Raw genomic sequence first — 142,497 nt, 5'->3', positions numbered from 1 at the left:
TTGCTGCAGCGCCACCACAGGCGAGAAGGTGAACAGGTCTTTCAAAGGGTTTGGTTGGTTTGACACAGTGCAGTGTGAAAGAGAACCACACCAGCTGAAAATGTAATAAATGTTGTAATTTTGGTCCCCAATTGAATCGAGTCTACGATACTATCAGGGGTGAAAACAATCTTAGTCTTGACGTTTTTGTAGGGCTGTAAATGTAACATGTTAATTTCAATCAATTAATTACGGTACATAGATTTTATATGTTATAAATTTTATTGCAACTGATTGTGTGTTTTTTTAAACACAAAAAATTCCTAAAAAAGAAGTCTTAAGATTCTTTTTTTAAATGGAAATCTGTAATAATCAGATGTTTCTATTATGCCCATAAATTTGATGCACAAGTGACATCCACAACAGCAATGGATGACAAAGTGGCTTCTTTTGACCCACTGCGAGTCGATTTCTGCTTCAAAAAATGATCTGATGGGATGTTGAAAAATACTATTGTTGTGTTCAAGTTGTGCTAAAAGGAGTTAGCCTAGTAGATAAACTATTTCAGTCTAAAAAAGCATCTCAGTTCTAAACATGTGGCATCACCACAGACGTCCCTAATGCTAATATCAATGTCCACAGCAAACATTTCTAGAAGCTCCATCAACGATCAGGCCTTCCTGAAACTTACAGACTCTGCAATTAACTTGATTAAAAACTTCAGTTGAGTCCCACTGCTAGGCTTCAGACATGTAACTGTGAATAAAAGCTCCTGTTTAACACAGCTTACATCACCATGGTGACTGGAGGTGCAGATGTTAAGCATGTAAGCCTCCTCAGAGGTCGTGTAAAGCTCTTTAACCCTAGGAACTGCAGCTGTTCAAAATGTAATTAAGGTTAACTGCTTTGCTTAATGCTGAATCACTTTCCTGTTTATGTTTTGTAAAATTTAGATTTATTTGTGCATCACAGAAGAAAGCACCTACATTTCTCAACTCATCTCATATTCTTTCAGACGCTGAACCTCGGCCATCTTGATGGAGGTGAGTCTCCCAGAGGTTCTTGGCCGATGATGAAAGTGTCCCACCCAGCGGTGCCTCTGAATCCCTGCCATGTGAGTGATACGTGTGAAGTGCACATACTTGTTAGAATAACAATGCAGACCACAAACAGATTAACAGCCAGGAGCTTTAACGAGCCTCTGTGTGTAAATCTTCCAGCAGGTTGACTTTGAGTCTTGTGAGCTGTAAAGATTAACTGGTTTGTTTTAACACTAGGAGTCTTAAGATTCTTTTTTTTAAATGGAAATCTGTAATAATCAGATGCATCTTCAGTCCAAGTATTAGTAGAACAAACATTTAAAACAGCAACTGAATAATTGAGATTGAGCTCACTGTGGAATACTGGCCCCAGCTGAAGTGAAGCACACACACCTCCAAACTGCAGAGGCCTAATTGTGCAGCAGATTTCCAGGCTGCAGTTTAAATGTAAAATCGAAAAATTGTGAGGTTGTTTAGCAATAAAGAGTAGGAGGATTAAAAAGCAGCTTTATGATTTTCTTTAAGGCTACGTCCACACAGCAATTTTTGATGTTCAATAAAAGTTTTCTGATGGAATCCAATTTTTTTAGATGATCATTCATTCTGCTAATTAAATTTGACTGCAGCCAGAGTTCTGTGTGAACGGTTAACGACCCCAAAAGCAACCCGCATGCACAGAAAAATGAAGCAGATATCACACAGCTGCGAAATGTTTAGGAGAGTAATGGTGGACACCTTCCGTCTATGGATTAGTTTTAAAGTTGTTGAGTCTGGGGAGCCTACAGTATTGTTACAAGATCACAACAAGACAAAGAAAACTAAAAAAGTGATTCATTACGTTAAAAAGAGTCCCGACCCCAGTCATAATGTTTTGGCCCCACGCTGTGTTTCTTAATTATTGCGGTTTTGTGTCTGTGGTGAATCCTTGAGCTTATCATCCTGGTTATTTCTGAATATTGAGGACTAAATCAATCATTTAGATCTGCTTAAGACCTTTTAAATTCAGGAGCAATGTGACATTTTATTCCAGATTTCTGATTTTTATTTATTCCCTTTGTCTGCTTTGTTTTTGTTTGTTTTTAGTGATCACTTTAGATGTTTTCTAACGGGGAATTAACCTTCAGAAAAACCTGTATAGGAATTTTGAAAAGTATTTAACATTCCCTCCCACTTTGCAGTAATGTGTCAGTCACATCCGTTCACCTCGAGGGTTGAGGATGTGGAAAAATGCCAACGGATATGAATACTTTGACTTACCGTAACTGAAGTGATGTATTTAGTACTTAGATGAAAAACGTAAACATAAAAGCTCCCAGTTTGATCTGGGTGTTCTGCATTGAGGCATTATCAGTTAATCTGGTAGATCCTTTCCTGTTGGATTGTAATTGCTCTAATGGAAGTTGTGGTTAAAGGTTAAAGGAGAATCAGATCCATATGTCTGTGTTGGAGACTGAGGATAAATTGGCTCCCTGCAGTTCAGCATAAGATGCTAACATGCACTAATTATTCATTATGGCTGAACCGAAGCAGTTCCTTCATACTTGTAATTTAACAAATAAGAAAAAAAAAATTAAACATTTAGAAATGTCGATTAAACCTTCAGAGTTGGTACAGGTGCTTGAAATCCTTGAATTCCAATTAGGTGTTTTCAAGGTTTGGAAAGTACTTGATTTCAAAATCAAGTTTTTGGACGTGCTTGATATTCAAACTGAACAGTTTTGTTATAAAGTTTGATTAAAAGCCAAAATTTAAATATATATTTTTATACAGATATTTTTATACAAATGCACATTTTTTCTCACTGTCTGACGTTAAATTAGAATAAACTTTTCCTGTTTTCGGTCAGTTAAAATTACCAAAATAATTCCTACGTGGTAACTTTTCTAACTTTGTTTGTATTTTGTGTTTTAAGCGTTTAATTTGAGCAGGAAAGTCTTTTACTGTAACACGATTTATTTGGATTGTTTCATTCTAATAAAGATTTATTATTCATAATGGTTCAATGACTTTTTGATCTGTGTAATTAAAATAAAGTTTGTCTTATATTTTATACATTAAAGTTGTAGAAATTGGGGGATTTTTGTCAAATCTGTTGCTTTTTCCTTGGATCAGTCAGGTGCATAAGGTGTGTGAGAGACATTTCAAAACAAAATATTTTTTATATTTTAATGTATCTTTTTCCATTCTGTGGAGTATGTAATACTACCACATTAAATTATTAATAACATATAATATTGAACTGTCGTTTTTAGTTGATTTTCTTTTGTTTTTATCTACAAAGTGCAGCACTTTAAAAGTTTTAAAACTTACCTTAAAATGCTGGAAAAGTGTTTCCTTGATACTTGTAGTTTAGTGGAAATCTGTTTTCTCAGATTAATTTCACCAGTTGCTCCAAATACGGTTTGATTTAGGAGATTCTTAAAACTATCATATTATTTTATTCCAGCTCCAAACTTGAATTTTCCTGCTGACTAGTGTCGCAAACAAAGAAACTGAAGTCATCATACTGCAGAAGGTGATAGGATAGTGCTTGTATCTATTTAGTTATTTAAGTTTACTTTGGGGCATTTGGCCATATGCCACTTCAGCGTTATTGCAAACAAAGGGAACAAAGGAAGGACGACTCAGCGGGGGGGCACTAAGTGATTCAGCAGTCATAGCTGCAACAACTGTGGCTGGTGCTTAAACCACAGGATTAGCTCCAGGAATCTGAGTAAGCCTTTAACAGTCTCCCGTACTGGTTTGTTGTTTCCAGTTGAGCCGTGCAGCTGGTAGCGGCCATGCGCGGCCATACTTCTCTCAGCATTAAACGCTTTCTGAACCTCTTTCACCCAACTTGATCTGCTTTTCAGGCTGAACATTTTCAGAGGTTTTATTGTTTAATAAGCCATTTCAATCTGACCTATTAACCATAAAAGCGTTGAAAGGCTTCAAAACCTAAAGGCCTAATCTCACCACTATCCAAGTCTGTTCACTTTATTTTGGTGATCAAATTGGCACTTTGCTTTGTTGAAAATAAATCTAAAAAAATGACAGAGATCACCAAAGAAATCCTACAGTCTGAGGATCAGATAAAGGTCTTGTACTCCCACGAATGTGTAAAAATAAGGTTGAGACTTGAGAAAATGCTCGATTAGTTTGTTTTAAAATCTAACTAAAACATGATAACATAAAAAAAATATGTAGAGTCAAAAATGAACATTTTGATCATTAAAATAATAAGGTTTTATTAATTATAGTAAAAAAAAAATTCAACTTGTTTCGTCATACTTGAAGTAGTGATAATGTTTTGGAGTGGCCCAGTCAGTTCCAGTTTGAATGTTGGTTCCAGTTTTACACCTGATAGTCCAGTAGTTAGACTTTCAGCTGGTGCGGTTCGCTTTCACACTGCGCTGTGTCAAACAATCCAAACCCTTTGGAAAACATGTTCCCCTCCTCACCTGTGGTGGCGCTGCGCCAAGAATCACCAAAGGGAAAGACGCAAAAATCTCTGAAGACACAGAACAGAGTTCACTTGTTTCCAAAGTTTTCATTAGTTTGAGTTATATTTAACGTATTATAAATTTGCTTAGGCTTTGATCACTTTTCAGTGATTATTAGCGGAGAACATGGCATAGACTGAGGCATTGTCAGGTTGTTTTCCTTTTATTTCCTGCTTCTAAATGAAAACATTTTCAGGTTCTGTTTATTTCCTTCACATCATTTTTTGGCTTCATCCTCCTCTTATTCTATTCTAAATGTGAATTTTTTCTTAGATCTTAAGCACACGTGCGTTGATCCATCATGCTGAGGTAAAAGTAAGTGGAAAATAAGTCAAAATCCACAGAAAAGGTTTTGAATACCTTCCATAACTCTGGTCAGCTGTTCAAGACACTAAGGGATTATAGGCAACATTTGTTGACTTGTTACCAACAATAGCAAGGAGATAAAGCCATTTAAAGGAGTGCAGGCAGTGCAGCATTGCTTTAAATATGTTGTCTAAGTTGTTTGAGATAATTTTTTGTTGTTTATCTTTGAAGGTCTCCCTCACATGGTGACTTCTGATGTCCTCAGGGAAACTCAGACCTGAACCATGGTCATTCTGCAGCAGGTAGGAATGAGCTCATTGGTCCATGTTGCATGCTTTTGTTTCTTCTGTTGAATTTCTACATGGCCGCTGTTCTCTTGATGTCTTATCAGTTTAACTGAACAAACGGCCACATTTATTCACCTGTGCTGCAAAAAAGAGTATAAGTGAAAAACAGACCAGTTTAACAGATTAATGTGAGGGTAAGTAACTTTGAGATTACATATTATGTAAGAAACTGTTACCCAGAGTTACATATTCTGCTGTTTATATGAGTTTGATAGCTATCTGCATGGAGTTCACTTTTTCATTTATTCACCTAACCTGTAGCATTTTTCTGCTTTGTCCGTATCCATTTTTACAATTTTAGACATCATAAAGAGGGATATATAACTATTTATTTCCTTACTTTAAAATGTTAAACATTTGTGTCACCCATTCATAACAGTAACTATAGCTGCGTTTCCATTATAAATGTCTGCAAATCTTTGAAGATATTCCATTAATGTTGGAAAAACAATATTTCGCAATTGCGGTATTTCCATTGAATATGAAAACCACACGTGAATAAGTTTGTTGACGCGACAAGTCATTAAAAAACATCATTCTAGTACCTTTTCCTGTCTTCTTTTTCTTTGTGGCAACCACCAGTTGTTAATACAAAAAATGTGTTTCCATTGTAGTTTTGCCAAATAAATCAATTATGATACAGCTGAAAAACCACCTCATCCTAGCATGAAGAGTTTTTACGAAATTGACGCTTTTCCGTTAAGCAAATTTATCTTCAAAACATTAAATTGTTCAATTAGAGGTTAGGGTTCCCAGTAGAAACACAACTAGAGAAAGTCTGTTTAAAATCCAAATGATCAGAAATCAATTACAACATTTGAGCTGCATTTAGTTATATCTACTATCTTCTGATCAGGAGTGGGAACTATTTCCCAGTGTGCTTAGTGGCATGTTTTTGTATCCTGTGTTGCACTGTGAGTGAGAGGGAAGTGTGTGACATTGATCTGACTCTTGTGTGTTATTAAGGCAAATGTTTATTTTAATGCAACGGACAGTTTGCACAGCTTGAGGATAATGTCCTCTTCACACTAAATGTTTTTGAGCATAATTCATCGTGATGTTAAATAAAATTCAAGGTCAGATCAGAAATTTTGTTCATGCAATTTGAACCAATAATTTAGATTATTCAAAAGTAGAATGAGTAGTTATTTTAAGTTGATTTTGTGAGTAAGAATAATAGAGAATGTGTGCTATCTAATTGGGTAAGGGCATTTTTTTCTTTTTGCATATTGTGAAATAATTATTTGGTTCAAATTGCAGCATTAAGTTAAAACTGACAATTCAAGATTAATGTTCTTAAAAACAATGTTTAGACAACTTGTCTTTTGTTGTGAAGTCAACGTTTTGAGCTTTAATTTCTGAGTTAAAACCAAAACAATTTTCTTGTGGACTTAAATTGCCTTTTCAAGGCAGGAGATGGACTTTCATTTTCAAGTTAAACCACCTTCCAATGTTTTACAGTGTAAGGATCAGATTGAAAAAGACTTCAGAATTTTCTCTCCCCATCACAGAGAAATTTTTCTGAATGTTTTTTACTTTATGCAAATCTACCAAACTGTCCTGGTGTCTTAGAGAAAAAAAAACATTTAGTGGGATTCAATGGTTTAAATAGAATTTAATGGAACATACTGCAAAAAAAATGAGTGGAAAAGAAAAAATACACGTGTTGCCATGTTCCCAAGTCTCTGAAGAAAAAATAAACTTAAGATCACAGTTGCTTATTTTCTGTAGAATAAATCATTTTCCACATTCATCCACATTTCTAACATTGTATCTTAATGACGTCAGTAATTCTTAAATTAGTTTTCTTACTTCTAAAAAGTCCCACTTGGTTACATTAAAATAAGCTTTAAAAACCCCATAAATTACTGACATCCTGAGTGTAGGGCTGGAGAGCCTTATTTCCTCTTTCGGTTGTCATGGAAATATGCAGATTTTATACATATTAAACATATAATATTGAAGCAGAGGTGAAGACCTGATAACACCATCAGGAATTAATTATATTCAGCTGAACTTAAACATGCAGAAATTTGTATTGGACTCCGGTACCTTCCTAAGTGGATTTTAAACAGACGAATCAGACTTAGCTCATATTTGTACAGGTTTTAGTTCCGTCCAACTTAACAGCCAGTCAATAAAACATAATTATCGCAAATTATCCTCATAACATTTGTAATTCACTATATAATGCTGGACAAAATCCTGACTGCTAGTGACCCAAACGCCGAACCGTTACGATACTAGTAGCATTATGTGTAAAGAGAGCTAGCTAGCAGGCAATATGCATTTAAAGTGACATTAAAAAGGTCTTAAAGAGCCTTAAATTTGATTTGCTGAAACATGAAGATGCCGTGTTACAAATGTGCATCAACTATTAATGGATTATTTCCCTGTTTTCAAATTTACCTAAGTTTGCAAGGATAAATTTAGCTGTGAAACAGACCAGATGATCGTTTCTTTCTGAATTTCACTAGAAATTGGTTAAATCCTCTGTTTGTTCTAAAATTAAACTCTGTTACGTCTCTTCCTAATGTTCCATCGTGACCCATTTGGCCTGAAGTTAAGCCTTTTTCAAACTAAATCCTCCCATTCAGTCAGCTGGCAGCAGAAAAATTAGGTAATTCCGATACTTCCTGGTTATTCAACCTGCAGATCCAAACAGAAACAACAGGTTACATGACAACATGAGGCTGATTTTTAAAATGTTTTTCTCTGGATTCACCTCCACCTTCAGACACTAGGTGTCCTCAGTGTTCCTCTTTGGGTTTCAGATTGAAATTTTACTTGTAATTATGTGGATTTATTCCCTAAATACTATGCTGTTACACTAAGATGAATGACAGCTGTATTTTTTAACAAAAAATATCTCCTTCTAAGATGTTCATTTGTCATTTGATCCAGCGTTTTAGGAGACCAGATTTATCAACTCTGAAACTGAGTGCTAGAGTGGAAAAATTTCAACATGGTGGTTTCATAAATAAATATTGTGTAAATATTAAAATGAACAGTATGTACATTTATGTGTACTTCCAGCCAAGGTTCCCATGTAACTGACTGATTCTGGGCTTTTAGTTTTCCTGTTCTTTCAACTTGTCCAACTTTGTTGAATGTTACTTGTCAAAATACAGCTAATTAAAGCCTCTCTTCTATTTCTGAATATTAATTGGATACATTTTGTTTAATTTTTTTAAAGTGAAATTATCGTTACAGAAACCAAAACATGAAGTTAGAGCAGTTTTATGGATGTAATTCACCACAGAATCATCCAACTTGGCTGCGTTTGGCACAAACTGGAAGACATCTGATAGTTCCAGACGCCTGTAAAAGGAGTATAAACACTTTTCTGTGCCACACTTAAGGCACATACACCAGAGAGTGTGGCAAACATATTTTTCAGAACACTTTTTTAGTTTTAATAGTAATTATTCTTACGTTTTTTTCTCCTTTGGCCTAAAATCTTAACATACATGCCTTGTTCTTCCTGATGCAGGGGGACTACGTGTGGTTGGACCTTAAGACAGGCCGGGAGTTTGTCGTCCCCGTCGGAGCTGTGGTGAAACTCTGCGACTCTGGACAGATCCAGGTTCTGGATGATGAAGGCCGGGTGAGTCCTCGACCCAGCAGGAGGACAAATCTGTGAGACCTAGTCGGCTCATTCTACTAGTTCAAAATTCTATATATGAATTAATAACAATTAAAAACAGTAAAAAATTGATGATCTGAATAATCTACATATAAAAAAAACCAACGTATTTATTCCCTATTTTCCCTTCCCTGTGCAGGAACACTGGATTTTCCCCCAGAATGCCACCAACATCAAGCCGATGCACCCGACGTCCATCCATGGTGTCGAGGACATGATCCGCCTGGGCGACCTCAACGAAGCCGGCATTCTCCGCAACCTGCTCATCCGCTACAACGAACACGTCATCTACGTTAGTGACATGTCAAGTTCTCAACAAAAACATTTGCATTTTCATAGACTTCTGCAACACTAGCTATGCTTCCATCGACCATATAATTGCGCAAATTGAAATTACAGAAATAAATTTGCTTAATGGAAACACGATAATTGAAAAGAAAATCTAGTTTTTCGATTCCAAGTTTTTGCACTACCATGAGTTGATTTTTCAGCTGTAACAAAATTAGCATTAGCGTAAGCTAATTTTAACAAAGTGTAAACTCAGATGTCAAAATCTCAAAGAAATAAGAAGACGCCAAAAGCATGACGAAAACATTCTCTAAACATACTTTTTTTGTAGATCTAGATCTTGTAAGTTTTTATTTTACTTTATTTTTTCTGTACCCCCTCCCAGACGTACACCGGCTCGATCCTGGTGGCGGTGAATCCCTATCAGCTGCTTCCCATCTACACTCCGGACCAGATCCGCCTCTACACCAACAGGAAGATCGGCGAGATGCCGCCGCACATATTCGCCATCGCAGACAACTGCTACTTCAACATGCAGAGGAACAACAAGGACCAGTGCTGCATCATCAGGTGTGACTTTGTTCCCTAAACTGTGCAAAAGTTTTTGACTCACTCCCTTCTTTTTTTTTTTTTAATATTTTTATTTGGTTTTGTATGACAGTGGTGAATCTGGAGCCGGGAAAACTGAGAGCACAAAGCTGATTCTGCAGTTCCTGGCGGCCATCAGCGGTCAGCATTCCTGGATAGAGCAGCAGGTCTTGGAGGCCACGCCCATCCTGGAAGGTCAGCCTCAATCACCATCCACAAAGTTTATGTTTGTCCACTTTATAAACAAGCAGGAAGAAATTATTGCACCCTTCTGTGTTTTCTTCATCACCTCCTGGTCTGATTTGTTTGTTTGATTTGTTCAGCTTTTGGAAATGCCAAGACAATCCGTAACGACAACTCCAGTCGCTTTGGGAAGTATATAGACATCCACTTCAACAAACGGGGCGCCATTGAAGGGGCCAAGATAGAGCAGTACCTGCTGGAGAAATCTCGAGTGTGTCGACAGGTCAGATGAGCCCACGTTCTGTTCAGATTTACTCCAGAACAGTTTTAGCTGAAATTAAATTGTATTCTGATCTGATATGTTCCTCTGTACTACTGGAATCTTCTTTAAACAGAGGAAATATTTTCAGGAAAATATAGTTAAATAAAAAATATATCTAAAACTGATTTATGCTGGAGGTGTTGCAGACATCTACATATTTTCAGAATTGATCTAAAAAATGTGATTCTAACAGAGCAGAGTGAAAACTAACATGAATGCTGATTTGTTTTTCTCTCCTTCAGGCAGCCGATGAGAGGAACTACCACATTTTTTACTGCATGTTGAAAGGAATGGGTCCGGAGATGAAGGCTAAGCTGGGTTTGGGCCTGGCCAGGGATTACTGCTACCTCACTGCCGTAAAATTGACTGTTATTTACACTCGTTATTTACACATATAAAACAACTCAGACATTTTTACACTGTTTGATATTAAACCAGACAAAACCTTTTCGTCTTTAGTTCAGTTAAGATTAACAAATTACTAGAATACCATTTTTGAAATAATTTTTCTTAACCTTCAGTCATGAAGTGATACATGTCATTCCATTGAGATAAGGTGTAGGTTTAGTTAAGTGTTGAATTCTCCTTTCAAACAGAAAAGTAGTGTTAAGTCAATTATTTTTTTGTTATTTCCTGATAGAACTGCCGCAACTGTATCAAGTCTCTAGGCCAACATTGACATTAGTTGCATCTCCATCAGCATTTTTTATGTGTATTTTGAAGTATCACATTAGAAAAGGTTTTCGGAAATCGCAAATTTTAAATAATTCTTCAATTTTGCAAAGCTTGAGGTAGTTTTCAGCTTTTCTGAAAAAGTTAATGAGCTAAAGATGGAAACAAATTGACTGAATAAGTTCTGATGTTGCAAACATTCCCATCCACAGAGGCAAAAACTCCACACCTCCACAAAGTCCACACCTTGGACTTCCAGGCCGAAGTCCACACCTTGGGCCTGGAAGAAAGGACTTTCTGAGAAGTGTGGTTCATGCTAGCTGGCAACCTCTACTTCCTGTTTATTACAGCCATATGTAGCATCAACATCTAACAAAATTCACTTTGCGTAGCGTGTTTGATTCACTCCGAAGGTTGGGTTGCTCAATAATGACACTGCTCTGACCAAGAACTGTAAAAGCCTCCCTGTCCTCGCTGTTTCCAGGGTAACTGTACTGAATGTGATGGCCGCGACGACCTGGCTGATTATTCCAGCATCCTGTCGGCCATGAAGGTTCTCATGTTCAGCGAGACAGAGAACGTGGAGATTTCGAAGCTGCTGGCGGCCATCTTACACATGGGCAACCTTCGGTTTGAGGGTATGTGAACACCTCAGAGTCATTACTGCTTGTGGAGGTGTGGAGGTTCTTCAACCGTATCCTCGTTACCTGCAGCTCGTACGTACGACAATCTGGACGCCTGTGTGGTTGTGAGATCTCCTGACCTAGTGACTGCTGCTTCACTCATGGAGGTTTGTTTGGACATTTTTTCAGTTTAAAGTAGAAAAATGTAGAATTTAGCATTCAGAACTTCATTTCTGACTGTAACTTCTATTTTATAGCCTTTTTTGACCTTTATTAATAGGTTATATAACTGATTCACATCAAAGGCTCTTTCATGGCACTTTACACAAATATATCTCTTTGTGGTCCATAATTGTATAATCAATCCAATAGTATCTGATTACAGATGGATCTAAACTCAATTATATATTTTTCAGTTTAATTGGATTGTGTGGTCTGACAGCAAACATTTCCCTTTAATCTGAATGTCAGCCTTCACAGCACAGATAACAAAGAGCCCATCCGTTATAGAAAAAGCAGCACATTTTGCGTGGTTTTGTACTGCAGGTGGAGCCGAAGGACGTGATGGTGTGTTTGACCACTCGAACCCTCATCACCCGGGGTGAAAGCGTCACCACGCCTCTCAGCGTGGAACAAGGTCTGGATGTCAGGGACGCCTTTGTGAAGGTATTTATTATTTATGCTTTAAAGAGCTGCTTAAATCCAAACATATAGTTGTGTTGCTGTGAGCTCCTTCCTAGAGGTGATGGTTGGATGTTTTATTCTTTCATTGACTCCAATCAATGTAAGCCTCATCAACAAAAACTCACAAAATATGTGTGCAGAGTGGTTTCTGACCTATAGCTTTCAGTATGTTTCAGTCATAAAATTTTTTAAAATTATTATTTTGTTTTGTTTTGGCTTTTGCTTTTTTCATCAGTAAACAACTGTCTGTGATTTGCTGCTGGACTGTAAGCCAATCCCCTATTTTCAAAAGGCAGGCCCAAATGTTTGTGCCATTATATATGTGCTGTAGTTTCTGTAAACAAATGAGAAATGTAGCATTTTGCATGCACGCTGATGTGTGGTTTCTCCTTTTGCAGAGATCTTTTATAAACAGTCAAGGACTGTAAAGCAGCTAAAACCAGAAGTTATCAGGCAATCAGCTTGGGGCCAAAATGATCTGTTCTAGGACAAGCTTTTTTATTACTTTGAGGCTCAAATGTCACATTTAAAAGCTTTCTTGGAAAAGCTTTGTGACGTTTTCGAAGGACTCCACACCCACACAATCTCATATTCATATTTAACCTTTTTACATTTTGTCAAGCTACAACCATAAACATAAATGCTTTTGTTGAGATTTTGTATGACCAACACAAAAAAGTATATAATTATGAAGCAGAAGAACAAAATGATTTTCAAATGATTTTATAGGTAGATATCTAAAGATGTTTGTTGTGTGATTCTCCAGTACCTATTTACATCTATCTAAAGCACTCTGCCTCATCACACCTGAATTAAATAATGGAATAAGTGCAAGTGTTTGCAGGATGTGTATTTTTTGTCAGAGTAGTAACTCTATTGATGGAGGGGAGTCCCCTCAGATCAGTCCTCCAGTCTGTCTCCAGAAAGGTTTGTGTTCTCGCAGCTAAGCTAATGCAGGTTTGCTGACTTTATGCTTTATCATGCAGGGGATCTACGGCAGGCTGTTTGTCTGGATAGTAGATAAAATCAATGCAGCCATTTACCGACCTCCTTCCTGCGAGAGTAGTGTCATCAGAAGGTCCATCGGACTTCTGGACATCTTCGGCTTTGAGAATTTTATCGTCAACAGGTGATGAATCCATTTTTTTTTGTTGGTTAAACTTCTTTTAAGGTGATTTTTTTCTGAATTGTCTGACTGCTTGTGTAGCTTTGAGCAGCTGTGCATCAACTTTGCCAACGAGAACCTGCAGCAGTTCTTTGTTCGCCACGTTTTCAAGCTGGAGCAGGAGGAGTACAACCTGGAGGACATCAACTGGCAGCACATCGAGTTCACAGACAACCAGGAGGCGCTGGACATGATCGCCAACAAACCCATGAACATCATCTCCCTCATCGACGAAGAGAGCAAGTTCCCAAAGGTACGACTCGAAGGATCAAACACAGTTTTATTCTGCAAAGTTATGTGTGGTGTAAAACAGTTTCTTGTCCATTTTTTGTCAGGGAACTGATGCTACGATGTTGTATAAGCTCAACTCACAGCACAAACTCAACACCAACTACATCCCTCCGAAAAACAGCTACGAAACCCAGTTTGGCATCCAACACTTTGCTGGGGTGGTGCATTATGAGTCCAGAGGTTCGTTCACCCCAATCAGAGATTAATCTTCTAATTTATGGTCTTTATGTTTAATTATATTAAATTAATCTGTCTCATAATCCATCAGAATTCCTACTATTTACATCCAAACTGTCTTTATACATATATAAAGACCTACAAATCTGATCAAAACTATTTTCTTTAAATGCACCACCTAATGCTATCATGCACTTTTTTGAGTTAATTCAGATTAAAGTTCAAGACATGATGGTTTGTTGAAAAATAGAGATAATCTAGTTAGTCTATAAACTAAGACCTAAAAACTATGAACCTGCTTATAGAAACCAATCTGAATTGTACAATAATAAAAAAAGAACAGAAGTTACTCAGAAAAAGAATGATGCATTTCTAGCATATTTATCAGAAAATCTGCACAAAGTTTACAGATTTAACCTTTTGTCAAGATTGTTTGTGTGTGAAGCTTTTCTTCAGTCCGAATGAGTCAACCAAACCCTCTCAGTGTTTCCCATTTCATTCATCCTCCAGGATTTCTGGAGAAAAACCGTGACAGCCTCCATACCGACATCATCCAGCTCGTCCACTCGTCCAAGAACAAGTTCATCAAGCAGATCTTCCAGGCCGATGTTGCTATGGTAATGCCCGTTTCCTTTCTGTTGTCGTTCAAGGTGATGACGGGTGGTGCAGCGCTTCACCTCACACCTCCTCTCACTCTTCTGTCTCCTCTGTGTTTTTACTTTTTAAACATCAGTTTCTTTGTGGCTATCAGCAGCCCAGCACCTCCGCTCCCAAGGTAACATCGACAAACTTTGGTGTCTGTGTTTGCTTAACTTCATCCAAAGTCCAGCAGCGTGACTAGCAGCCTCCCACTCCACTCATTAGTCCTTTTCTCCGCAGGAATATGGCTTGTTGCAGGAAACAGCAACTTTTATAAACCACTTAATTATATGTATATATTTAAAGTTGTATCAGTGTCAAAGATAAAATATTTCCTTATGCTGTAAGTCTCAAAATCTTCCAGAGGGAGGAAATACTCTTTTTCAGAAAAATAATTTTGTGTGCAGTTTTGGCCAGAATATCATGTGCATCTTTCTGCACATGGACATGTTTATAATGTTACACTGACTAATGGAATGTAAGTGGGGCAGCTTGAAGGAAAACTCACGTGAGGTTTGTAGAAATGGCAGCTTTGAAAACATTTAACAGGCATATTGAGAAGATTTTTCCTTTCTTTGTGCTGCAGCAACATGTGTCCCCTGTCCTGTGTTGTGCATTGTAAACAATGTTAGTTAATGTGGTGAATTTCCTGATAAATAGAGTATATGAAATGTAATAAATTGGTTATCTTTACAATAAAAAAATAATGAAATTATCAGTGGAAATATGGGTAAGTTTGCTGGTCAGCTGATCTACAATTATTTAGTAAAAAGATTTAGAAAGTTTGGTCACAATAAAGGGAGATTTCACAGAACTGCATGTTTCATTCAGAAAGTTTCAGCTGTTATTGGGACAAACAGTGTTCAGTCATTTTCCATGACTGTATTTTCAACCCTGTTTTAGGGAAGGAAGATTTTACTGTATGAGTTGAAGTCCTTGCTGCACGTTATGACAATCCCTTCTACATTTTGAGTCAGATTCAATCATACTTTTAATTTTCCTTTAGTTGATTTTCTTTTAAGCATTTTTACTATTACGATATTGTTAACTAATTTGTGGTTTGCAGTATTTTTCTTCCTTTTTATTAGTTATTTATTCATTTATTTTGTTTTGTTTTACCAGTTGGTTTGTTTTACAATGTATTTTTAGGGTGTTGAAACAAGAAAGCGTTCTCCAACTCTGAGCAGCCAGTTCAAACGTTCCCTGGAGATGCTGATGAGGACGCTCAGTGTGTGTCAGCCGTTCTTCGTTCGCTGCATAAAACCCAACGAGTTCAAGAAACCACTGGTAAGAGTCTCTAACCAGTGACTGCTGTGCAGTCTTCCACAAACAGAGAGATCCCTCCTGCCAGGTTAAGCTAAGTAAGGATCAAACTCACTGTGGTGAGCACAATGAACCCTGTAAAGGACGTATATAACATATTTTCATTGTAAAAACTGTAAAAAATTATATTATTGATTCTCTGTTCTGAGATTTTAGAAGAGTAAAATGTGGCATAAAGATGGAAGGAAAAAATGTGATTGTCAGAGTTATTAGGAGGAGAAACCTTTTTAAAGGTTGTTTGCAAATAAATCCACTTCAGCGTTGTTACTTTTTATATAAGCAACAAAAAATGATCAGCTATATAACACTACCACCTTTCACATTTTTTATAACGTTTTGTTTATAGTTTATTTCTTTCCAAAATCTCGACACAATTAATAAATGCCGATGTAATCTTTCAGAAAGCAGCTTGTTAGCCTAGTGTAGCAACAGCTAACTTCACTCTGAGCTCTAATACAAAAATTCAACTGAAAACCTTAAAAATAACACAATTATAACAACTAAATCTGAATTTTTAAATGTGGTGTTATACCCGTTTTCACTGCTTTGGCACAATTAAATTCAAATCCTGTCTCATGTTATGTTTGAAAATACATATCAAAACTAGACTTGCAGCATCTCCTGTCTCCATTTTTGGCCAAATACAAATAAATCTTCCCTGGTGTTAATTATTAGTGACAAAATCAATCAGAACTTGCAACATTTTTATCCTGTATTAGTATTTTTTTTCATTGATAATGATGAGTCATGTGTTTCTGCGTTATTTTCCTCAGTTATTTGACAGAGAGCTGTGTATTCGCCAGCTGCGCTACTCCGGCATGATGGAGACGATCCGGATCAGGAGAGCAGGTTATCCCATCAGATACAGCTTTGCTGAATTTGTGGATCGATATCGAGTCCTGATGCCTGGAATCAAACCTGCTCACATACAGGTAAACAGCACGATCTCTTTGGTTTTTACCTTATTCTCTTTTTTATCACATTTCTGTGGACACGGTTATATCGATATTCTTCTGTTCGCAGAGCATTAAAGCATTTTTAATAGATTTTATTTTGATATTGACATCAATAGTGAAATTAAATCTTTTTTTTGTTTGTTTTTGTAAAAACAAACAAACAAACGGTGTTTTCTTAAACTGTAACTTGTCCTGATTTTATTAAAACATTTTACTAATGCAGACCTTCTTGGATATTTCTGACCATTTGAATATTTTCTTTTTCTGCTATTCCTCACTTTTGAGTACTTAATTACTTTTTTTTTCCATCAGGATGACCTGAAGGGAACCTGTCAGCAGATAGTCTCAGCCCGGCTGGGAAAACAGGAAGACTGGCAGATAGGAAAAACAAAGATTTTTTTAAAGGTTGTTATGAGTTTAAACTGATGAAATACTGTGATGGATTACAGTTCAGTGAGATCTAATGTACATAATTTTTTCTGATTTCCAATGTGTCGCAAGAAACTGTTTTTATGGTCTATCATAAATCCATCTATGTTGTTTATTTAGCTTCTTAGCTGTAAGCAAAAGAACAATTACTCTTTGAAGATTTTTCAGATTTGTTGTTGTTGATAGCTTTACAAGTAGTAGGTTCAAAATCAACATTCTGAGGAAAATGTTCTGATTGAAACCTTGAATTTTTGACAAATTTGTCTGCTTCTCCCTGTGATCAGTAGTGTTGATTAGAGTTTTAGTGGAGAAAGTTTAACTTTATCTATTTGAAGTTAATTTCAAGTGCATTACGAATGATTTTGTGAGGCAGAAAAATAATTTTAGCAAAGCCAAACGTTTGATTTTACATAATTTGTAGTCTGAATTCTGTTTCATGGGCCTTTATTCTGTAAAGTTTTTATTAGGTTTTTGTTGTTTAACACAGGAAATGTGAAATGTACATAAGTATATTTTAAAGCCACCATAAACAACAGAAGAATTCAAAAGCAGTGTTTTTCTGTTAGATAAATTTGACCTAAAAAAGGGCAGATTAATTTGTTCCCATAATTGAAGTAAAGAAAATCAAGATGAAAACGTGAAAACCACCCAGAGCATTTAGACAGTGAGACTCCTCTGCAGGTAAACATAAACTAATCTTATCATTCCCATTAAAAATTGGTCGAGCCGCCTGAGTTATTCTGTGACGTCGTGGTAAAGTATTTTTTTCTTACTTCTCTTCTTGTGTTTTCCTGTCAGGACCACCACGACATGCAGCTGGAGATCGAGAGAGATAAAGCCATCACCGATAAAGTCATCCTCATCCAGAAATCTGTGCGTGGATTGAAAGCCAGGTTAGTGGAGAAATCATGGAAGCTGTGTGTTTTGAGAAATACGTTTTTAAAATTTCTTCTCTTTACAACATTTGCTTCCATTTTCCTTTTTCTTCAAACTGAGCTGATCCTTTTAAAGTAAAACCACCTTAAAGGCTAATATTTGATGAAATTGCTTTTAATGCTTCTTAAACTATTTGCTGCCAGCTTGTGGCAGTCGCCTATCCAATCTGTGGCATGAAGCATGCAGGTGAGGAGTTTACAATAACTACTACAAGTTATTTTTTTGAGCTTGATATTTTTATTTAAAACATTATTATAAGTCAAATATTGTGTTTGAAGAAAACCAAATCAAAGCCGTTTTATCAGCTTGAGGCGTGAGTTTTCAAACCATGCAGCAACTGACTCCATAAACAAAGAAAGGTGCATTGAAACAGTTGAAACATCTTTGCTAAATAGAATAAAACCATGTCTTCAGCATCTTTAATCCTACAGCAGGCCATGAATATAGCAGATAATTTACATACAAACTTAAAAAAGGGGACCAACAGCTGAGCCTTGTGGCTTAACTTATAGATGGCTATATATGAAAATATATGTATGGTTAAAATATCTATGAATGTATAAACTACTTATTGAACTTCAAAGAATTGATTTTGCCTGATGGAGTTGTGGTTTAATGTGTATTTTCTGTTTCTTTGACAGGTCAAACTTTCGCAGACTCAGGAGCGCTGTGGTTTGTATTCAGAAGGTCTGGAGGGGGTACAGGAGCAGGAAGAATTACCAAATTGTGAGTCCTTCTGATTCTTGGAGCGTTTTGTGTGGAGTTTTTTTTAGATGCTAAAACAGATGTTTTCTCTTAAAAGCTTAAGGAATGATGACAATATAAAATCTTGATTCTTAAGGGAGTGTACTATGAAAAATTCACATTTTGTACACTTTTGTACTTTCATTTGAGGTTCTTCTGCTACTAAAAACAGTGCTTAAAAAGCTGAAATTTCATCATCTAAGAATGATTTTATAAAAAAAAACGTAGCAAACATATTTTGTACAGCCCAATAGACCAATCCTGAAAACTTTCCTGGGAAAAACTTGACTTTTGGAATAAATGTTTCTCCGTCAGATGAAGTCAGGCTTCATTCGCCTTCAGGCGGTCTGCAGGTCCAGGAAGTACTACAGAAGCTACCGGATCACTCGCTGCCGCATCACCCTCATCCAAGCCTGCTGCCGGGGCTTCCTCATCCGGCAGACCTTCTGGAGACGCCTCCGAGCCGTGTTGACCCTCCAGGCCTACACCAGAGGCATGATAGCCAGACGCCTCTGCCAGAGGCTCAGGGCCGAGGTAAATGGTTACTACGTTTACTACTGCTACCTACACCTCATTGACCTGCCAGAAAGACACGTAGACTGGTTGTGAGGGAGTGCCTGTTAAAACATCTTTTAATATTTCTATACATTTATAACAGAACTACACCAGGAAGGAGCAGAGGCCTGTGTGAAAGCTATCCTTCCCTTTACATATCAGCCAAATAGCATCAAATGTTTCCTGGTCATTTTTTCTTTCAATGTTGTTGCCAACATTCCCCGTTTCTTCTTCTTCTTCTTCTATCCAGCCATCATTGTTTCTGTTGCGGGAATGACCAGAACAGGTGCTACAATACAGATATTTATGTTTTGTAACTTATAATTTGCTCATTTGCCAAATATTTTTTATAAATGAATCCAGTTTTAACTGTTAAAATTGTGTCTTGAAAACCTGAATTAAAAACAAAAATCACCTTAGTACTACAAGACATAGAGGTTTTATTTCTATAGGAAATACTGCTCCATATGTAATGTTATTAAAATTAGATCAATAAAGTGGTTTAAACAATAGTAGGGCTGCAACTAACAATTATTTTTGTCATGGATTATTACTACGATTAATCTGGTAATATAATAAGAAATAATTTGCAGAATGTGCAGATTTTTCATTTAACCAGCCTATTTCATACAATATTTGAAATACTTAAAATGCCATAGTGTATACTTGATCATTTGTTGCAAAGGATTCATCTGTAGCTGAAAAATACTTCTAACATCAAGATGTGAGAAGCTCAGTCCTTTCTGAGCTACTGACCATTGATTGAATTAATTATCTTATTTGCCTCCTAATTTAGTAATAACAAATAGATTATTTAAAATTATGTCCATCTGCAAAGAAAATAATTAACATTTTCAGACTTAAGCATACATTTGATGATGTTGACAGGTTTATTAGACTAAAAACTAAAGCATCATGTCTCTCAGATGTTTTGTGTTTATACATTTCACTGTCATTTTATTGAGTCCACATCTGACAGAGATTCTCTCTCGATTGTGTTTAGAGGTTGAGGAACAGGAGCAAAACCTGATAAAATTTTCTAACAGCAACATGTCTGCAAATTGGCATAAATACAATATTTTTATCCTCAAATGTTCAGTGGTTATGAGAAGTGCAAGGAATGTTTTGGGTTGATTTACTAAAATAATCAAACCTTTTTAACTTTGCAAACTATATACTGGACTCTATTTACACGCTACTCCCTTATTTATTTTTAATCTTAAATTAATTTATGTTATGATGTAAACTAATTCATTATGAATTTGTTTAAATCTGCTTTTTTTAAAACAATGGACCAGTTGTATAAATTGGCTTATTCTTGATAAACATGAATACAAGCGAAGGTTCTTGAGTGCCCTCTGCTGGCCTGGAGTCTTAATAAGTGGCTCAGTTTGCTTATGCCTCTGGCTGGCTCTGCTTTATGAATGAAAACAATGGTGTTCATTCAAAAGAAGCTGGAGCAGCATTCGTTTCACATCATTGTTATTATGACTATTATTATGTTTATGTTCTCACTTGCTTTGTGTTTTTTGTTTTTATATTGATTTATTGTGGGCGTATCTTTTTTGCTTCCTCATCCTCGTGTGTTGCCCTTGGAAACCTAATGTCAGAAAGTAAACCTATTACTACCTGTGGGCCTTAAATGATTCTGCTGTGTTCTGTTTGTGTTTTGTTAAACAAATAAAAGTGTTTTTGAAAATGAAAAGATTAAAGGTTTACTATTTTGATGTGTATTCACTGTTTTTCAATTTAACTACTGTGGACTCCAGGCAGCATTTATCCATCTCAGAGCTGCTCAGACTCATCTCCACTAGATTTCACCAAAATAAAAGTCATGAGTTGAATCAACTACGCTGGACTTAATAAATCAACATAATTCATCCTGCAGTAAAACTCACAATTATTTCTACAAACAAATTTTAATTTTATTTTGTTGGGTTTTTTTTGTCTATTTGTATTTTAGGGGGAAAAAAGTAACATGTCTATAAATCTTTTTTTTTATTACATCGTTTCTTTTTATGTTTTAAAAATTTGTAGTTCTGTTCTGTATAATTTCAGAATATAAAGAAATTATAATTTTTGTCCTACAACATTTTTATGAATATAAATAAAAAGTGGCTATAAATTATACAAAAAATTTAATATTTATTCTTATTTGTAATACCGATAATAATTATTACTCAGTGTGTTTGCACCTCCTTAAATGTCTTAAAAACTAAGTTGGCCTTAAATATGCTAGTCACAGGTCTATTTAATCGTGTATATTCTACATGTTTTTATTATTACCGTTATTATTATTATTATTAATAATATTGTTATAATTTATTATTTATAATAATAGGAAAAATAAGTAGAGCAAAATCAACAAAAAATAGGGAGGGCTTTTTAATGTGAACCGAAACAATAAGACGCTCACTAACCCAACTTTTCTTTGAGTTTTGAATAAGTCAGGAAACAACTGCAGTTTTAACGTCTTCGACTGTGAACCGTGTTCTTCTGCTTTCTCATCTTAAAGCGTCAGCGGCGCCTGGAAGCCGAGCGGCAGCGCCTGGCCGAGGAGGAGCAGCTCCGGAACCAGATGACGGTCCGGCGGGCCAAGGCGGAGGCCGACAGGAAGCACCAGGAGCGTCTCTTCCAGTTGGCCCAGCAGCAGGAGGAGCGGGACAGGGAGGAGAAGGAAGAGGCGCGCAGGAAGAAGGAGCTGCTTGATCAGATGGAGAGGGAGAAGGAGCAGCCTGTCGACCACTCTGACATGGTGGACCGGATGTTTGGTTTCCTCGGGGACTCCGGACCGCTCCCGAACCAGGACGGACAGGCGCCGGCTGGGTTTGAAGTATGTGTTCATGGTTTGATTAAATTTCTGCCAGAAAACTCAGAAATTTCCATATTAATTTTCCAGAAATAGCAAGGAAATTTCTGAGCTCCAAAAGTAAAACATTTGCAATAAAAAAATACAGAATTTGTACTATTAGTCTTAGAGATTTTTTCAAGAAAAGATCAGGAAATTTCTGAGATCCAAATTGAAAATTTGCAATGCAGCTTTTTTTTGTCAAAAATTTGTTCTGTTTTTTTTCTTTATCTACAGACAGTGGACCTAATATGCCGTCTTACATATAAGCTTTGTTGAAAGTTAGATAAGATCATTCAAATACAAAGAAATGTACCTGAAGCATCATAAAAACACTTTAATCAGTCACATAGACAGATTTGGCGGTTGTGAGCAACCTGTAACTTTATTTAAACTCAATGAAAACTATTTGATGCATTGTATCCGATTACAGCTTGTTTCTAACTCACATGTGCAGAGGTCAAGATAAGAAAAGAAAGCCAGAGAATAGTGAAGAATTGAGTTAAGAATATCCTCTAAAATGTAAAAAAACTATCATTATCAAACAACATCATTGCATACATGTAATACCCTACCAAACTATAAAACCCATAACACCAAAAATGGTTGTGGGTTTCACATGTTCTCCATATTAAAATAATTCCCTTGTTTGTTTATCCTGACAGTAAATCTTAGTGTCGAGGTTCTGAAAGTGACGTCCCACTTTTCGGTGTTCCCTCAGGATTTGGAGCAAACTCCTCGCGGCGAGGAAGCAGAAGAAGAGATGCTGAATGAAGCGCCGCCATTACCTGACGAGGAAGAGGAAGATCTGTCCGAGTACAAGTTCTCCAAGTTCGCCGCCACCTACTTCCAGGGTCTTTCCACTCACACCTACATCAGGCGACCGCTGAAGCAACCGCTGCTGTTTCACGAGGACGAAGGAGACCAGCTGGTGAGTTTCAGCTTCTGATCAGATTGTAGTAAAGAAACACGCAGTAGGGGGCGGCCATGTTTGTTTTCAGTTCAGGGTGGAGCAGAAATGTGAACAGAAATAGTTCTGGCAGGCGTGGAAAATTGTGTGCATGTTGTTAATTAATTTTATTTGTATTGAGCCAATTCAGAAAAGATGTCACTTCGAGTCACAACATAAACAGCTAAAAGTTGTATCCAATTATATAGAAAAACATGTAATAAATAAACCAAATTCATACAGATTCAGCTGTACAGACAGATTGAATCAAATAAAGTTTGATTTGATCATAGAATATAATGCAATCAGAAATCTCATTTTCCTTGTTTAAATTATGTAACACTTAGGGAAATCTTTTTTTTTTAAATTTATTTACGGTTTATCTAGACTGACCCAAAAGGGTCAATATATCATATTTATTTTATATTTTATGGCTATTAGAAACCAGGATGAAGGGGCATCACAGCTAAGTGGTGGATGTCACTATCCCTGGTGCAAACAGCAGAATTCATCAAATATAAAACTAAAAAATATGCAATCAAAACAAAATACCTCTGAAAAACACGATAAATAATGTAGGGTGCTTTATCCAAGAACATTCATGGAAAGTTTAGTGGAAGAAATAAATTGTGATTGAAAAATTGTCACAGCAGAGTACCCTGTGACGAGCTCATCAAAGATTAAAACCTCTTTTCCCGTGTCTTCCAGGCTGCATTAGCCGTGTGGATCACCGTGTTGAGGTTCATGGGCGACCTGCCAGAACCAAAATGCCAGATAGTCATTAACGACGGCAGTGAGAAGATCCCCGTCATGACCAAGATCTACGAAACCCTCGGCAAGAGGACCTACAAGAGGGAGCTGCAGGAGCTGCAGGTGGAGGAAGAGGTGAGGCGGTGCTGCACAGGGTCTTATCGCTTATTTTCTGAGGAGGAAACTTTCAAACTTCCACGTTTGTCTCTACAGAACAGCTCCATCGACTCTCAGAAGAGGAACAGCGTCAGACATAAGCTGGTGTCTCTAACTCTGAAGAGGAAATCTAAGATAACAGAAGAGGTGAGGTTTGTTCATGTTTACAGACTGGATTAGGATTAATTCAGTGGTAAAAACAATGGCATTATGGGTCAAATCTGCAGAAACCTTCATAGAAAATGTTTTGGTTCCATGTTATGGATGCAAGTTATTGATTGAATTCATGTAAAACTGATCTTATTGATTGACTAACGATTAATTGATAAGTGTCCATTTTCTTACAAACTTGAGGGTTATTTTAGTGTTCCACCAAAAATTCTTACTTACAAAAGTCAAGCATTTTCAACTTTTGAAAATCAGAAAATTTACAAAAGTCGAAAATATTCCTAGTTTTTCAACAACATATTTTAGATTAATCTTAAAATGACTTTTTTTTCTGGTAAATTTTTGACTTTTCAAACTCAGAAATATTCACGTTTTTTTCTAAAATAAATTCTGAGATTAATCTCCATTTTTTTGTGGAAATTTACTCCTTTTTCATGGAGTGGAATGTTTTATAATATGCTGAATTCAAAAAAATCAACATACTTAAAGTGCATTTTGCATCCCTAACTAGACTCTGTTTGGGCCGTTTCTCTTCACCGTTCTGGAAAGTCCCTTAACTTACCAGTGGCGCCCTCTGTTGGACGGCAGTCAAACTGAAACACTAAAAGAAGGTCTAAGTGGGCTTTAATAGTTAATGATTGGAACTCATTTTAATCTAACAATCTATTAATAAACAATTACAGTATTAATACTTTATTTTCTCAATTTATCCTCCAGAAAAAATCTCACTCCTTTATTTACCTCATCTGAAAGCTTTAAAGCTAAAAGTTTTTCCCTCTATCATCTGTAGGTCACCAGGCGGCTGACAGAGGGCGTGGACTACGGCCTCCAGGGCAACAGCATGCTGGAGGATCGACCCACCTCCAACCTGGAGAAGCTCCACTTCATCATCGGAAACGGCATCTTACGGCCAACGCTCAGGTTCGCAGAGCAGATCCAAAGCCTTGGTGGTACTGACATCCAGCTGCACTTTAGTAGACATCGACAATGTTTCTTCTCATATTCTAAGTTAAATTAGAACATTTAACTTAGAATATGGCTTGTTAAGTCAAGAAAATGGCTTTCTTTTTATGTAAAAATAAAAACACCTACTGGTTTTGCACTGAAGCCCAGCTGTTGTTTGGGTGGTGCAGGTATGGATGATATATAATTATCCCCCAGTATCCTTCTTAAACACCAGGAGGAAAACGAGATCCACTGGTTCTGACTGACGTGTCAGATACTGTGTGTGTGTGTGTGGGGGGGGGGGGGGGTGCGTGTGTGTGTGTGTTTTATTAATTCATCTCTGCTGCAGGGATGAGATCTACTGTCAGATCTGCAAACAGCTCACTCAGAACCCGTCCAAAAGCAGCCACGCCCGGGGATGGATCCTCCTGTCTCTCTGTGTCGGCTGCTTCGCTCCGTCCGAGAAGTTCGTCAAAGTAAGAATGTTTAAGGGGAAATCATTTTATTCTCATTTTACTGGTGCTTTTTTTTGTAGTCAATATTTAATGTGAAAAGTATGGACTATAGTTTAGGTGTTTGAAGGAAAACAAAACTTCTTGCTTGTTTTCCTGAGAAAACGCCAACGGAGGCATTTTAAAAAATAAACTGTATGTTAATACATAAGTTTAAAAAGTTGCTTTTATTTTTCCAATGGCACATATCACATTGAAAAATAATGTGAAAATCTGCCCTTCCCAGCAGTATGTTGGTTAAAAATGTTTTTTCTGCTGTGTGGTCAGTATTTACGGACCTTTCTGAAGAACGGTCCTCCTGGTTACGCTCCGTACTGCGAAGAGAGGCTGAGGAGGACGTTTGTGAACCGCACACGAACCCAGCCGCCGTCCTGGCTGGAGCTCCAGGTACAGACCTTCATGTCTCACTTAGCCGCATGAAACTTCCTTCTCAACTCCTCTGGGATTTGGGAAAATCTGTATGTCTTATAGGAATTAGGCAATTTTAAAAGAAAAAATCAAGTTTTAAAGACATAATTTTAACAGTTAAAACTGCAGAAGTTTCTTAATGAATGCTGTTATTGCATTTAAGACAATAAAATGTTTATTTTGTATTTAAAAAGTTATCAGTTTATTTGCATCTTTTAATGTATTTCTAATATTTGATAAAAAAGGCTTAAGTGTTTAAATGAAAAATCTACCGAATGTGGCCATTTTTTATTTGATTAATCAATACAGTAATCCATTACTAAGATCATTGTTAGTTGCAGTGCTGTCGTAAAGTTTACAAACAGAATAAATCAAAACCGACATAACAGAGCTGCTCCAACGTTCTTCTAGTATTGTTTAGTTAGTATAACTAGCGAGTTTCTGTATTTTTTGTTTCCTTGAGGCGACCAAGTCCAAGAAGCCCATCATGCTGCCTGTGACGTTCATGGACGGCACCACCAAGACGTTGCTGGCGGACTCCGCCACCACGGCCTTCGAGCTCTGCAACGCCCTGGCGGACAAGATCAACCTGCGTGACCGCTTCGGTTTCTCCCTGTACATCGCTCTGTTTGATAAGGTACGGCCCGAAACGCCCCCATGATGTCATTCACTGCGGTGCCGCCGCTGACGGACACGCTTCTCTGTCAGGTGTCGTCTCTGGGCAGCAGCAGCGACCACGTCATGGACGCCGTGTCGCAGTGCGAGCAGTATGCCAAAGAGCAGGGCGCCCAGGAGAGAAACGCCCCCTGGAGGCTGTTCTTCAGGAAGGAGATCTTCAGCCCCTGGCACGACCCCACGGAGGACTACGTCGCCACAAACCTCATTTACCAGCAGATCGTCAGAGGAGTGAAGTTTGGAGAGTATCGCTGTGAGAAGGTCAGCAGCCACAATCTCTATGACGAAGCAGATAGATGCTTGAGAGTTCCTCATATCTTCTGCTGTTTTTACTGTGAAAATTAACTTTCAGGGAAGTTTTGAGAGATTTAAATGTGATAATTTTAGTAACTTGATTCAAAATGCATTAGATCAGTTATGCATTTAATATTTGTTTTTCATGTCCAGTAGACATTCATTATTGCTCTCCATGAAAAACCTAAGCCCTAAAAACTTGATTGTTAGATGAGCATTACGTGCAGAGAGCTGTATCCAAGCATATTAATGGAGAGTTGAGTGGGAGGAACATGTGCAGAAGTTCCAGGTATAACAGTGAAGAAGCATCAGAAACTTCTTACCTGGGCTATAAAGTCCTCTTTTCAGGGTGGCATCCTTTAGTGATGCAGTAACTCATGCATAAGGAGCCCAGACCAACTGCTCAGTCCGTATACTTTCAGCATATGGACTTACTGTTTATTAATTTTAACACATATTTGCGTTAAAATTAAGGCCACGACCATAACACATTAATTTTGATACATTAATTACACAGATTTTTAGAAGTAATTAATTGCTTTTTTTTGTTTTACATACAAAGGTTCCAATCAGAATATGTTTCTAATACGCCTGTAAATCTGATGCACAAGTGACATCCGCTAACATCAACGGATGTCACTTGTGCGTCATCCGTTTTAAGTATTTGCTTCAAAAATCAGTCTGATGGGACGCTGGAAAGACTATTATTGTGCTGAAAGGGGTTAGTTTGTCAGTGACACTATTCAAGCCTAAAATAGCATCTCAATACAAAACATGTAGCAATACACATGCTAATGCTAATGTCACCGTCCACAGTTCACATTTCTAAAGAAGTTCCTTGGTTGATCAGGAGTTTTTGAAACACTTAAAAATTTAACTTTGCTCCAATATGATGGTTAAATAACTTTAATAACAGATTAAAAACAGTAAATATCTTTGTTGTTGAGCTCATTCAATAATTTATCAGCAAAAGGGGTTTTAAATTGAACATTTTGACAGTTTACAGTTTTTGTTTACAGACCTTTCAGTTAAAATTAGCTTTTGGTTGGTCTAATGTAATATTCTAACTTTCCAAGATACTGAATTTTAAGTTCATTTGCCATAATCAAACATGAGCAGAAATCAGCTCCAAAATAGACTGTGCTGCCAAAAGTACAATCCACTCCTAATGTTTAGGGTTTAATGTGTACCTGGTGCAGCTGGAAAGGTGTGGAAATTGATGATAAAAAATTGACCAAGGATGTTCTGTGGTGGCACAGGGGTTAAGCACAACCCACATATAGAGGCACCATGCAGGATTTCACTGAGTCTGTATTTTAGTACCTTCAGAAGGACAGAATTTCAGGTCATATTAAACATTTTCGTTTAAACCGCGTCGATCCTTTGCAGGAGGAAGATCTGGCTGAGCTGGCCTCTCAGCAGTACTTTGTGGACTATGGCTCTGAGATCCTCCAGGAGCGCCTGCTCAGCCTCATCCCGTCCTACATCCCCGACAGGGAAGTCACCTCCACTAAGACTGGAGAGAAGTGGGCTCAGCTCATCATCAACGCCCACAAAAAGGTACCTGCTAAACTGCTCACTCTGAAAGGAGATAAACATAGACAGAACTGAGCAGACGAAAATCTCATTATCTAAAGGAACATGTTTTGTAACCACTTCAGAGAAACATATCAGGTCACCTTTAAAACAACAAATCTTTGGTTTTATGTATCACCGTTGAGCGATGGTGACTCGCTGCATCTCGTCCTGCAGGGATTATACCACAAAAGGAGGCTGAACACTCAGAAGGTGAGGGAGGACGTTGTGGATTTTGCTCGCATAAAGTGGCCTTTACTCTTCTCACGTTTCTATGAGGCCTTTAAATTCTCAGGTAAGGAGGTCAGCTCATTCTTAACTACACAGGAGTGGTGTTGATGATTTTAAAAGGTTATAATTGTCTGCTACAGGGCCCAGTCTGCCAAAGAATGATGTGATTGTGGCGGTGAACTGGACTGGGGTTTACTTTGTGGATGAGCAGGAGCAGGTTCTTCTTGAGCTGTCGTTCCCAGAAATCACAGCCGTGTCCAGCAGCAGGTAAGAGAACCGCTCATCCAATTAAATGTCAGAATAATCGATTCATTCTCAGAATAATCAATTTCGAGTATAATTGTTAGTTGCAGCCCTACCATGTTTTTGAAGCTGTTGCTATGGAAATCACTTTAAAGTTTAAACTTTAACTGTCCAGAGGAGGAAAACTGCAAGGTCAGAGTTTCACACTGGCCACCATCAAAGGAGACGAGTACACCTTCACCTCCAACAACGCGGAGGACATCCGGGACCTGGTGGTCACCTTCCTCGAAGGTCTGAGGAAGAAGTCCAAATACGTGGTGGGACTGCTGGACTGTCCAAACCCTGGTGAGCTTCAGGGTCGGTCTGGGGGAAGGTTCAGCTGTCCTGAACTGAGCTGCGACTCTCGCTGTGACCTCTGTCCTACAGCTGGCGTTGACTCCACCTTCCTGAGTTTCTGTAAGGGGGATCTGATCATCCTGGATGAACATGACGGAGAACATGTGATGAACTCCGGCTGGGCGCACGGCGTCAACGACAAGACCAAGCAGAGAGGAGACTTCCCTGCTGACTGCGTCTACGTGCTGCCCACCATCACCAGGCCACAGTACGACATCGTGGTAAGAGTCAGTCATCAGGGTGAACTGCTTTAATGCTCAGTCTGAACACATTTTGCATGTTTTTCTACTTCCATTTGAGTTTTTGTCAAGAAGTTAATGTTTTTTGGTGTCTGGAGTAAGAGTCATTTAAAAGACCTCTCAATTGTTAAGTCACATCAGCAGGCACTGCCCCTCACCTAGCAACCCCAGCAGAGTTCCACCCGTTACCTAGCAACAAAAGCTAAGCTTCACCATGTTTGATCTGCTGGTTTGTGTGAAAAGTGTAATGAACATGTTGTGATTAGGACTTGTCCTAGCCTGTTAAAAGAAGCATAACTCACCTTTAACTTGAACATCTAATCCTGACCCTGGGTTTTTTTTTTTTTTTTTTAGAAATTACATACTGTGTAATAATTACCTTCCTCAGTGTAGATCTTGTCGTTTTATTCTTGTTTATTCTAACCTGCCTGTTCTGGTCTCAGGCTCTGGTGACGATGACTCCTGATCAGAGGAGGGAGTCTCTTAGTTTGTCTCAGATGAGTCTTTCTGAGAAGGACAAATCCAAGGCCTACACCCTGGAGGAGTTTTCCTACGACCACTTCAGGTGCCCGACCAACCAAATGCCTCTCACAGAATGGGTTGGGTGCTTGCTTTAACCTTTAACCTCTCCAGGCCGCCTCCGAAGAGCACCCTGAGCCGAGTGATGATGTCCAAAGCTCGAGGGAAGGAGCGACTGTGGAGCTGCGTCAGGGAGCCTTTCAAACAGCCGCTGCTGAAGAAAGTCCTGGCGCACGACGAACTCTCCCAGGAAGCCCTTCTGGCCTTCATAGATATCCTTCGCTTCTCACGTTAGTCACATAGTCCTTCAGTACAACAGAAATTAATTAGAACAATTATTTTTAAACCATTTCAAGGTTCATGGAGTAAGAAAAAACTGAAGGAAATTCACTGCAAAGACGCAAAGTCTTCCCAGGTATTTTTGGTTTAGTTTCTAGTCCAAACATCTTGGTACACTTAAAATAAGACAAAACTAACTCATAAGTAAGTTCATAAGTTTCAGCAAGATATACAGTAGAAGCTTGTTTTAATATAATATTTTTATGTTTCTCCAACAGTCGAGTTTTGCAGCATATCTCACATTAAATGTGAATTTATTACAGCCAATTTAAAATCAGCATTTTATCAGGTGTGTTGAGTGTTTTGGATTCGGTGTGTCGTCTCTGTACCTGTGTGGTTTTTTTCCCTTACCGTCTCCGTACCTGTGATGAAATACATGGGCGACTACCCGTCCAAACGGGCGCGGTCCGTCAACGAGCTCACCGATCAGATCTTTGAAGGAGCGCTGAAGGCGGAGCCGCTGAAGGATGAAATCTACTGCCAGATCCTCAAACAGCTCACAGACAATCACATCAAGTTAGTAAATCTCAACTGAAGGGCAGCGATAAGTTTATTTCTCTTAGTCTGCCCAGTCAGCTGATGCTGTGGTTTCTCTGTGAAGGTTCAGTGAGGAGAAGGGCTGGGAGCTGCTGTGGCTCTGCACTGGTTTGTTTCCTCCCAGTAACATCCTGCTGCCCCACGTCCAGAAGTTCCTCCAGGCCAAGAAGCACTTCCCGCTGGCGCCGGACTGCATGCAGCGGCTGCAGAAAGCCCTGCGGTACCACATGGCTGCTCTTTCACCCCATCCTTGTTTTCCTTCTTGCGTCATCTCTCCTCTTCCTCCTGATTTGTGCAGGAACGGATCCAGGAAGTACCCTCCTCACCTGGTGGAGGTGGAGGCCATCCAGCACAAGACCACACAGATTTTCCACAAGGTTTACTTCCCTGACGACTCGGACGAGGTCAGAGGCGACTCACGTTCAAAACGTTTGTTGGATAACTGAAACCGTCTGAACTGAGGGATCTAAACTTTGTTCAGGATTTGCTTTATTATAAAGTAATTGTAAAACTTTTCTAAAAACTCGCAGAAAATTCAAAGCAAAAATTTTGCTTTGATAAAATATAAAGTGTGTTTTACAAAAAAACACACTTGTTCTTTCTTAAATTGAAGAGAAAAGAAAAATTGGCTGCAGATATATCTACATTTTGTTTCTGAACTTCCTCTAATGTTTCTATATTTGTATCGCTTGTCTGTAAACTGTGTACATTCGGAACCAAAGGCAAATTCTTGATAATTTTTGGTAAACAAGCGTTTTCTTTGGTTTTCTTGTGATCTCAGGTGTTTGAAGTGGAGTCGAGCACGAAGGCTAAAGATTTCTGCCATAACATCTCCGGTCGACTGATGCTCAAATCCTCTGAGGGCTTCAGTCTGTTTGTAAAGATCACAGACAAGGTGAGGAGAATATGACAGAGTAGAGATTTGTTTTTAATTATGAGAATAATGTTATAATGTTAGTAGAAGATACCAGAAGATAGTTGGAAATTTACTAGAAAAAGCTTTTTTTCCCTCATATAATTACAACTTCTTGTGATTTGACTTTTTGCCATCTGACATTATTGTATAACTAAGAAATGTTTCTGGTAATATTATGACTTTTCTCATAATATTGACTTTTTTGTTATTACAACTTTATTCTCAAAATATTAGGTCATATTCTCATAATACTCAGACTTCTATTATTGTAATATTGCATATTTATTTTTGTATGATTTTTTTTCTCAGAATATTGACTTTATTCTCATAACATTTTTTATTTCTTAGCCTGGTCCTGCAGTTTGTGTCCTAATTTAAAAAAAAAAAAAAGTTAAATCAACATTTAGCTGTTAGATGTGGACTAAATATCAGAGGGGTGAGTGAGATTTACATTTAAGAAAATCTGAAGCCATTCAAGTTCCTTCAGTCCTTTTCTCTTTAAATATTAAATATGTATCTTTTGCTTCTTTGTAAAATTTCTGGTTTTGCAGCACAAAATTTAAAGAATTACCTCAAATCTTGTGAATCTCTCGTTTCCTGTTGTTTTTAGGTCATCAGTGTGCCAGACGGTGACTTTTTCTTTGACTTTGTGAGGCATCTGACTGACTGGATCAAGAAAGCGAGACACGGTAACGAAGGCGGACAGCTGCTCCCGTCTCTGAAGCTCCGACTGTTTGAGCATCTCTGGCTCTTCCTGCAGGCTCTACAGGCGCGGTGCCTTCACTGACCTATCAGGTGTTCTTCATGAAGAAGCTGTGGACCAACACGGTGCCAGGAAAAGACGCCATGGCCGACTCCATCTTCCATTATTACCAGGTGCGTTCAGAAATGTTTAAACTGGACATTAAACATAATTAATGTGCCTACTTAACGCAGTTCTTCTTCAGAAAACTTGAAAATGTTAAGATGTAGAAATATGGAGGCTATTTCTATCCCTGGAGGATTTCATATTTAATTTGTGTTCAATTTATAACTCATGTAAAGTAGAATATTGTGAAAAATGTCATTAATAGCTCTCTTTTCAGAAATTAAAGCTCAAATATCAGAGTAAAATATGTTAAGCCTTTATTTCTTGTGACTCTGAATATTATGGTGAGGACCTAAGATAAATTAAATATTACATAAGATCAATAAAAAATTATATTTTAAGCAGAAATGTCAAGTTTATGAGAATTATATTAATTTCTATGCACTCAGTTCTTGGTTGGGGCTCCTTTTGCATGAATTACTGTTTCAGTAGAGCCTTTAACACGATGAATGCGACATTTGTAGCCCATGTTTCAGATTCATCTGAGCAAATGCTTCTTCCTACTCCCTCTTGGACATGTTATGTTCACATTACTCTTTTTGTTTTTGTACTATTTAGATTTTTACTTTGTTTTATTTATTTATTCATGTCTTTATGTTTGTTTCTGTTATTTTTCCCATGTCTGAAATAAATCCCCTCAAGGCTGCAGTTGCCTTTGTTGCTGGCGCACTTTTTCTTTCCACTCAACTTTCTATGAATATGTTTGGATACAGCACTCTGAGCAACCAGATTCTTCAGCAATGATCAAGCGTACATTAAAGGAGTGCTATGTTGTTCAGTTTGAGACAAGACAATGTTTACTTTTTTATTTTAAAACAAGTTACTTTTATTTGTGCTTTAATGTATTTTTAATATTGTAAAAGACAAAAAATTTGCAGAATGTGCCAAGATTTTACCTGATTATTTGATTCATTATCAGAATATTTGATTACTAAGAAAATTGTTAGTTGCCCCCCAAATATTACACAATGTTGTAATTTTCTTATACACTGAATTTTGGGTTTTCATGTTTTGTGAGCTGTAGTAAAAAAAAAATTACAAATAAAAAATAATAATAATAATACAAATAAAAATGAAATATTTTACTCTGTGTGGTGAATCTATAATACTATATAAGATTCACTTTCTGGAATGAGTGATGAGTGATTTATAATTTTTCAAGATATTCTTCTTGTTTCAGAAATCCAAAACATAAAAAAGAATTTGCCTCAATAAAGGAAAGGGATCCAGTTTTCAGATTTATTGTTAAACTAATGCTTTAAAATTTAGATTTGTGCTTGAATATTTAATGGTATAATAACTGATGACCATGTCACCAGCCTTCAGTTTTGTTTCCCTAATTGTTTTTCTGTGCAGGAGCTGCCCAAGTATCTCCGCGGTTACCACAAGTGTTCGAGGGAGGAGGTGCACCAGCTGGCGGCTCTGATCTACAGGGTGAAGTTTGAAGAGGACAAATCCCATTTCCAGAATATTCCCAAGATCCTAAAGGACCTCGTTCCTCAGGACCAGATTCGACTTCTGTCCCCAGACGACTGGAAGAGGGTGAGCAGAGCAGTGAAACCGAGTGAGACCAGGTTTACCTTCAGCAGCACAAAGAATGAAAAATAAATAAGATCTGGTTGGTTAATGTGATTTAGATGCCTTCATCTGAGACCTGGATTCATTTTCTGTGTATTTTTTAACAGGCTCTAAATGTTCCAGAACATCAAACAAAGTTAAACTGCAGTAACAAAACAGTTGTTTTGAAATTGTTTCTTTCTAGGGAAAAGTCCAATCAACAAGTTCACATCAGAAAATACATTTTCAAGCTATCTTCAGTAATGAAGTTGAATAAAATCCAGAGCTAACTCACTGCTGGATGCCTTCAAAAACAATAGGTTTTGGAGTGACCTAGTCAAAGTCTGGACTAAAATCTGACTGGAATGCTGTAAAACCTTCCAATGTGAATTAAATAAAATACTTCTGGCCAAAATTCCTCCACAGTAATCAAAAAGACTTCTTAATTTCTGCTGGGAAGCAGAACCAGATAAGGTACTATTTTTGTTACGTCCAAGTGGGTTTAGAACGCTTTTATTCACTTTTTAAAACTTCTTTTTATATTTATGCAGGTTGTCTTTGATAATAAATCTTAGCTGAAAGATTTGAGTTGATTTTTCTTTTATTCTTTAGTCGGTTGAAAGCAGAGATCCATAAAGTAATGGATTTCTAGCACCTTTCGTAGTGAATGATGAGTTTATATGACTCACGTTTTGGATTTTCTTCTCTCCTCAGTCCATCATGACGCTCTTTAACAAACAGTCTGGAAAAACACCCGAAGACGCCAAACTCTCCTTCCTGAAGGTCATTTACAAATGGCCGACGTTTGGCTCCGCCTTCTTTGAAGTCAAGGTGAAGATGCCAGAAAAGTAGTTGTAAAAAAGACCAAAAGTCATATATTTTGTTCCTTGCCACATGTAATGTCTTTGATTTTTGCAGCAAACAACAGATCCAAATTACCCAGAAACTCTCCTGATTGCCATCAATAAACACGGAGTTAGTCTGATTGATCCGAAGACTAAGGTAGGGATTAATCTCACGGTTTTATCTTTACAACTTTATGAAGATGTCATGTTAATCTGTGCTAATCCTTCGTCCTGCAGGACATCCTGACCACTCATCCCTTCACCAAGATCTCCAACTGGAGCAGCGGCAACACATACTTCCACATCACCATCGGGAACCTGGTGCGAGGCAGCAAGCTGCTCTGCGAAACATCGCTGGTGAGAATCTGAATTTATTTTGTAAGGACGGTTCTGACCGTTGGCATAGAAACATGACAGAAAGACATATTACACAATATGTGTAAGGGGACCTGCAGGGGACAGACGCCCTGCAGGTGATTCTCAGGTGTTGTCCACTAGTCCTGCAGCTAATTATTCCCTGCAAACATGTTGTCTCTCCAACTACTCCAGGGATACAAGATGGATGACCTTTTGACCTCTTACATCAGCCAGATGCTGACAACGATGACCAAGCAGCGAACGTCCAGAGGAAACAGCAAGTGATCAGGCCACACTCCTGAACTAAAACCCACCTTTCATTTTTGTGTCCTGTCTTAAAAACTCACCTTTTGCCTTTAAAGTCACTCCTTCAGGATTCTCCTGTGTTGAGCTGCTTCTGGATTGATTAACAGCCTTGCAAAAAACATTCATACCCCAGGAAAATTAACACACTTTGTCATGTTACAACTACATAGCTGAGTGTCTTTGTCTGCAGGACTTAATGTGACAGACCAACACAGAGGGATGATGTGGAAATACTTATGCTGGGGGTCTGCAGCTTTTAATGCACCCCTGATCCAAACAGCTCAATCAATGGGCATAAGCAGGAGGTAATTCAGACTTCTCATTTAGTGGTGTGGAAACGGAGATGCATCTTAAAGTTGCAGGATCCAACTTTTTCTCTGCAGCCTGAATTCCCAACTCCGACGAAATGATAGTTTTCAAAGTGTCTGCAGCCTGAACGATCATTTCGCTTTTTATCTGACTTTTACGTCACAGACGTGAGACATGAGTCATAATTCTGCAGCAGAAGAAGCCAAACGCTGTGCTTTCTTTTTATTATCTTCCTTCGTCTTTTAATGATCTTGTGATGAAGTCGGCTGCCACTCGTCAACAGATTTAAAATTGATCCGTAAACGGCAGTGGCCATTATTCTTTCCATAAACAGAAATAAAAATGGAAGATCGTCACAGAGTCACATCTATGTTCTTCTTCTGCACATTCGGGTCGTTTTGTGGTCATAATGTTCACGCAGACGTCTGATTGCAGTCGCATTTCATTAGCAGCATGAACAACCACCAAAAAATATGGATTTCAGCAAAAGAATTGACCCATACATTTTTAGATGTTAGATTCTAAGACATTAGAAAACCATCATTTTACTTAAACTTCACAATGAAACATTGCTCTGTACTGGTCTGCCACACAAGTTTCCATTAAAATACATTGACACCAGTTATTGTAACATGAAAAAGGTCTAAATTAATGTTAATCCTCTGACCCGAAATTGAAACGAAGGAATCAGGCAACATGTCATATGAGACCATTTCTAACCTCTCAAGTAGGTAAAAATTTTATTTTTCACTTAAGACAGTTATGCATTATTGCAATAAAATTCACTTTATTCTGGACGATGGTGCCCAAGACCAGCTATTTTCCTTTTTTAGACGGTAACTATTAACTCCCAGTGAGTGTCTTCACATGTATTGAAGTTGAATTTTTACACCTTTAACTAATACAGTTTTAAATTTAGTTCTACAGTGAAAACCTGCATCATGAAATCCAAAACAAAACCATTCATCTCCCACAAAAATGTCAATTAGACGCCTTTTTCCAGTCATTTTATGTATTTAGCATAATTATTTTTTTAGATAATCTTTTCTCTCTGTTGGAAAAAGTGTATATGTGGTTTTAGATGAAAGAAAATGTGATTTGTTCTGCAGGCGTGCCACTAAATTAAAACCATCTTTGTTTCATAAGGTTGGTTTACAGAGGATCTGTCCCTACAGGACATCACAGGAATCTGTTTCTAATCTCATGTTTAAATACAAATAATTTAATAATTTGAGTGTGAAGTCATCATGTCTCACGTCATCCATGTACAAAGTACTTTTATCAAAATATGTGACATAATGTTATGTAGCCATAAATAAATTACATTTTGCAAAGAAAGTTGGATTCATTTCCCATTTAAATATGGTTTCTTCACGTTTACCTAAGAGCTATTGAAGATTATTATTTAGAAAAACTGCAAAAACACAGAATGCTTTCAAGTATTTTTGTCTATATTCTAGTTTTTCTTGCACATGCACTTTGAATTGTCTTTGGCTGAAAAGTGCTATATAAATAAAATTGCCTTGCCTAGTGAAAATATCTTAGTGCACCTTAAGGTAAAACTAACTTACAGACAGCTTCTCAGAAAGATATCGGAGCTTGGAGTCAGTCATTTCTTAATATTGATGAAAAAGTACTAGTCTTTGAGCAGATCATTTCACTTATAAAATGCGAAAAATGTCTGGTTCTAAGTGAAATAATCTGCCAGTGGGACTTGTCCTTTACCAATATTGAATTTAAAAATACTGAATACATTTAAAATTCGTCCCTAAACGGCTCCGTCCATTATTACTTCTTGCTGCTGTGTGATGTCAACATTTTTCTTGTCACATAGCAGGTTCAAACACATGAACCATGCAAACTCCAGGACACGCAGACACACAAAAAGAACAAATGCAACAAACACTGCAAATAAAAAACGCTGCAGCCACAGGAAGTAGGAGCAAGGAGAAATGCCATGATTATAGTAAAAATAGTAAATCTGACATTTCGCTCTACAAGACTGAAGTGGCTCCTGACCACTAAGGGGGAGTCGACCAACGAAGTCACATGGGAGCAGACCTTCAGTAAAGACGTAGACATACGTCGCTCAGAGCACCAAGCGTAGAATTAGACTGAACAGCCCTTGTGGATTGAGTACATTGTCACTGATCCCTGATCTAGAATTTGTTTCCATATCAGGTTTGATACATATAATATCAGATTGGTCCGACTCTAATTTTGTGGAGCAACTTTGCAGCTCTTCATGTTTAGACCATTTTTCATTTGCATTTGTTTCGTTGATTGTGGGTTTTTGTTTGTACACATTTACGCCTGTTTGCTGCATGTTTGTACCTGTTGGCTACTTTATTTCCCCGACTGTTTTACTCATTCTTGAATCTCTGTAGCAATTTGAGACAGAACTCGGCGCACAGAGATGATGCTTAGGCCTCAACGTTCACCAATATACACTAAGCTCCCAGCTGGAGAAAAGGACACAGACCTCCAAAAAGCTGTGCTGGTTGCTGGGAGACTGAAGGAGAACACACCGCTACACACCTCGTCTATTTACACCAGCACGTTTAGGTAGGGAGAGTCGGGACAGATTACCGGGCTTCAGCACAAGCATTTAAGGTTCTGGATGGAACAGTTTTAAAAAAGAACCTTTGACCAAACTCAGCTTGTTTGAGTTCTTTAATAAAAAATACTTTGATGCCTACAACACAGAAATAAATAGCTCTCTATGCTGCTGTTTAAAATCTAAAACATACACATCAGACTTCAGAGCTTCAATGTGATCAACTATCCAGACATTTTGGATTTTCTTCATACAGATTGCTTCTGTCAAGGTTTTGGCACAAAAAGCTAAAAATACTTTGAACTGGGCTCAACAAACAGGATGGTACAGCACTGCTGAGACTGATGGAGGAACAGAAACCTCCCATCCAAATAATAATAAATACCACATGTGAAAATATGTTGGTATTTGTATCTAGTATAAAATAATAATTCTCATTAAAAATCTTATCTTTAAGCAACTAAACCAGCTTCATTATTGTTTCCATCAGTAGGAACATTAATCCAGTCAGAAAGATATACAGATATAAATTGTTTATTGATGTTTTTTCAGACTAGTTTCTTTTCAGTCACATTGTGAAGCAAAGCTAATGGCAGTTTGTTATGGTGCAACTAAAGGGGCAGTATTACGTGTTTTCCAGGCACACGGTGCCATTTAATAGCACAATCCAAGTAACTATGTTACCTTCAGTTGTTGTAAAAAGGCTATGTATATCAAATATGACTTAAAATACATTTTACTTTGTAATTTAACACCTTGAAATTGAGCCTCTGCCTCTGTAAGAAACTCCTGCTCTTTCTGAAACTCCGCCTTCAGGACGTCATCACAACATGGCTCCTCTATTGACCCTTTAACAACGTTTTTACCAGTGGCTCACTGGCTCACGCCTCGAAGGCAGGGCTAGGTTCAGCCAGGCATTTTCCACAGCTGAATGGTTGCCATGGAGATTGAAGATTTCTCAAGCATGCAGGAAATAATCAAGGCAACACTCCATGTATGATTTTGATGAGGGAATAACATTATAACATAATGGAAAGCTCAAAAAAGTTGACTTTTACATAATACTGCCCCTTTAAAGTATAAATCACTAACGGAATTTAACCTGAGAATATTTGATGTTTGGCGTTTTCTTCTGGCGTTGATGGGATTTGGTTGCAGTATGACAGAAAACTGGCAGTGTGAGAGGTTGCCAGATCAGCTCTGCCTAGAGGGCTCCGTCATGGTTGCCAGGTTGAGCATCTTCTCTGTTTGACAGTTTGAGCTGGAGACTGACCAGATGTCGCCCATCTCTATGAAATCATCAGAGAGAGAAATTATCATTAATACTTACAGGATGGAGCATTACTCTGCAGACAAATCACGGTCTTGTTGAAAGATGTAGACAAGCACTGCTGCAAGAAAGTGTCTTTAAAAAACTGGCAGAAGTTTCTGACTCTGAGTGGAACTTTGTATTCGTTACTGATCCACCCACGCTCTCATTTCATCCATAAAACCTTTGAAGAATCCGTCTCCAGATATGTCTTGACCCAACCTGGACACCTCAGCTGACGAGTTCAGCCTTCCTTACCTTGGCCAGGTCTCTGAACTCTGAACCTCTGGGTTTCCTAGGTAGGATGCAGTTATTGAACCTGACAGAACTGGAAGATAATGGGTTCCTGGTTGCTACACATTTCATCCTTCTCAAATTAAATCAGTTAATTTGCGTCTTTTTATTTGCTGGATGCTTCTTAAGACCCTGTTGACTATTTGTAACAACAAAATGTTTGATGGTTCTGTGATCACAACATCTCAGCAATTTCAAGAATACTGAATCATCCTCAGAGACCTTTGGTCTTCTTTGTCTCTTCAAAATCAGTTAAACCATTAAAGAAAAGAAGTTGCCTAATGGTTCTGCTCACCTTGATGCAGGATGTTGTGTAGGCCACACCTCACTACCCAGATACACAGCTATCATTAAATCCATTCAGGATTCAACTTTATCCAGCTTGGAGTTAGAAAATAAGCCTAGAATTTATTATATGGTCAAAATACTCACCTAATATTTGTGCACAGTATACAGTGAATAATAATACACAACGCCGATAGCTGAGTTGTACTTTAGGTCACCTGGTTTGTTTTGCCTGCAGCTGTCGTTATCCTGCTTCACTTCTCGGTCCGAGCAGAAAGCCAGTCTTCGTTCCCGCCACCTGCAGTTTAAAAAAAAATAATCAAAAAACATTTTTATCTGCATACCTGTTCGATTTCTGTCTCAGAAGGATGCAGACAGGTAAAAAAACAAGTGTTGGTTCACCTGTGAAAATAGAAGATGGCGACGACCAGCATGAAGGAGAGGACGTCTGTGAGAATCCACATCAGGTTGTATTCTTCTGGACTCTGACACACACAGGCAAAAAGTGTTGAATTGAATGTTTGAATATTTTTTTCACATTAGAATATTAAAATAACCTGTGTGACTCAGAATTTATAAAAGTAAAAAGTCAGGCCCTAACTTTGAAAACCACCGTGTTACACTAATTTGGATATGAATCAATTAGGGAAATAATATCTTGGAAGGCCAACCGGCAGGTGCCATTGGTTCACACCTGTTTTCACCCAGTTCAGTGTCGACTAAAAACCGAACTTTACCCTCACTGTTACTGCTGAATAAAACCCCTGCTTAAAATAAACAAGCAAGGCTTATAATACACTGAGGGAAACCCTGTAATTACTTTGTTAGTATGTTTTAGTGACTAAATTAAAAATATTGCATTTTAAAAATCACTTTTGGAAAAATCTTGATATGTTGAAGAGGTTTAGTCCCATTTGTTACCAATAAATGTTATCTTCAGAATAAAATGCACTAAGTTTTTGCACTTCAGACCTTTTAGTGAGCAGCTCTGATTGACATCGGACCCACCATGAGGAGGAGCGGGGAGTCCAGGGTCCGGAGCAGCTGGGGGGCGTTGGTGGTGACCGAGTGGACCCCAGTGCACCAGGCCAGAGAGTAGAGCCACGGCTGGCTGATCACATACAGGTTGGTGCTGATGTTCACCGCTGAATACTCTCTGCAGGTGAGAACAGCAGCAGCGTTGGTAGGGAACCCAGCGGGCCCTCTCTCTCCGCAACACACACACGGACCTGGTGAGCTCGGCTGACATGGAGCTGTAGGGCAGGTTGAGTCTGACGATGTTGTTATGCTGCAGCTCCTCTAGAGGGAGTCGAGTCCCGGACGTCTGTTGGAGGCCGGGATCCGACTGGTGGACCCAGGATCTCTGATCGGACGGCAGCCACAGAACCTAAACTTGCAGACGTTAGTGCCTGCTGACCAGGGTGTCGTCACTCACCGGGAAGCAACTTTACATCAAAAACAGCAGACGAAAAAACAAATCCCACTTCCAGCTGCAGCCAAGCATTATTAATTGGCGATTAATTGGAATGAAAACGGGCAAATGCTGCAGGTTTTTCATTTAACCACTTAAGAATCTCTTATGCTATTTTAGAAATACATTAAAAGATGCAAATAAACAATTAAATTAGTTTTTAAATGAGAAAATAAACATTTTATTACCTAAAATGCAATAACAGCATTACTTTAGTGAACTCTTGTTCATTTGAAGCAAAGAATGCACCTGCAGCTACAAAACATCAACATGTGAACATTTCTTCTTGACTTAACATCATTAAGATCTGGTGATCATTTTTTTATTCATTGATTAATAATTGGATAGTAAAAGATGCTTCATTGGAGTTTTTCCCCTGTTTTTACAGAATCTGAACAAGGTGAAGCTGAAAGACCCACTTGAAGATAGAACACATTTACAGACAAAGTTTTTTTTATCTTACATGTAAAATATATTTTTTGTACAGTTTTTACTGCTCTAAGTATGTTGTTCTTTCAGCAATTTACCTTTTTTAACGAGTCTCGATACTCCAGTTAGCGATTAATCATAACTACATTTATTGATGATGATTTCAGTAATTGATTAATAGAGATTTATCATAATTAAATCTCTTGCTCTCAGTGAAGGCGGACGCTTTTTTCCTCTGCTCCCTCTCTGTCCTGCTTGCTCTGTTTTTTGTCTTTTTCTATATTTTTGGAGCCTTTCGTTGCACATCCTCCAAATCTACAAATTATAGATCTGGTCAACCTGGTCTCTCAATGCAATTGATCACATTTTCTTGACGAGAAGACTGGACACAGGAGGGCCCTCTTGTCCTGCGGGGACACACCCGGCGGGATTCACCCTGGATTTATTCATGATAACAGGATTTCTGCTGTTTGGAGCTTGTGGATACTTGACTTACTGACAAATTTGTGACGGACTTGGCCGAACTAGTGAACACTCAGGCTGTTGGTGTGGAAAGAGACACAAGTTGGATGTGAGTCTTGCTGAGACTCGCAGCCCAGCTGGGGACTCAAAACTCACTAACTAAAGATGGAATCGATCTTGGAGAAGTTGCTAGTTTCGGCTCAGTGGAACGACCAAACTCATTTGGATAATTGGAAACTGAGATGAATCGGAGAGACTTTAGGGAAGACTGAAATTTATAATCTACCCGACCTAAGACATTCTGTATCTGAACTGGTTTTCCCCGTGTTGCCTTGGAAGGGCTGCATATTTCTAATCTCCTTGAGGATATGTAAACCTAACGTTCCTGTTATCCATGCAGCTGTGGAGCTGAGCGCTCCCAAGGACATCATGCCTTGCCAACAATATCTTTATCGGATTTCTGCCGGGAGGCTGAGCAACGTGGTTTCATGGCCCTGTGATGTCACTTCCTTCACTCATGTCTTTGTTTTGCCTTTTGTTTTGTCTGAATGTTGCCATTTGCCCTAATGTGTCCTTTCCTCTGTTTTATTTTGTTAGAAACTGTAGAGTTCTCACTATTTAGATGGAGAGAGACTCATATTGTTTCAACCCAGAAAAGGAATTAGAACGAACTTAGAATCCAGAAAAAGTTTTTCCAGAACAGAAACATTTAGTTTTTATTATTACTTAGAAATTGTGGAGTGCTCATTACTTTTACAAATTTAAAGCACACTTAGAAAGTCCAGAGAAAACTTACTTATACTTATCTAGCAACCCAGAACAGGGATTAGAACTTGGAATCCAGAAAAACTACTTCAGCAACTACTTTTTAGACTCCTATTCTTCCAACCCAGAAAAGGAATTAGATTAGAGGATACTTACTTATACTCAACTACCATCCCTGAATAGGAGAATCTAGTTTATTTCTTCTTTTACTCTTTCCTTTGGTTTGTCATTTTGTTTGTATTTCCTTTTAATTCCTGTAAAGCACTTTGTATTGCCTTGTTGCTGAAAATGTGCTAAAGTTACCTTTACCTTTTACCATTAGATCAATCGTTTGAGCCGTACTTTATACACGAACATATTTATCGTTAAATTGGTTTAAATGAGATTAATCAGCCCTATCTTGCAGTTCAGTATTATTTCACTGATTATAAAGCTGGCTGTTGTTTACAATGGGCCACATCCAAGCAACTTAATGGGAAGTTGAGTGGAAGAAAAAACTCTGGTGGCCAATTTTTTAATTCTTCCTTTAAATTTTCTGAGAAACAACATTTTGTGCTTAAATTTTTATCTAATAAACATGAAATAAATCACTGTAAAATGTACTAGCTTCAGTTTTTGGACTGCACTACAGGAAAAAAACTACTTTTAAATGATTAATGTTGTAATTTATCACAATGTACCAGCTGTCCTGTCCTTGTATGCACACAAATGTTTTATTTTTTACAGAAAAACAATTTTAATTCTGATTTAAGGAAAGCATTTAAAGCCATTTAAGCATTAAATAGCACTGAATGAGTTTTACCTGCGATGACTGGATGGACGACACGTTGTAGAGAACATCCAGGGTTCGCTGGATCCAGCTGTTGCTGTACGGGTGGCCGTAGGGCGGGCGGTAGAGGTCAAAGATCACCAGTTTCTGAGCCTGACCCGCCAGCTGCAGGAAGTCCTGCAGGCTGCAGACCGACTGGTTTCCCGCTCGCTGCCGCTCCTCCTGCCGCAGCGAACCGGCTGTCCCAAATGGATTTTGCTTTAAGGTACAAAGAGAGAGAAAAAAAGAAATCAAAGCCCAGTTATTTCTGTGACAACACACCGATCGATGCGTTTTCCATTTGCTGGCAGACTGCGTGTTGCTCTGGATTCGGTCATGAGGAAAATATGGTCAACATGTTCCAGCTGGACTTCAAGCTACACCAGAGCTGCTGAACTTCTGACGCTGCCTCCACACTCATTGGAGCTCCAGGTAAAGATTACCAAGAAGCGTTAAAAAAAAGGAATATTTAATTTCTAACATGTCTTTACACTGCTGCAGTTTAAAAAAAAAAACAAATACTCTAAGGACATTTATTCAGTAGGGAGTAAGGGGGGAATCCAGTATGAAAGAAATAAAAATCTAGTATTCCTCTGCATTTACAGTAGATGGCCAGTAGGAGGCAGTGTCTGAATCAACAAAGTCCAACTATATGGATTATATGCACTTTTGTACATCCCACAGTAAAATTCAAGCATTTTTAAGGTAAGTTTTCAAACTTTTTCAGCACCAAACTTTGGAGATAAAACCAATACAACTCGACAAAAAAAGACAATTTCAATTCACTATTAAATATCATTTGCTACTGTTAATAATTTGATTGTGATTGTATTCTATGTTCTACAGAAAAAATGTGTTTGTGTCTTTTCATCAGCTGTATGAAACTATCCGGTTTAAACTGTAGCGTTTTCCAAATTTAAGGTTTAATTGCACTTTATTACAAAGTTGCTAAGTTTTGCAGTAGAGTTTTGTACAGGAATCAAGCACTTCCAAACCGTGGACACACCAAGTAGAGGTTCACGACTTTTCCAAGACAGAAACTCACGGAGAGGAACCAGGAGCCGGCGTTCAGGCCCTCCAGCTCGCTCCAGGTGAACGTGGCAGCAGGGGCGCCGGTCCGGTTTGGGAAAACCTCCTGGACGTTGGTGGTGCGCTGCAGGTTGTGGTCGTGCATCAGGAAGGGCACGCCGTCGTAGCTGCAACCACACAGCGAAACCTTTTACATGAAATTACTGAAACAATTAATCAAATGAATCGTGATTAATTAATTATTAAAACAACCGTCAGCTAATTTAGTCATCAATTCATCGTTTTAACTGAAGTATACAGATTCAAAAAAAAGGCAATTCGCTGAAAGAACAACACTCAGAGCAGTAACTAAACCAAAACTATCAGAAATATATAATTTGACATTTGATTGTTTGCATATTTAATGTGTTTCTAATTCTGTACAGAAAGGCTTCAGTGGTTGAATGAAAAACCTGCAGAATGTGACAAATATTTTTATATGATTCATTGATTAATGGTCAGAACAGCTGATTCTTTATAATATTACAATATTGTGTCTTTAGAATAATCAGTCACAGCAAGTTTTTCCAGAGCAGCGCTGAGGTTCGGCTCATCGGCACCAAACGGACCTTATTGCAACGTCCGTCTCCAGGCCGTCGCTTCCGGCTTCCACCGCCTTCTCGAACGACATCAGCGTGTTTTCTGGAGCAAGCTGCGCAGCGGAGGAGAGGCAGAACCAGAACCCTCACATCCAGAAGGATAAATATTTAAATGAGTCAGCGGACAAACCGAGGCTTCAGCTCGAGAGATTTAAAAACAGGTGAAAGGTCAGAGTCGCAGTTTGACTGGAACTTTTCAGGTGCATCTCAAAAAAACTAAAAGATTTTAATTTTGGACACTCATTTCCAAAATATCTGTTCATTTTGATGTCTAGCAGATAATCAGGAACAGGAACCCAGCCGCCCCCCAAATTTAATATTACATATAATCATCTTTAAAAGAAAAGAAAAGCTTTTTAACATATAAATGTTACGTTTTGGCCACATTATGAGCTACACACTCATGGGGAAGACTGAACACTGAAGCCACAAAAGGTCGTTACTAAAAAACAAGCTGGGAGTTCACAGAGAGCTGCATGCAGGCATATTCATAAAAAGTTGAGTGGAAGGAAGAAGTGTACCAGAAAAAAGGATAACTGCAGTATTAAGAGGATTGTGAAGAAGAAAATATTCAAGAATTTAGGGAAACTTTGCATTGATGCAGTAATTAAATGCAAAAGGAGCCCAGACCAAACATAGAAATGAACTTATGCTAACTTTTAACCAGTTTGTATTCAGATTTTTTCTAGATATATGAAGTTCTATAGAATTTCATTCTTTCAGGTGGGATCCATTGATTTCATTTATCTAATGAATAAAAACCCTGAGATCAGGGTTAATTCATAAAATCCGCCTGATTCATTTACTTTTCTAGAGTTAAACCGAATCTTTTTAACAGCTCTGACAGGCGGGCCGCTCACCATCGGCGCCCCTCGGTGGCCGATCAGCGCCGGCGCGGGGCCCAGCGTTCCTTTCTGTTTGATGCAGGGAGAGTACAAGCCCAGAGGAACCAGGTAGAGGGTCAGCAGGACGGACAGGTAAACCCCCACGATCAGCCCCCGCCTCACTGCAACAGAAACATCAGGTTTTAAAACGCTGCATCGTCGAGACGCTTCAAACGTTGACGACGCCGTCTAACTAGGGAAAAAACAACAAACAGATTGAGATGAGATTCATTTCAATAATTGTTTTAGTAATGTCAGATCACTTCATGTATTCTGCATGTAAATGTGCAGAGATAGAAGCTGTGAGTTTGTCAAGATGTCAAAAAAATAAAGTTTTCTGGGCAAAAAGTTCCAGAACTTTAACTTTTAATTTTGGAATAAATTGAAAACATTTAGTGATAATTATTGCAGAATTTTCTACAGCAGAGTATGAAAGGAAAGTAAAAACAAAAGGAAGGAAGGACAGGAGGAAAGGAAGAATTAGAGAAGAAAGGAAGGAGACAACAGGACATTTGGTCAGTGGGATTAGGAATCCAGTCTGGAAAACTCTCATTTAGTTGTTCTTTTATATATTTAATCCAGATCTGGAATAATCTGGAATCAACTTTCCCGACTCCAGATGAGAACAGATCACGATGAAGATCAGAAAGTCTTTAGGAGACTGACATTAAAGCCAGATCACCAGAGTAAATGTTTCTATCAAGTTTTGTTGTCGTGTTCAGACACCATTTTGTTTTCAACCCGAAGCGTCTCCTCACCGCTGCTGTTCATGCGGAAGACGTGCAGAGCAACAGGCCAGCCCAGTGATGTCATCAGCAGAACGCCGCCGAGGTGCAGGTACGGCGCCGTCACCTGCTCAGGTGATCAAACACACCATCAGTGGTGATGAGGAAGAGGAGGAGGAGGAGGAGGAAGATGTTACCTGGAAGGAAAGCAGCAGAGTCGTCCATTCTTCTCCCCACAGGTCGGATAAGACCGCAGTGGCTGCGACAGAGAAGATCAGGCTGATCAGGATCCCAACCTGAACACAAACAGGAAGAAGGAGAGTCAAAGGTCAGAGGTCAGCAGCCTTCCCGATCTGAATTAATGAAATTCGCCTTGAGGCGCAAAAACCGACGGGACTCTTTGGAAGAAGTAAGTTTTAGGGAAACTTAAGAATGTAAATCTAACTTTAGGTTTTAGAACAAAGAATCACTTCAAACTTTTATCACAATGAAACTAAATGAATGAAACGTTCCAAATTTATTTAACAGTTTTCAGCCTGATGACTAAACTACACTCAAAAAAGAAAACAGGCGATCCAACTTTTACACAAACTGAGCTGATTTGTTACAAGTAATCCAATAAAGTTTATCCAAGGAAGTTCATTAAGTTGTCATGACGTCATCATTTTCTTTTTAAGTTGGAGCTCCGTTCTCTTTTTCAGTGTTCAGGAGCCTTTTGACCTTCCAACGTCTCTCTGTCCAGCTTTCCTACCAAACGGCCAGGCAGAGATGTAAAGAGGAGCAGCAAAAGCAAACAAGGTGGATTAGCAGAGCTAGCTAACAACCGATGATGTCATCAGGACACGTTATTGTGGAATATCGTCTCCGCTGTTCACAAATTGAGCTGTTAGTGTCATTACAGTCATGAAACTGTCAACAACCAAGAGTCAGATTGGCTGACTGCTGCTTTAATATAAGATGCAAACAGTTTTGAATTTAATGCACTTTGCAAGCAACGTCTGGCTTCTGATGCAGACTTACAGTATGTTGAATTAAATATATTGTAATGTAAAATGCTTTTTTTAAAAATCTGATCTTAACCCAAACCGGTGCTGAGTTCAGGTTACCTTGTGACTCCAGTGTAAATGAAGCTTCTGGCCCTCAGACAGTAAACACACCGCCAGGAGCTGCAGAAAGAAACAGAACAGAAACGGCTTGAGACACTTTGCTCACTTCCTGCTTTTCGCTCGCTGCAGGTTGCTCAGTGTTCCTGCCACGTTACTGGAAGCGCTGCGTGTTTTCCAGACTTCTTCAAAATGGCTTCTAGCTCCATGGAGTCTAATCAACCTGAATTAGCAGCTTAAAGCTGCGAAATCCTGAAAATGAGGGGCTTATTCTGTATTTTTAATGATATTCATATGTTTAAAAAAAAAAAAAAAAAAAACTGTTTTGCCTTTGATAGCAAATAAAAACAATTAGTACTTACAGAAAAATTCATAACATGATCTGTGACACCATTAAACTGGCGTTTATGCTGCATTATAAAAACACAACAGTCTTTAACAAACAAGAAAGTTGGTATTTTAAGTAACGGTAGAGTCTATTTTAGCTGTTTAATCTTTCACAAAAAATTAATAACTGCTCATAATTTAACTTAAAATAGTTTCTAATGTTTGTTTGAAGCCTTAGGGTTTGAAATCTACCATTTTAGTTCACTTTAAAATAGAATATTTTAACTCAGAAGAAATATTAGCCTCATCTGAACAAGAAGGAAAAACTGCAGCATTCACATGTAAAATATCAACTTATTTAAAGACGGATCATTTACATTTTGATAAAAAGGTGATAACTACATGCACAGCATGTCGGCGCCTCACCATGAGCACAGTGACGTAGGTGAAGAACCCTGCAGAGATGACCAGCAGAACCACAGACCAGGGGAACCAGAACCCCAAATGACCAAAGTTAAACCTTCAAACCAGCAGAGGAGCAGAGAGAGGGTCCATTTAATACAGTCGGAATGAAAATAAGGTCCATTTAATGAAATAAAGCATTGACAGAAAATAAGCTTTTGTTTTATCGACAAAACTGTCGAAAGAAACAGAGAGAGAAAGAAAAGGGGAAAAAAAACAGGGGAAAGATCCAGAGAAACACACAAAAAGAAAGAAACAAACAGACGAAAAAGAAACGAAGCAAAGAAAAAAAAAACTAAGTAAAAAGAAAGGAATAGAGAAACAAACAAAAAACAAATGGAAGCAAAAACCCAAAAAAGGAGAAAAAGAGAAAACAAAAGATGAACAAAGGAAGAAAAAGAGAAAAAAACAACAAAACAAAGAGAGAGGTGAAAAACACGTAAAAAAAAAACCAACTAAGCAATCTTAGTAAATTTTGACCAAATTTATATCAGTTTAGAAATGTTAGTCTTTAAAAATCACTTTTTAAGCTCATTTTTGAAAGCAAGAAAAAAAAATCATTCAACCCTGAAAAAGTGTTTTTGAAATTTCTTCCTCTCCGACGAGAGTTAAAAAGGTTAACCAGCGGCGGTGCGGCGGGGGATTAGGACTGGTTAAATAACATTCATTTCATAAAACTCAGAAAATAAACTATCTACATGTTTCCAGTAGAGAAGAACAACAAGGAGGACGTAGAATTAGAAAATGAGTTTAAGTGCAGGAAAGGTTGTTTAACCACAGTGAGCGGCAAACATCTGGCTGTGTTTAGGCCTGCAACAAGCAGAACAGGAAACCTTTCCAGAGGACTTGTGGAAACAAGTCTTTGCTCAGTTTTAAGGCAACAAGAGTTAATTTCCCAGGAATTCAAATATTGAATCATTTAAAACAAGCAGGACAACAGAGTGAAGATGAACTGCGTGTCGAGGAGACGCAGCAGAAGTAATCTGCTCCTAAACAAATATTTAAACAAATCTTCCCTCCTCTCCTTCATCAGGTTCATGAGTAAAACTGCTCCAGTTTGTGTAGACGTGTTGCACACAGAGTAAACTGTCTGACCCACCAGTCAAAGTCGTTGTAGTCGTTCTCTGCTTGTCCCCAGAAGTAGAGGAAGAGCAGCGTCAGACAGAAAGCGACGACCAGCAGGGCGAACGACGCTCCCTCCAGCTGCGGACGCCACAACCCAACAGGACGTTTACACAAAACCTTCCGTCAAAATCACACAACAATATTCTGACTTTATCTGATGATTCATTTTATATTTTCATTCTCTGCCACCAGAATGAAAAGAAATGAGGGCTTGGATTATGTAACTCCATGCATAAGAGCTTCACTTCTCAAAAATACTCAACTAACCCAGACATATTAGTTGAGTTGACGTGCTCTCATGTTATTTCCATTTTATTATGATTCTTTTAATGTCTGCGTTTTGGTTTTATTTTATTTTATTTTTCTATTAGTATGTGCAGCACAAATTGGAATTGGAAATTGGAAAATATTGAACTTTTTCACTCTTTTGTTTTAGCCTGTCTGGTTTGCTTTGTTGCTTAGTTACGCAGTTCCTCCTGTTTATTTATTTATTTTTTTTGCGATTCCAAAATCGTGGAAATTCACTACGAATCCACAGATCCCTGCACTTATTCATACAAATGCATAATTGTGAGTTTATTGCAAAATTTACCACAAAAATAGTCAAAAACGTTGATTTTAAGTGACAAACTCCCACCTGCAGGTGGCAGTATTTCTTACTAGAGATGTGCCATACTGCATATTATCAGTCCATTACTAAGTAAATACAGTGCCAGTATCGCCTATGCTAAAACTAATATTGATACCAGTACATTTTATTTAAGTTTTATATATCTAACTTTAAATCTCTAGTTGTAGATTTTTTCTTCTTCCTTTAATTGTTTTGTTAAAAACTCTGACAGAATTTGAACACAGTTTATAGGTGCCTACAAAATATTTTAATAACATATTTGGGTAATTTTTTCTAGGTAAAGAGCAAAGCCATTTGATTTTCATATATTTCATTTTTTGAAGCAGAAATGAACCCGCAGGGTGCGAAGAGAAGCGACCTTGTCGTCCATCGCTTTGTTTACGGTTGTGGCCTGCAGATTTATGGACGGACCAGAAACACAAAACACAAAGGTTCCACTCGGACGTTTTGTAGGTAAAAGAAAAAAAAATGCAATAAACTTAAGTTACATTTTTAGCATGTTAAAATCTATGTAACCATTTAATCAAAACTATCACAATAAGTTCCTCGCTGTAGTTTAAAACCATCTTCTTCAGAACATGCTGAACATTTTTTATGCATTGGCAACAATTTTTTTAAGCCAAGAAATTAAAGTCTGATCTGTTCACCTCGGAAGGAAATTACATCACCTTTTCCTTCATAACATCCTTAATGTATTTAATGTCATCATTCCAAGCAGCCAGGCTTTCCTATAATCCCGATCTTGAGTTCTTTGAGCTAATTTGGCAACATTTTCCCCCTGAGGCAGATTACAGAATATCCTGGCTGCGGACAAGGAGAATATAAGTTGTTGAGACATTTCTCCATGGTTCTGTTCTTCACATTCTTGCGCAAAATTAACTATTCCTGAGCTGCAGCACTGCCCCACAGTGTCTGACCTTGCTGCAGCAGCAATCTTCTGGCTGACCCCTGCTCCTCTCGTAGCGCCTCCAGCGACAGCCGTACAGACCCGACAGACACCGCACGAAGGGCCCGTGTTCGTAGCGCTGCAGCAGTTTGGCGCGGAGGCCAAGCAGGCGCTGCGAGAACCTGGACGCCATCGCTGGATACGTCATGAGTCAACCACCATCCTGCTGACACACACCTGAGGAGCAGAAAACACACCTTGAGACGCCGCTGCGGCGCTGCGGCGAGGCGGGACTGGTCATGATTAAAGGGATTCATCGATTATTGGAATAATCGGCAACCAATTTAGCGATCAGTTCATTGTTAATTGGAGAGCACAGGCTCAAAAAGAGTTGTTTTCTGAAATAACAGCATCTTCAGAGTAGTAATGAAGGCAAAACTGTACAAAAAATATAGACCTTTTGCATTTAACGTAAAACCTTCGTCTATATTACAGACCCAATGTGTTTGACACACGTCTCACATCGATGACGTTAAAGTTGGATAAAATGCAACATGACAGTTCAGACTGCAGACGCTTTTTATTAGTAAATATTTGTTACATATTGTTGTGTTTTAGTTTAGTAGTAGCTTTAGTTTTCTTATACTTAGGTAAATTTGTAGGTGCGTAATTCAAACAGGTCAAATTATTGCGATTACATCAATTAGGTCATGAATATTCAACAGGAGATACCATTTTCAAAAACTGTACTGTTATTGTTGAACAACCAACTGACTGGTTTTCTTCCAACTCTTATTGTCGCCATTTTGAGCTCCAGCGTTAAGCGCCAGCAGCAGAACGGAGGGCCGTAATCTGACCAGCTTTCACTTCAGTTTGAAAGGCTAATAAAAAGAATCATAAACACAAAAACGAAGGACATTACAACTATAAACTTCAGTATACTTTAGTTCGTTTTATAGACGCATGACATAGTTCCCCATGAACTACCATCTTTTTATATTATACGGTTAAAATAAAAATCTATTTCAGTTTTCTTTCTTTCCTTAGTTTTAGTTTCCTATAAAAACCTTGAACTGGAGCAGAGAACAGATGTCAGCGGTGTGGTTATTTTCTTCAGTGTCAGAAGGGGAGAAAACTATAAACAATATTGTTAAATATTAGTTATTGATCACAGTAACTCTAATGTCCAGTGTTGGTATTGATCACATTTTTAAAATGAAACACAGCAGCACCTTTTCATTAGGGATCCACTGATTTAATAATCTGGGCCAATGTTGGGTGAAAACTGTTGCTATGGCTGAAAACAAACATTAATTGATATTACATACATTAAACCACACTTTTAACACCATTTAAAAAAAAAACAACAACCACATGGCGGAGTTTTCTGCATCACAGTCACATGACCAAACAAACAGCACATGACCAACAGACACACAAACAGGAACAACGTGGAGATAAGCATCGTTTGCAGCATTGTGACGCTTCCTCACATCAAAATCTATAAACAAACTTTATTATGACTACAGCTTGAACAGCAACAACACATTCAGGAATGTAGGATTGTCTCGGTTTTGTTCTCTGCAGCATCATCCGTTCTCAGTCCCTCAAAAGGTGCCAGTCGGATTCGACCTCCAACCTGAGTTTTTCCTTCCGGCAGATTTCAGGTCAACCTCAGCAGAGCCACACCCGAAACTTCATCCCTGTAATCTCCTATCTTTGTTTTGTTGTTCTTTGTGCAACCAAAAATATGATATACCTTCCCGCAGACAGCCAGAGGCAGAGTTGCAGCAGCTCCTATTCTTATTGTACTACAGGAGGACAGATGTAACTGATCTGCTGGCTCGTCGGCTTCCTCTCCAGTTACTGAAACATTCACGCATTTTAGCAGCTAAAAAGGTGATTCGCTCTGCACACAGATGGATTCTGTCCATTGCAGTTATTACAGCAAATTAAAACCCAAAATTCAATGTCTCTGACAATATTTCATCAGGACAATAAAAAAATGATTTTTATTACAGATATTTGGCCTAAAACGTTGGTTGGGGCTCGTTTTGCATAAAGGAGATCAGTGGTGGGAATCTTTTACTGTCTCACAATTCCATTGAAAATCGATTTTGGATTCAAAACAGTTACTCACAACCATTTCTGCTTTAAACTATAGGTGTATAAAGGCTCTTAACGATCTATAACAGTTTGCTTTGCAAGGCAGAATGACAAATAGAAACAATAAAGTGTCTTATTTCACATTTATTAAGTTTTAAATATTAATCCATGCATCCTCAAAAAGTCCGGAAAGAGCGCCACACGTTTCTGCAGACAGCCTCCTCAACGAGCTGCAATCTCCGTCCAGAGGTTTTCAGCCATTTGACAGCCTGATTATTATTCTAGTTATTTAGTGAATAATCAGAAACAAATGGAGATAATTCCTCACTGAGTCGGATTCAAGTCGCCTACAGATAAAACAAAATGTCAGCGGAAGAGGACTAGTTGAACTGAGGGGAATTTAATGGTAAAAGTAATTTTATTTAAATAGCCCATTTTCAGCATCCAGGCAACACAAAGTGTAATATCAACAACCCTGTCCGAACACATTTCTCCATAAAACATGCCAACAAACAACTGACCAATCACAGGTATGACTGAACTTGGCCCCGCCCATTTGCGTTAGTTCCCGTTTTGGTCAATCTTCGTTTTGTGAACCTTGGCCACACGCGGTGAGCGTCATGTCAAACTCGGTCTTCAGTAAAAAGCTAATTGTGTCCAAATGTCTTCACGAAGACGGACCGGTTCAGTCGTCTCTGTCTCGAGTTTCCTCCGTAGACATGGACACGTGAACGCCTCATTGAGCGGGTTGTGTCCGCCATGCTTAACGTGGCGGATTTGCTGTACTGTTTAGTTTTAAAATCGATTTTGGGATATTTTATAGCGATTCTGAATCGCAGGGAATGAAAATCAGAATTATTGTGTGAATCTTTTTTTTTTTTTTTGCTGCTGCTGCTGCTGAGGCGTCGTGAAAGTTCAGTTACTTTGACTGCGGCCTTTGGGTCTTCTTCACTGATGGGTCTGGTGGCTCTCAGACCAGTTTGCAACAATCCAGGTGTTCCTCTCCTTACTCCAGGAAGATTTAAAAAAAAAAAGAGTGAAACGTTTCAGGTCACCCTGACATGAAAAGTCAGGGAAGAATCCAAAATTGGAAATAACTGCAAAGTGCTGTAAACCGTCACGTAGCCATGTCTTGTAAACATTGCAGCTGTAGACAATTCCTGGAAAAGTTTATAGGACTCCAGCTTGAAACGAGCCAAGAGCTCTGGGTCAGAAAACGGGAGTTCATCAGATTAAAAGTGTCAGATATATAAATATGACAAGATATCTTGTTAATGAACGAGATTTGTTGCAATTGTGGAACTTTGTGTACTCAGATATGCTGAGTTCATCTCCTCCCTGTTGGCCCGATCCCAGCAGAAATACCAGAGTCCTGTGTGGTTTTTATTTTTGTAAATTTGCCACATTGTGCCCCTGACAGGAACAGATTAACATAATAAATGTCAAAATAGAGACCATAGTTGTGCACTGCAAAAACACCAAATCTTACAAAGTATTTTGTCTAGTTTCTAGTATAAATACCTCAGCATCACTTAAAATAAACCCTAACCTAACTTAAAAGTAACTTATCAGCAAGATATAGAAGCTTGTTGATGTCATTAATTCTAGAATTTTAATTAAAAGTAAAAGTTCCATTGGCAGATTTGTTTTGTTTTTATATATATACAGTACATATATATAATACTGTATATATATGTACAATATTATATATATATTTTTTTTTATTTTTTTTAACTTGTTTTAAGACTGATGTTTATTACACTGTAAGTATTTGTCCATGTGTGGTGACCGTGGAGTTCCCTAAAACTCTTGAACACCCCTTAACCTCACATTCATAACAAGGCATTCTTTGTGCGCTTTTTCCTTCCACTAAACTTTCTATTAATATGCTATGGACAGAGCAGTCTCAACAGCTGGCATCTTTAGTAATATTTTACCTTCCTTGTTTAGTATCAGTGATAGTTTGCTGCTGCAGGTCAGGAGTCTTCTCCATGTCTTTATCTGCCATTTTTAAAACTATTTTAAAATATTCTTTTGAATTATAAATCTCCTGAAGTTTTCCGGGACGTTGAATTTTGGGATTTTATTTGCTGTAAAACCTCAGAAATCAACACAAGGACTTTGGAACGCGTCACTTTTGTTGGAACGTGTCACAATCTATTCCAGTTTCCCCTGGTCGATATCAATAACACAGAACAACGTTTTGAATGATTAAGGCATGTGTGGATACTTTGGCAGAAATATCTGCTCTCCAGCTGCATTTCCTTATTTCCAGGCCTGAATGCATCAGGATTCCTGCAATAAAATGAAACAGCAGCGCTGTACTGTTTCTGAACAGTACATCTGTAGGTTGAAACATGACGACCAAAATGAATAATCTGGGACATTTAGATTAAATAATCCATCCCATGTTGTGTTTGCCAGTCGAAATAACAGTCAGCCTCCGTGTTAGTAAATCCTTCACTCATTTAAACACCAAACTTTTTAAATAACTCCGTGGTTTTTGGAGCTTTTTGCCCTTTTACCATTTTTAAAGCTTATTTATTGCGTCAAAACAGCACGTCTCATCGGGTTGCCTTCATAACTGTCTCTATAAACAAAGAACGGAGCCGCTGAGCTCTGGGAAATCCGCTCAGAGGCGAATAACCCGTAACCAGCATCGGCACCAGCATCTCTTCCCATCTTGTTTCATATTTATCCCATGGATCTGTTTCAGGCCGGTCTTCCTACCTCCAGGCTCTCGGTGAGCCGGCAGAGACGAACCCGCAGTGCAGAGCTCCTTCTCCGGCTGTCGCTCGGAGCAGATCGGCTGATCGGGAGGAGTCAAGAGAGCGAGAGTTACCGACACCACAACCGGAAGTAAAAGACTTAAGACTTTAAAAGGGGAGGCTTCAGCAGGTTTTCTTTAAATGTAAGTAAAAAAATCACAAAATTAACAGTGCAAAAATAAACCCGGCGTCATTTTTGCTGGTTTATAAGATCTGAACTGAACACCAGGGGCGTCTCCAGATCTATAGGGGGCCCGGTGGTCATCTGGGGTGGCACACCAAAATCAAAAATATAACCAGAATACAAGTTTTATAAGTTTATCATCACATCTCAGTGAGCCAGGTTCTGGTTCTGCTGGATGTTTCTTCCTGTTAAAGGAGAGTTTTTCCTCGTCCAGGAGGAGTGAATGCTGCACGACTGCTGGACTTCCTGAGAAAAAAATGTAAGCAAATTTGAATAATGAACTGAACTTGATGCACTGCTTTATTACTAGGATCAATTTGAATGTATGTGTGACTGAAGTGAAATTGAAACTTTTTGTGTAAAGTGCCTTCAGACGTAAACTATATTAAAAAACTGAATTTAGTCAATCAGATTTACTTTGCCGCTTTAAAAAAAGTCTGCTTCTAATTTTTGATAAACATCTGAGAAATTTGTTGCCATTTTAAAAGAATAACCATTTTATTTCTGCTTTTAGTTTTCATTTTTCAAAGAGATGTAATTCATGAAACAAGTAAAAAAGAAGGAAAGAAAAAGGAAAGAAAGAGTTTCAAAGCAGTAATATTACTGGTACTATAGCTGTTATTCTGTTGTGGCAATGCAATGCAATTATTCCATGGATAAATGTAAACCTGCATTCGACATATCTATAAATAAACATATTAATTTGCTCCTTATGTTTAGCCAAAGTTGTCAGGAGCCATTCTGGCTCCAGTCAGGAACCAGAAAGGTGTGGGGACAAACACTTACCACACTGAGGAATTTCCACAGGTGAAGTTTTGTGAGTGAAAAGTGAAGAAAGAATCTAATGGAAGGAGAAAAGTTCTATAGAAAAACAAAGCCTCCAACCATCTGGTCCGACAGCAGTGCTGAGGTTATCTTCCTTGGTTAACAATCAGGGAGGGAAGAAAAGATGTCGTGGTCCTCAGATCTGTTATAAGCCTTATATGGATTTCCTCTTCCCCTTCACTTCCACTGTCTTCTTGGATTCAAGCTGCAGAAGGTCTAATTTCGTGGTGGTTCTAGACCCGAATTACCACCCACAGCACAGGCAGCCTTCATTGAACAGTAAATTATTGGGAATTAGGGGAGAGAAGAGGAAAAGGCCTCAGACTGGTGCGTTTGCACGATGCCATCCAGCGCCCCAAAACAAAGCAATATTTCATTGTCTATATTAAGAGAACCAAAGAGCAGATTGTAGCTCCAGAAGTGCAAGTCGTGGACTCCTGGTCACCAGCCCTGTTTAGTCCAACTCAATCCAACTCCAGTTTGTTTGTCTAGAAGGTCCAGTTCGTTTGGGGAGGTGTGAATGCACAACCCAACTCTGGTCTACCTACAAACCAGGGTGTGGGTTCAGATGAAGAAGTTTCATTTCATATGTGAACGCCGCTCCAAAAGCAGGACGTTGACTACAGAGCAGGGCATTCTGGGTAAATACAACCAAACAAACACTTAAATGTAGTGCAAGTGAGATAAATGACTTGTGGTCTTTGACCAAAGACAAAAGGGAAGTCCTACCACCAATTAATTTTTGTTAACATTTCATTAAGAAGGAAGTTGCATCCAGTGTCTTCTTCAGAGGTTTTTGTGTTTCCTTCAGTGGTTCTTGGTGCAGCGCCCCCACAGGCGAGGAGGGGGAAACAGTTTGAGCAATTAGAAAAGCAGCCAGTGCAGCTGAAAATGTAACAAACGTTGCAATTTTGGTCACCAATCAACTCCCTAAAAATCTGTTGTGTTTTAACAACTCCTCAGTTCAAATGATTTGTTAAAGTAAAATTGCAAAGGTAAAACATTAAATTGGTTAATGGATGATTTAGTTACGGTTTCTGTGTCAGTGCATATCATGATAAGACATTGTAAGAAACTCTCCACACAGCGATGGCTTCAAAGACTTGTAGAACAAGTAGGTATAAACGATCGATGGATGTTTCTCCATGTTTATCACCCTCACAGCAAACTGATGCGTTGCCTAGTAACAGAACCGAGTCAGATATGCACGAAAATCTGCAATAAGACTCCCTTTCATCCGCGATGTTTGGTTATAAAAGGGACTTTATGAAATTAACCTGGACATCACGTTGCTTTCTTCACATGGTGACACTTTGCGTTTACTCTAGCCAGGTAAACACACGAAGGTAATAAAGAAGAAACGGCGCCCCCTAGAGTCACAATACGAATTATGATCCTGATCATTTGTGTTTCTCTGAGTCGGAACATTTCTGTTCTTCACATTTGTTCTGTGAGAAGAACCTAAAATGACTCGTATTATTATTTTTATTTCAAACTAAAGTTAATCACTTTTTTAAGAGGGTTGTGGTAAAAAAAAAAAAAAACCCCAAAAAACTCCGTTTCTAAAGCAGAAACAGACAAACAAATACAGAAAGATCTTTCAATCTCTTCCCATTTAATTAGCTTATAGTAACATAAGATAATTATGTACTGTATGTTTCTCTCCGTTTTAGGCGTTCACTAACAGAGCCTGTATAACAAGAGCTGCTGGTTTATTGAGAGCAGAATTTAAGTTTCTCGTCTATTTTTTCCGCCATATCTGGAGAAACTCTGTAGCCGAGATAGAAAATATAAAGAGCAAAGCAGATTTTTGTTAAATTTATTTTGAAAATAAAGCGGAAGCACTAGAGATTTTCTAGCAAATGTACATAAGTCATGCTGGTGACCCTGCTCTTCGGTGTCATCCATCGCCACCTGTTGCCAAGGTGATGCAAACACACCATCAGTTGAGTCCAGTTGGATGTCAGCCTCTTTAAAGAGATGCGACGTTTTGGTGAAATATTCTGTATTTTGCTTTTTTTTATATATATATATATACCAACAGTGACTCATTTAATAAATTTCTTAAAATATGTCCAGAAACATTGCTCTCACAGTTAAATATAGTCCTGGATTAAATATCTGAAATGCTCAAATTCCTTTTTTAAAATACAGCTAATGAAAAATCCTGATATATTTTGGTTATTAAGTAAAGATCAATTTATACATATAATCAGAAATGTAATGTTATGGCCTAAATGACCATGGGGGAGAATGCCTGGCTTATTGTGAAACCCCTTTACAAAAGGTCACAGTGTGTCTGTTGGGTATATTCGTGGAAGGTTTGGTGGAAGGAAAAAGTGTGGAGAGGATTGTGAAGCAAAACCCTTTCAAGAGAGCGACCAAAAAGCTAATCACACTGATGAAATTTATGCAAAAGGAGCCCAGACCAAGTAGTTGGTGCGTATATGGCTTGAATAGGAGAACATTTTGCTATGAAAGATCTCAAAACATGATCCTAAATAACAGATTTTTGGTTTGAACTAGACGGAAGGCAGAATAAATGCAATTAGATAAATAAAAAGAAACACGCAAAATATGTCAACATCTAAAGGCATGAAGTTGCTCAGTGCAAAACATAACGTGGAGAAAATGCTGAGTAAGAATGAGACCTGCAGTAAAATCCCAGAGTCAAAGTATAAGCGAAGAAAGGAACATAGCAACGTTATAAAGCACAGAGTGTGATGTGCAAAGTTCACCTCAGAGTTGGACCCTGTGAAAACAAGATTACTGTTACATAACCAGCAGAAAGTCCACCTGTTTTAAAGGTTCACATACAGCTATCCTCCGTATTAACACTTCAGATAAAAAACTGACTGATGTCTGTAAAGGTAAAAGCTAAGATGCAGTAAAACTACTTAGCTCTGCACCAAAGTCACTTTCTCACTGCTGTAACATTTGGGGGTCAAGTAAACAATAAATGGTAAATATTGCTACAGGGAGTATTTCACCGTTCCAACGTGAACATACAGCAAGTCCTGGCTTCAGACTTGATTGTTTTAAAAAGTGCTCATTAAATAAAGTTCGATTTTTATTATTATAATTGTTATTTTTAAAGACTAGAATTGCATAACTAAATATAATTTTTCTGTCTGATTTACCTTTTCACAAGTTAAATCAGATGTTAAGATCAAACTGTTGTGTAGCCTTTAAAAAAAAAAAAAAAAAAAAAGTTTTACTTTCATGTAAATATATGAAAGTATTTCTACTCTTGCTTGAGTAAATGTTTTAGCTGTTCTGCCCACCTCTGGGGATTTGCAGCAGCTTCCATTGTTAACCAACACAATTTTTATTTTCTTTTAGTTTATTCTGTTTTTTAACCCACTGAGCTCAGCTCTCCCTCCAGCTGCTCTCTTTCTCAGTAAAGTTGTCAAACCGCTGGAGCAGGAATGTTCTCGCCCTGCGTTGAGCCTGACCGCCAGTGTTGCACCCAAACAGATCCGTGTTTCCATCGCATTCATCGGCACTTCCGGTTGAACCGTCAAAATAAAACCGGGTCAACGGTTACAGCTCTGGTTTTGCCTCTAAAACCCGGTAAAGTCCAGATTTCTCCCGTATAAAGGATGCATATACAATAAGTGAACTTTAAAGGGTAAAAAAAAAAATAGATGAGTAAATTATTTTCTATGAATCTTTTTGTTGGACTTTAAGTGTATTTTTACCCCTCAAAATATTGGTCAAATAATAAGATGAAGAATTAGAGTTTATTTAGATAAAAACTTGAAGCAAACACACAAAAAGGCAGGCACGTTCAGAGGGGGGGTGAGGGGGGCTTCAGCCCCTGCCCTTTTTATCCTTGATGCCCCTAGTGCCCTTTTTGAGTTTTTTAATTTTTATTTTTAATCTGTATGTCAGAAGGCCTGTTTGTGCCCCTCAGCAATAATATTTAACTAAATATAATAATTTAGTAAAAATAAACTAGTCTGGCTGCCCTCAGTCTAATAATGACTCTCAGAGCCTCCATGTTGTTCAGACTCCGGGTCCATGGTGAGGAGGAGGCGGATCTGTGTCCTCTATCAAATTATGGGCAAGAATATTTTTTCATACACTGGTTTGTAGGTCTGATGTTGATGTTAGAAAAACTGTTTCTATTGATATTTTTATAATCGTCCTCGCTATAGCGGGACAAAACCCGCCTCGCCCATAAACACAGAAATGTTTCAGCTGCAGAGAAACTTCTGACTTTTAACTTCATCATTCTGCTAAAAGCCCGGTTCACTACAGGCAGCTTGAGTCGGTCCACCGACAGATAGAAAGAATATCTGATTTATATCAGACATCCTGATATAAGACACGGTACCGACTGTCACCACGAGTCACAATGCAGATCAAAGCCCCGGTACCACCTGGTACCACCTGGTACCACCTGGTACCACCTGCTCTCTGTTCGCTCTGCTTCTCCTTAACGTTTCTATCAGGCAGGTTAAAGCTGCTGCTGACAGGATCTGGGCTGGAGGTTCACGACTGTAAATAGAACTTATTGCAGAACCTCAAGTGTTAAAGGAAGATTCGGCCCAATTAGAGTTCATGAAATAAACATCAGAGAAAATATTGTAGCAATAATTAGAACCGCAGCAAAAAGCCAACGATCTGATTGGATGCTGGGAGACACCAGTGTGTTGAAGTTGTGCTAAAAGCAGTTAGCCTGTCAGAAAGCTATGCTAGCCAAAATAGCCTCAATGGTAAACATGTAGCAGCTAATGCTAATGTTAGCGTTTATAATCACATTTCTACAGAAACTCCATGAAATTGTGAAGATAAACGGATAGAAAAACATTTTGAACCTGAAGAACAGATTAAAAATGATAAATATCTTTGTTGTTTATTTCTATGACTTGTGATGTAAAGCACAAGTTCCTCCCAACTACACCCCTCCGGGTCTCACTGTCATTGCCCACGTGAACGTTGAAGTCCCCCAGCAGAACAAGGAAGTCCCCAGGAGGGACACTCTCCAGTACCTCTTCTAAGGACTCCAAGAGGAGTGGGTAATCTGAACCGTCGTTCGGCCTGTAAGCACAAACAACAGTCAGGACCCGCCGCCCCACCCGTAGGCGGAGGGAAGCTACCATCTTGTTCACCGGGGTAAACCCCAACATACAGGCGCCGAGATGGGGAGCAACAAGTATGCCCACTCCTGCCCGACGCCTCTCACCGTCTCTCACCTATGAGACACCTACAAAAACACCTATGATAAAGGCCAGCAGCTGGAATGGAAACACGCATGAGAAGATAAAGGCCAGCCACAGTCCCAGAGCTCCCTCGACGCCTCCATGTGGTCCCAGGGCTCCCTCGTCACCTCCAGGTGGTCCCAGGGCTCCCTCGTCGCCTCCATGTGGTCCCAGGGCTCCCTCGTCGCCTCCAGGTGGTCCCAGGGCTCCCTCGACGCCTCCATGTGGTCCCAGGGCTCCCTCGACGCCTCCATGTGGTCCCAGGGCTCCCTCGTCGCCTCCATGTGGTCCCAGGATTCCCTCGTCGCCTCCAGGTGGTCCGGCCCCTGTGCCGACATTGTTCGCCGGACCCGCCTCCAGGGATTCGCCAACGAAGTTGCCCCCTTGGTGGATGGATGGATAGTTTTGGCCCCACTTGGAGAACATTCAATCCCCATGAAGACAGAAGAGCCCAGGCTGGGTTCTCGAAGCTGCGGCAGCGGTTTGACGCCCCCTACACCTTCTGGGCTAATTTACCCACCGACCTGCAGCTGAACCAGAAACACCTTCCTGAGCAGATGGATTGCCACAGCAAGGGGCAGTCATGTGGCAATCCACAGCAAGATGACCCAGGGAAACATTTCAGAAAATAAAAGAAATGTTTCAATCACACCGTAGCAGAATTCAGAGACCAGTTAACTAAACAGTCGTGATTTTAGACTGTGGCAGGAAGCCGGAGTACCCGGAGAGAAACCTGCAAACAGGAAACTACTTTTTGATATTTATGAAATGTAATCACAAAAATGTATGTTTGACATTTGCTTAAAGTAGTTTTGGCCAAAACTACTTTAAGCAAAAGAGAGGGAAGAAGACATGGGGCAAAGGTCAACTAGACAAGCCAAATAAATCAACAATCATTTCTTTGGACTCTGGGAGGAAGCCGGAGAGAACCCACTAATGCACTAGGAGGAAATGCAAACCCCATAAAGACAGAAGAACCCAGGCAGGAATTCAGACCCAGGCAAACGGTTTAGTCAAGGAAAAGAAAAGAAATGTTTTAATCACACCTGAGCACAATTTAGAGGCCAATTAACTAAACAGTCTTAATTTCAGACTGTGGCAGGAAGCCGGAGCACCCGGAGAGAAACCTGCAAACAGGAAACCTGTCAAATCTTTTTACCTTTTAATCCCATAATTTCATTTAACTGAACACATCAGGACACATGTTCAGTCCCAGTCAGATTTCTCCAGCCTCAAAATGGTCAATAATAATTTGGTTCTGGGATTTTTTCATCTTCCGAATTTGTTAGTTTTAGTTCCTCTCCAAAAGTTCCTTAATCATGGTCAAGAGGAGGGGCTGGAGAAACCGTAACGTCAGGTGTGACTTCATTTCTTACCTTTTCCCACAGACATCCGTTGGTTGTTCCTTGAACATGAAACGCTTTTCCAAAAGCAGTTGCTCCCGTCATCCTGCGAGACCTGGGACACACTTTGGTCCGCTATCGTCGCCATACCCGACGTCGCCATGCATGCAAGGTCCCGATGAAGCGGGAGCGTGGAGGCAAAACGAGCCTCCTTCTGGCACCGAGAAGAGCATTGGAAATGCTCCTTCGGGCCGTGCTCCATCGGGCCTTTGCTTTGGCCATCCACCTGCTCAGCAAGGTGTTTCTGGGGTCCCTCAGCTGCAGGTCAGTGGGTAAATCAGCCCAGAGGTTGTAGGGGACGTCAAACTGCTGCCGCAGCTTTGGGAACCTTTCAAAGATCAAGTCGATGATAAAAATCTTGATCCCTACAGAAACACCTAGGATAAAACCCAGCAGCTGGAATGGTAACATGCATGAGAAGATAAAAAACAGCCACAGTATCACATAGATCTTAACAGTGAGCTCTGGCCGAGCCCACATGCAGAGGTTTTTTATCTTCTCAAGCATGTCGGCCGTGTTTCCAAAAAGCTTCTGGGTTTTCTGAGCAGTTTTGGCAACCCAGTGGAACATCTGAACCATATTTAGGTTCTCTTGTAGAAGTTCCACTGGCTCACCCATGTCGGGTATGATGCTCCACTCGATCCTCCAGCCTTTGGAAATTAAATAATTTACAGAAAGCTGGAGAATCATGAAGAGCACGACGAAAGAAAAGGTCCAGCCATGCCACACTGTGCACATGTAGATGAAGAAAAAACAGGCAGTCATGTGCACAGAGCGCCAGCTGGACAAAGCAGACAGGTTTCTAAAAAAGTGTTCCACAGGTCTCATGTCTTTCTCAAAGCGTCTCATGTTCTGGGTCATCTTTATGGGGTTTAATCCGTCCTCGCTGTCCTCAGTTGTCTCACGGTGAAAATGAAAGTTGTCCAAAAAAGCTCTGAAATGATCACTGATCTTCATGTTGGCTTCTGGTCTCTGAAAACTGTTTGGGCTCAATGTTGGAGCGCAACACATTAAATCTTTAGAACTTCTTTGATCTATTGTGATGTACATGATGTCATCTATGACCTCATCAGTGAGCTCACTGGACTTCTGGGGGAGGTCTTGCTTCTGATCGTTGCTATGGAAACGATCAGAACAGTTCTGAATGAGTCAAGCTGAAATAATGACTAAGTACTTAAATATTAAGTAATATTTTTTATTTAACATGAAGAGATTAACAGTATTACTATTACTGGTATTATTATTTTCTATGAATCTTTTTGTTGGACTTTAAGTGTATTAAGTGTACGAAGTTGTAGGTCTGATGTTGATGTTAGAAAAACTGTTTCTATTTATATTTTTATAATCGTCCTCGCTATAGCGGGACAAAACCCGCCTCGCCCATAAACACAGAAATGTTTCAGCTGCAGAGAAACTTCTGACTTTTAACTTCATCATTCTGCTAAAAGCCCGGTTCACTACAGGCAGCTTGAGTCGGTCCACCGACAGATAGAAAGAATATCTGATTTATATCAGACATCCTGATATAAGACACGGTACCGACTGTCACCGCGAGTCACAATGCAGATCAAAGCCCCGGTACCACCTGGTACCACCTGGTACCACCTGGTACCACCTGGTACCACCTGCTCTCTGTTCGCTCTGCTTCTCCTTAACGTTTCTATCAGGCAGGTTAAAGCTGCTGCTGACAGGATCTGGGCTGGAGGTTCACGACTGTAAATAGAACTTATTGCAGAACCTCAAGTGTTAAAGGAAGATTCGGCCCAATTAGAGTTCATGAAATAAACATCAGAGAAAATATTGTAGCAATAATTAGAACCGCAGCAAAAAGCCAAACATGCCACAATGAAATTAATCAAAATGTCTCCAAAGCATCGGCGGACTGACAGGAGCCACCAGGGGATTCCAGGTAGATTCCAGGTAGATTCCAGGTAGATTCCAGAGATGTGCATTGCAGCAGCTGTTCCTCCAGGGCCGGCCCAAAGTAATATGGGGCCTTAGACAGAACCCCCCTCCCTCCAGAACCCGTCCTACTAAGAACCTCCGCATGACTAACGTTTAAATATCGATCAGGTGAATCTGTGAGAAGGAGACCAGGTTTATTGGCCCAGTTTAAAATCAATCACTGATTATTGGTTATTTGCTGTGATGTATTTGTGAACAAACCCAATTCAAACACAAAGATTACACCATATTGTAGCCATGGTAACGCAACAATCAAACTATCAAGATGATTCTTTAAACTTTTACAAAGTGAACGTCCTAATTAAATCCTAAATGTACTATTTATTTTTCTCAGCTGAATGCATTAAATAAAATGTAATAACATTGTCATTCTCTATAAATGATGCTACAGGTTTAGTTCTACAGTCTGTGTTATAATTAAACCATTTCTAGGGGCCCCTGAATGTCTGGAGGCCCCTGAATGTCTGGAGGCCCCTGAATGGCCCCTATCAGCAGCTACTCAGTTTTCTCTGCCTTGATATCCCAGTCTTATAATTCTAGATCTGGAAGTTTAACATCAAACTATTATATAGAGTTAACCCCTGTGAGCTTTTTGATCTATAAATCAGTCTGCAGCCAGGTTGTTCTAGAGGTTAAATAGATATTATTAGGGATTAATTAGTAAAATGGCAGCAAATTAGCTTATTTAATAACTTCATAACCTTTGACCTTCTCTCCTCTGGTCTGTTTAACAGCTACAGTCTCAGATCAGCTCAGACCTCCAGGACTGTCAGCAGCAGAAACAGAAACTTTATACCTGTTGGGGAAAATATAGACTAGATTTGCTTTGCATTTCCCCACATGATGGCGATGATACAGTAGGAACCAATTAGATTCTTGATTAATATGGGTCGTTGCTATGTTGTTGTACGGAGTTTTTGTTCAATGTGCCCCTTTTTTAAATTTGAGCCCCTGACCCTCCAAAGGTCTCTGCACGGCCCTGCAAAAAGGTTAAATTGAGTGAACTGAATCTCAAATTTGTTGTCGTCTATTTATTGTAATGATTTGGAAAATTTTGGAAAAGAGTACCAAAAAAAGGATAACTGGATTATTCACAGAAAGAGCAGAAGTTATTTCCTTCAGTTGGATAGAGTAACCATAACCACGTAAAAAAGACAAAAATCTTTCTTAAAAATTTAACTGGGACATTCCTGGTTTTTTTTTTTTTTTTTTTTGTCTTATAAGAAAATTGGTCCAACAGCAAAATAAACCTATTTAAAGATCTGAAGTTCCCTTTTTCAGATTAAATGAACTAGCATTTGATCAAATAGTGTTAAAAAATGTGACCAATCAAGAAAAACGGTCCAAAACAAGATTAGACCAATAATAACATTGCAAATATAATGTATGTATTGATTTTTTAAAAAAAATTTTATTCACAATACCCCATTGCTGGAGTCACAAGACATGTATAGATATAGAGAAAAATAAAAGATGATGCATCAAACTGCTTAAAAAATAATAAAAGTAACTTAAATATTTACTTTTAGCCAAAGTAGGTCTGTAATTTATGTTTCCAACAAATTTAGATTTCTATCAGAGTACATTTTGGTTTGGATAATTGTTTGAGACATTGCCGTATCAAATTGTTGGTCATGCCTTTAATTTGAAGGTTGAGTCATTCTGTTTCCTGTTTAACGATAAAAACTGACGCAGCGGAGACAACGTGGGTCTCCCGGACTTTGACACTCTGCCACTGATAACTAGTCTGAAAAGTTGCGCTCTGTCCAACCAGCGACTCGATCCTCGGGATAAACCCGCCTGTAAGGCTCCGGACCGCGGACATGGCTGACCTGTGGGTCTCGCTGGGTGTTCTGGCCGCCGCGGTGCTGCTCTGCGAGGCGACGCGCCGAGCTGCGGCGCGTTTTCTCCCCGGCGTTTGCTGGATTTACCTGCTGGAAGCGGCGTCCACCTTCCAGCTCTGCTGCTGCACCCAGGAACTCAAACTGCTCGCGGAATCCGTCCGCTTGGACCTATCGATCAGCTTGACCCTCACTTATGTCGTCACCGTTGTTCACTTATCAACTTTCAGGGAAGCGACGTGTAATCCCGCTGCGGCTCTGGAGAGAGCCTGCCGCGGCGCGGCGAGCGGCAGAGCGGCGGCGCTCCTCATCGCCGTCCAGCTGGGAGCCGCGGTCGCCGCACGGTACTTTGCAGCCTCCGTTTGGTCGCTGGGGCTGTCGGATATGCACCGCCAGCACCAAAAGTTCGGGTTCCGGTGCATCGACCCGCTCGGCGGGACCGTGCTGGAGGCTGCCGCCGTGGAGCTGGCGTGCGCCTTCGCGGTGCAGGCCACCGCCATGCACATCCACAAGCTGGAGGAGAAACTCCGAGTTCACGTCTTCGCTGCGGTCATCACCGCTTTGGTTTACACAGGTGTGTTGAACCGGAAAAAAAAAGTAATGCAAACATGTAAAGATCCCTGGTTTTATTTATTTTTATCTTAAAGTTGATACGATTGATCGATTATTGAAATGATCGTTAACTAATTTAGAAATCTATTCATGTTAACTGGAGGATACTGACAAAAAAAAAAACATTCAGAGCAATAATTAAGTCAAACTTCTACTCAACTTGTCATGCATACAGTTTGTATTTAAAACTTTTATTTATTTATTTTTTATATATTTATTTATTTATATATGTTCAAACTGTCACTATAATTGTGGGGGAAAAAATCGAGCTCCTCTGCCTTCTCCCAACGCTAACTAGAAAGTCTTGACTTTAATCATTAACAGTCTTAACTTTAATCATTAACAGCCTTAACTTTAATCATTAATAGTCTTAACTTTAATCATTAATAGTCTTAACTTTAATCATTACTAAAATCTTCGATTATTTCAATAATCAATTACTCTGATTGTTTGTTTCAGCCATAAAAAGTGAAAACGGCAGACATGTGCCAAAACCATCAGAAATGATATTTGAAATGAATGAAATTGTGCAAATGCCTGCATGGACAGTTGCTTGATTTGCTCAAAATATTTTAGAAAATTAAAAAGCAGAGCAAATGTGCCGAGAACAGAGTGTAATTGTGACGCTTTTGTCCAACAGCATTTGTAAAGTCCAAGTTTTAAAGGCGGATTTATTTGGTCAGCACGGTTTGCGTACAAAACAAGAAATGTCGTGAAAGAACAACACGGAAAACTGAAAATAATCTCAAATTTAAAACCGATAAGCAGAACGTATTATGGATTAAATGACGAAGCGTCTTTAAAGGAACGCTGCAGAGATCGGAATTGTTTTCATTCCTTTTGAACAGTTTCTCCTCGCCTCGGGTTTTTATGGAGTTTGTTCCACTGAGTATCGGAGAAACTTTGTTTTGTTTAGTTCTGGTTCTGGGATCTGTGACTTAGCAGGTCTTTTATTTATTCATCTTCTCACAAAGACTTTTAAAGACAATGAAGTAGCTTTCAGAAAATAAGATCACAAAACAATTAATCCGTCTTGATTTGACAGTGAACCCACCATTCTGGCAAACAGGCTGATTTAGCAGCAGATTAATGTTCAGGTAAAATGAGTATTAGTGTGGTAATATATGTGTTTATACTCTATAATCTGAGCTAGGATGCTAGCTTTAGCTCATCACCTTTTAGTTACCACCTGACCCTAGAATGAAGTTTTGAGGAACTTTACATGTGATCTTTGTTCACTTAAACATCGTCTTTAATGAATAATAATTCTTCATGGAATTGCATCATTTTTTTAATTTACTTTTGCTAAACATGGATGACTGTTTGGTTTCAGGAAGTTTGGGTTTAAAGAGCATATTTATGTGCTTTTGTTTATTTTGTCCCTTTTTTTTTTTGTGCAGGTGGGAGTATCTCTGGAGCCATTTTTAATCCAGCCCTGGCTTTCTCTGTTCAGTTCCCCTGCAGTGGCCACACCTACCTGGAGTACTGCTTTATCTACTGGCTGGGTCCAACGTTGGGTAATGATCCTGTTTTCATCCGATTCCTCCTCTTTCTTAGTGTTTTAATTTGTGTTTTAGCTTCATATTGAGCACACAGGCTGCGTTAAAACGTAGGCTGCTGTGTGCCTGCAGGCATGGCGAGCTGCATCCTCCTGTTCGAGAAGATCGTCCCGTTTCTTTCTGGAAAGGGCCCTGCTGAGACGGACGGCTCCGTTACACAGAAAGAGAAGACGCAGTAGATTTTTGTTTTATTTAAGTGGGAGAACAATTCTGGATAATTAAGACTCGTCTCTGTGACTTATGGGGACGTGCAACAGGACTAGATTGGTGAAGCATCACTGATGAGGGAAAAACCCTTTTGGAAAATTTATGCTCTAGAAGTAGAACCATCTTTGCCACCTCCGTGACTTGAACAAATCTGAACATGAACAGACAGAAACTTTTGCTCTCACCACGTCTTTTATGAGAAGCAACAATGAACCAGCAGATGAAGAGTTAGATTTAAAACATGCTATGTTTTAGTGATGACTAAAAACTCAATAGTGACCAAAAATAACATAACTGTTCAACATAATCCAATATGGCTGATGCATTGAAGTTAATGTTATGCCTATCATTAAAAATCCAATAGAAAAAACTGTATTTCATATAAAATGTAAAAGTTCTGTTTTGATTGCGTATGTCTGGGATTATTTTTCCACATACGATTAGCATTGGTGGTGCTAAATTTAGGAAGGTCCTTAAATATAATAAAACTCAATTCTCTTGTATTTACAGCCTTTAACCATTTTAAAATCTGACTAAAGTTTTTATCAGACTCAGTTGTTTCAAACATACTCATAGCTAGCAATCCTGCTAAGGTTAGCTAACTATTACTGTACTTGGGTTTAGAGCAGCGCTAAAAGTATATATATTCGATTAATAGGAAATGTATGTAGGCTGCCTGCCCTGCTGGACAATTTCTGAATAATCCAGATATATACATGTAGGTTAGCTAATAAAATTATGGCATAATTGGTTTGAATTGTTAGCTACTTCAAAGTTAGCTAACAGTTAGCTAAAAACACAAACCATTTCTTACAATTTGATAATTTTTTCACTTGAATACGAAACTGTTCTCAAACTTTATTTGGCATTTCTCTTTTAGCCTTATTTAGTCTTTTCACAACACCATTGGGTTCCGCAACAATACAAATCTAATCTGTCTGTTTGTATGCCAACTCAAAGTCCCAACAATAAAACTCCAGTTTATTACATTCCTTAGAGCAGTGGTTCCCAAAGTGTGGGGCGCGCACCCTAGGGGGGGCGCAGTGCCATTGCCGGGGGACGCCGTATGGATGAATGAAAAAAACCCCCAAAAAACACAGTTACACAAAATTGTTTCACTATAAAGATGGTTTGTATTTTGTTTTGTTGGAACCTGAAGGGTGAAATAAACATAAATGGAGTTTGAAAACAAAATATGTGTTTAGGTTTATGTCTGGTTCAACGATGTGTGCGCCCAGTTGATTTTTTTTGTTGTTTTTTTTGGGGTGGGGGATTTTATTGTAATCCATAGGGGGGCCCAGAAAATCTTTGGGAACCACTGCCTTAGAGAAAAATGGTTATTGTGTTATATAATTGTATGAGCGAACCTCTTATGATATGGTTTTTAATTTAATTTTGTTGGAATATTGTTTAGTTATTTTGCTTATTTTAATTAAATAATTACATATTTCCTAAAACCAGCAATCCAAATGCATGGAGGTTTTGAAAATGCACTGCAAAATGTTAATGCCTCACTCTTAACAGACGACAGTAACGTTTAATCGCATGTTTTATATGCATCAAATGGCTCCATAAGTGTCCTATTAATAGCATTTATGCTCTCTATGCAATACAGTGAACTCGTATTCCTGCACCAAGTGCTGACGAACATTTCTAAGAATGTATGAACACTCCAGCTAAATGCAGCCAGGTCAATATTTGGTGACAGTTTCTCTTAAAGGGTCAATAAAGTCCATCTACAGACACTGTAAAAAGTTAGCACGCCCTCTGACGATGAGTTTTCTGTTTATTCCAACCACAGTGTGCAAATATTTACTAAATATTTGATCAAAATGTAAATTAGTCAAAATGATGTAGAATAAAAAGCCACAGAAACAGATGGCTGTTCTCTGCCTACCCACCTGCCTGCCTTTCTAAAAATGGCTGATACTGTGAAATATTTTTATATATCTGACAGCACTTGAATGTTGTTTAATTATCTTTGTTATAAATGAGTTAAGCACAAAAGTTGTATTTTTCTTTTCTTTTATAGATGAATAAATAAGGAAAATAGCATTTTATGACAGCATTGATTCCACCAAAGTGTTTCTATTATTTTCAAAACTTTTTGTTGAAATTTCAGGCAGTCATGGTAAGTTAATTTGTTTTAGATGAAAGTAATTCCTCGGTCTTTAGATCTTTTTAGTAAAGTATTGCTGCATACATCACTCTGAGTAATAATATGCTGTGCTGCTGCCTGGATGAAGTATTGACAGAGGATGCTGAGGATTGTAGTAAACGTACAACTTGCTTGTGTTCATCTTTTTCAAATGTCAGCTATTGCTAATAGCTCATGTTGCTATAAAATAATTCATTTTTCCGATTTGCTGTTTGTCAGGAAAATGTACGTTATGTTTCTAGGAAACACGGTTTTGTATGTGTGTAATAAAAAGGCATTTATTTTTAATATGTGAAGTATTTTGATTGGAATAAAAAGTAAACGAGTAGCTTTTTGTCACTGATGTTTTGGGCTTTTTGAGTTTATTGTTGTTGTTTTTTTCTGATATCCCTGTCATCTGCAACAATGACCCAACAATAACATGAAGTGACTCTGATGGCATGACCTACAGTACTTGTTGGCTAATAACTACCTGATCACATTAGGGCACTCAGAGCATTAAAAATAAATTCTCAGACAGTTCATAGGTCCTTAAATGGTGGCGTTACGCCAACAGTCAGGTTTGCCATTCTGACTCAGTGGTCAGTGAATTTCACACCCTTCATCCAAACACACATGCTCTATTCAAACCAAGAGCCCATCAAAGGAGACGCACCTCGCTGAACAAAGTGACAGCACTTGATGTTACACGAGTCTAAATATGGAGAAATTAAGAGAGAGTACAAACTGACACAAAGTTGGTATGAAATCACCACTGATATTTGATTCAATTTCATACTGAAAAAGTCTGTTACAAAAATAACCAAAACCACAAAATCGTAGTGGACAACGATCAGTGGTTGTGGTTGTTCAGCATAGTGGAGGTGGCATCATGCTGTGGGGTCGAACTGCTTATTATACCAGTAGATATGCCTGAAAGTAAGTTGCTGTTTGTGTTATTCAAAGGGCCAGTAGCACAAGAAATGAATAAAAGATTTCAGTCTGGATTTAGATCTGCTGAAAACATTCAAAATTAAATTACACAATAAAAGTAAGTGTTTATTTTTCCATTTGCAAAGTGAAAAAAGGTTTTGGGAGGAAGCTAATGTCAGTCTCTATTTTTAGCAATTTATGCTATTTATTCAGTTGAATTGTAAAAAAAAAAAAAAAGTGTTTTACATCATTTTTTATCCTAATGATGTAAATAATATAAACTTGTGTTGTGAGAAAGAATAAGTTTTGTAAAAATGTAAACACGTTTTGATCTTCTTTCAGTTTGGCTTTAGGTTGATCAAATCTTTGTTGAATAATTCTCTAATTACTGTTCATATGAATTTATTGGTAAGAAAGTAAAGTGTAGATATTTTTACCCAAAGCCTTATCGCAATAAATGATCTAAATAGCAGGTAATCCCCTCACTGAAGTCTGGATTATCCAAAAAAAGCTCCATTAAATCCTGCCAGTCACATGGTACCTGTTACATAACATGAACATGTGGCCTTTATTTAACTTTTACACTCAGATTGAACTAAATGTCAAACTAAAAGTGGCACCGATTACTTTGCACTGGTCATTTTCATAACCAAGACAGCTAGCAGGACATTTGGTGCACACTGTTACCAGCAGACCTGCATGGAAAGTATGTGGATCCCAGAGGAACTTGCAGCATCGACACCTTCCTGGGGCTGATGTGTGCAGACGACCTCTACTGGCAGGCATGAGAACTGCATGTGCTTGAAACTTTCTGTTTCAATATGCTCATCAAAACCTTTGTACTCTCACGTCTTCAGTTAGGATTGAAGTCGACATGTCTGGTAGAGCGTTTTCCGTTTTCAGCGGCAAACGTTTCTGTCAAAATACTTTTTCACTCTGTTAGAAAAGCTTATATCCACCTTTTCAGTCCACTTTCCTCTCCACTGTCTCCTGTTGTCTTCAGTAACCTGAAGTCCCTGCAGTGTGACTCTAATAAGCTCTAAGCTATCTTTACACACCTTTATAATCACTAGCAGCTTCCTATGAAGCTGAATTGAGAGTTTTAGATTGAACCCATACATACCTTCTGCAATGTCTGATATTAACAATACATATTGGTTTCATTGTAAATTCAGCCTAGTGCTCTGTCAGTTTGTACAAAAAATTGTATATGTTTGTATTTACGATGCTGATATCACAATAACTGTAATGTGCCTTAGTGAAAACACACATGCATTAGCAAAGCAAACCCTCAGATCTGGAGATAGAAGTCTGATCTTTGAATCAAACCAAAAGGTGTTAAATCTGTGGGAAATTCAGTCAGTTGTGAGGATTTTATTTGCACTAACTCTTCATAATTTCAAATAGCCACAAAGACTTTATTAGCCGTCGCGTTAACACTGATGACTCCTCCCAGTCCTAACGGACAAACAAGATCAATCTGGATCATTTAACTTGGTTTCTGTAGCACTTTGCTCAACCAGCCGCTCCTGACCGGGCTTTTTGACGTTTAGACTTTTGATGCATCATATTCAGTGGTGGACTGGACATCGGGAACACCGGGTCATTTCCCGGCGGCCTGGCTGCTGCCCCATTCAGGATCGCTGAGGGATGGGACCCAACCTTGGGTTCAGGTCACACTTACTAAAAAATGATCCATGCTGTTCGCGCAACTCACTGGTTCACGCCAGGCTGAAAGTCACGTCAAGTTTATTTGGAAAGCACATCTAAGTAACAATGAAGTTCACAGCGCTTTGCATTGTAAAAACATCATACAGTCACCAATTATGAAACATGCAAAAAAAAAACATTATATTTTGTCAAATGCCATAATCAAAAATCATCAAGCAAATACAAATCAAATACACTATATTGCCAAAAGTATTTGCTCACCCATCCAAATGATCAGAATCAGGTGTTCCAATCGCTTCTTGTATATATTGTGGTGCTAAGCCATATAGCGATTTGTAAACTAATAACAGTATTTTGAAGTCTAATCTCTGAGCTACAGGGATTAGACTGTGGAAGGATTTAGAACTGGGTGATGTGATCTATTTCCCTGGTTTTAGTCAGAACATGATCAGCAGCGCTCTGGATCAGCTGCAGCTGTCTGAGTTTGTTTTTTTTAAGAAGACCAATGAAGACACTGCTGCAGTGATCAATGTGACTAAAGATAAATGCCTGGATGAGTTTCTCTAGATCTTTCTGGGACATTCGTTCTTTAATCTCGGATTCAGAGTGATAGAAGACGACTTTGTAATTGTCTTTTTATTTCTCTGAAGTGTCAGGTCAGAGTCCATCACTACACCTGCAAAAACTCAACAGACACCTCTCACCCACTCCTTTCATTTTCTGAGTCTGTCTGTCACAGCAATGCAGAAACACAGATTGTGCACAGGTGCTATATGAATGCCCGCAGAGATTAGATTACATTTTAAAGTTGTGAGATTTGCTGACTTTGATGTTTTGAACAGAAAATTCTTGCCAAACCATTTAGACTTTACTTTAAATTCTTTGTGGAATCAAAGCCTGACATTCCTCCATCTACTTCCTGCTCAAACACACCTTGAATCTGGGTGGAACCAACGTCTGCTGAAGGTGGAAGCTGATTGGTTGCTGCCTCTCTGCACTGACGTGATTTTCAGATCAGAGCTCAAACCGGTTTCTGTTTCAGAAAGTGAAACTCACACAGTCACTGTGACAGAGAGACGAAATGGAGCAGAATCAGATGGACCAAGAAACTTTGTCCTGTTCGATCTGTCTGGATCTACTGAAGGATCCAGTGACTATTCCCTGTGGACACAATTACTGTATGAACTGTATTAAAATCCACTGGAATGAAGAGGATCGGAAACGAATCCACAGCTGCCCTCAGTGCAGGGAGACATTCATACCGAGGCCTGTGCTAAAGAAGAACACCGTGCTAGCAGCTTTAGTAGAGCAGCTGAAGAAGACTGCACTCCAAGCTGCTGCTGCTGATCACTGCTATGCTGGACCTGAAGATGTGGCCTGTGATTTCTGCATTGGGAGGAAGCTGAAAGCCATCAACTCCTGTTTAGTCTGTCTGGCCTCTTTCTGTGAGAAACACCTTCAGCCTCATTATGATTCAGTTACGTTTAAGAAACACAAGCTGGTGGAGCCGTCCAAGAACCTCCAGGAGAACATCTGCTCTAAGCACGATAAGTTGTTGGAGATCTTCTGCCGCACTGATCACAAGTGTGTCTGCAGTCTCTGTTTAACAGAGGAACATAAAGGCCATGACATAGTCTCAGCTGCAACAGAAAGGACTGAGAGGCAGAGAGAGCTGGAGGAGAGACGAGGAAACATCCAGCAGAGAATCCAGGACAGAGAGGAAGATGTGAAGCTGCTTCAACAGGAGGTGGAGGCCATCAGTCGCTCTGCTGATAAAACAGTGGAGGACAGTGAGAAGATCTTCACCCAGCTGATCCATCTCCTCCAGAAAAGAAGCTCTGATGTGAAGCAGCAGATCAGATCCCAGCAGGAAACTGAAGTGAGTCGAGTCAAAGATGTTCAGGAGAAGCTGGAGCAGGAGATCACTGAGCTGAAGAGGAAAGACGCTGAGCTGGAGCAGCTCTCACACACAGAGGATCACAACCAGTTTCTCCTCAACTACCCCTCACTGCCAGCACTCAGTACACCTATTAAATTCTCCAACTTAGAATATCTTCCTCTAGGATACTTTGAGAAGGTAACAGCAGCTGTGTCAGAGCTCAGAGATAAACTACAGGACATCCTGAGACTCTCATGGACAAACATCTCATTGATGGTCACTGAGGTGGATGTTCTGCTGTCACAACCAGGATCAGAACCAAAGAGCAGAGCTGGATTCTTAAGATACTCATGTGAAATCACTCTGGATCCAAACACAGCATTCCCATGTTTGGGACTATCAGAGGGGAACAGGAAGGTGACATGGATGAATCAGCGTCAGTCTTATTCCAGTCATTCAGACAGATTCACTGATTGGACTCAGGTCCTGAGTAGAGAGAGTCTGACTGGACGTTGTTACTGGGAGGTGGAGTAGAGCGGAGAACTAGTTCGTGTAGCAGTAGCATACAAGAATATCAGCAGAGAAGGGGGGAATATGAGTGGCTTTGGATATAATGACAAATCTTGGGTATTAACTTGTTCCCATAGCAGTTCTAGTTTTACTCACAACAGCATCTGGACCTCCATCTCAGGTCCAGTTTCCTCCAGAGTCGGGGTTTACCTGGATCACAGAGCAGGTCTTCTGTCCTTCTACAGCGTCTCTGAAACAATGACTCTCCTCCACAGAGTCCAGACCAAATTCACTCGGCCGCTGCTGGCTGGAGTTTATGTTAGTACAGTATCCTCTGCACAGTTCTGTAAACCCAGATAGATTTTCTTTCTTCTCTCTGATTGTTGATCAGGGTTTATTGTTTTGTTTCTCTTTAAATCCTGGTTTATTTTTGACTGTGTTCCACCAGCCATAAAGGAAATCACTGCTGACGTTTCCTTTCATTCTTATGACAGAAATATTTATCCACATGAAACTCTGAACTTCACTTGCCTCTAATAGTTTGACTTTAATATTTGTATTGATGTATTCAGATGTTCAGGTCTCTCTTCCACTGTTCTGCAGAACAAATGTTCTTTAAATCAGCTGAGACTGAAGTGAACTGAACTTACTTCTATTTTCTTTATTGTGATTCAAAGAAGAATCTGAAACTAGCATGAACTCACAGCTGATGCTGTTTTCTTGGGCATCTAGATTTAGATCAGAAAAAGAAATGTCTGCTATTCTGTCTCTTTGGCTTTCATCAATAAAACAACTTGATTACAGGAACATTTGGCAAATGTTCTCTTCATTATTATAATAAATTGTGAGTTTTGTTGTCCTTCAGAGTGCGTCAGGTCCTTCTGGAGAAGTTCAGATACTCAATGCATACAGAACCAACAGGAGCTGCAATCTGACCAGAGTTAAAGAGGATTACATTTAGCTTTAAGGCCAAGTTTCCAGCCTGGAATATTGTCCCAGTCCTCAGGGTAAAAACCATAACTATCAGTTAAAGTGTAAACATGGCCAAGGTCTGTTTCACAGTTTAGTTTATCATCTACTATTGTCCCAAGTTGACTGTCTGCATAAAGGACTTTGAACTTCTGCATTGCTGAAATGTGCTATACAAAAAAAAAACCCTATTGATTTATTGCACTTTTTAACTGAACTGATGTATTTCTCAAACTAAGTCTAGTAGTAAAGAAAATATTTAAAATATTCTAGTTTGAGCTGCATTCTAAAAACTTACATGTTATACAACATTTATGTGCTTACTGATTAACTCAGTAGAAAACGCAGAGCAAGACAAACATATGGCTTAAAACCCAGTTTATTATAAGAAATGTACAAGAGCCGATCCATAAGAAATAGCAGTAAACAAACAAAAGTATATAGCAGACAAAACACAATCCGTCTACTAGGAACTATGCACAGTGGACAGTTTCTTTCTTTCCAGCTTCATCATGAGGTAAAAAGGAAACAGTTAACACTTCAGTCGTTGGCACTGGTCTTTTTCACTGAGCGCTCTCATTTTGCTTCTATGCAACACGCATCAACACATTTCTCAGCTCAGCCCACCAGAACACATTTTATTATTATAACTTCTATATTTGGGTTCGCTAAATTCTGTCCAGCTGAAGACTGGATGTGGTAACATTTGTGTTCACTGTAAGCAGCTCGTAGAGTTTTGTTTCTTCTTGGAAGTCGTGTTTCCGGTCAATAGAGCAACTTATCCCTGGAGACGGCGCTCCAGAAAAATTTACAAATTTTTTTTTTTTTTTTTTTTTTTTACAATATTCTCTCTCAAATCAGGTCATCCCATTCCTTCACTTGGTCAGCGCCTGCCTATGACACAACGTCCTCAGCACCAACAAAACAGGTCAGGAGACACACATCTGTAAAACATGCCCAGATTTTTTTGATTTTGCTATAAAACCTGTTGTGCCAATGTTACTTCCCTACAAAAAAAACCTAATAGAAACCCATGCAATCCCATAGAATTGCCCAATATATTTCCTTTTCCATGATTACAAAATGCCTCTAAATATATTACAGCAAAAACTACACATATACACACAGACTGGTTCCAGCAGAGGTCAGTATAGTCATTGGTTTGAATTTTTTGCGTCCATTCCTCCTGTGAAAAACGTCTCAGTTTTACTTCCAAGCTGCTCATTACACAGACTTCTCATAATTTTGAACCTTTGGGGATAAATCCAGAAAACCCGACTCGGGTTCAAGATTACGAAAAAAGAAGTGCTGGAAGATCTGGGGAAGAAGAGCGAGGAAAACAATGTTACGATGGAGCTGCATGATTTTAAACATGCAATGAGGGACAATGTACATAAAAGTAAGACACTTTACATTTTTACTCAAAATAATGGTTTAGATATACAAAAAATACAAAAAACAAAATAAATGAAATATGAAGACACTGCGAGATCTGAGGATTAGGAGGGACAATAGTTTAACTTTCATTTCCTCAAAACAATTCTCAATAACGGAGAGCTCACCACTGGTGCTGATGGCAATACACAGAATTCAAATAATTACACAATGTATACAATATACAAAAATCTACACTATCACTCAAATACAAAAGTTCAAAAAGGAGGGAGGGGTGAAAAAAAAAAAAAACGGGTTGGTCACTCGGATGCATTCGCACCTTGAACACGAGGCGGATGGAAAACGGATGGTGGGAAAGGAGAACAGATTTCCAGATGCTGGCCGGAATCATCCAGCTGTTTTAAGGGTTAGCTTATTCAATATGTCATTTACAGAGAAGCTAAAAACAGGACAAAGCCAAGAAATCAAAACTCCACTGTACAAAAAAACATTTATTTTTGGGCGCTAAAAAATTTCAACTGGGTTTATTTATTTGAATAAAATTTCTTCCTTTAAGATATTTTGAACACATTTTAATTTACAAATCCCCCCCCAAAGATCGTCAATCAGCCGGAAAGCTGCAATCGGTGCAACTTTGGTAAGGAATGATACTTTAAGTCAGACAAGCAATCCAACAGTAACCAACTGTTCAAAATACAAACCGTTTCAGTGCCAGATTTTGTAAATGTATGTTAGTGCTTCAACAGATAAAAAAATCTACAAAAAGAGAAAACCAGCTGGGAGGAAAACCGACGACAGGTTTGGCAGTGGAGGATCTGATGATGTGTTGGCGTCGAGAAAGAAGCTCCATGTCGAAATAAAAACGACAACAACTGGTGGAAGGGGGAGGGAATAATAAAGTTAAGCAATATAAAAATACAATACCACAAAAAAATAATAAAAATAATAAACGGTACACCATTTCTGTTGTCTTTTTACAATTGTTCATTATTGCAGACGTAATCCACCAAGTCTGTGACTCCTAACAGGTCGTCCTCGTCCTCGTCTTGCGCCGCCATTTCCTGTCCTGCCAGTCCGTTCGGGGCGGCGGCCGGTGTGGAACTCACAGTTTTAGGCGTCTCCAGGTGTGGAGCGGCGACGCCGTCCAAGTTCTTCGTCTCGCTCTGTCCGTTTGCAGGCTGCTTCTCCGCCGGGCGGCGGTCCAACGAGTTTGTTCCCTTTGAATCTTCCTTCTCTTCCTCCTCCACCTTCGTCTCCTTCGGCTTTTCCTCCTGCTGTTGCTCCTCCTCCTCCTCGTCGTCATCCGAGTCGATGCGGTTCACCCGCTTTCGTATGGGCCGATCCTCCTCTGAAGAGTCGTCTGAGTCAGAGTCCGAGTCCGAGTCCGAGTCTCGAGACGCTCGCCTGCGTTTCAGCGCCAGCCGCCTGCGCCGGGAGTCTTCTTCTGAGGAATCGACTCTTCGCTTCACCTTCAGGTCCTTCGACTCGTCTTCAGAGTCTCTGGAGAAACTCGCTGGAAGGAAGAAAAACGTTGTGTGAAAAAACAATAGGGCTGAAATGATTAAATGGAAAAATCGTGATAAATTGATGAAATAATAGCCAACTAATTTAGTAACCAATTAATCGTTAATTGGAGTATACGATTGCTATTCACCAAAACTGTACAAAATACATTTTGCAGTTAAAAATTTAAAACCCATTTCTGTAAACCTGTTCTATCCAGAACTCCTCAAGTGTCACTTTAAGCTAAAGGAATGCTCTCATTACATTCTAGGCAACAAAATGTCTATTTTTTTGTTTGTTTGAAAAAATTAATTGAATTATTTATTTGTATTTTGAATGTATTTCTAATATTGTATAAAATAAGTTTATGTGGGTAAATGAAAAATCTGCAGATTGTGCCCCATTTTTATCCAATTAATCACCAGAATAATCGATTAATCGTCAGATTGAACCGGGCTGATCTGGGTCCGATCAGCAGCAGAGACGGTTTCTGACTGACCGTCGCTGTCGGAGCTCTCCTGGCACCGCCTGGGTTTCATCTTGGCCCGGTTGGTTCCGGCCTGAGAGCCTTCGGACCCCGACGTCTCGCAGTAGTTCACCTCCTTCTTGTGGCTCCGCCGGGACCGCCGCCGACTCATGTCCAGGTCGCTGTCGCTGTAGTCACTCGACCGTTCCGTCTCTGCAGCGGAAATCAAGACTCAATTAGTAAAAATAAACTATTATAAATGTTTTTTGACAAAAATCTCTAACCAAGATTTTAAGACGTAGATTTATTTAGATTTAGGGATCTTGTTTTATTTTATGCATAAAGTTAAAAAGATTTTTCACTTTTTTTCTTAGCTTTTCCTAGAACACCTAGCTTGATGGATGGATGATGAATAAATAGTTGAATTTACAGTTTGACCAACTAATGGAGACGAATGGTGGACGATAAACAATAAACCGATGACAGATGGACAGATATTTTATTTTCTTCATAATTAAGCAGAGGTGAAAACTTGGTATTTCAAACCCAAACTTCTTTTAAAAATCATATGAAAATCTGTTTATTTTGGTCAGATTTATCCTTAAAACATCATTTTTATTGACTCCAACCCTTTTAGCGTTAATCTACAGAAGTTTCATTTTCATTTCCTCCCTTGTTCACATTTATCAGCCAAACATCAAAGAGTTAAAGTCCAACCCGATTAAAAGAGTCTTCCTACCAATGTCGTCCTCCTCCACTTCATCATCCGTCTCCTCCTCTTCATCGTCCGAGTACCACTTGGGTCTCCTCCTCTTCCTGGAGCTCTGCCTGCGTTTCTGCGGCCTCCTGCTCCACGACGACGCGTGGCGCCGCCCGCCGCGGTCGCTGCCGTTCGACTCCGCCTCCGTTTCCGCCTCCGTCTCGTTGTCGGACACGACAAACTCTTCCTCCGAGCTGAAACCGAGCACGAGGAGTTCAGTGGAGACGGGAAACCACGGCGCTGAGGGCGAGACCGACGGGTTGAAATGTACCTTTCACTGAGGCGAAACTCTTCCTCGCTCTCCTCTTCGTCCACGGTGCTGTCGCTGTCCAGGTCGTTGAGTCGCCGGCGCTTCTTCCTGCGCTGGGCGGCGTTGGGTCGCGGCGGTCGGCCGTTCTCCTTCCCTTCCTCCGCCTGCAGGATGGTGGAGATGTCCTTGCCTCTGTGGCCCGTGATGTTGGCCATGTCCTTACCCCGACCGGCTCCTGCGTTAATAATTATTATGTAAAAATACCAAATACAAATATTAAAAAGCTGCTTTTGGCTTCCCAAAGTATTAAACATCCTTCCTACCTCCGCCTTCTGCTTCTTTGATGTCTTCCTCAATGGCCTCCTCGATTGCTTCGTCAAATTCATCAAATCTGTCAAACGAAAACAGTCGTTGGCACACTGTGTGTTTGCCATGTGATGCATCAGTACGCAGCTAAACTTCACATTAATGAGTTTGCACACTTTAAAAAGTAAGATTTTAATCACCATCTCAAATATGAGAACAATTTCCAACATTTTCACAAGGATAGTTTTACTTAACATGAATCCGGGTTAATAAAAACTTAAATCACAACATTTACAGTTTTACCCAAATTGGTTCAGGCTTCGTACGCTTTCCCACAGTAAAGTTCAAGGATTTTCAAGTTTTCAAACCTTTTCTGCATCACACTTTGGAAATAAAAAAAACAACAAAATAGAAAAGACCATTTTAATTCGCTATTATATATAATTTATTACTGTGTTATCAATATTTTTTTGTGGTAGTGTTCTACAGAAGGAACCAGGTAAACCAAAATAAAATGTAATGTTTGAAATGTCTCGCATAAAGAAAGTACGCCCACTTTCTTTAGTAATCCCACCACATTTTATTCAGCGTGTGCGCCCCCTTCTGGATGCTATAAAGCTGCTATTCCACTCAATTTCGAGATGTTGCACAAGTTGCATATGTTTTTCACAAACTTCCATTTTTATAAATAAATGTTTGCCTCTGACCTGTAGCTGATGGTTTTCTTGGCCCTCGTCGATCTGCGGCCCCAGCTCTTACTCCGCTTTGCTTCTTTCTTCTCCTTGATGACGATCTCAGGTTTTTCTTGCTCCACCTCCACCTGCGACGGGTTTAACGTCTTTTATTTCACAAACATGAGCAGGCGAGCGACTTGGTGTCCGGCCAGGCCTGGTTTGTACTTACAGAAGGCGTGATGATGTTCTCAACGCTGATCCCCACATAAATCAGCCGTTCCTTCCTGCACAAGCGGGAAACACATTAAACACGGGCAATTATAAACAGCAGCTGCAGTTTGAAACAAAACTAATGATTTTAAAACTATGATTTGTTGTTTTGGTTTTTCCATTTCAAAATATAATAAAGGAAAAAAAGTGTTTTAGTTGTTTATAAAATAAATGAGAAAAACTGAAATTTCAGATTTTTTATTTTTATAGTTACAGCAAAAACTATTTTATATTTTGTTGGTGCACCATTTGGGAAATCATGGATTAGACAACGGATGTATTACATTTTCACACTGTTCAAAATTACATTTTGAAAAAAGATGTAAAAAAAAAAAAACGTTTTTTTTTCTTGTGATTTTGTTTTAAAACAGAAAAACCAAACAACAAACTGCATATGGATTCTTTTGCTTTGTACATCTCATTAAACCCTAAAAAAATTATTCTAATGTGTTTTTTGCCAGGAATATCTTCAGTGATTATAGCCTAAAACAGAAAGCACAATGTATGTGAACTTATTAAATGCATCAAATGAAAAACAGTCAAGTATGGAGGTCCAGAAATGCCAAAAATAAATAAAAAAGCAAATTATTAAATGACTAATGGAGTATGTTAATTATTTAAAACTGTAAACAAATACAAATTTATTACATTTAAACCCAAATATGTAACTGATAAAAACATATTTTCTGATATGTTCCAGGATACACGCTTTCCCCCAGCGGGGGAAGATAACGGCTGGATGTTGCAAGATATTGCAAATATTTATGTTGGTCTTCCTTCTTAAAGTCAGTGGGTGGGGCTAAAGCTGCTCTAGTGATAATTGGTCAAAAGCAGACTTCCTGTTTAGGTCGACCAATCAGGTCATTGGGGGCATTTATAACAGTTTAAATCATTTTCTGGTCTACAGAGGCACATAAACCATGACAACCTGTAGAAGCCTGTAGTGGGTCAGTGGGAGAGCAGAAACGAGAACTTTGATTGAAAGAAGAAGAAGAAAGTCCCACCTCCTCTCGGCCCGCTCCTTCTTCTTCAATGAGGCGTCGAGGTTCTGCAGCTGCTCCTCCAGTTTGTCACAGAGCTGCTTCTGCAGATGGAAACAAAAGAACATCTATCCCTCATTCAGAGCTCTTCCCCACTGCTACCTTTGGTCAGCGACAGTCTGACATGAACGTACGTGCTGACAGGGCGGGCAGAACCATTCTCCGTCCGGGATGACCATGAGAGGCGGCCGCAGGCAGGCGGTGTGGTAGCCGCTGTCACACGAGTCGCACAGCAAGATCTGGAGGAGACGGTCAGATCAAGAAACAGAAAAGATTCTGTTTGCATCCAGATACATTTTGCTGCTCCGTTTGATGTCAATGTTTTCATTTTAAGGATGTTTTTGTCTCTTTTTTTTTTTTCTACAAACCTAGAGGTATTTATTTCTCCATGACATTCAATCAGGCAGCCAGTTTTGGGATTTACAGACATGGTGACAATTTTTGGTTTTATCTGGTGATAGTTTTACTCTAAAATATATAAAAACATAAAAAATACTCATGCCTGCAATGAGCAAATATAACTAACTAAAGCTAAAGTATCTTTGACTCATGACTGCACCTCATCGGTGGAAAAATACTTTTAACTTAATCAATTAATAGTCAGGGTAAATGATCAGTAAAATAATTGTTAGTTGCAGATCTCAGTAATTAATTTCAAGGTAAAACTCTGGAAATGATTACAAAAGAAAAACAGTATTCTAACCCATATATTCATTTCATTTTTGTAGTGACAACACTTGTTCTGTGTTTTGTCTGTTTCTCCTGTGTTGTTTCTTGTTCTCTTTGCTCATCTGATTGGTTATTTTGCAGATCAATACCTCTGCTTGCTAATCTGTGCTGTTTGTTTTGTCTGCATTAATTGGTGATCAAGAATAAAATGTATATCTCAAGGAATGGCTGAAGGTTTGCGGACCAGCAGAGGCCCCGCCCACCCACCAGCTCAGGGTGATTTGGAAGACCACAGTGTTTGCAGGGGTCGTCGTTTGGAGGTAGATCGTCGTCGGAAGACGTGGAAGAGTCCGAGCTCCGCCTCTCCCGGTTCCGGTTCCTCCTCTTCCGGTTTCGCTCGACCTTGTAGTCTTCGTCGCTGTCGTCCTCCTCCTCGCTCTCCTCCTCTTCGCTCGATGACTCCTCGCTGTTCTCGTCCTCCTCGTCGGAGTTTTTCCTTTTCCTGCGCGTTCGAGTGTTGGACCACCGAGTTCTCCGTCTTTTTCTCCCCTGAAAACAAAACAACTCAATTTAGTAAAAAAAACACATAAATCCCTGAATCAGTTTAGAAATGATCAGAAATAATAATCAGATATTGATCTTACTTTGGGTTTTGGCTGGCCCTCCTGATCAGCCTTTTTCTCTTTGGGTTTCTTTTGAACAGTCTTCACATCCGCTTTTTCCTCTTCCTCCTCTTCTTCTTTCTTGTCTTGGTCTTCGTCACGGTCCTGAGGAAGACGAGTGGGCGGGGGTTTCTCCATCTTCTTCTCCTGAACCTCCACAGCCTTCTGCGTTGGCCTGGAGATCCTCGGCGACCGCCTCAGACACCGCCCCGTGTTCGTGTCCGACTCCGAGTCGCCGTGGCGATCCTCCCTCTGCAGCTCGGCTCTCCTCCTGAGCGCCGGTGGCTTGTTTCGTCGGCGTGCGCCCCCTTGTGGCGGAGAGCCTCCGTCGCCGTTCCGCACCTGTTCTGGTTTCCTGCCGCAGTCTGCAGGCGCGTCGCCGGCTGCTCCTTTGGTTTGTTTTTCCTCCGTTTCTTTTGACGACTCGGATTCTTTGCTTGAATTTGTTGGACTCGACTCAGTTTTGTTTTGCTTCTGAGCTTCTTCATCCGTTATTTCACTTTTTTGGGAGTCCTCTTCCTTTCCTTTGTCAGGTGAAATTTCTTTCTTATTTTCTGATGGTGGGTCCTTGGCTGTCAACGACACTTTCTCCTCTTTTCGTTTAGATTCTGTTTCTTTGGGGGATTTTTTCTTCTCGGCAGGACTGGATGGTTTATCTGTCTGTTTGCAGGGTTTCTGTTCGGAGTTTTTCTCGTCGGTTTGCATCTTCGTCCGATTGTTTTCATCACCCGATTCTTCTCCTGTCGGCCTGGAGTCGCATATCGTACCATCTTTGCAGTTTGAATCTTTCTTTACGTCCTGCTGATTTTCTGAACTCACCTCTTCGACGTCGTCGCTCTTCCTGCTGGTTGCACATGACTCTGATTTGCCCCTGTTTACATGAGGTGCTTCTGTTCTCTCTCCTGATATGTCAGTGATTATTGGTTTGTCTGTTTTTGCATCCGCACACTGAATTACTGTAGCTTTAGGTTCAGCAGATTTCTGCGCAGGATCTTCATCTGAAGGATCCTTTACCGTAGGATCTTCTATTGTTGAATCCTTCTCCGACAGATCTTTCGCTACAGGATCTGTTTTCATTGCATCTTTAGCCACAGGATCCTTCTCTGCAGGCTCTTTCTCCGCAGAAACTTTTTTCAGCACATCCTTCGTTGCAGACTCCGTTTCTACAGAATCTTTTTTTGTTGAATCTCTCTCTGCATGATCTTTTATTGTTGGATCATTTGTCAAATCTTTCGCCACAAGGCCCTTTTCTGCAGAATTTTTTGTCGTCTGATTCTTCTTTGCAGACTCCATCTCTACAGGATTTTTTGCCATTAAATCTTTTATTGTTGGATCTTTTGACACAACATTTTTTGTCGAGTCCTTCTCTGCAGGATCTTTCTCCACTGGAACTTTTGTCACCAGATCTTTCTCAACAGAATCTTTTTCTGCAGAGACAATTTTTGTCTGATCCGTTTCTACAGAATCTTTTGTCGTCAAATCTTTCTTTGTAGGATCTTTCTCTGCAGAAACTTTTGTCAAATCTTCCTCTACAGCATCTTTTTCTGCAGAAACTTTCTCTGCAGGATGTTTTGCCATTGAATCTTTTATCAACGGATTGTTCGCCACAGGATCTTTCTCTGCAGAGAAGTTTTTTGTCTGATGTTTCTCTACAGGATCATTTGTCATTGTATCTTTCTTTGGCGGATCCTTTGTCGTTAGCTCCTTTATTGTTGGATCTTTTGCCACAGGATCTTTTTCCATTGAATCTTTCGTTGCAGAGTCTTTCTCTGTAGGATCCTTCTCTGCAGAAACTTTTGTCACCAGAACTTTTTCTGACAGATCTTTTATCGTCTGATCTTTCTCTACAGGATCTTTTATCGTCTGATCTTTCTCTAGAGGATCTTTTATCGTCTGATCTTTCTCTACGGGATCTTTTATCGTCTGATCTTTCTCTACGGGATCTTTTATCGTCTGATCTTTCTCTACGGGATCTTTTATCGTCTGATCTTTCTCTAGAGGATCTTTTATCGTCTGATCTTTCTCTAGAGGATCTTTTATCGTCTGATCTTTCTCTACAGGATCTTTTATCGTCTGATCTTTCTCTACAGGATCTTTTATCGTCTGATCTTTCTCTACAGGATCTTTTGCCAGATCTTTCTCTGCAGAAACTTCCTCTGCAAGATCCACATCTTTAGTTTTGATGCTTTCCTTCATGTCTTTCGCTTCAGATGAATCCGACTCGCCACCACTCAACTCTTTTTTCGACTCGGATGCGTCCGTTTTCACGCAGGATGACTTTCCCTCCGACTTTGCAGATGTAAGATCAGGATTTGCTTCATCTGTTTCTCTCACGTTGACCTCTGCTGGTTCGGATTTGTCCATTTTCTCCTCCTCTTCCTGATTGGATGATTTGTCCCCATCTTCACACGCCAGCGTTGATTCTTGGGGAGGTTTGTATGTTTCTCTGTTTTTTGTTTTCTTCTCTTCCGTTCTTGTCGAGTCGTCCCGGAGTGATTTATTGCCGCCAGCAGGAAGGTTTTCTGTGGGTTTGTCTTTACTCCTCTGTTTCTCGGGTTCTCCGTCCACTGGAGGCAGAACTTCGCCGTTCACCTGATCGTTTATTCTCTGGACTTTCTGCTCCGGATTTGACTCAGGAACAGACGGATTTTGTGCCGTGATGGTGCCGTTTTTCTCCCCAAAGTCCTCGCTGAACTTCATTCCCCGTTTCTTCAGTGGGATTTTGGCCTGCTGGTCATTTTTTAGGGTTTGCTGGATCTCCTCCGATCCGCTCTTCTTCACCTCCTCTCCCTTTATGGCGGCGCAGGGCGGCGTCGGGTCGGTCGGAAGCAGTTTGGAGTCCGCCGCCTCCATCGGCTCTTCTTTGATGCTTTGAGCCTTCGCGCTGACGGTTTCTGAAACAACTTCTGGCTCCAGTTTAGCTTCGATGACGCCGTTTAGTGACAGTTTGGCTTCTGGTTTCACCTCCGAGTTTTCTGTCCCTTCATTTTTGTCTTTCAGGTCTTCATCCGACGTATCGTCAGTCCCTTTTGTGTCGCCTTAAAAACAAGACAAAGGATGAGGGATGGCTTTGGATTCAACTCAAAATTAAACATTTGAATTCAAATGCAAATCTTTGAATTTCAGTTCAAAAACGAATTGAAATTCATTTTGGATTTTCAAATCAAAATATTTTCATTGATACGATAAATGTCCACCTTTGTGGTCAGGCATAGAGCTGTATCCTAGAATGGAAAGTTTAGTGGAAGGAAAAATCGTCTAAATGAACAGCAATAAACTTGGCATTTAGTAAAGAAATAGAATGTGATTCTTTTCTTCCACTGAACTTTCCATTAATATTTGTGTTACAGCTAATAGGCAAAAACCAAATTCATCAAGACTCTATGTAGCCTTGTCACAATAAATTGTTCCAGAAATTATGGCGATAAACCATACAATTTTATTTTGAGACCATTTTCGACTTAATAGCAGTATAGGCTTATTAATCCTGGTACACCAATTCAAAGATAAAAAAATATTCTAAAAAACATTTACAGTGAAACTGGAAAACATTAAACATAAAAATAAACAAAACAACAATATTTAAAATGGATTATGAAATCTCTGTAACCAAAATTGCATTCTGAAAAATAATCATCCTTCAGCTTAGACAGGGAAAACAGGCAAAAGGGAGAGGTAATGTAAACTAACTGTCTCGTTAGGCTGTCAATTGCTTGCAGCGTTTCTCAAAATGTCGGCTTTTCAACGATATTAAAGGGGCGGGTCTCTCTAAAGACTGTTGTCTGTAGAGAAAATGATTGCGCCTTATAATGCAATTAATTTATTTATTGCTTATTGTGAGAGAATAAACTAACTATGCAGTGGATTTTTCCTCTATTAATCTCCAAATGTGCTCCTATGGTTGATTATTTCATGATCAGCGTGTAAAAATGAGGCTTCAGCAGTCCAACCTTTGTCTTTGTCCGTCTCCCCCTCTGTTTTACTTTTCAGTTCCAGGTCTCTCTTCAGCAGCTCGGGGTCGATTTGTGTCTTTAGGAGAGCGACAACTTCAGCCAGGTCATTTCTGGTTCTAAAGGAGGAAAAAATAAACACATTTCACTGATCAGTCTGCAGACATCAAGACATTGTTTTACTGTGGTTGGAGCATTTAGCTGCCAGCCGACCTGACGATGCATTTCCACGACGCGCCGTCCAGGTCGTCCTGCTCCTCCACGTAAACCCGCACGTTGTCGTCCTGGTCCAGCTGGAACCAGTACATCTGCCCGTCCTTGTCCCGGCCAATCGGCTGCAGCCGCATTTTGTCTGGATCTTCATCGTTGATGGCGGTTTTGAACTTCACGTTCTCGTCAAACTGGATCTCGCATAAATACTGAAGCAAGCACAAGGGAAACAAGGGACAATGTGGCAAATGATGCAATTTTTTTTACAAGAATAATGTTAAAGTATTACAAGAATAAAATAAGAAAATAAAGTAGAACTATTACAAGAATAAAGTCCTAATATGGCAACAACGTAATATTTTGAGAATAAAGTCATAATTTTCTGACTTTATTTTGCTTTTCTTTTTTAGCGAGGCCATTATACTCGGTCTTTGCTGCCTCATCCTTACATAATGTCTACTTAAAGTCGAGTAACAAAAATTGAGCTATTTAAGTTCTTCAAAGATTAAAACGTTTGTGTCCAATCCGTCTGCTTGTCAATTTTTTCTCATATATGCAGATAGAAGCAGGTTAGTGAGGAAGAAACATTGTAAAATACCTTGCAAATATTTCTAAAATAAAAATCACAAAATCTGTGAATTTTATTGTAAGAAACAAAGAAAATACAAACAATGATGAAATCCTGAAGGGACTGGGTCATTTTTTGTAGCAGACGAATCCAAACCTGCTGAGTTTTATTAACTGAAATTTAACTGAGTTTGAACGCATAAAGAAATAAACTTTACTGTCCATTAGTCGGCCCAGCAGACTCTTACCTTCAGGATGTCCGTCTTGCACTCCATGGACAGCTCCTTGTATCCGTTCTGCTCCAGTTCCCACGCCCAGGTTGTGTTGAACTCCTGGCATATCTGCAACAAAAACAAAACTGACCGACTCAAACTCCTGGGAATAAAAACTATTTACCAAGAGAAACCATTAATCTATTAACTTCAGTAATGTCAGATACTCTATTTTATTAATGTTATTATTGAATGCCACAGAAACAAGACATGCAAAGTTTCATGTACTTATAACTTTGAACTGTCATCCAACTGCCTCTTGATTTAATTTCTAATCTAAATTGGGAAAATGTTGATTTTTAGAGCAAAATCTGCAGCTGAAAACAGAACTTCGCTGTTTTATGATACGTCAAGTCTGAGACTTGTTCTGCATTTAAGCGTTGGTCTTTACATATATTTATAAACGAACAGTCACACTGGAAAAATGAACAAAAGATAGAAATTCATCCCGGTTAGCGCTCAGGTTCAGGATTGATTGATGCAAAAGCATTTCTCAGTTTCACCTTTGACCTGATGGCAAAAAGCTGGATTCTATGATCTTCAGACAAATTTTCATTTCAGATCTGGAGCTAGCCTCACTTTTTTGGTCTAATTTCAGTTCAGTCAGCATTCAAGTTTACCCAGCGTGGAGTTAGAAAATCTGAAAACGATATTGTCAAAAATACTCACGAAGATAAACAAGTCTAGATGCTGCAATGCACAGAGAGCGGCTAAACTGGTTTTTGTTCTTGCAACAATGACAGTAAAGATTTATTATAAAAGCAAAGTTGGATTATGGCTGCTGAACATATTGTATTGCAAAGTGCAATTATTTTAGTAATCGATTATTCTGACGATTAATCGGATTAAGAAAATGGTTACATTATGCAGATTTTTCACTCAACTAAAGTTTATTGTATCCACTATTAAAAATAGATTAAAGTACACAGAAATCATTCAATTTCTTATTAAATGAGAAGAAAACACATTTAAAATTCACTCATCCCAACAATTCAATATTATTTTATCATCTTGAAAAAGTCAGACGAGAAACAGAGAATCCTACCCTCAGGAAAATTGTGGTTCAGTCTCGCACACAGCACCAACACATCAGACAATACAGCAATACAGTGAACCCTCGTTTTTCGCAGGGGTTACGTTCCAAAAAGAAGCCTTGATAGGCGAAATCTGTGAAGTAGTTACCTTTATACACAGCATAATTAAATACTCTACATTGAAACCAAAGAACAAAATCTGTTTTGAGGCATAAGAATTTTTTTAACAAATATAACGCTTTCTTACAAATAACTACAGTAAAAGAATCATTTTAATCATCAATATGAAGTACAGTAAGACAAATTGTGACTGGCGTATTTCACTCTTCCTCTGACTGTGACGCTGCAGCCTGACTTCGCTCTCTGGTGGTTTTTTCTTCTGAAGCCTGTGGTGCAGGTGAGTTTTTTCGAGAGAAGAACATATTTATCGGTAGTTGTTGTTGTTGCTCTTTTTTCTTCTGGGCAAAATATTTGCCAAAATTTGCCAAGCTGTATCACGTATATTTAAATACCGTAACGTTATTGGCACACAGGTAGAGAAGAAACGCGGAGGCTGTTTAGCCAATCAGGACGCAGAACACAATGCACTGTGAAAAAAAAAACTGCACAAAAACCTCTGCGAAGCAGCGAGGCTGTGAAAGGTGAACCACGTTATAACGAGGGTTCACTGTACTTAAATCCTTTTTTTTTAACATTTACAGCCTGATCCTATAGTCCCTCTGTTTCTATTGTACTCCTGTTAGCCCTCCTTCCAGTCTCCAGTGAGGAGGGTTAGGGTTAGGGCCAAGAGTTTTATTGGCTGGTGTTATCCATAATAGCCTTGGGTTTCTGTAATGTTCTCCTCTCTACCAGAGAGTCCAGCCTTGTATGTAAATATTACATAAAACAGCATGAAAACCACATTTATTTCTTCCATTCTTCCTTCTGCAGACATTTAAAATGACAAAAGCAAACTTCATCCTTTCCCACTAAACAGCCTGGAGGCTGAGCGCTTACCTTGACGAGGTATTTCTCCCATCTGTCTGCAGAAACCGACTTCCCAATCTTCCTCAGCAACTTGACGTGGAGATCAACCAGCAGCTTTGGAACTGAGGAGACAGGGCAACGTTACCCGGGTGACAGATTCACCCCTGAATCTGAGCAGATGAACAAGTTTTTAAACATGCCGACTCCTCCTCACCGTGGATTCACCGACCTGAAACTCTGGGCCGATATCAATATTTGGTTCTAAGAAGAGAAGTTTATTTGCAAGGCAATTGAAAGTGCTTCACAGGAGGAAAATGTAAAGAAAGATAAACGCCTGGATGAGTCCCTCTAGATCTAAAAACAGCAAATCCAGATTAAATTAATCAGTGAAAAAAAAATAATGAAAACATAACAGAGAAAAAAAAGTTTAACTGCAGCTAAATTATATTTATTAGACTTACAAAACTATATACTACATACAATTTCTATTATATATATTTAAAAATGATAAAAATACACTGTAAACCTATTACCTTGATAGAAAACCAACAAATTGAATGAATAAGAAATTTTTGGTTATTTTAAGAGCTACCTTTTTTACATTTTTAAATTTGAAAAAGTATTTAAGAAAGACTATTTACGCTAATAATTAGATATATTCTTACAATTATATTTATGTATATAAAAAATACACACTAAAACACTGTTTCCCAACCCTGGTCCTCCAGGCTCACTGCCCTGCATGTTTCCTTGCTTCACTCCAGCTGATTTCAATTGACGACTGATTAACAGGCGTTTGTTGAACTGCAGTCAGTTGAATGAGGCCATTAAAGCAGGGAAACCTCTGAAACACGTAGGACAGTGAGCCTTGAGGACCAGGGTTGGGGAAACACTGCACTAAAAAACTAGTTCTTAAAGTTGCATCTATAAGAAAAAAACTACCTTGCAAATAAAAGTAAAAAAATAAACAAATAATAAAAATAAAAAAATAAGGCAACATTTTCCAAACAATTTAGTTATTTAGTTTAGTAAAGCCATTTTTTAGGCTTAAAATATATATGTATTTTTATACATAAGCTAAAAAAAAATGAAGTTGCATCTATAAGAAAAAAAAAGCAATAAAATTGAGTTAAACTTCAGTACAAATCAGAATTTTAAACACATCATACCCAATTATTAGAGCTGCAATAATAATGAAAATGTCAAAATTTCAGTTTATATAATTTTAAAAATGACCTTTGTGATGCTGGTTAATACTTGGATTATAAAATATTATCACAAGAGCATTTATTAAGATTGAATTTTATTACTGATCTATAAACAAACTTGCTAACTTTATATCATTTGTAATATTTTTATTAAATACGCAAAATTGTCGATATCAAATGACATTTGCCCTTTTTACTCATTTACTTTCTAACAAATGAGTGAATTGACTTGTTTTGACTGAGACGACCTGTTCAGTTAAATGAAAACTATTTCAACCAAATCATTTTGTTTGAGCAGTCCATAATTTACAAATAAACATGTCACACAAACTTAAAGATGAATTAAAAACTCAAATTTAAAAGCGTTTTTCTGTAATTTTGGGTTGATTTGCACTCAAAAGGAAAAAAAAGGATGATAAATTTTAGAATAAAATAAAATCAGGTATTTTTGTATGTCTGAATTTAAAATTCTGGCAATTTTACACCTAAAGACATTCTGTAACATTACAAGCTGCAGGTTTTCAATATTAAGGGGTGAGTTTTCTCTACCTGTTGCTGTAAATTGTTTTAAACAATAACATAGCGCCCCCCTGAGATGATTTATTGCCATTACATGTCAGCATTTAAACGCAGTTCCTTGGAGTGGAGAAAAACTCAACCTAATCTAATGAACGCATCACGCTGCTCTGAGAAAATGCATCACGTTGGGTCCATTTAGGACTTTTCATTACGATTAATTTAATAAAATAAAGTTTCCACAGTGCAGCTTGAGCACATGTTAATGAGAGGTAGAAATTAAACCCCAATCAGCAGCACTTCAAATAGGAAGCGCACGAAAAGCGTCAAGTTAGCCGCAATAAGCACCGGAAGACAAGGTATCGACATTTTAAACAACATAAAAACACATTCAAAATAGATTCAAATGTTATTTACAAAGATTAACTTGCCTAAGTAATACAAGTACTTGGTGAAGTTACTTGTAAATAGGAAAATACATGACGAGAAGTCTGCTTGGGTATTTAAATTAGTTTTATTTTGAAAGCCTAAGCCGGACATCGTCACCCTTGCGACTAACTTAGCCTCAGCTCAGCTATCCACTACCTGAGAATATATTTAACTGTAAATAAAGTGCATAATCCAACATCCGTGTAACACTCTCACCGATTTATCAGCAGCATACAGTTTTACACGGCTCGTTGCGAGAGCTCGCATCACGCCCACGGGCACACAGGCAGTGTTTTCACCGCACATTCATGCTTGTGTTGTTGCACGACAAGCAGATAAAGGCTGGGGGAAAATTAAGCTCAATTCAAAAGCTAAAAAGTGACAGAAAACATCGAACAAATCGACATGTTTGCGTTTTAATCAACATGAAAATATGCGGGGAGACGTTTAAAACCTTGAATAGCATGGCTGAGAGGCGGTTGAGTTGAGTTTAAGTAAACACGAAGGTTAAAAAAATCCACACAATAACAGCTAACATTAGCGGTTAGCACGTTAGCTCAGTCCCATTATCATTAATGCAAGGCAGGAGCCTCTCCGCGTCCTCCGAGCCTCCTGCTGCGGGCTTTCTTGCCCTACCTGAGGATGTGTCCTGCAGGTATCTTTCCAGCTGAGGGAAGCTGAGCTCCGGCAAGTCCAACAGGGCTCCGTATCGCTCCAGGAACGAGCAAACCACGGCGTAATTTGGACACAAACCGGGGGGAGAACTCGCCGTTGCCGCCGAAGCAGCCATCTTTTCCACACCAGTGTCAAGCCCCAAGCGGCGAGAGTGCACACAACTTCCGGTGTTGTTACAAAATAAAACAATACCGGAACAAGCGATGTTAATAACAAGACAGGTGCCATGTTTTGGTTTTTTTACACTTAAATGACGTGAACATTTGTTTCACTGAAAACAAATACATTTTAAAAATGTATCTTTTCAAATAGATTGTAATCTTTTCTTTTGGATTGCAATGATATATTTAATCATTCATTCACTTTTGTTGTCAATATAGAAATAACCCAAATAGTCCCTTTCAGGATATTAGGATGTGTTTGGATTAAAAATAGCAATATATGTTTCACTAGAGATTAAGTATTTAAGTGTTTCCTCAGTACTGCAATTTTATTCTACATGTTTAATAAGTGTCAGATAGCTGACTTTAGTGGGTGATCTTTAATTAGTTGAAATTGGAAGCTTATACACTGAATAAAAAAACGCAATTTTTCCACTGTCTAAAGTTAAATCAGATTAAACTTATCTGATTTAACACTCAGACTGTGTTAATGGCAGTCTGAATTACCAAAACAATTTCTATTCACTTTCAATTTGGAAATAACGGCCTTTATGAAGTAACATACATTTCATTAAACCTACATTTCTTTTATTTTTTTTAATTGGTCTGATGTAATATTCAAAATGTAATTGGGAGGTTTCCATTTCCTGTTAGTAGAAAGTCATCGCGATTAAGCAAAATTAAGGTGTTAACACATCAGTTTTTGTCTAATTAATCTATACAATGCGTCTCAATTGGTGCTGGAGTTACTGAAATAATTTGTTTTCAACAATCTAATTTAGCAAGTTAATTTGTAAATAGACAGTTTCTACTAAAGATTTAGAACAAAAACTGGATTTTTTTTGGTACAACTGCATCCTTTTAATATCTAAATGGAGAAAAAAAAACCAAGTCTGAACAACTAAGTAATGTTACTTATTTTAATCACTTAAAATGAACTTAAAATGATTACGTTTCAGGTATCAAACATTTAAAAGGAACTGACTAATTTGTATGACAACGGAACAAATTTTTATTATCTCTGTATCTAAAAAATCCATTTATTTAACATGATCTTAAGCTGAATATTAAAGGTTTGCTGGGGGTCCCCAGTCCAAGACCAGAGGTGAAGCTTGGAGCGTAGATGGTCCAGTTTTCTCTTCATTGCAAAAACAAAAACTGCAGAAATGTTCATCTGTTCATCCCTTAAATCCAAGCTGAGATTTGGAAGATGCCTGAAGTTCTGAGACCTTTGCAGACTTCATTATATAAAATATATAAAACACAACAAACCAGAGTGGAGTCTTGTTTGTTTCGTTTAAGCTATCTTTATTTCACATTTATTTGTACACAATAAATACAGTCAAACATCCACTGGTGTGTAAATCTGAAGATTTAATGTCCGCAGAGCCGACATTAAACATGGGAATTTAATCAGTGAACTGGGCGTTAAATCAGGACCAGTAGCAGGTTTAAAACAACAATAACAAAGTCTCTGATGGAAACGAGACGTCAGTCTGATTTTATTTTAATACAACAGGGTAAACGCAAACTTCAAAAATAAGTTTGATGTCATTCAGATCTCAAGGAGATCAACGAGAACACAGCAACGAGGCTGACAGATATCTCTTTCCCTCTGGTCTAATTATCTACTGTTTAATAAAAAGGTCTTTATTTCCGAATCTAATGAAACAAACAGAGAAAATGCTATAATTTTTTTTTTTTTTAACAGATATCCATCTCCACGTTTTCTGTAAACTATTCATGTTTCAAAAACAGAAGCAGTAAAGACACTACTGTGGCTATTTAAGGCTAAATAACACAAAGAGCTGATAAAATAAATGCTTTTATACGAATACGGCTTTCAAACAAACCTCAAACATCAACAATACTGAGAGGGAACAAGAAGACGTGAAGAAAGTGCTTCGCTATGGAACGGGACAGTTAGCATCTCCAGCCAGTAGCTGCTAGTGGCTCCGGTTAGCGGTGGCTAGCGGTCCAAGATGGTAAAAGACGTTAAGATGGAACAATCTGAATGATCTGCAGGGTTCCTGAATGGCTTCCACTGAAAAGGAACTCAAGATTTAATAACTAAAATTTTAAAGATAAAAACATTAGGAAGGAAGGAGTGATGGAGAGATACAAGAAAGAAAGGAAGGAAAAAAGGATACAAGGAAGGAATCTGGGAGCGAGGGAAGAATGGACACAAGGAAGGAATAAAGGAGAAAAGGAAGGAAGGAAGGGAGGCCATTAAGGATGGAAAAGAATAGATGGATTTAAGGATTGAAGGAGGGAAGTAAGGAAGGAAAGTTGACACAAGGAAGGAAAAAAGGGACAAAGACAGAAGGTTGAGAGTGAGAGCATAAAGAAGGAAGGAAGAAAGGAAGGAAGGTAGGAAGGAAGGAAGGAAGGAAGGAAGGAAGGAAGGAAGCTGAGCATTTAGGGAATAAAGTCTGGAGATTTTTTTTTCTTCCCTCTTATTTTTTTCAGACCACTTTTCCAGACCTGAACAATCCTGAAATAAATATTCCAGATTTTCTTTCCTCAGACTGCGAAGAAACCCCGAACATCACAGAAACATCTAAATCTGGACGTCGGGACACAAAAACAACAACAAGACGTTACACTATGTGTGTTTACGCTACAGGATTCCTTAAACTGCTTCTAAAGCGAAAACAAGGGCATAAAAAAACAAACAAAAAAACAAAGAGGAAGTCACTGAAAAGGAGAAAAACAAACAGAATTGCCACTTTTCCCTTGTTGGTGTAACGTTTGCAGTTACGATGCATTGAAGGCGGAGAGGACCGGCCTCGGCCGAGCTGGAGTCGGGATCAGACCACAGTTTGATTTTATCGGAGGGTCATGTGATCAGGAAGCTGCTGCTTTATCAGGAACATGAAAAAATTACCAGCAAAAGATCGCTCTGATTTGCTCTGATTGGGCGCATAAAAATGTAAAAAAATAAAATAAAAAAATCTGCCACTAATTTTAAATCTGTAAAATGGAAAAGTGTAACATTTAATGCATTTTAATAAAAAATAAATGAGGATGACATTGTAGTTATTCAATTTTCTGACAGATTCATAACTTAGGAAGATTTCCATCTTATTTGTGCTTTGAAAAATAAAACTAAACAAGTTGAAAGTAGAATTTAAAACCATGGTTTTGGCCAAGAAAAGCCTGAATGGCCTCAAAATATCCATAAAATGAATCGAACTTTAATGTTTATCACAGTATTAATCAGCTTGGGATTGGAAAGATGGACAGTGGGGAAGTTATCTCTTCTTTTTCAGCAGGAAAACAAATGAATATGAAGCCAGGAGGTGATTAGTGCCAGCAGCTAAATCCTGCCTCTAATATTCATTAGTTGAGTACGGAAGCTCTTAACTGCCAGGAAATAAATTCCTGTGCAAAATCTGTTTTAAACGAGAAAACATTCTGGTTTAATCAATATTAAAAACACTAAATACTAATACAAGATTTATTTGATCTCAATAAAACTAAAATATCTTTTAAACAAGAAATCTGCCAGAGGAGCGTATTTTTATATCTTGTTACAGCGCCAACGCTTTTCAATTCAACCTTTTTACAAAAAAACTTTCACATTATAATATTTTTTACAAGTGCCATTTATTTAACGTCTTTTTCTCATTTTATGGAGAAAACTTTTTTAAGGTTTTAACAAGGAAACTCTGTTGTTTTAATATATTTTCTTTTTTCCCAATGAGAAAATTGCCGTTTTAACGAGACACTGTTTCTGGATTAATCTCCATGCTGGCATTTGAATGTTTACATTTTTTAAGAGATTAGAAAATTAAATGAATCACATTGTAATGAGAGAAGCTAACATTTTCTGTTACACTGTACAAAAATATTGACGCCTGCAACTAAGCCGCATTTTTAATTACAAACTTCAACGTTTTATGTGGACTTTATGTGTTGAATCTAAAAGCGACAGCGCCCTTCCAGACACAAGATAAGCATTTGATAGTTATTGTAAATTTAAAGCGAACTGGTTTAAATGAGGCCAAACTTACTGAAAATCAGTGAATTATGTGGAGCTAATCACCTCCAGGAAGTCAATGTGGCTTCAAAAATGTTCCTTAAAGTACAATCCACTCTGCTGACCACGAGTTGTTCCCTTTTCTGTAAACTTCCCTTAATTTACCAGGAGGAAATGTCTTTTTTGTTTTTGGTAATGTAAATATTCCAGATGCAGATAAAGCAGGCGATGTTCCTCGTTTGCGTCAACTGAGCAGGAAAAACAGATGATAAAGGCACATTATTCCGACCCTCTGAGGTCTCAGACGTCTCCAGGCTCTCTCAGGGCGTCAAGCGTCCTCCGGTTTATTTGGGGGTGTCGGTGTCGGAGCAGTTTCACACCAGCGTGATCTCCACCTCCTCCCGGCGCTTCACCTGGCCGCGAGGATGCTGCTTTGGGGGAGGAGGAGCTGCACGGACCTGCGACACACACAACACGACCGACAAAATCACAACAAAGTTGCTTTTCAAAACGCAGGCATGATAAAAAAATGAAAATACACCCTACTCTCAGTTTGAGAAATAACACTACTAAATAATACTACAAGGCTTGCACTCTTTTCCTACAGTAAAATTCAAGCATTTTCAAGTAAGTTTTCAAAAAGTTCTAACACCAAAACAATAAAAAAAGACCATTTCAATTCATTATTATATGAAGCTAATATATATATATATATATATATATATATATATATATAGGAGTATATAAAATAAATATATATAGGAGTTTTGAGTTTAACTACTGCTCTGAGTTTTGTTCTTTCACTAAATGCCTGTTTTTGAGTCTTTACTACAATTAATCAATTAGGTAGAGATTATTTCAGTAATCCATTAGTCATGATTAATACAATTAATCTTTTCAGTGTTTGTCCAAAATAAACAGTGGAATCAAACGTTACAACACATGTAGTTTGCTATGTGACTCTTTGTTTTCTGGCGCCATCATCTGGTGAGAGATGTTACTGAACTGTAGCTTACAGGTCTGATGCTGCCGGCGCCACTCTCTGGGTATTTAGGAGGTTGAGTGGATCCTTGAACTGGACCTGAAGGAATGAGAAACATTCAGATTGTTCATATTTTATCTCTGCGAGCTCTTTGCTTTCACCGCAGACACAGCAGCTGATCTTACTGTGATACGGGCTCTTGTGCGGCGCCGGCGGAGGCCGGTGGTGTCCGTTGTGGTAAGATGGCGGCCGGCCGACGGGAGAGGCCGCGGCGCTGCACGGACTGGACCCGGGAGAGGCGGCGGTGGGAGTCTGCAGGGGGCTGCTGTGGAGAGGCGCCTCCTGGAAGGGACTGCAGGGGGAGCGGTCGCTCTGAGCCGCGGCCGAGGGGGAAGCCTTAAAACGCAAAACGCAGCATCACAAACCAACATGCTGCATATATATATATGCAACAAGCTTTCAACACAACAGCACCTCCATTTATACAGGGATCTTTACACTTTAGAAAATTCAAACACGTTTTAAGAATTTCAAGGTAAGTTTTCAGACTTTTACATTTCATTGAAGGTAAAAACAATACAAACAAACTAAAAAAAAGACTCATATTCAATATATGATATCATATTCAGCTGCACGGTTGGTAGCACTGTTGCCTTGCAGCAAGAAGGTCCTGCTTTTACTGACAGTTCCTCGGACCCGACTTAAGAGGAAAGGAGATCGGGCTTTTTCTGTTGTTGCTCCTCTTCTATGGAACAATCTTCCTTTCCAAATTAGATCTGCCCACAGCCTGGATCATTTTAAATCGCTTCTTAAAACTCATTTTTATTCCTTAGCATTTAATTAAACTAGTGTTTCGATACTCTGTTATTATTCATTTGTGTTATTGTCATTCTTGTACAGCACTTTGGTGCAGTTTTATGCCTGTTTTAAAGTGCTATATAAATAAATTTGACATTGACATTGGGTTCGATTCCCGGTCCGGGGTCTTTCTGCATGGAGTTTGCATGTTCTCCCTGTGCATGCTGGGTTTTCTCCGGGTACTCCAGCTTCTTCCCACAGTCCAAAAACATGACTGTCAGGTTAATTGGTCTCTCTAAATTCTCCCTAGGTGTGAGTGGTGGTAGAGTAACCAAAAGTTGAACTCAAGTAAGAGTAGAAGTACTTCAACATAAAAACTCAAGTAAAAATAAAAAACAGTAATCTAAGAAATGACCCAAGTAAGAGCAAAAAAAGTACTGAGTAACTGATGGAAAAACATTTAATATTTAATAATTACATCATCAGATGGAGTGGAACGTTTGGTATTTTAAGGATCAAGAGAAAAAAATATTTCATATAAGTAAAATCAGGTAAAATATTTATTTTTCCAAATCAATTTCTTTCAATATAAAACTTATAAAACTTTATTCAAACCTGCCGGTTTTGTGTGTTTGTGTCTGGTGGAATTTTTGGTTAGAACTTGTTTGTTCTTTTTTCAAGAGAAGCAAAACTTCACTATCAAGTACAAGTAAAAAGTACAGGGTAGTAAAAGTACTCCTAACGGTACATTTTATTCAAAAGGTTACTCAAATAAATGTAACTGAATAAAGTAATTTCTACCCAACTGTGATTATTTGTCACTGTAACTAATAACATCTTGTGACTGTATTCTACATTTTACAGCAGGCACAATATAAATGACAAAATAGCAACATGTGATGTTTAGAAACGTCTCTCACACACCTGATTGGTCGGAGAACAAAAAACTCATTTAACAAAAAAAAAATCAATAATCTTGTTTAGTGTATAATACATAAGACAACCTTTATTTCAATTACACAGACCAATAAGTCATTGAAAAGTTAAGAATAATAGATATTCATTACATGGAAACAATCCAAGCAAATTATGTTCAGGTTAAGAGCTTTCCTGCTCAAATTAAATGCTTAAACAAACAAAAAAAGCTTTTAAAAAATCTCTAAATATGTTTTCTGGCGTTTTGCAAATGAAAATAATTTTAACAATTCTAACTGACCTAAAACAAGAAAGGTTTAGTCTGATTTAACTTCAGACATCGAGAAAAACGTATCTGTGTCTTTTTATTATGTGTATGAAAATAAAGTACATAAAGGTTTCAAGGCTTCAAGCTCCCATATGGCCGTGTTTTAGTATCAGCAGCCTACCTGCGTGCCGCCTTCTTTCTCTCCATCTCCGTTTTCGATGACTCCAGTGAGATCTTCCACCAGGACGGCAGGAAAGACGCCGACGGCGCCGTTAAACTCCCCCTCCCAGAAACCGTCGTCCTCATGAGTCTCTCTGCTCAGGATGCGGATGATGGCGCCTTCGGGGAATGAAAGTTCTTCGGCCGTTTGACCCGCGTAGTCGTACAGAGCCTTCGCAAACGACACTGATATAAACAGATTATTGTTATTTTACATGCTCGTCTGATGCTGATCAGCAGTAGTGTTGGGTTTGCGGGCCTCACCGCTGGAGTCCCCGTTGACGGAGCTGGCGGACAGTTCGGTCTCGGGTTCGGTGGAGTTGCTGGAGGAGTGGGAGCGGGCGTCCAGCGAGGCCAGGGACTGCAGCATGCTCAGCAGGCTGTTGGAGGACGGCAGCTGCAGGTATTTCTCTGGGACATAACCGACCTGTCCACTGCGGTTCCTGGCCTGCAGAAATAAAAGTGTCATTAAATATATATCTGTAAAGACACAGCCATGTTTCAATCCATAAGCGGGATTCCTGAGCATCCATGTGAGCCAGGCAGCCCACACTTGTCTTTTGCTGTATAAATAATAAATCCTTTATATTTATGCATGGAAATCTCTTTTATTATGCTATTGTGCAGATATACTGCCATTTTTTTAACCTCCTTTAAACATCCTGAACAAAAAAGGGGTGCACAAACTTTCTATATACACATACATGAATGTGTAGCAGCATCTTACCTTGAGCCAGTCCTCCATATCTCCATCATCGATGACATCCAGGATCTCCTGTTCCTCGATGGTCAGTTCGTCTGGCTGAGACGCCTGCAGGCAGCAGATTAAACTGACTTCAGTTTTCCCCTGTTATAATCCAACTCCATTGGTCACCTCGTGCTTTTCGAGCTGCTCGGTCAGCTCTCTGTTACCTTGTAGGAGTAAAGCACTTTGCAGGTGAGAGGATAGTTCTTCAGGGTGCTGGAGGGACTGGAGCTGCTGTCGTCCAACACCTCACCGCTGTCCTCCGTCTCCTCCTCGTCTTCCCGCTCCAGATCAGCTGTTCCCTGAAAAAGATTACATCTTCACTTCTGCTAAATGTTACTTTAATTAAGCACAAAAAAAATACACTAACAGTTTTTAAAGCCATTTCCGTAACAACAGACAAAAACATTGAGTTTTGCTTGAATAAGGCAGGTTTGGGGTCTTACAGAGAGTGAAGGATCATGGGTATTGAGGTTGTTCCAGCGTTCGTTCTCCAGTTCCTCCATCACCTGGTTCATCGCGCTCTTCAACCACGTTTCCACAACAACTCCCGCCTGCCGCAGGAGGTCCAATCGGGCCTCAGCCTTCACTTTCACAGTCTGCCAATGAGAAAATGGCCATTTTATTTGCATACCAATGTGGCAGCAAGACATTTACAGCTTCTACAGTTAAGTTAGCAAAGCAACCAACAATTATTTTAGTTATTTATTAGTGGATCGATTATTTTGATGATTAATCAGAGAGAAAAACTGGTGATTTTTTATTTAACCACTTGAGCCTTTTTGATTCAAGATTAAAAAAAATATACAAATAAACAAATACTTGCATTCCCTTTCAAATTAGAAAATAAAATTGTTCTTCCCCAAAATGTAATAATGGCATTTATTTGGTGTACACTGATCCATCCATTATGTTTTAGATTAACCTATCAACAACGGGATCTCAAAAAGTTCTTAACAGAAAATCTTTTCCTATGAAGAATTTGAACCAGAATTTGAAAACGATGCCACTTGAGGAGTTCTGGGTAGAACATGTTTACAGAAAAAGAAGGGTTTTTAAAATAAAAGGGTATATTGTTTTTATATTTCTGGTTTAGTTGCTGCTCTGACTGTGTTTTTTTCAGCAAATTACCCTTTTTAGAGTCTGTACACTACAGTCAATAATTCATTGATTACTAAGTTAGTTGACAATCATTTCAATAATCAATTCAACACGATTACTTATTTCAGCCCTAATATAATTTATTCGAATTTCTACTGCATGATATTAAGTATACAGCATAACTTCAGATCAAAAATCTAAAACCATAATAATCTGAAGTTATTGGGACCTAAAGAGGAATGGTTTAGAGTCAACGCACAGCATCAGTTACTACAACCGGAAATCAGTGATCAGGCCCAAAATCTGGGAGTAGTGATGGACTCTGACATGAACCTTCAGAGCCACATTAAAGGACTAATGTCCCAGCAAGATCTAGAGAAACTCATCCATGTGTTTATCTTTCCACTGGCTCCCTAAAGCTCAGAGAATAGACTTTAAAATACTGTTGTTAGTTTATAAATCACTGAACTGCTTAGCACCACAACACGTTAAAGATTTGCTGTTGTTGTATCAACCTTCCAGAACCCCCAGGTCTTCTGGTTCTGGTCCACCCTACATCCTAAGAACCAGAACCAAACATTGAGAAGCAGCATTCAGCTTCTATGCACCACAATTCTGGAACAAACGTCCAGAAAACTGCAAAACAGCTGAAACACCGAGTTCATTTAAATCTAGAATAAAAGTCCAGCTGTTAAGATTTGCCTTTGATTATTAACAAGTGGAAGATCAATAGTTTTAGTTTTAGCTTTCCAACTGCAATTTACTCCTTTTTTATATTTTTGCCACATAAAGCAATTAGAATTGTCTTGTTGCTGAAATACATTATACAAATAAAGTTGCCTGGGTTTAAATTTTCCTCTAATGGAAATGTTTGACATTCCACATGAATGAATGAAAGGTTTATTAGACCTTCAGCATGTCACTTCACCTCTCTAACCAGCAGATGGTGTGCTGGAGACAGTATGCGCGAGAACAAGAGTGAGATTTAGGGTGCATTCACACCAGGCCAGAATTAGAGTCTTGAATCGTTTATCTAGAAAGGCCGATTCGTTTGGGAGGTGAGAATGCAAATTTGAATTCCAAAACGGACTAAAAATGTGAACTCTGATCCGCCTAAAAACCTAGGTCTCGATCCAGTTGAAGTGAACTCTTGCACGGTTGAAAACATATCTGAATGCAACCTGACTAGAAACCGCTCCAAAAGCAGGAAGTGGACTACAGTGCAGGGCATTCTGTGTCATAACAATCACAACAAATGTGAGTTTCCACCATTAGCGGAAAAAATGGCTCATGGTCAGATGTACAGTTGCAGAGCCGCACCAAGGTAAAAAGACTTCGCCATCAATACATCAAAATACATGACATGATAAGGACAAGTGGAAGTTCAGGAGACACGAAGGACAAGTGTCCTTGGTATGATGAACTAGATGCTATTCTTGGCACTCGATCCAGGAGCAGCCCGCAACATGTTGCGGAGTCCTACCAAAAAGAGCCTCCGCTCTGTCTTCTTCAGAGGTTTTAGTGTCGACTCCTTCAGTAGGAGTTGGCGCAGCGCCACCACAGGCGACAGGGGGAACAGGTTTGTCAGTTAGTTTGAGTGGTTTGACACAGTGTAGTGTGAATGCAAACCACAGTCCTGAAAATGTAACAAATGTTGCAATTCTGATCCCCAATCGAACCGAGTCTACCAGGCTATCAGGTGGGAAAACACCCATAGAGGAGATTTTATCATTTCACCTCTGACCGCCGAAGACTCTGCCGGCCCACCTCCATCTTGCTCTCCACCTCGCCGCCACTCTGCTCAGACGAATCCTGATTTCCGTACTCCTCCAGGGCCTGAAAGCAAACCATGATGAAACATCGTCATGGTTACATCGCAGACATCCAGAGTGTGAACAACAGAAGTGTGACTCATCCGACAATAAGAGAGATAAGAGGTGATGAAACTCTGACCCGAGTCATCGCTCAGCATAAATTTAATTTTGATTAAATTTATGCTTTAATCACGCAAAATTTACAACCTCTGGGTTTATTTTTCCCCAAACTAAAACGTCCTGCTGCTTCGACAGGAAGAGGGACAGATTCCAGCTCAGTGAAGGAAAACAACACCTCATACTGGAGATCAAGGGACAGATGTGTGTTAAAACTGTAGAGAAAACTAATTTTGCTGAGCAAGAATATATATAACAACATTTTGGTGTGAGTTTCTTTTGATCCACAAATCCAAACCGCATGATTTCCCATTATTAGTGCAAATCTTGCAATAGAAATAAACCTTGGAAATCCTAGCTTTAAAATCCTGGATTTTTACAGCCATCTGGGACTTTAAATGGCCCAAAATCCACAGAAAATCCCAAACGAAACATGTACAAGTGTTAATTCCAAATGCAAAACATAATTATGTTGCTTTGGTTTTAAACAAGAGCTTTTCATCTGAAGGTGACCAATATTGTTTTTGTTTGGTAGCTATATTAGCAGCCTTGTATGTTTTTAATATTATGCTGACGAAATTTGGGCTGAGCAGTGTATTTCATTGCTGTACCATTAATAATAATGCAAAGGACTGTTATTTTCATATGTCATAAATACACACTTTGCATGTCATTAAGACATTCAATCTCACAGCTGACACAGATAGTAGAGCACAAGATACTGAAGCTCCCACTGACAGGTGGAAACAATAAATAATACAAGTTTAGAGTAATTGTCTACTCGAGTCAGGTAAAGAGTCTGTGTGACGAACAGGATGCAGTTCTCGGGGCTTCAATTCAATTCAAAAGTACTTTATTTATTTCAAAGGGAAACTAAATGTTGCTGCTCAAATCATCCAAGGATCTTCAAAAAGTCATTGTGGAAGGTGATGCTGCGAAAAGGAGGGATCTCCAGCAGCAGTCAGTCTTGAACGAGAATGGAGAAGCCTCTGACTGAACACTGTTGGTGTATGACAGTCTAATGACTGTTACGACATGCTAATAGCTTCATATCCAGATAGCAGAGACAATATTCCACAATAACATGTCCTGGGTAACACCATCAGTTGTTGGGAAGCTCTGCTAATCCACCTCATCTGCTTTTGCTGCTCCTCTTTAAGTTTCTGTCTAACCGTTTGGTTAGAAAACAAAGCAGAAAGACGTTGGAACCGGGGATGACATAAAAATATGCCCATTTCACAGCTTCTTAAACATTCAACATTATCTTACACTAAATGTACATTCGTCAATGCAGTTTGTGATCTTTGATACCTTCTGTTAAAGAAAGAAACGTGTAAATTTTAGTGCGTTATTTGCACCTAAACCAAACAGAGATTTAAACTGGTTTACAACACAGTTTAAGAGCTCACAAACAGAGAAATGGCCATTTTTGACTTGTGCATTCATCTGCAAATAATAAAAAATAAATCAGTGATGGCTAAAATGTTAAAGATAAAATATGTAATTTATATCTAAATCAACATAAAAACAATTCCCTCTCATTCTTATCATTTGGATAAAGTAATCAGTAAAATATGGAAATACTAACATCATTCTATATTCAGATTTCTTTTGACGATATTTATATTCACATTTGTCCAGTTGATCTCATATTATTTTCCTCATTCTTCTGTTTTTTTAGCAAACAGAAATAATTATAGAGATTCTAACTAACGTGAAACAAGAGAGGGCTGGTTTAACATCAGACAGTGAGAGAAAAGTGGACATGTCTTCTAACAGTTAGTGATAAAAGTGATATTTTTACTGCACATGAGACACCAAGGTGTGTTTGATTTCCTCCTCACCCTCTGTGTGTGGATGATGCTTTTGTATTCTCGTGCTACGCGGCTCGCCCACTTCCTCGCCTCTTTATCCAGGCTGTGCTCCTCGGCCGTTCCGCTCTCTTTCTGCAGCTCCATCACCTGAGACATAAAAACACCAGCGTGAAAAAGATTAAATCCTGAAAACATGATCAATTTGATAGACTTTAAGTATAATTTTCTTGTAGAAATTCTGTGAATCTTTGCAAAAATAAAAAATAAAAAGCTACAAAAGGAGCAGCTTTTCCAAAATAGTTATCTTTGAAGTAAATTTATTCCTCTGGGGGGCGCTGCTGCACATACAGCGCCCTCATTTTAAAAGGGGAGAAATCATTTTAGATTATTTCTCCCCTTTAGTCTGATTCCAGACTAACAAATATATATATATATATATATATATATGGATCGGTCTGAAGTTGTTGACAAGATTTAACATGATGAAAGTAAAAAAAAAACATTATACTGAAATTTTATTTTAGTTTTATATAAAGAGTGAGTGAGTTACTCAGGTTGTTGCTAGGTAACCGAAGAATGAGTGAGTTAGTGAGTTCTTCAGCAGGTTGTTGCTAGGTAACCAAATAGAAAAGGAGTTAGTTAATCCTACCAAAGTAGCTTAGCTGGTTGTGAGAGGCTGAGAGACTAAAGTCTTTCCTCTGCCTACATCCCCCAGAATGCTGTGCGGTTCTGGTTTCAGTGGAATTATTGCATATTCTAACAGACTACCATCTATTGATATTAATCACATCTATCACAACGTACTGATTTAATGTCCAGCCCTAGTTTTATAAAAAGTGCCATTTTGAGTCATAAAGATAAAAAACAGGGTTAAGATGCAACAGTGTGTCTATGGTGTGACTTTTCTCTTCATTACGTTTTGAGTAAATGAATCCACATGACATCGGGGCAGTGTGTGCATGTGTGTGTGTGTGTTGAGGGAAGAGGCCAGGGTGGTGGGGGGCTGAGGTCAGTGCACTCTGATGAAACACACACACAATGCCTCCTTTTCACAGATGGCCCGTTCACAGGGCCCGGCCTGCTTCCCATCCAGCTCTGTTCCTCACCGGATCCCCTCGTCTGCAGCGAGCGGCGCTGGACGGAGGGAGGGAGAGAAAAAGGGAGTGGGAGAGAGGGAGGCGCTGCACCACTAAAGTTTTCTTTAGGAACAGGCTGCTGCTTGTTTGGCCTCCAATCAAAACAACACGAGCATTTGCAGTTCGAACAAATTGTCCAGTGTTGTCCAAAGGAGCAGCGGAGAAAAGGAGCGCCAGCGATGGGCGATCCGCTGCTTCTCTTTCATGAGTCGTTAGAAAATCAGGGGAACATCTGAACTCCAGGCTCATCTCAAAGGAACATCCAAAAATATGTTTGGACCCTGCGTTTGTTTAAAGCAGGGTAAAACCCCCCCAAAAAACCATCCAATCAAAGTGAAGTGAATGAGGAAAAATGTCTGAAGGAACAGTGAGAGGTTCATAGCAGGTCTGATGAGATGAAGAGAAATAAAACTTAGCGGCAATTTTAGGATGGATTTGATTCCCATTCTTCATTTCTGACAACCAGTCAAAACCACAGAGTTATCTAACATAAATACTAAACTTAACAATAAGCTTGATATGAAAAATTTGATCATAACTGATGGATGGATTCAACCTTTAGCTGATGAAAAAGAAGATAAAACCTGGAAATTCAAACATTTTTCATTCTTCTTGTTCCAACATTTCCAAACCTTGAAAGTTCTTAAATCACATAATCTAGCCTGAGTAGAAATACAGAAAAAACTACAACTGAGAAACAATTTTAGAACAGCTGCACCTCTGTGATGCAACAATCATGCAATTAATAAAACTCCTTTCTGCTGGGTTTCACTTCCAACACAACACGCTAAAACACGCAAAAAACAAAAAAACCATGGGAAACCCTTTTGGAACCATGTATCCTTTTTATTTTCGGATTTGTGTTGGTCTTAGGCATTGTTTAAGCAGAGAGTCAGCGCTCCCGTCGCTGTTTCTGAGCTCAGTGTAAACGCTTCCACATGCTGCATTGTGTTGGAATTTCCTAATAAAAAACATGCAAAACAAAGAATCAATCCAGACAAAGACAACACAATCCAAACGCTTCTGGTAATCCACTGATTTCTAGGATTTCTTAAAGTTCTTTTCCCGTCATTAACAACCCAGTTGGATGCATTTCCTTCTTTTGCTATAAGCCGCTGTTGACATTAGTTGAATCATTCTTATTTTCTGGATTTTATGTCCCATTTGCTTGTAAACATGATAAATATGAAGATTTCAAAACACAGCCGGAGTGATCGACACCCACTGGAAACTTTTGTTTACGAGAGGGCGACATTTCTGCGAATTGTAGAAACGTTTCTGGGGGGGGGGGCTGTTTACGACCGCAAACCGCAAACTTTTAGCAGTGAATAAATCTGCAAACATCTGCTTACAAAAGGAATTTCAACACATTTTCTCTCAGATCCTGATAAAATTTTGCATTCCAACCAAAAAGTCTGATTACTGGAGATATAAACAACCTAGCTTTAAATTGTTGTATCAGAAAAGGAACAACTATTTTATTTTTTTTCCAATAAAACTCACAAACTAAAAAAAGGGAAGGGTGTTTCTAATCATAAAAAAAAAAAACACATTGAAGCGCGGCATCTGTTTTTGTTTCAAACAAAAAGGTTTAAGGTCTGCTAAGTTTTCCTAATACTTTTGATCTCAAAACACAATAAAGTAAAAAACATTTTTAAAAATGACATGTACACTCAGAAAATTAGAATATCGTCAAAAGATAAGTGTTATAACCAAAAATACTCATAGAAAGTTGAGTGGAAGGAGAAAGTATGACGAAATAGGTTGAGTTTTCATCCTTCGGAAGCCATAAATATCAAAACTACAAGAAAAAAATGCTTGAAATATTTCACAAAAAAGAACTCAAAACAAAGATAAATGGAAGAAAATAAAATCATATTAAAACAGGAAATGAATGCATTTCCTGTTCTACATCAATATGATTTCTGAGGCGTTTCTGATTTAAATTAAATCTCACTGTTGCAACACTTAGCAATGAGAAATAGCTGGTTCCAAGTGAAACAACGCTCTTCTTTAGACTTCATGAAGGCCGTCAAAGCTTCAGGTTTCTAAAAACAGAGGTTTCCCCTTAGAGTCTGGATTTTATTCTCACAGTAAGAGGAGTTTATTAAGCCCAAATTAATATTATTACTAATAATATTATTGTCATTATTTTGTTACATTGTCTGCATTTATGATAAAGATGGGTTATAAAATCTTTTCATGACTAATTATTGCTTTATTTATGTATTTATTTCAAACATAATAGAAGTATAAAATCACACACATGAACCAAGAATGCAGAAGACATACTTTTGTACAACAACCTTAAAACGCTCAAAAATCATGTTAAGATTAATACAGCACTTAATTTTCATGCAAGTTAAGTGCTGTATCTTAGTGCTAATTTTAGTTATTGTTACTTTGTAACTAGTTTATTTGACATTTCTATTTTCTGATATAATATAAGCACAGAAAATCTTGGTAACAGTTTTTGTTGGATATTAATATTCTAGCCTTTCCACTGTTATTTTTTCAGATGCAGTACATGTAGCTATTCCCCGCCTTTCTTAAATGTTCTTTTCTCTTTCCCAGTTCGAAGAGCAAACCAATGAAAGGCCCAAGAAAACAGAACATTTTGGATCACTCAAAAGGCCAGGCTGATCAACTTACAGAGGCATTAAAAAATATTTCACTTTACAACAACTCCAAGCAGCTCTAAAAAGTGTCAAACTGGTGACTTTGTGTTTTAAAAAACTGAATAAGTGTTCTCATATTAAAAAGCTTTACTAATATACTGAAAGCCACAAGCTCAGGTTTATGGCTTGTTTTGGCTCGTTCCACCGTGTCAGAGCGGGTCGGCAGAACCGTTCAGAGCTTCAGCAAACAACAGCTGTTGTTCGGCGTGAAGCGATGACCCAGATTTGGTCCTGCAGTCCGACAGTCGGCTTTTATTCCCACACTTCAGAGAAGTTGTGCAGCGGCTAAATGTGTGACAGCTGCACATGGAAAACAAACAGTGTGAACAGTCCATGTTAAGACCTGATAATTCTGCACTTTCAGCTGATTTCACAACTAACCTTTACCACTACGGGTAGTTACTGGGTGTAAAATAAGAGATATAATCTAACAGCAGATGATGGTTTAGTGCCTGTGTGGTCCGTCAGCCCTCCAGGGGTTTTCCATGTAAATCTGACCAGGTCACATGTAACGTATACATATCGCTTTAACCAGGGCAAGGGCTAGTCAGCTGCTTTAGCAGATCATATAATTACCAAATAAATAATGACCAAGTGCAAATTAGCATGCTCCCTGATTGTGCAAGATAATATTCAGTGGAATAAATTTTATTTTTCATGGTTTGAACCAAATGCAGTACAAAAACTTCTGCATCAACAGGTGAAAACCTCGGATCCCAAACTGTACAAATCAAAATAAAACCTTATTCTTTCTTGGAGATAGAAGCTACTTTAAAGCTTTGTGGTTGGTTGAGTTAAAAATATATATTTTTTCGTAATCTTTCAGTGAGATGATTAAAACTAATCCTTAAAAAAAATACAGGTGTGACTCAAAAACCTTTAATACGCATGCATCCTCCTTTTTCAGGACTGGTCTGGAGTTTCCTAAAATTCAATGTCAAACAAAATATTTTGTGTCTGTTACAATGGTGGACAGAGAGGGAGAGGAGAACATAAGTATATTAAAATCTCGCTGAACAAAAAGTTAAGGTGGACCGTTGCTCCTGGATTTGTTGCTTTGCTAACATCAGCCAATAGCGTTTCAAGTTGCACTGTGCCCATCTATCTCAGCTTCCCAAGCTGCATTTTCTTTAGAAAGTTTTAGATTTGCTCTATGGAAATTTCCAATGCAGAACAAAGTCAGAAGTCTCTACCTTAAACTGAATTGTTTTCATTCCAAACCTTTTCCAGACTCAAATTACTAAATTGTTTTCTAGTTATATTAACCTTCCTAACACTCAACCATAAAATATTCACCTCAATCTGCGGACCCTCGAGTCTCAAACTCGAGACTCTGACTCAAGTTACACTGAAGTCCCAAAAATAAGATTTGACTTGGACTTGTGCCCTGAAGACTTAAAAAAAAAGAGACTTGTGAACACCTCTGGTTTCCACACATCCTGAATCAACAACTTGCCAAAATCACTTTATGTTTTTTCTGATTTCACTTCCTGTTTGGCATCTGGACCCCCTCAGCCCAGCTCTACTTCCACATCTGTAACTCTTTTACTAGTGTAATAAAGACTGAAGCATCAAACTGTAAAAATACATGTTTAAAGCAGTTTGTAAAGTTACTCTTACCTTCTGCAGCTTTGATTTTGTTTGTAAAAATTCCCCAAAATAGCTTGTTTTAGAGTGGCATTTCTACCAAACCCTGTTCAACTTGAATCTGAAGTTGTTTAAAGTAGAAAAACTCATTAAATTGATTTTTTCAACTTTTGAATGACAGCAGATTGAGTCTACAAGTCAAAAACTAAAATACTGATGGCTAAAGTGTTTAAAATTAAAGTTGTGATGTTTTAGTCAAAGACAAGAAATGTCACTTAAATATAAAAACAACACTGGATTCGTTCTGTACGCATTTGAGGCGACCCAAAGCGTCCTGAAAGCATGAATACATGCATCTTTACACACCTAGAGGTTGATGTGTGAGGCTTTGGCAGCGCAGACCTAAAGAACTGAGCAAGCTTACAGAGAAGTGGACGCATCGAAAACATGCATAGAAATGAGTTCCAGTTTTAATTTTCTCGTGGAGGAGATGACTGACTGTAAAGTTGGAAAGGCAGACAAATAACAGAAAATCAGCATTTACCTTATCTGAGTCAACGGGATGATAAAGGAAATCTGAGGCTTGTTGAAACACAGGATTCTTCTGCACAAACGTCTGCTGGTGAAACTCCTGGAGAAGCTGCACATTACAAACAAGAACCAATTCAAATGCCGGGAGGTGTCAAAACTGGGACCAAATAGAAACAAAACTGCATTAAATATTTGTGGTCCTAAAGAGGAACAAATTAGAGTCAACAGACAGATTTAGTCATTACAGCTAGAAACTATTAATCAGGCCTGAAATCACATTTCAGGCCTCTTAGGGTTCCTTCCAACCTAGGGTTCACTAACGGTGGAGTGAACCTTAAGAGTCATATAAAAACAGTTACAAAGTCAACCTTCTATCACCTGAAGAATGTTTCCAGGATTAAAGAACTAATGACCCAGAAAGATCTAGAGAAACTCGGCCATGCGTTTATGTTTAGTTGATTTGATTACTGCAGCAGAATTCAGCTTTTATGCTCCTCTAATCTGGAGCAAACATCCAGAAAACCGCAAAACTGCTGAAACAATGAGTTACTTTAAATCAAAGCTAAAAATCTTTGATTAATAAGAACTGAAACATTAATGATTCCCCTCTAGACTTTACCACTTTCCATCACGTTCCTAAGTTATACCAGCACATGATGTTTTGTCTGATGTTTCGAACTACCTTGTTGCTGAATTGTGTTCTACATATAAACGTCCCTTGCTCTCCTGCTCCGATGATTTGCTCATACTGTGGTGAGAAGAAACAAAAATCCCTCTCTGGGTCCAGAGACGCAAGCTGACCCGAACAAACGTGAGCGGCTTTGGAGCCGCTGTAACTGAGCAAAGGCGAGTAACTCAAACCGCTTCAGTTAATCAGGAGAACCTGAATCAGCCGCGTTCAGCTCAGGTTCATTAAACTGATTTGACGTTTGCACATTTTGATCTATTTAACGAAAACTCTTCACAATTTACCACTGAATTCATTTAAGTTACTATGACTCTAAGATGATTGAAGTTGGGTTTGTTTCACTGTCGGTCATAAAAGCATCAAAAATTCACTTTAACATAGAAAAAAACACTGTGAATCAAAACTGTGAAGTAAAAATAGAGAAACTTTGTGTTTTTTTCCTTGTTAAGATGTAAAATCAATATAGAAATGAAAGTGGGATTTTTTTTTTGTTGAGAAAATGTGTTCTATGGCCACATTATTTTTCTTTTAATACTCACTGTCTTAATACTCCACCACCTAAACCAGAACAACCTCAGATTCAGTTTAAAATCTAAGAGGCCTTTAAGAAAAAAACATAAAAGTAAAACAGAGTTTGTTTGAATTTTGAATAATTGCAGATTCTGCCAACAACAAACCAACAAAACAAAACAATAAGTTGGACAAAGACAATTTTTGATTTGGCAAGTCAAAGTTTCTAATGATAAATAAATGTAAAAAGTCATTTATGCCATTTTAAATTCTATCTTTTAGAACACCATAAAAGCGGTAAAGGTATTTTCTTTTCTGCATATGAATCCAATCTGAAAAATAAAGTCAAATTCAATGTTTTCCAGACTTTAAATCAAATACATAAACGTAAACACTGGCTCATTAATATTACACTGGCTCAGTATTAGAATCTGTTAAACAATCTTCACCTGGGTGCAATAAAGGCTCATCTAGTGGTTACAATCAGCTCTCTTTCCTGCAGCTGTTGCCCTCCATAACTACAGTGAAATGTGCCCAGGTGTCTGACCTTTGACTGTTTTTCTAAGCTCACCCAATATTTCAACCACGAAGCTGCAACACTTTAGATAAGGCGGCTTTGTTGAGAGTTAAACTTCAACTTATTATGTCAGAACTGAAGAACTTTATGCATTAATTTATTTAAAGATAAATATTAAGTGATGTTGCCCTGCGACAGACTGGCGACCTGTCCAGTGTGACCCCGCCTCTCCTCCGGCACGTTAGCTGGAGATAGACGCCAGCACCCCTGCCGACCCCGCTAGGGGACAAGGGTGTACAGAAAATGGATGGATGGATTAAGTGATGCTCTGTTTGATTCCAGGAGTGGGCAGAATGAACTCACCCCGGCTGAGCTATTCAGCAGCTGGGTGAAGGAGTCGTGCACCGCCTGCTGCGTCTCCAGCTCAGTGTGACAAAGCGAGACCAGGTAATCTTTAACCTGCTCGTAGATTCGACCGTCTAGCACCTGAAAGGCGGGAGGAAAACAGAAAGTGTTGCTATCTCTGGGGGACATGAGGACCCGCAGTCGTTTAGATCCGGTTTGGACCGGCGGCCGCACCTTGATGCAGTCCAGGAGGTCTGCGCTGTAGTAGCGCCGCAGGTGAGCGTTGGAGGCCGCCAGGGTGAGAAGATAGTCATTTCTGGCATGAGTTGCTTTGGAGTTGCATTCACTCCTCTTTGCTTTCAGCTGAAATAAAACCAGCAAAAACCCAGTTAGCAGAATCAAACATCGTCTAGATAACAAGCAGGAGCTTTTTTAAGGTGTCAATATCCGACCTTTACACTGGCCCTCTGGAGACTGGAGCGCGACTGGAAGAGACTTAGCTTTGATCTGAAAAACATACAAATCAGATGTTGAAACTTGCAATAGAAATACTTGTTTTACAGTGAAAATGTGGTTTAAATTAAAACAATTGAGCAGAATTTCTAACAGCCAGTTGAAGCTAAAGTACAGCTAAGTGATTATTAAGAAATGCTGAGCAAAGTTGCTTTTATTTTTGACTCCTAAAAACTCAGGATGCATATGGAGATAAATAAACAGGAATAATAAAACCTTTCAAACTGAAAAGTTGCTCAGAACTTTATTTTCAAATCTTTTTCTATTATTTTTGTTTATTTTCAGCCACAAAAACACAAATGGTCCCGCATATATTAAGTAAATATAAAAAACCAATTGATATATTTGGCACATTTTGGCAATTTTGCAAGCAACAAAAAAAAAATGCTTGTATCATTTTTTTAGTTTACTTTTTTTTTTTTTTAGTTTCAAAACAATTTTTTTAAACAATCTCTATGACCCCGATTTACTTCCATAGTGGCACAAATTATCAGTATTGCCATTTGTGTCGGCCGATGCTGGTCTTCTATTTTTAGAACATATTGGTACTAATATTAACCGATTAACTGATCCATCTTGTTGCTGTTTGTAGACGTGAGGGATTTGTGGGGCGTTTACCTGACACAGAGACGCAACGAGAATATTCACTAAAATTGAAAAAAAACATCTTGATTGCTACATATTTGTGTCACAGAGGTTAAAAAACTGGAAAGCTATTTTTTTAAGAAACATTTTTCCTCATTATTTGTGTGGAAAGAGACTGTTCTGAGATAAATTAAGAATTTACGTGACACGTTTACTCACAGCGTCCCAAAAGAAATTACTGTTGGTACAAGAACAAGCGATTCTCCAGCAGTTAATCCCTCCTGAAAGCATTTCTTTATGAAGTCAAGCCGCAGCTTTTTAGAAACGTTCCCGATGGGCAGAAAAATGTCAGAAATGCAGTGAGTCACGGCGCCAGCTGCTTATGTTGTGCCAGGATGAAGAGCAGAGGGGCAGCTTCCTGGACTCCTCTGAGACATTTTGTCTGTTTGAAACCCATAAAAAAGCAGATTTTATATCCGCAGATCTGGCGTCTTTGGGATAAAAGAGCACAAGTTCTGGCGTGTCCAGCCAGGGAGTGAATCAGTCGCTGGGAAGTGTGAATGAAATGGGAATTTTATGAGAATTCTGCACCGTGATGTTCTAGCTTTGAGCATTTTGCAGCTCTACAGCCCAACAGGAAGTGATTTTAACCAACACTTCGCTCTGTGAGCCTTCAAATACGCTGGTTTGGATCTGTCGTACTTGGCCTCGAGCTCGGTCTTCTCCCGGACGGCCTGCGCCATGGTCTCAGCCTCCTGGTACTTCTTCCTGCTCTTGCTCAGCTCCTTCACCGAGTCCTGCAGCTCCGCCTGGATCACTGTCAGCTGCTCGATGCACTGCGGGGCCAAACACAGACACACACACACACACACACACACACACACACACACACACACACACACACACACACACACACACACACACACACACACACACACACACACACACACACACACACACCACATTCATGCAAAGGATTTATCCACCTGGAAAAGCATGCAAATGCTCTTTATCAAAATGCACAGAAAACAGCTGAATATGTGTGACATGCAGGAAACATGGAGACATCTCCCGTCGCAGAGGGCAAACAAGAGCAGCTTTGTGAGGTGTGAGCAGTGAAACAGAGAGCAGCTCTTCTAATGTTTCTGAGCAAAAGGATCAGGAAGCAACCTGAAGCCTTTCACAATCTGTCACATTGCAACTAATCCCATGACAAATTAAAGCAAGCTTAATAATTTCCATTTGCATAATTGAACATTTTTATCTTTTCTCTCTGTCTACCGAAAAAAAACTTAATTGTTCATCAGAATTTAAAGTTTATTGATCTTTGAGAATGTGTTCTTGCATCATCATGATATTACCAATGTATTACTTCAAAATGGTCTCAAATAACAATATCATCTTTTATCACAATAACGTCTGGGACGATTTATTGTCCAGAACTTTTTTTTTTTTTATCATGACAGGCAATTCCAAACTTTAAAACATTTTATGACAGTTTTATCTAAGAGACCGACACAAAGTAAAAGAGAGAAAAAAAAATGTAATAATAAAATAACACAATTCAGAATCTGAAAAGTGTGGCCTGCATTTGAGTTCAGCTCCCCTGAGTGGATGTTTTTCCAGGTGCAGCTTCTTTGGAGTATTTCTCCATCAGCTTTATCTAACTTCCAAGATAACAGTTAAATATTATTAAATATTAAATATTATTTTAGCAAGCAAATTAAAGCAGTTTTTATCTGTATACAGCCAAGTTACACCAATCAGTCCCTCCAGTTTTTTTACGATTCTGCAATTGTGGAAATTCATGCAAAATCAACAGATTCTGACATTTTTTTGCACTAATGCATAATTGTGAGTTTGTTGTATTTTTTAAAGCAAAAATGGTAAAAAAAAAAAACAAACAAAAAAAACAACAACAACAACAAAACAAGTTTAAGTGATGCTAACTCACAACTGTAAGTGGCAGTATTTCTCATTTCCACTGCCTCAGCCTTATTTAATGTAAAGTTATAGTCCTGATCAAAATGGAGAGGGATAAAAACATTTTCCATCATATTAAGTGTACTGCAAAATTTCTTACAAATATTCCTAAATTAGCTCCATAAATTCTGTGATTTTGATTGCAAAAAAACAAAAACAAAAAAAAAAGTCACAAAAGAAACTGAAAATACTGGAGGGACTGATTTCTATCTCATACTGATCATATTTTCAAATGTTTAAATATTTATTGATACTCTCACTGGATACAAATATCAGTACGGTTTTAGTGGGTTTTAAACGTTATTGTGGCAACAATAAATTAATATTCTTAGAAATGTATCACGATAAATGATAAACAATACAATACATGCCCACTCCTATTGCAAAGTTAAGTTTATTTTAAGTCATGTTAATATAAACAACATTTTTGTTACTTGATTGTGGAAAATACATAGTAAAGCCCCTTTAAGGCACCTCAGAGGTTGCCATGGAGATGAAAGGTTTTCTCAAACATGCATGAAGTAATCAAAGCAACACTCCAGGTATGTTTTTGATAATGCAACTGGTTTGTATCTGCTTCTCAAAGCTGCAGGTCACGACAGATTATTTTACACAACCTAAGCTGTGTTTTAGTGACTCTAATTAACACCTCTTTAATCTTCTTTTTCCACTGTTTTTATTAGCCGCGGTTGCTCCCAAACGATCGCGTGTCTTTCAGTAAACTGCTGAAACCTCCCTCTTTAAATGTCAGTGTAGCACATCATCAAGCATAATGGGTAGAATTAGGCTGGTTCGGACATCTGGGACACATACTTTAAAAACCGGGGTCACAGTTTCAACTTCATCTCAGTTCTGCTCTGATGAAAGAAGCAGATCCCAGAACGGAAACAGCTTTGTGATTCTGTGGGTGTGATCTTCAGTGAGAAAATTGCCTTTTGTGGTTGGTTGAAAAGGGAAGGACAGCAATTGCTGTGAAATGTTTCTCTTACTACATCTTCCGTTATCAAGTGTGACACAGAGTGAGATCACCAAGAGTCTTTAAATGCAAATATCGCCACAGATTAAGTGAAAATGTAAACTTTGTTTAAAGTTTACCCCAAAATAATCTTAACAGATCCTGGATTGCAGCATTAAAAAAGCTTCAGTTATTACAGCTACAAACTTGTGATCAGGGCTTAAATCTCAAAGCTGAACATTCAGAGCCACATAAAGACAATTACAAAGTCGGCCTTCTATCACCTAAAGAACATTTCCAGGATTAAAGGACTAATGTTCCAGAAAGATCTAGAGAAACTCAGCCATTTGTTTATCTTTAGTTTTAAAATCCTTCCACTGGCTCCCTGCAGCTCAGAGAACAGAGATTAAAATAATTTTGGTAGTTCATAAATCACTGAACGGCTTAGCACCAAAAGAGCTGTTGTTATATCAACCTCCCAGACCTCTCTGGGCTTCTGCATCTGCATCCTCAGAACCAAACATGGAGAAGCAGCATTCGGTTTCTACCCACCACAAATCTGGAACAAACTTCCTTAAAGCTGCAAAACAGCCGAAACACTGCGTTTCTTTAAATCAAGGCTAAAAACCCAGCTGTTTAGAGCTGCTTTTGATTAATAATAACTGGAACATAGATCAATATATTTGATGTGTATTTGCTGAATCACTTTGACGACGACATTTGACAAAATGTAATGTTTATTGCATGTTTCATAATTGGTGACTGTATGATGCTTTTATGAGACAAAGCTCTTAAAACTACCTTGTTCCTGAAATGTGTTACAAATAAACTTGACTTGACTTTAAAAAAGCCAGAGGTGAGTGAAACCGCAGCAGAGTTGTGTAATTAACCTGAATTACCTTCCTGAGCTGCTGCTCTTTCTGCAGCCGCGCCGTCTTGGCTGCGTCTGCGACCTGGAGCTTGTAGTTATCGCAGGCGCTGAGTCTGGACTGCGTGGCCTGGACGGTGCCCTCCAGGTACGCTCTCCACACACAGAACATGTTCCTGAGGAGAAAGAAGGACAAACATGCAGGAAACAATGATTTATGGTTCCAAGCAACTGGTTTATGTAATTTCTTTGCAGTTAGAGAAAAGCATACAGGGTAACTTTCTGTCCAAGTAACAGGAAGGTTAAAAAATAAGCAGGAAAACACATAAATCTAAACTACCAAAATCAATATAATTGAAAACCTTGTACATAGATATATAAGCTATGATGATTCTGGCTTACAATCAATTAAATCCAATATTATTTTTCTTTGGGAAATTTGAATATTACACAAGAACAAAAAAGTGGTTTTAATACATAAGTGTGAAGAGCATCAAGAGTAAGTACTTGGTTACTGCATCAGTAATAGATTATTCTGCTGATTAATTGAATTAAAAAAAAATTCATTAAGAACTTAAGCATTTTTTTTTTTTTTATTACAGAATTTGAACTGAGAAAAGCTAAACTGGCCACTTGAGTTCTGGATAGAACATATTTACAGACAAGTTTGTTTGTTTTTTATCTTAAATGCAAAATGTTCATATTATCTGTGCAGAAACAAAAATTTGAGTCATCAAAAATAATAAACTCTTGAAATATACGAGTAGGAAGCCATTTAGATACAATCTCAGAGACAAACTTCTAAGTTATTCCCTCTTTCTGAAAGATGATGTAAAATAAAACCATCCCATTTACAGGAATAGGTTTTATTGGTGCTAAGTAGAAATTTTGTGCTTTGAGGAACAATTTAAAGCAAAATATTTTAAATCTTTTAAGGAAATAAATGTAGAGTACTAAAATTCACAAACATAAAGCTAAGCTTCTATAACAGTAGTAAGCGTACTGATAAAGTCAAACGTCCTTGAGCGGCACATTACTTCTCATCAGGAAGAAAGGAATATAAACAGCAAAAAAAAAACCAAACACCTGCTCATAAACGTTTGTGCAATAAGTTGAGGTGCGAAACAAAAAAATAGAAGCACTTCTATCTTAAGTTATGACAGACAGAAGCAAACAATCACAGAAAGCACAGTAAACTGAACCAACCTGTGATCTGCTGGATTTTCTGCAACGCTCTCCGGCCATTCCTTCTTCAGATACTGATTCGCCAACTTCTGGAGAGCCTGAAAAAATGAAAGAAAGAGAAAAAACAAAGATGTTGAGAATAAATGTAACCATATTAAACTTAACCACCAATTTAACCCTTTCAAACTCAAGCTTAATTGTAGTTGTCAGCTCTAAAGTTGCATAATCATAATCAAAAGTAGCGTCGTTTACTAACAAAAATGTCCTTTCATGGAAAGACGGGAAGAATAAGACAAATTTTTATAACGGTTGTTAATTGAAGCAGCTTTGGTGTGGAGCGTTGTGACGCATAATGTTGGAATCTGTGGAGTCTCAGCTTTTGTTTAATGTGTTTTATCTGTTCAGCATAAAGTGTGGTAGCAGCGGAGCCAGAAATGTGACAAGTGGGATCGGCACAGAGGTTATTTATTATAATCATTCATTTCGGTTTACGCAATCCATGTTTGTGGCATTTAAAAATAGATTACCAGGGTTAACACAGAAGCAGAGTTGTGAGGGCTTTGTGAGGGCAGGGTTTCAGAAGCACCAGGAGTTTTTAAAGAGACAGAGTCCCAATTTCAAGGACATAAATCAGGAAAGAAAATTTCTCTTAAGTCATATTTGATATATTCAAAGTTTTTTTAACAACTGAAGGTAACATATTAATTTGATTATGCTATAAAATGGCACTATGTGCCTCAAAAATATACATCCTGTCCCTTTAAATCACTACGATTAGATTAGATTAGCTTAGCTTCCTAGCTTTTTCCTAAATAAAAAATACCAAGACTTATTCAAAATATATATAGTGGCCACATGGACGCGTAAAGTGATATGCAAAATGCTCACAAATAAGAGCAGCAAAGGCATACAACACCTTTTAAATTCAACATTTGAGCATTTTGAATCGATTCTTTATAGAATACATTTTTTTCTGCACCTCCAGTAAATACAACCAAAACAAACGTGCTAACCTAGGGCTAGCGGGAAAAATGGATCGTGTTTTTTTTTTTACCAAAGACAAGAGAGAAATTCTCCAACTGCTAAAATCTGATGCCAACAAATATGTAAAAAAAATATTTTTTTATAAAAGTTACATACTCCAAAAGAACAAAAATCTGCTCTTCCAAAATAGTTCTCAGGGGATCCATTTGTTTTGGTAAAGTGCCAGAGCTTTCACCAAAAATAAATCTATGCAGCAGTCTGAGGCTTCGCTGTTCAAACAGACAGAACTGACAAAAGCACAATGCGTTTACTTCACTTCTGGCTCCAAATAGAAGCAAGTTTTCTATTTAATTTGACTTTTTCTTCTTCTTTTCTTCAACTATTTTAAGGCCCAACAAGCGCTCATCTGGCTTCCTTTACCTCTAAAAGACAGGGCCGGTTTATGCGGTCCTGAGGCCGGCGAGGCAGCAGCCATGAACTCATTGATCTGGGCAATCCGGGTGCCAAAGCTTCGAAGTTGCTACAGACGCCATCACTGTGGCCTCAGATAGAGGGACAATCACGGACTGAGCCGGACTAATGGGCGCCCTGAATGGCAGAGGAAGAGCCACACAGAGGAGGGCTTCTTAACCGGAGCGTGTGATACGAATAGCAATGGCTGACAGCCGAAGCTGCCTGCAGGTGTAAGAGACGGAGGAAAATAAGAGACGGGTCTGAAAGGAGGAGAGCTGCTAAAGGGAGCAAACTGTTCCAGAGACGGTCTGACCCACTTCGATTCAAACACTGAATAAACAATCAGACATAACCAACACATCAGACTACTTCACACTAGAAAAACAGCCAGCTCGTCCCTGAAGGAGACCTAATGATCATTTTTATGAATTAATAAAGAGTGTATCTAGTTGCTCTGAAACTGTTCTGCCTAAACTGGGGATCTGATGTCCAAACTTTTTGTCACTATTATCATGTCAAACTTTTACCAAGAAAATAAAAGAAAACTAAATTCAAGCAAAGTAGTTCGGAATTTTTGTCTGTTTGCTTTTTTGTAGGGAAAGGAAATTTATAAATCATAGATACAAAACTTACAAGGGATTACAAGGGAAACAACAAAAACAATATACATCTATTTTTTGAATTTTTTGGAGCTTGATCGAACAAATTTATTCTCAGTTATAAAACCAGGACTTGGGTCACTTTCTTTAAAAATGCTTGATATATTTAGATGAGTTCAATAAACAAAATAATGTTTTACTTCCTTCTGTTGTGAAACAAATCACTGAATCTAGAAAGCAGGCGGCAGGAAGCAAAGAGAAACCGAACAGAAGAAATGCCCTGTGAAAGACGGTGAAGGGAAGGTAAACTCATTAACTACACACACAGCACAGCAGAACCACGGGCTCATCTCCTCCGTGCTACGCTGCATTGATGCAGTAATTCATGGAGCCCCACCCACATATTGAGAGCAAATACTCTAAACTATGCCAATACACTGTGCATCAGCCCCACATTTATTAAAAATATTTTTTTGGTCTTATGTATTTATATTTTTAATTAGCTTTAAGCCACAATCATCAAAACTAAGGAATAAACATCTTGTGTGGAATGGTTCTAAATGTAATTGCTGATATATTTATTTTTAATGACGTTCACGTTTGATTTTATGTCTTTTGCTGCTTTTTCTTTAATCTGTATGGGACTGCAGATAATAATATATGTTATATGAAAACAAATCGATTAACATCTGATTTATTTTTACCTTTCAAAACTGAAATAATGAAAAAAAAAACAAATTTATAAATTGTCATGGAAGTGATCAGTCTTATGTTCATGCAGTAATTCATGCAAAAGGCCCCTGTCGTGATAAAAAAACTTTGCTGGATGATAAATTGTCCCAGAAGTTACTGCAATACACAATAATATTGGTAACACATTCTCAAAAATCAATACATTTTAAGTTCTAATGAACCTTTAACATTGGAACTGAAAGACATTTTAAATATCCCCCAAATTTTTTTTTAAATCCAACAGAAACAACAAATAAAATGAATTATGAAGTCTCCGTAAACCAAATTTGTCCATCAAAAAAGAGCTTGTTGAGACCAAAGCACCAGACTGAAGACTTTTATCATCCAAAAATGATAAATCATGCAAGTGGAAATTATTGGGCTCATGAGATTGATTGGTTTATTTTGACAGGTCTAGTAATGAGTCTTTATAATATTTAAAAAATATGGTATTAAATGCATGCACTTTTGATGTTAAATTTAATTATACAGATGCACACAAAATAAAAGAAAGAAAAAAAAATCAACATTAACCCTCTATGGCATGACTTTTTATTTTTGTGGGGAAGAAATATTTTCCTGCATTCTTTGGGAGCTTGGTGGTCCCTAATTACATGTCAATCATAAAATCGGACTCTGACACCTCCTGGAACCAGATTTGGGTTTGTTGCCTCAGGGTAACATTGGTCTAGAACACCAAGATTGTCTACACTGATTATGAGAAATGAAATACAAATCAAACAAAAACTATATTCATAAAAGAACTATTTTTTGGACAAAAATATGTCAAAAATCATGCCCCCCAAAAAATAAAATAAAGGAGCAATGTGAGGTACAGCTATGTGGTTTGTTGCCTGAGGGCAACGCCATGCCATAGAGGGTTAAGATGTGGGTTGTTTGGTTGAAAACTACAAACATGGCCCCACTCTTTACAGCTCTGGAGCACAGGGCCGTGCAGAGACCTTTGGAGGGTCAGGGGCTCAAATTTAAAAAAGGGGCACATTGAACAAAAACTCTGTACAACAACATAGCAACGACCCATATTAATCAAGAATCTAATTGGTTCCTACTGTATCATTGCCATCATGTGGGGAAATGCAAAGCAAATCTAGTCTATATTTTCCCCAACAGGTATAAAGTTTCTGTTTCTGCTGCTGACAGTCCTGGAGATCTGAGCTGATCTGAGACTGTAGCTGTTAAACAGACCAGAGGAGAGAAGGTCAAAGGTTATGAAGTTATGAAATAAGCTAATTTGCTGCCATTTTACTAATTAAGCCCTAATAATATCCATTTAACCTCTAGAACAACCTGGCTGCAGACTGATTTATAGATCAAAGAAGCTCAAAGGGGTTAACTCTATATAATAGTTTGATGTTAGTACACTGAAAAAAATGAACTTAGGGGGTTATCACATCAACAAAAGAAAATCATGTACTTTTAACTAAATAATTTCATGTTTCAAACAAAAACGTGATACAATCATGTTGGATAAACAAGAAATTCAACAACTTAACGTTTATGAAATTTAATCATGTTGAGATAACATGATTCATTATAGTGAGACTGATATTGTGCTGAAGACGATGAGTGAGATCACGGGATATCACACAAGACCACGCGAGACAATTGTTTTTTGTCTCAACTTGAAAAACATGTATTCAATTTGAGATAACGTGATTCAATTTAGTCAGATTGATCTCACTCCGAAGAGGATCTAGCAAGATCAGGGGATCACGCGAGATTATGGAAGAACACGCAACATAACTGGGAAAACTTCAAAGCGGTTTTATGTACACATTAAACTATAGATATTTGTTTTTCTCTGCAGGGCACTATTGGCATTTAAGAACTGCACTGTAACAAATCGGGTGGTACCAGGTGGTACCAGGTGGTACCGGGGCTTTGATCTGCATTGTGACTCGTGGTGACAGTCGGTACCGTGTCTTATATCAGGATGTCTGATATAAATCAGATATTCTTTCTATCTGTCGGTGGACCGACTCAAGCTGCCTGTAGTGAACCGGGCTTTTAGCAGAATGATGAAGTTAAAGTCAGAAGTTTCTCTGCAGCTGAAACATTTCTGTGTTTATGGGCGAGGCGGGTTTTGTCCCGCTATAGCGAGGACGATTATAAAAATATAAATAGAAACAGTTTTTCTAACGTCAGACCTACGTTTTTATTCACAAACCAGTGTATGAAAAAATATTCTTGCCCATAATTTGATAGAGGACACAGATCCGCCTCCTCCTCACCATGGACCCGGAGTCTGAACAACATGGAGGCTCTGAGAGTCATTATTAGACTGAGGGCAGCCAGACTAGTTTATTTTTACTAAATTATTATATTTAGCTAAATATTATTGCTGAGGGGCACAAACAGGCCTTCTGACATACAGATTAAAAATAAAAATTAAAAAACTCAAAAAGGGCACTAGGGGCATCAAGGATAAAAAGGGCAGGGGCTGAAGCCCCCCTCACCCCCCCTCTGAACGTGCCTGCCTTTTTGTGTGTTTGCTTCAAGTTTTTATCTAAATAAACTCTAATTCTTCATCTTATTATTTGACCAATATTTTGAGGGGTAAAAATACACTTAAAGTCCAACAAAAAGATTCATAGAAAATAATAATACCAGTAATAGTAATACTGTTAATCTCTTCATGTTAAATAAAAAATATTACTTAATATTTAAGTATTTAGTCATTATTTCAGCTTGACTCATTCAGAACTGTTCTGATTGTTTCCATAGCAACGATCAGAAGCAAGACCTCCCCCAGAAGTCCAGTGAGCTCACTGATGAGGTCATAGATGACATCATGTACATCACAATAGATCAAAGAAGTTCTAAAGATTTAATGTGTTGCGCTCCAACATTGAGCCCAAACAGTTTTCAGAGACCAGAAGCCAACATGAAGATCAGTGATCATTTCAGAGCTTTTTTGGACAACTTTCATTTTCACCGTGAGACAACTGAGGACAGCGAGGACGGATTAAACCCCATAAAGATGACCCAGAACATGAGACGCTTTGAGAAAGACATGAGACCTGTGGAACACTTTTTTAGAAACCTGTCTGCTTTGTCCAGCTGGCGCTCTGTGCACATGACTGCCTGTTTTTTCTTCATCTACATGTGCACAGTGTGGCATGGCTGGACCTTTTCTTTCGTCGTGCTCTTCATGATTCTCCAGCTTTCTGTAAATTATTTAATTTCCAAAGGCTGGAGGATCGAGTGGAGCATCATACCCGACATGGGTGAGCCAGTGGAACATCTACAAGAGAACCTAAATATGGTTCAGATGTTCCACTGGGTTGCCAAAACTGCTCAGAAAACCCAGAAGCTTTTTGGAAACACGGCCGACATGCTTGAGAAGATAAAAAACCTCTGCATGTGGGCTCGGCCAGAGCTCACTGTTAAGATCTATGTGATACTGTGGCTGTTTTTTATCTTCTCATGCATGTTACCATTCCAGCTGCTGGGTTTTATCCTAGGTGTTTCTGTAGGGATCAAGATTTTTATCATCGACTTGATCTTTGAAAGGTTCCCAAAGCTGCGGCAGCAGTTTGACGTCCCCTACAACCTCTGGGCTGATTTACCCACTGACCTGCAGCTGAGGGACCCCAGAAACACCTTGCTGAGCAGGTGGATGGCCAAAGCAAAGGCCCGATGGAGCACGGCCCGAAGGAGCATTTCCAATGCTCTTCTCGGTGCCAGAAGGAGGCGCGTTTTCCCTCCACGCTCCCGCTTCATCGGGACCTTGCATGCATGGCGACGTCGGGTATGGCGACGATAGCGGACCAAAGTGTGTCCCAGGTCTCGCAGGATGACGGGAGCAACTGCTTTTGGAAAAGCGTTTCATGTTCAAGGAACCACCAACGGATGTCTGTGGGAAAAGGTAAGAAATGAAGTCACACCTGACGTTACGGTTTCTCCAGCCCCTCCTCTTGACCATGATTAAGGAACTTTTGGAGAGGAGCTAAAAATAGCAAATTCGGAAGATGAAAAAATCCCAGAACCAAATTATTATTGACCATTTCGAGGCTGGAGAAATCTGACTGGGACTGAACATGTGTCCTGATGTGTTCAGTTAAATGAAATTATGGGATTAAAAGGTAAAAAGATTTGACAGGTTTCCTGTTTGCAGGTTTCTCTCCGGGTGCTCCGGCTTCCTGCCACAGTCTGAAATTAAGACTGTTTAGTTAATTGGCCTCTAAATTGTGCTCAGGTGTGATTAAAACACTTCTTTTCTTTTCCTTGACTAAACCGTTTGCCTGGGTCTGAATTCCTGCCTGGGTTCTTCTGTCTTTATGGGGTTTGCATTTCCTCCTAGTGCATTAGTGGGTTCTCTCCGGCTTCCTCCCAGAGTCCAAAGAAATGATTGTTGATTTATTTGGCTTGTCTAGTTGACCTTTGCCCCATGTCTTCTTCCCTCTCTTTAGCAAATGTCAAACATACATTTTTGTGATTACATTTCATAAATATCAAAAAGTAGTTTCCTGTTTGCAGGTTTCTCTCCGGGTACTCCGGCTTCCTGCCACAGTCTAAAATCACGACTGTTTAGTTAACTGGTCTCTGAATTCTGCTACGGTGTGATTGAAACATTTCTTTTATTTTCTGAAATGTTTCCCTGGGTCATCTTGCTGTGGATTGCCACATGACTGCCCCTTGCTGTGGCAATCCATCTGCTCAGGAAGGTGTTTCTGGTTCAGCTGCAGGTCGGTGGGTAAATTAGCCCAGAAGGTGTAGGGGGCGTCAAACCGCTGCCGCAGCTTCGAGAACCCAGCCTGGGCTCTTCTGTCTTCATGGAGATTGAATGTTCTCCAAGTGGGGCCAAAACTATCCATCCATCCACCAAGGGGGCAACTTCGTTGGCGCAGGAGCCGAATCCCTGGAGATCCCTGGATCCGGCGGACAATGTCGGCACAGGGGCCAGACCACCTGGAGGCGTCGAGGGAGACCTGGGACCACCTGGAGGCGACGAGGGAGCCCTGGGACCACCTGGAGGCGTCGAGGGAGCCCTGGGACCACCTGGAGTCGTCGAGGGAGCCCTGGGACCACCTGGAGTCGTCGAGGGAGCCCTGGGACCACCTGGAGGTGACGAGGGAGCCCTGGGACCACCTGGAATCGTCGAGGGAATCCTGGGACCACATGGAGGCGACGAGGGAGCTCTGGGACCACCTGGAGTCGTCGAGGGAGCCCTGGGACCACCTGGAGGCGACGAGGGAATCCTGGGACCACATGGAGGCGTCGAGGGAGCTCTGGGACTGTGGCTGGCCTTTATCTTCTCATGCGTGTTTCCATTCCAGCTGCTGGCCTTTATCATAGGTGTTTTTGTAGGTGTCTCATAGGTGAGAGACAGTGAGAGGCGTCGGGCAGGAGTGGGCATACTTGTTGCTCCCCATCTCGGCGCCTGTATGTTGGGGTTTACCCCGGTGAACAAGATGGTAGCTTCCCTCCGCCTACGGGTGGGGCGGCGGGTCCTGACTGTTGTTTGTGCTTACAGGCCGAACGACGGTTCAGATTACCCACTCCTCTTGGAGTCCTTAGAAGAGGTACTGGAGAGTGTCCCTCCTGGGGACTTCCTTGTTCTGCTGGGGGACTTCAACGTTCACGTGGGCATTGACAGTGAGACCCGGAGGGGTGTAGTTGGGAGGAACTTGTGCTTTACATCACAAGTCATAGAAATAAACAACAAAGATATTTATCATTTTTAATCTGTTCTTCAGGTTCAAAATGTTTTTCTATCCGTTTATCTTCGCAATTTCATGGAGTTTCTGTAGAAATGTGATTATAAACGCTAACATTAGCATTAGCTGCTACATGTTTAGCATTGAGGCTATTTTAGGCTAGCATAGCTTTCTGACAGGCTAACTGCTTTTAGCACAACTTGAACACACTGGTGTCTCCCAGCATCCAATCAGATCGTTGGCTTTTTGCTGCGGTTCTAATTATTGCTACAATATTTTCTCTGATGTTTATTTCATGAACTCTAATTGGGCCGAATCTTCCTTTAACACTTGAGGTTCTGCAATAAGTTCTATTTACAGTCGTGAACCTCCAGCCCAGATCCTGTCAGCAGCAGCTTTAACCTGCCTGGTAGAAACGTTAAGGAGAAGCAGAGCGAACAGAGAGCAGGTGGTACCAGGTGGTACCAGGTGGTACCAGGTGGTACCAGGTGGTACCGGGGCTTTGATCTGCATTGTGACTCGTGGTGACAGTCGGTACCGTGTCTTATATCAGGATGTCTGATATGAATCAGATATTCTTTCTATCTGTCGGTGGACCGACTCAAGCTGCCTGTAGTGAACCGGGCTTTTAGCAGAATGATGAAGTTAAAGTCAGAAGTTTCTCTGCAGCTGAAACATTTCTGTGTTTATGGGCGAGGCGGGTTTTGTCCCGCTATAGCGAGGACGATTATAAAAATATAAATAGAAACAGTTTTTCTAACGTCAGACCTACGTTTTTATTCACAAACCAGTGTATGAAAAAATATTCTTGCCCATAATTTGATAGAGGACACAGATCCGCCTCCTCCTCACCATGGACCCGGAGTCTGAACAACATGGAGGCTCTGAGAGTCATTATTAGACTGAGGGCAGCCAGACTAGTTTATTTTACTAAATTATTATATTTAGTTAAATATTATTGCTGAGGGGCACAAACAGGCCTTCTGACATACAGATTAAAAATAAAAAATATATATATAATTTTTTAAACTCAAAAAGGGCACTAGGGGCATCAAGGATAAAAGGGGCAGGGGCTGAAACCCCCCAGCCCCCCTTTCTGCACGTGCCTGCTGGAACAGATTCCTCACTGGGCTGAAAACCAGAGCCAACTGGGACACAGAGGAATTTCCAAATATCCCAACCGTGTTTTCAGGAAGAGGGGGGCAAAAAACAAACAACCATAAAAAAACAAAATCAACAAGACGGCAAGGAGGAAGTCAGATACCCGACCAGCAGTGGAAGCTGGGATGTTTTTTTCTGAGGCTTGTCGACTTTCATGGCTTATCTGGCCACAAGTGAATCAAAACCGATTTGTTTAAATGCCACATCCTCGGCCCAGTGTGTCTCGAGGGCGTGAAGAAGCATTTATTTTTAGCGTCCCAAATGACAAGGCGCTCCAGCGGTGGCGTTAACGAGCGTCGGCAGTGAGGCTAAAAGGACAACAACGCGGACAATTTCATTTACCTGGGCGTAGTCCCGCTCTACCGCTGCCCTCTTCTGACTGAAGGTCCTGCAGAAACGAAAGAGAAACTTCAGTGATGATCCAGAACAATTAAGTGTCAGACACCACATCAAACAGAGCGCTGCTGCTGGTCTTTTAAATGTGACTTTGGTGCCTTAAATTTATAGATCCTATGCAGCTTGGTGAAAGAAAACTGTATTGTTTTGCACTTGAGGTGCAACAAAACCAGTTTAACATCACATATAATATTTAGGTCATTGTTATAACACAATGGCTGCCTGAGATAATAAACCACCACACCTTGGAGTCATAGTGTAAACTCTTAGAAACTTTCAGTGCATAAAATGGACTTTGAAGTGAAGAATGTAAAAATACTCTGTGGGATAAAAGCAGGTGTAGTTATGGCTTCAGAAGAGGGAGGAGCTTATTTTAGCCAGTTGTGCAAAGGAACAGTGACTGTTACAATAAATTTTATATATTTAAGAGGATACACAATTAGTTATAAAACAAACTATGAGAAATATTAATATCAGATGTAAAACCAGCACTAAATATACGAAAAACTGTAACCTGCTTAGGGTTATAAGCTTAAATAAAATACTGTCACACAGAGATCACGGTGTTGTTTACGCTGCGATGCATCCTGGGTAGATGAGGCTTATTAGGTTCTACGAAACCAGCTCCTTTCAGCCAGAACAGTCATTTTCATGCAAAGAGTAATGTTCAGCCAATTTCATTTAGATCAGAGTGAGTTGAAGCAGAAGGAAATGTAGAAATGACAAGAGGAGATGAAGATGAGGAGGATGAAACGGATGAAGAAGAAAGAAAAGGCTGCTGTGTGTAAATGCCAAACCAGAAGGAGAGTGTACTCTGCAAGGAGCTGCAGTTTGTAACTCAAGCTGTTCACGGTAAGAATCTGGACCAAAACATTTTCTCAAATATATTAGAATGGTTGTTAAGAAGACTTAAATATGCTTTACCATCATTCATTAGCTCCCACTTAGTTAGATTTCCCATTAGTTACTGCTAATGGTGTTAGCTCCTGCTAATGGTGCTAGCTCCTGCTAATGGTGCTAGCTCCTGCTAATGGTGCTAGCTCCTGCTAATGGTGCTAGCTCCTGCTAATGGTGCTAGCTCCTGCTAATGGTGCTAGCTCCGTTAGATCGCAACCCGACCATGTTTGTAATTCAACAGATATCTCGTGTAGAACGGCACATGAAAACTTTCAGGCAGTTTGCCTCAATCCAGATGTTTTGTTGACTTCCTTGACTTCTTGACTTTTGTCTATAGACTTTAATCCACTGTAACCTACCCGAGTCATCGGCCCAGAATGCATTGCACGGGTGAAAAGATGGAGACCTCCGCAGGCGCAATATATAACAAAGCTCTACAATTTCTGAACTATTTATGAGTTTTTACATATCACAAACAACAACTTTTAGGTTATTTGGAAATTTACAACATATTTGGGCCAATATGCTCAGCTAATCTTGGGTCTGTTCAAGACTTTCATGGTTATTTACCTCTAACATGCAGACATCAGATTCTGCTGTTGAATATTTGCAAAGCGATGAAGGTTTAAAGCTTGGTATCTTAAAACCAACGAAAAACGTATGCCTCGTTTCCACTAACCGTAGGTAACGGGTCGCTGCGTCATTTTGTCTGTTTCCATTGTAAAAACGGTGCAGGAAGCCTCCCTGTGAAGCACCGCGCAGTGGTTTACTCAGCTGTACTACATGTATATTGTGGAGTCAGAAATATTTACTCTACCGCAGCCAAAATGAACATTTATTTGTGGTTTCTCTCCACAACTTAAAATGATCATGCAGCAGGACCAAAACAGAGCTGTGAAAGGACGGATTTCAAATATAATTCAATATTATACCGGTATTTTTCAGAAAATCCGATTTTTATGGGTTTCTGTTTGCATGCAGATATTTCCAGAGCTGCAATTCTAACAGTTCTCTCGTTTTGGCATTTAGTTTGTAACAGTGTTTTCCTACTTTAATTTCCTTTCACAACCACCACAATTTATCGTCAGATGGTTAATTGGTCCAGCAGGTTCCACCAACATTACAAACAGATCAGACGACGACGCGCTGCGAAACCCGGTGGCTTTAAAACCTTTTCTGGTTTGTTTATAACGCAGATATAAACAGGATGATGACAACTCGAGCGAGGCCTGTGAAAACATCTAAGAAAAGAAGCGAGGTCAGTGCCCTGGGAAAAACTCCCGCAGCAAAATCATCATTAAGTCATTAAACATGTCGAGACTCGGCCGCCTGCTCCACCCTGACTCTAAACAATCTGCTGTACTTCCTGGGAGCTTCCGCCTCTTCCTCTCCGCCGCGTTTCCATCGCTCCCTCTCTCTCTCTCCCCTCCTCCATCGCTTCCTGCCATTTTCCCATGCAGAGCTTCTGCTGACAGCCACGAGCAGCTTCCAGTTTGCTGAATCACTTCAGCGGAGAGAGGAACGTCGTTTCCGATCGAGTGAAGCTGCAGAACCTCCCGTGGCGAACGAGTCGGGGCGGCGGGAACATCTGGCAGCTCTCTGTGACCTTGACTTCCAGCTGCTGAGAGGGCCGGAGGGCCGGAGCGCCAGCACCCGACCACAGACAGGAAGCGTGGAGCCAGAGATCGGCAGCTTAGCACAAAACATCACTGCAACCTTTTGGCTTTTTTCAGCCTGAAAAGGGCTCAACGTGAAGCTTCCTGTGTGGGTTTACAGGTCCTGACGTTATCCAGCCTGATCCGTTTGATTTATACATTTCAGACACAAAACATTTGATCTCTACTGAGTTTTCACATTTTATCACGTTAAAAGTTGCAGATGAAACCCTGTTAGACACTTTAAAGTGGAAATGCAACGATCTGATATTAATATCTGTATTTGTCCTGATATCGAATATAATTCTAGATCAGGTATCGGTGACAATGTTCCCAATCCATAAGGGCAGATCTATTCAGTCTAATTCTTTACTTTGTGCTCTGAGCATAAAAAATAAAAAGACATTATTTATTTTACATTATATTTAGGATTCCTAATTGCATTTCCTGAACCTTTAGAATGAAGGTTTGCTACAGTTTGTTTTTGTCAGATTCTTTATTATTTATTTTTCATAAATAATGTCAGTGTAATTCCTCCTAACTGCACTGACTGAACAGATTCAAGTTGTGTAAGTTGTGTTGTTTTACATGCTTGGCCAAACTTGTGAAGATCCAGGTGTATTTAGGTGAGCTGTACTGGTACAAAGTTATCAAATAAACTTGTAAGTTAGTAAATCTATGTCTATTTAGAAAACAAAACCATTTTAAGTCAACTCAGCGCTGTTCTTCTGTATCGGATTGTATCACTAAACCTAACATATCAGTATTGGAAGTGAAAAACGTGGATGGAGATCCCTGGTTTTCACATTAAAAGTTTGAAACCCGTGGTGCCGTAGTGGTTAGCGTGACCCATGTTTGGAGGCCTTGAGTCCTTGACGCGGCCGTCGCGGGTTCGACTCCCGGACCCGACGACATTTGCCGCATGTCTTCCCCCCTTTTCCTGTCAGCCTACTTTCAAAAAATAAGAGACACTAGAGGTCACAAAAAAAAAAAAAGTTTGAAACCCTATTAGATACTTTAAAGGTCTGGTGGTTTATCCAGACTTTGAAGTTTGGATCAATTTTATACATAGTTTGCAAACATGAAAAAAAAAAAAAAAAAAAAAAAACTACCTCAGACTGTAAAAACGTCTTGGTTCCTTGCAGATTTACTCATTTTGTTGTTTTCTTCCACTTAAATGCTTCAGATGCTCAAACAAATTTGTTTTTAGGACAAAGATAAATCCGATTTTGACTTGTAACTTAATTATCCAAACCCCAGTGCTTACCTCAGGTCTTCCAGCAGGTCACATTCTGTCTGGTGTTTTATCTGTAAGTGGCTCATCTGCTCGGCCTGCGTGTGCTTCAGCTCCTGGGTCAGCCTTACCTGGCAGGGAAACCAAACCAAACCAGCTGTGACATGAAGTGGCTAACAAACCCAGAACTTTAGGAGTTCTGGGTTTCATGGCAGGTTTCCATTGCACTCCTGAAGCTAAAGCGCTAAAAACGCTGCGATTCAACAGCAAACTGAGTCGGGTTGAATTAAACGAGAGGCAGCCGCAAAGCTGAGTTCAAAATTCTTCATACAACCAACAGACTTGTATCTGAAATGATTTTTATTCAAACACGAAGCTATTTTTATGTTGAGAAATGAGACCAGCATCTCTCAAAAGACGAGTCAATGCCAAGGATTTTACTAATATTTGATCAAAAATTTGAAATCCGTCACCTTCCACTTAATTTGATAAACTTTAACCTGCAACGTTTTAAAGAGATTAGGCCTCTGACCAACAGAGGCAGACACATCTTACCTCAACTGCATGATTTTATCACACATTAAGAACTGTTCCACAACATGACTGTTTGAAATAAAATCCAATAAACAGATTTAGAAAACATGTTAATAAAGCACTTAATAGGAGGCCACAGTTATATAACATGTACCTAATAGTTCAGTTTAGAGCATGGCTGGTTAATAATCAGACAATTATAAATACAGAGCAGCATTCTGCACTGACATGTTCTTTTTGTTGGCAGGTCTCTGCGCCATCACCCTAAACTTCAGCTGCCGTCCACAGATTCCAGTCAAATCATGACTATAAACCAAAATCTGCCAGGATTAGAGCTGCAGCTAACCATTATTAGCAATCGATCAATCGATTATTCTAACAAAATCGGATTAAGACATTGACACATTTTGCAGATTTTTCATTTAATCACTTAAGCATTTTATACAATATTAGTAAAACATTAAAATGCAACTAAAAAAAACAAATCAGTTGTTTTTGCAGAATTTGAACACAGCGAAGCTAAAGCTACGAGCTACTTTAGGAGTTCTGGGCAAAACATATTTAAAGACAAAGAAGGGTTTTTTTTATCTTCAATGTAAAATGTACGTATTTTGTGCAGTTTTTCTTAATATCTGGATGATCTTATTTAACGATTATTCGTTCACTAAATCAGTTGACGATTATTTCAATACTTGATTGATCTGATGAATTGTTTCAGCCCTCGTCAGGAGTCTGAATAATTCTGGCCTCACTTGTTTCACGCAGCCAGTCTAGAAGCAAACAGAAGAATCACATGGAAATAATACAACATTCAGAGCTGCTTCAAATGGAAACAAAACTCAAATATTTGTGACGTCGATACACCAGGATGATGATGTCACTTCCTGTGTAGCTTACCTTCGCAGAAATTCTTGCAACTTATCAAAGATTTAGAGCTGCAAGAGCAAACGGACAAGTAATTTCTCTTAAAGGCATTAAAACAAAATGTTTTAAGTGGAGTCGGGCAGACTGCAGCCTGTTGGTTGGTTGATGGTATTTCACATAAAAGGGACTTGAGTGCACATGTTCGCTGTGACGGGGCTCTAAAGGTTCTACGAGTGAAAAATGACCAAAACAGAGAAAACTGTAAGAAATTGAGCTGCAGCTTCTCTCACAGAGGAAGCTTTGGATCACAAAATGAGAAAATGACATAATCATACTCATTTACAGCTCATCTATTGCCCTGAACTTTTCATACGATCTCAAACTGAAAGAAACATATTAAAGTATTAAGTTTTGAAAAACTGAAAATAACAGGGGTTCTGAGTTTTGATGCATTTAATACACAGGGGGGGGAAAAAATGATTGAAAATCTCACCGTGAAACCTGCATTCAGCTGGGCTTCAAATGAAGCTACTTTTACTGGAATGGAGCAGAAGCTATATTCCAGTAATGTTGGGAGCAAGTAAATATCATCATTTAAAAAAATAATCAGAGGTATTTTGCCTTTTAAGAAACATCACGAACGTTGCTGGACAGTTTAAAGTAGGGATATAAAATATATCTGCATCAACATTGTTATCGGACAATGTTAATATTAGTATTAGTTTTTGTCTTATTCTTTATTATTTAAAGATTTTTAGTATTGGTCCAATACGTGAAACTGGACCGATATCAACAACCGATGTTTATTTCAATTTTTTTTTTTTTTTTGCCATTTGTGTTTTAGGAGAGGGTCGAGTTTCTCATTTATCAAATGTGTTTCCATCTCCCCTTTAGTGCGCCATGTCTTTTTCAGAAAAGCCAGAAACCAGCTCAAACAAGCACACAACCTTTTTTTTTTTTTTTTTGCGAAATTGAGTATGTTTTTTTTTTTTTTCAAAGTGCATTTCCTATCAACCTCTTCTAGTGCGATACTTCAAAATACGCACAAAGGAAAAAAGCTATGCAAGCAGTGTGATTGCTTTTTTTGCTTTGGAAAGTTTAGGGATATATATATATATATATATATATATATATATATATATATATATATATATATAAATATTGGATATTCGTCATTATGGCAGTATTAATATCAGCCCAAATTGTCATATCGGTGCAAAAACAAGGGAAAACTGCAGCGCATTAAGTGTTTTTAATATTGGATAAGTGTTAGATTAACACTCATCCGTGTTAATTTAACATTGATACAAATCTAGTGGTTAATAATTCCAACAATTACACAAAGTTAAAAAGTGAAGCAGTACTAACTATCAGCGCTGATCAGGACAGAGTGTGTCTGTCTGACTGGAAGTGACACAAATATTACAGAGAGTTCAGACCAGGTGTGATTAGAAGTGTTATCAACAGCAGCTCTGAGGTTAAATATTCACTATTATATATTTGCAGCAACTGCTGAAGAAAAGAGTCTGATAGAATATGCTTTGATTACACATTTGCACATAAAAGGTGAGCAGTGGTGCGCAAATAATCGACTATTTTCCCCTGAATGGCTCAAGTCGTTACGTTAAATGCTGAAAATTCTGATTTATATCCTCCGCTTTTCATCCAAATGTGATTTTTCAGCCTTTCAAATCAGAAAAAAAAACCCAACAAGCTTATCTGCAAGGAATTTTATTTTAAGATCTTTAGTAAATACAAACAATTACGCAAATGTTTCCCATACAAAGCTGCACACTGACTATTACTACAGCTACAGTTTAACCGCATGCACAACTATAACCAGCATATCCTCTGTCAATATGTCTGTTTGAGACGTTTTTAACAACTTTTTGGTCATCAGACGTTAAAGTCCAAATACAAAAAAATACTGTCAGGTTTGCTATAAATAAGTGTAGATTTATGAGCCTTCAGTGAACTGAAACATATTTACTAAGAGGACTGGGACAAAAATGGCCTGTGCTGTTATTGAAATATGACACTATGTCCACATACTTCCACAGAGACTGATGTCTGCAGGGATTTGTGTTTTTAAGGCTTAACTTAATGATAAAACATGCACTGCAATGCTTCCCGGAGGATAGTTTAGACTTTAAATAGCTTATAACCCCTCCATCCTTTTGGAAATAACAGAAATATCCCAAAAAGTTGATAAATTTAACATACTACAGGTTATAAATATGCCAAACTTTACAGGCAAAAACTAACAGAGCACCTCAGTTATTATAACTCAAAAATAGTTTCTAACTCGCATGCAGCTTGGAGGGAAATAGTTGAAGAACCGTTTTTCAGTTTCAGAGCGAACGAACCACGTTTGATGAGCGCTAAAAAAACAACAAAAAAAAACAAGGGGAAACTGCAGCGCATCAAGTGTTTTTAATAACTTTTCTTCCTTTTTACTCACTTAAACAAACAACCGCAGTGGTTTTGACGGGGAAAGCAACAGTTTATGTGTTTTATGACGTTCAAAAGTGTTAGTCCGCCGTGTGAACCAGGCGAGTAGCAACAAAGCGTACATTTCCAACCATTAAATATGCAGCACTACGTCGAAGTAAAGCTAGCTTAGGAGGCTACAGCCGCGGAAAAAAGGAGAGAGAGGAAAAAAAGAAATCTCACCTTTCTCGGTGGGGGTTGCATCCTTGGTTCTGGACATAAAACTGATCCAACAAGTCCAAAAGTTTACCCAGAAAAGTTCGTACGAATGGCTTTCGGGGCAAGATGGAAAGCGGACGGACGGAGTTCCAGCCCGGGTCAAGCAGCCATAGCGGGTCCAGTGAGCAGCGAAGTTGAGTCCCGTTGAAAACACTGTGGCCCCGGGGAACAGAAAACCGTGCGTCAATCCGCCGCACACGTTCACTATCCACTCCCGGTTGACGCCACAAAATAAACGCCAAGGTCCGTTGTATTATAAAACTCTACTTCCGCAAAGGGTTTTTCAGAGTAAAGTTAGGTTTGGACGTTTTAATTATTGAACAATGGTGCCGTAGGAATCAGTCGCAAAGAGATCTACTTCGGTTTCTTATTTTACTGTAAACTTGTTTTATTTTACTGCTTAATTATTTTACATTTGACGGAACTTTAGTTACCTGAATAAATAAGGGCTGCTGCGCATATTATACTGTTGAACCGTTAGTTAATATAAAAACTA

The 142,497-nt window shown here is 38.9% G+C and overlaps 6 protein-coding genes and 1 long non-coding RNA gene across 10 annotated transcripts in view; 4 read left to right on the top strand and 3 right to left on the bottom strand.

The window, feature by feature from the left end:
• LOC102236352 (unconventional myosin-VIIa-like) overlaps nt 1-37,704 on the top strand; it is a 39,284-nt gene extending 1,580 nt beyond the window's left edge. The window contains exons 2-50 of one of the 4 annotated variants that reach the window (XM_014472607.2): nt 995-1,093; nt 5,039-5,109; nt 8,648-8,761; nt 8,940-9,092; nt 9,474-9,658; nt 9,750-9,871; nt 10,000-10,142; nt 10,424-10,537; nt 11,338-11,491; nt 11,567-11,643; nt 12,023-12,142; nt 13,147-13,289; nt 13,368-13,578; nt 13,661-13,796; nt 14,304-14,410; nt 14,527-14,568; nt 15,582-15,719; nt 16,529-16,687; nt 17,024-17,116; nt 17,939-18,033; nt 18,718-18,802; nt 19,136-19,354; nt 21,891-22,208; nt 22,945-23,154; nt 23,881-24,057; nt 24,136-24,225; nt 25,037-25,167; nt 25,541-25,667; nt 25,971-26,090; nt 26,575-26,748; nt 26,820-27,047; nt 28,470-28,640; nt 28,833-28,950; nt 29,027-29,153; nt 29,305-29,474; nt 29,556-29,746; nt 30,208-30,329; nt 30,398-30,555; nt 30,985-31,138; nt 31,224-31,379; nt 31,458-31,563; nt 31,941-32,054; nt 32,686-32,764; nt 32,836-32,951; nt 34,300-34,485; nt 35,215-35,331; nt 35,419-35,502; nt 35,583-35,702; nt 35,895-37,704. In XM_014472607.2, coding sequence (XP_014328093.1) covers nt 5,092-5,109; nt 8,648-8,761; nt 8,940-9,092; nt 9,474-9,658; nt 9,750-9,871; nt 10,000-10,142; nt 10,424-10,537; nt 11,338-11,491; nt 11,567-11,643; nt 12,023-12,142; nt 13,147-13,289; nt 13,368-13,578; nt 13,661-13,796; nt 14,304-14,410; nt 14,527-14,568; nt 15,582-15,719; nt 16,529-16,687; nt 17,024-17,116; nt 17,939-18,033; nt 18,718-18,802; nt 19,136-19,354; nt 21,891-22,208; nt 22,945-23,154; nt 23,881-24,057; nt 24,136-24,225; nt 25,037-25,167; nt 25,541-25,667; nt 25,971-26,090; nt 26,575-26,748; nt 26,820-27,047; nt 28,470-28,640; nt 28,833-28,950; nt 29,027-29,153; nt 29,305-29,474; nt 29,556-29,746; nt 30,208-30,329; nt 30,398-30,555; nt 30,985-31,138; nt 31,224-31,379; nt 31,458-31,563; nt 31,941-32,054; nt 32,686-32,764; nt 32,836-32,951; nt 34,300-34,485; nt 35,215-35,331; nt 35,419-35,502; nt 35,583-35,702; nt 35,895-35,987 — 6,585 coding nt within the window. In that variant the 5' untranslated portion in view covers nt 995-1,093; nt 5,039-5,091 and the 3' untranslated portion in view covers nt 35,988-37,704. Of the gene's footprint in view, nt 1-994; nt 1,094-5,038; nt 5,110-8,647; nt 8,762-8,939; nt 9,093-9,473; nt 9,659-9,749; nt 9,872-9,999; nt 10,143-10,423; nt 10,538-11,337; nt 11,492-11,566; nt 11,644-12,022; nt 12,143-13,146; nt 13,290-13,367; nt 13,579-13,660; nt 13,797-14,303; nt 14,411-14,526; nt 14,569-15,581; nt 15,720-16,528; nt 16,688-17,023; nt 17,117-17,938; nt 18,034-18,717; nt 18,803-19,135; nt 19,355-21,890; nt 22,209-22,944; nt 23,155-23,880; nt 24,058-24,135; nt 24,226-25,036; nt 25,168-25,540; nt 25,668-25,970; nt 26,091-26,574; nt 26,749-26,819; nt 27,048-28,469; nt 28,641-28,832; nt 28,951-29,026; nt 29,154-29,304; nt 29,475-29,555; nt 29,747-30,207; nt 30,330-30,397; nt 30,556-30,984; nt 31,139-31,223; nt 31,564-31,940; nt 32,055-32,685; nt 32,765-32,835; nt 32,952-34,299; nt 34,486-35,214; nt 35,332-35,418; nt 35,503-35,582; nt 35,703-35,894 lie in introns of all 4 variants that reach the window. The other 3 variants (XM_023342191.1, XM_023342189.1, XM_023342190.1) reach the window with 3 other exon arrangements.
• Nucleotides 37,705-39,392: 1,688 nt separating this feature from the next.
• On the bottom strand, nt 39,393-57,449 carry LOC102236601 (glycerophosphodiester phosphodiesterase domain-containing protein 5-like). Its single transcript, XM_005809314.2, has 16 exons — nt 57,344-57,449; nt 52,539-52,744; nt 50,965-51,068; nt 49,830-49,923; nt 49,080-49,139; nt 48,171-48,269; nt 48,007-48,100; nt 47,225-47,370; nt 46,335-46,417; nt 45,743-45,893; nt 44,692-44,916; nt 41,992-42,149; nt 41,771-41,918; nt 41,165-41,247; nt 40,981-41,060; nt 39,393-40,163 (listed from the first exon to the last, which is right to left on the bottom strand). Exons 2-16 carry the CDS (start codon nt 52,713-52,715, stop codon nt 40,069-40,071), a joined length of 1,797 nt encoding a protein of 598 aa, XP_005809371.1. The 5' UTR covers nt 52,716-52,744; nt 57,344-57,449; the 3' UTR covers nt 39,393-40,068.
• A 10,999-nt stretch (nt 57,450-68,448) lies between these two features.
• Nucleotides 68,449-73,670, top strand: LOC102233554 (aquaporin-11-like). Its single transcript, XM_023341664.1, has 3 exons — nt 68,449-69,380; nt 70,819-70,935; nt 71,050-73,670. Exons 1-3 carry the CDS (start codon nt 68,789-68,791, stop codon nt 71,154-71,156), a joined length of 816 nt encoding a protein of 271 aa, XP_023197432.1. The 5' UTR covers nt 68,449-68,788; the 3' UTR covers nt 71,157-73,670.
• A 3,248-nt stretch (nt 73,671-76,918) lies between these two features.
• LOC102233812 (E3 ubiquitin/ISG15 ligase TRIM25-like) lies at nt 76,919-79,949 on the top strand. Its single transcript, XM_023342184.1, has 2 exons — nt 76,919-77,935; nt 79,855-79,949. The coding sequence occupies exons 1-2, from the start codon at nt 77,007-77,009 to the stop codon at nt 79,931-79,933; spliced, it is 1,008 nt and encodes a 335-aa protein (XP_023197952.1). The 5' UTR covers nt 76,919-77,006; the 3' UTR covers nt 79,934-79,949.
• On the bottom strand, nt 79,645-97,236 carry LOC102234067 (remodeling and spacing factor 1-like). Its single transcript, XM_023342183.1, has 16 exons — nt 97,067-97,236; nt 94,308-94,399; nt 92,254-92,346; nt 91,442-91,647; nt 91,229-91,347; nt 87,261-90,316; nt 86,884-87,165; nt 86,082-86,186; nt 85,912-85,991; nt 84,867-84,921; nt 84,671-84,783; nt 83,981-84,048; nt 83,679-83,892; nt 83,387-83,601; nt 82,681-82,860; nt 79,645-82,191 (listed from the first exon to the last, which is right to left on the bottom strand). Exons 1-16 carry the CDS (start codon nt 97,218-97,220, stop codon nt 81,653-81,655), a joined length of 5,571 nt encoding a protein of 1,856 aa, XP_023197951.1. The 5' UTR covers nt 97,221-97,236; the 3' UTR covers nt 79,645-81,652.
• Nucleotides 97,237-98,557: 1,321 nt separating this feature from the next.
• Nucleotides 98,558-142,207, bottom strand: LOC102236861 (F-BAR and double SH3 domains protein 2-like). The gene is made up of 20 exons (XM_023342092.1): nt 141,966-142,207; nt 137,928-138,025; nt 134,055-134,100; nt 124,124-124,200; nt 122,949-123,093; nt 119,814-119,947; nt 118,466-118,520; nt 118,248-118,376; nt 118,032-118,154; nt 115,967-116,062; nt 110,052-110,168; nt 108,014-108,112; nt 105,622-105,774; nt 105,343-105,477; nt 105,158-105,241; nt 104,695-104,878; nt 104,393-104,616; nt 102,416-102,626; nt 102,265-102,329; nt 98,558-101,706 (listed from the first exon to the last, which is right to left on the bottom strand). The coding sequence occupies exons 1-20, from the start codon at nt 141,984-141,986 to the stop codon at nt 101,623-101,625; spliced, it is 2,280 nt and encodes a 759-aa protein (XP_023197860.1). The 5' UTR covers nt 141,987-142,207; the 3' UTR covers nt 98,558-101,622.
• On the top strand, nt 134,107-137,578 carry LOC111610034. Its single transcript, XR_002753464.1, has 3 exons — nt 134,107-134,960; nt 136,202-136,263; nt 136,466-137,578. It is a non-coding gene; the product is annotated as an uncharacterized LOC111610034 (long non-coding RNA).
• Nucleotides 142,208-142,497: the final 290 nt, after the last annotated feature.

Source organism: Xiphophorus maculatus, chromosome 11, assembly GCF_002775205.1.
Source record: "Xiphophorus maculatus strain JP 163 A chromosome 11, X_maculatus-5.0-male, whole genome shotgun sequence".
NCBI classification, from domain to species: Eukaryota; Metazoa; Chordata; class Actinopteri; order Cyprinodontiformes; family Poeciliidae; genus Xiphophorus; species Xiphophorus maculatus.
This window is presented reverse-complemented; position numbering and strand designations above follow the sequence as displayed.

Bases quoted from the DNA above. Each gene is read 5' to 3' on its own strand.
- LOC102236601 (XM_005809314.2), bottom strand. From the start codon at position 52,715: ATGACGTATCCAGCGATGGCGTCCAGGTTCTCGCAGCGCCTGCTTGGC. The intron at 49,140-49,829 runs GTGAGGCGCCGA...TTCTTTCTGCAG, and splicing joins CCTACGTCACTGTGCTCATG to CTCCTGGCGGTGTGTTTACT. The intron at 48,270-49,079 runs GTAACCTGAACT...GTTTGTGTTCAG, and splicing joins ATTTACACTGGAGTCACAAG to GTTGGGATCCTGATCAGCCT.
- LOC102233554 (XM_023341664.1), top strand. From the start codon at position 68,789: ATGGCTGACCTGTGGGTCTCGCTGGGTGTTCTGGCCGCCGCGGTGCTG. The intron at 69,381-70,818 runs GTGTGTTGAACC...TTTTTTGTGCAG, and splicing joins CACCGCTTTGGTTTACACAG to GTGGGAGTATCTCTGGAGCC. The intron at 70,936-71,049 runs GTAATGATCCTG...GTGTGCCTGCAG, and splicing joins CTGGCTGGGTCCAACGTTGG to GCATGGCGAGCTGCATCCTC.
- LOC102233812 (XM_023342184.1), top strand. From the start codon at position 77,007: ATGGAGCAGAATCAGATGGACCAAGAAACTTTGTCCTGTTCGATCTGT. The intron at 77,936-79,854 runs GCCAGCACTCAG...TTTTTCACTGAG, and splicing joins CTCCTCAACTACCCCTCACT to CGCTCTCATTTTGCTTCTAT.
- LOC102234067 (XM_023342183.1), bottom strand. From the start codon at position 97,220: ATGGCTGCTTCGGCGGCAACGGCGAGTTCTCCCCCCGGTTTGTGTCCA. The intron at 90,317-91,228 runs GTTGGACTGCTG...CTTGTTTTTAAG, and splicing joins GGAGACGGACAAAGACAAAG to GCGACACAAAAGGGACTGAC. The intron at 86,187-86,883 runs GTGGGTGGGCGG...CGTCTCCTCCAG, and splicing joins TTCCAAATCACCCTGAGCTG to ATCTTGCTGTGCGACTCGTG.
- LOC102236861 (XM_023342092.1), bottom strand. From the start codon at position 141,986: ATGCAACCCCCACCGAGAAAG. The intron at 123,094-124,123 runs GTTGGTTCAGTT...CTTTCTCCTCAG, and splicing joins GAAAATCCAGCAGATCACAG to GAACATGTTCTGTGTGTGGA. The intron at 118,377-118,465 runs GTCGGATATTGA...GTTTTATTTCAG, and splicing joins TCCAGAGGGCCAGTGTAAAG to CTGAAAGCAAAGAGGAGTGA.